This window comes from Paramormyrops kingsleyae, chromosome 22, assembly GCF_048594095.1.
Source record: "Paramormyrops kingsleyae isolate MSU_618 chromosome 22, PKINGS_0.4, whole genome shotgun sequence".
In the NCBI taxonomy this organism is placed as follows: domain Eukaryota; kingdom Metazoa; phylum Chordata; class Actinopteri; order Osteoglossiformes; family Mormyridae; genus Paramormyrops; species Paramormyrops kingsleyae.
The window spans coordinates 2628626-2755183 of record NC_132818.1 but is presented as its reverse complement, the minus strand read 5'-3'; the positions used below and the strand labels follow the sequence as shown (position 1 = coordinate 2755183).

General features: G+C 45.4%; 8 protein-coding genes and 3 long non-coding RNA genes across 22 annotated transcripts; 7 read left to right on the top strand and 4 right to left on the bottom strand.

The window, feature by feature from the left end:
- Positions 1 to 13133: 13133 nt before the first annotated feature.
- On the bottom strand, positions 13134 to 16324 carry LOC111854095 (uncharacterized). The gene is made up of 3 exons (XR_002840605.2): positions 16254 to 16324; positions 15376 to 15510; positions 13134 to 15290 (listed from the first exon to the last, which is right to left on the bottom strand). It is a non-coding gene; the product is annotated as an uncharacterized lncRNA (long non-coding RNA).
- Positions 16325 to 16404: 80 nt separating this feature from the next.
- On the top strand, positions 16405 to 34083 carry setd1a (SET domain containing 1A, histone lysine methyltransferase). Of its 2 annotated transcripts, none has more exons than XM_072704723.1 (21): positions 16405 to 16634; positions 17522 to 17666; positions 18365 to 18463; positions 18557 to 18827; positions 19730 to 19857; positions 19970 to 20214; positions 20416 to 22246; positions 22499 to 23557; positions 24156 to 24347; positions 24831 to 24918; positions 28175 to 28344; positions 28948 to 28996; positions 29080 to 29293; positions 29404 to 29465; positions 29854 to 31370; positions 31583 to 31919; positions 32409 to 32581; positions 32967 to 33077; positions 33205 to 33324; positions 33550 to 33687; positions 33802 to 34083. In XM_072704723.1, exons 2-21 carry the CDS (start codon positions 17529 to 17531, stop codon positions 33973 to 33975), a joined length of 7116 nt encoding a protein of 2371 aa, XP_072560824.1. In that variant the 5' UTR covers positions 16405 to 16634; positions 17522 to 17528; the 3' UTR covers positions 33976 to 34083. The 2 variants fall into 2 exon arrangements, with proteins under 2 accessions (XP_072560824.1, XP_072560825.1); XM_072704724.1 differs by lacking the exon at positions 16405 to 16634 and adding an exon at positions 18070 to 18195 and having other exon boundaries at positions 17528 to 17666.
- Positions 34084 to 42013: 7930 nt separating this feature from the next.
- On the top strand, positions 42014 to 43536 carry LOC140581609 (uncharacterized). The gene is made up of 3 exons (XR_011984704.1): positions 42014 to 42151; positions 42792 to 42944; positions 43375 to 43536. It is a non-coding gene; the product is annotated as an uncharacterized lncRNA (long non-coding RNA).
- Positions 43537 to 43643: 107 nt separating this feature from the next.
- Positions 43644 to 52252, top strand: hsd3b7 (hydroxy-delta-5-steroid dehydrogenase, 3 beta- and steroid delta-isomerase). Its single transcript, XM_023831685.2, has 6 exons — positions 43644 to 44006; positions 46060 to 46215; positions 46997 to 47105; positions 48006 to 48105; positions 49450 to 49612; positions 49783 to 52252. The coding sequence occupies exons 1-6, from the start codon at positions 43862 to 43864 to the stop codon at positions 50190 to 50192; spliced, it is 1083 nt and encodes a 360-aa protein (XP_023687453.1). The 5' UTR covers positions 43644 to 43861; the 3' UTR covers positions 50193 to 52252.
- Positions 52253 to 64652: 12400 nt separating this feature from the next.
- On the top strand, positions 64653 to 74756 carry tbc1d10b (TBC1 domain family, member 10b). Its single transcript, XM_023831670.2, has 10 exons — positions 64653 to 65074; positions 66581 to 67366; positions 68096 to 68195; positions 68397 to 68504; positions 69050 to 69156; positions 69489 to 69603; positions 69858 to 69923; positions 70311 to 70500; positions 70810 to 70964; positions 71053 to 74756. The coding sequence occupies exons 2-10, from the start codon at positions 66597 to 66599 to the stop codon at positions 71965 to 71967; spliced, it is 2526 nt and encodes an 841-aa protein (XP_023687438.2). The 5' UTR covers positions 64653 to 65074; positions 66581 to 66596; the 3' UTR covers positions 71968 to 74756.
- Positions 74757 to 75227: 471 nt separating this feature from the next.
- On the bottom strand, positions 75228 to 81167 carry mylpfa (myosin light chain, phosphorylatable, fast skeletal muscle a). Of its 4 annotated transcripts, none has more exons than XM_023831651.2 (7): positions 80595 to 81167; positions 78185 to 78271; positions 77087 to 77162; positions 76784 to 76888; positions 76565 to 76643; positions 76385 to 76433; positions 75228 to 76152 (listed from the first exon to the last, which is right to left on the bottom strand). In XM_023831651.2, the coding sequence occupies exons 2-7, from the start codon at positions 78218 to 78220 to the stop codon at positions 76051 to 76053; spliced, it is 447 nt and encodes a 148-aa protein (XP_023687419.1). In that variant the 5' UTR covers positions 78221 to 78271; positions 80595 to 81167; the 3' UTR covers positions 75228 to 76050. The 4 variants fall into 4 exon arrangements, with proteins under 4 accessions (XP_023687419.1, XP_023687418.1, XP_023687416.1 ...); XM_023831650.2 differs by lacking the exon at positions 80595 to 81167 and adding an exon at positions 80482 to 80535; XM_023831648.2 differs by lacking the exon at positions 80595 to 81167 and adding an exon at positions 79495 to 80460 and having other exon boundaries at positions 78185 to 78280.
- Positions 81168 to 82528: 1361 nt separating this feature from the next.
- pheta2 (PH domain containing endocytic trafficking adaptor 2) lies at positions 82529 to 87825 on the bottom strand. Its single transcript, XM_023831647.2, has 3 exons — positions 87666 to 87825; positions 87167 to 87470; positions 82529 to 86863 (listed from the first exon to the last, which is right to left on the bottom strand). The coding sequence occupies exons 1-3, from the start codon at positions 87744 to 87746 to the stop codon at positions 86457 to 86459; spliced, it is 792 nt and encodes a 263-aa protein (XP_023687415.1). The 5' UTR covers positions 87747 to 87825; the 3' UTR covers positions 82529 to 86456.
- A 2361-nt stretch (positions 87826 to 90186) lies between these two features.
- Positions 90187 to 93205, top strand: cd2bp2 (CD2 (cytoplasmic tail) binding protein 2). 3 transcript variants are annotated; one of them, XM_023831679.2, is made up of 7 exons: positions 90187 to 90276; positions 90794 to 90869; positions 91171 to 91303; positions 91428 to 91585; positions 92075 to 92630; positions 92722 to 92807; positions 93010 to 93205. In XM_023831679.2, the coding sequence occupies exons 2-7, from the start codon at positions 90795 to 90797 to the stop codon at positions 93118 to 93120; spliced, it is 1119 nt and encodes a 372-aa protein (XP_023687447.1). In that variant the 5' UTR covers positions 90187 to 90276; position 90794; the 3' UTR covers positions 93121 to 93205. The 3 variants fall into 3 exon arrangements, with proteins under 3 accessions (XP_023687447.1, XP_023687446.1, XP_023687449.1); XM_023831678.2 differs by having other exon boundaries at positions 90222 to 90484; XM_023831681.2 differs by lacking the exon at positions 90187 to 90276 and adding an exon at positions 90277 to 90296.
- A 450-nt stretch (positions 93206 to 93655) lies between these two features.
- prr14 (proline rich 14) lies at positions 93656 to 109327 on the top strand. 3 transcript variants are annotated; one of them, XM_072704608.1, is made up of 10 exons: positions 93656 to 94324; positions 94569 to 94666; positions 95084 to 95228; positions 95621 to 95707; positions 96040 to 96077; positions 98139 to 101615; positions 101802 to 101919; positions 106724 to 106836; positions 107584 to 107652; positions 107751 to 109327. In XM_072704608.1, the coding sequence occupies exons 2-10, from the start codon at positions 94581 to 94583 to the stop codon at positions 108046 to 108048; spliced, it is 4431 nt and encodes a 1476-aa protein (XP_072560709.1). In that variant the 5' UTR covers positions 93656 to 94324; positions 94569 to 94580; the 3' UTR covers positions 108049 to 109327. The 3 variants fall into 3 exon arrangements, with proteins under 3 accessions (XP_072560709.1, XP_072560710.1, XP_072560708.1); XM_072704609.1 differs by having other exon boundaries at positions 93658 to 94324; positions 95084 to 95219; positions 106721 to 106836; XM_072704607.1 differs by having other exon boundaries at positions 93658 to 94324; positions 106721 to 106836.
- LOC111854064 (uncharacterized) lies at positions 109044 to 111472 on the bottom strand. Its single transcript, XR_002840592.2, has 4 exons — positions 111180 to 111472; positions 110695 to 110803; positions 109808 to 110010; positions 109044 to 109719 (listed from the first exon to the last, which is right to left on the bottom strand). It is a non-coding gene; the product is annotated as an uncharacterized lncRNA (long non-coding RNA).
- A 2922-nt stretch (positions 111473 to 114394) lies between these two features.
- Positions 114395 to 122279, top strand: rusf1 (RUS family member 1). 4 transcript variants are annotated; one of them, XM_023831701.2, is made up of 15 exons: positions 114395 to 114463; positions 114708 to 114861; positions 115168 to 115245; positions 115372 to 115486; positions 115916 to 115961; positions 116051 to 116083; positions 116158 to 116263; positions 116965 to 117066; positions 117323 to 117393; positions 117501 to 117685; positions 117773 to 117830; positions 118692 to 118756; positions 118860 to 119006; positions 119077 to 119142; positions 119651 to 122279. In XM_023831701.2, the coding sequence occupies exons 2-15, from the start codon at positions 114718 to 114720 to the stop codon at positions 119734 to 119736; spliced, it is 1302 nt and encodes a 433-aa protein (XP_023687469.2). In that variant the 5' UTR covers positions 114395 to 114463; positions 114708 to 114717; the 3' UTR covers positions 119737 to 122279. The 4 variants fall into 4 exon arrangements, with proteins under 4 accessions (XP_023687469.2, XP_023687466.2, XP_023687468.2 ...); XM_023831698.2 differs by having other exon boundaries at positions 117758 to 117830; XM_023831700.2 differs by having other exon boundaries at positions 114407 to 114433; positions 117758 to 117830.
- Positions 122280 to 126558: the final 4279 nt, after the last annotated feature.

Sequence of the window (126558 nt, the reverse complement as noted above, 5' to 3'; positions counted from 1 at the left end):
CCTCCCCGTCTCGGTCATAGTGCAACCCACGAGTAACTTACCACAGCAGCGCTGAAATATGTGCCTGTTTTTCTGCTCTCTGTCGCGTTTTTCTGCACTTCTACGGTCAATATGAAATTAACTAGGCGTATTTCGAATCATGCCTTTCCACGATCAATTATCTTATTCAGGCATTTATTCTTTTAACAACGTTCAGTGACTTTCTGTTCCCCTAACTTGCAAAAGGCAATTCTGATCTTTTTCCCCCTTGGTTGATGGTTGTGGTGTGTAGGGTGAGAATAGTTAAAATTGGACACCTGGCAAAACGGGACAGTTAAACTTCGCCCTTAATATGTGTTCAATAATACTTTATTTTCTCTTCTACATGGTGTTCAAGGGGGCAATAATGTAATTAGAATGGTATCAGTTTGTGATTCAGGACATTGAGATGATTCTGCAATTTTTTCCAGAAAGCAAATTTTCAGAAAGTGTCCCAATCTGACATACCGTAGTTTAAAATATACGAATTACCAGAACATGATGACTTGACTTAAAAAAAACCTATAACTTGATAGATATTTTCTAAACTGTTATATTATTGAAGAGTGTTGATTTATTGATTTGCTGGTGTTCGGGGTCCACTCCTGGCCTGCGTTTCACCTCTTAACACCTCATAAATGGTGTCAGCTTTATCCTAACGGATGGTATCTATTAAGCGTAAGCCTTTCATCATCAGTGTTGGGGGTAACGCGTTACAAGTAACGTGCGTTACGTAATAATATTACTTTTCTTAAGTAACGAGCAATATAACGCATTACTTTATAGATTTACACATTAATATTTGAGTTACTTTTTTAAAAAAGTAGCGCGAGTTACTTTTCTATTTTAATTAATTTGCTTAAAAATATATTTTAGTCACGTAGAATCACGCACTCAGTGCTGCTTTGAAAATGCATTCCGAGCTGACCACGCCCACCCTACGGCAATCATTGCGTCAAGGCGGGGATTGGCGGAAGCGCGTTACGTTTAGATCGTTTGAAACATGGCGGCTGGAGATCTGATAAGATCGTTGAATTCATTGGCAGATGAAGTGGAGCGTGAACAGAGAAATCAAACTCAAGAGTTTTGGTCTATTGCAATCAGCTTATACATTTGTTTAGGCTATGTCAAGCAATTTTTCAAATTATAGCTGAAAGATTTATGTTTAATTGGGGATGTTGTTTGTTCTGTAGTACAATTTCATTGTTCTCTAAAAAGTTATTAAACATTTTAAATGTTTAAGATCTGTCTTTTGCCCTAATATAACTTATTTCACAATGGCAATTATCTAGCCTATATTGCACTCTTTATTATCTCATTGGACAGTGAATTTACTTTATGTAGGCCATAGCCTACCAAAACAAAAATAAAAACTTAACAAACACATTAATTTTCAACTTTCAATAATTAATGTTGAGATTTTTTTAAATGGCATGCATAGCTCTGAAAGTTCTGAGAATATTATATAATTCTATATTATTATTCTATATATGGGTTTTTAAAAGAAAATGACCTGCAGGCTTAGCCCAATGAGCCACACGCTGCCCCTTAAGGTGAGGTCATAAAGGCTGTTGTTGAATGCTGAATTTCTTAGTCAAAAAAACACGTCTAAGGCCTGAACAACATAAAGCTTTAGCCTGGTAAGAAATAAGTAACGCAAAAGTAACTCAAAAGTAATATAACGCATTACTTTCCATAAAAAGTAACTAAGTAATGCAATTAGTTACTTTTTGGGGGGAGTAACTCAGTATTGTAATATATTACATTTAAAAGTAACTTTCCCCAACACTGTTCATCATGCTCGCAAATAATGCTGCATCCTGTAGATACTGTTTCTCCCAGTTGACACGCTGGTAAATTGAACCTAGTTATTTTAGACGGCTGCTCAAACAGGCTAATCTCCACTTTTGGAGCTAAAACATCTTCCTCAGGTCTGGGTACCCGGGGTACTCATCCCCAAACACTCTCCTGCCATTTTCCTCCACAACTCTCTTGCAACTTCACAAAACGATTTTGGTAATTAGACGTTAAATGTATTGTGGGCGGGGCTCAAGCTACTGCACCTACGGAATATCATGGATTAGTGACGTTGTATTTACTAAACATAGTACAAAAGATATATGGCATGAAGCCTAGCCTGTTTATGACCCCCTTAGTTATTCTTTTAACAGATTTTAAAGCGTGAAAGCTGCGATGGTTGTTGTGCAGAATGTGTAACTGGGAGACACCAGGGGGCGCCATCGAGCCAAAAGTAGTCTGTTGTATCTTACCTTGTTGAATATGAAAAGAAACTAAAGCCTTGTCTTTCATCTGGCCTACACTAAAGGGCAAATAAGGAATAAATCATGTAAATATTTACCCAGCTCCTCCCCTCTGAGTTTTTGCCCTTGCAGAACTGACAATCAAGAAGTATGCTGTGAATTAAATTGAAGCTGTTTATATGTGTCTACTGGGCTCTGATAAAATGTGCTTCACCCCCCCTCCTGTCCCCAGACAGTTTTTGTGTGTCCAAGACACACACAACCATAAGAGCTGACACTATCTGAGAGTGTACAGATGTGTTTTGCAGATGTAAGAATGCAATGACTGTGATTCAGCCCAAGATGCTGATAGATTTATTTAAATCTTCACAATCATGGTGTTTGGAAAAAAACACAAACATGAAAAACATTTAACAATTTCAGTTCTCAAATAACCCTGCTTCCTCTTCATCACATCTTTCCTTTCCCAGATATTCTGTGTGTGTGTGTGTATATATTATATATATATACACACACACACACACAAATTTATAACATGAGTGCAAGAAAACAGTATTTCACTTTCGCGTACCATTCATTCACTTTCATCGAGGTTTGGAGTGTGGCGTCTCAACACTTTATAGTATATTGCAGAGGAGGCCCTCTTCTGGGCATTAGTAGTAGTGCAGTAAATAGTTCTTACTGTCACACCTCCAGGTGAGAGGGTTCCGTTTCTGTCCTACAATGAAAGAGTGTTTAAATGATCTTTGCAGATATTTTCTCCAGGTTCAGTGTTCATCAAAGGGGTGAACTGATATCTCTCAATTGTCAACTGCCCTGTGCTTTTTGGGAGAAGCTGCAGGTGTACCTGAACTGTAGAATTTTAAATTTATGGCTGGATATTTATATGCACACTATATTTCCAAAGGTATTGGGTCACCCCTCCAAATCATTGAATTCACGAGTTCCAATCACTTCCATAGCCACAGGTGTATAAAATCAAGCACCTAGGCATGCAGACTGCTTCTATAAACATTTGTGAAAGATTGGGTCACTCTCAGGAGCTCAGTGAATTCAAGCATGTTACCGTAATAGGATGCTACCTGTGCAATAAGTCCATTCGTGAAATTTCCTCACTACTAAATATTCCACGGTTAACTGTTAGTGGTATTATAACAAATTGGAAGCAACTGGGAACAACCACGAAGGACAGTGCGTAGGGAACTTCATGGAATGGGTTTCAATGGCCGGGAAGCTGCATCCAAGCCTTACATCACCAAGTGCAGTGCAAAACGTCGGATGCAGTGGTGTAAAGCACGCTGCCAGTGGAGACGCAGTGGAGACGTGTTCTCTAGAGTGATGAATCACGCTTCTCTGTCTGGCAATCTGATGGACGAGACTGGATTAGGCGGTTGCCAGGAGAACAGTACTTGCCTGACTGCATTGTGCCTAGTGTAAAGTTTGGTAGAGGGGGGATTATGGTGTGGGGTTGATTTTCAGGGGTTGGGCTTGGCCGCTTAATTCCATTGAAAGGAACTGTTAATGCTGCAGCATTCAAAGCCATTCTGACAATTTCATGCTCCCAACTTTGTGGGAATAGTTTTCGGATGGTCCCTTCCTGTTCCAACATGACTGCACACCAGTGCGCAAAGCAAAGTCCATAAGGACATGGATGAGCAAGTCTGGTGTGGAAGAATATGACTGGCCTGCACAGAGCCCTGACCTCAACCTGATGAATTACAGCAGAGACTGCAAGCCAGGCCAACATCAGTGCCTGACCTCACAAATGCTCTCCTGGAAGAATGGTCAAAAATTCCCATAAACACACTCCTAAACCTTGTGGTCAGCCTTCCCAGAATAGTTGAAGCTGTTATAGTTGCAAAGGGTGGGCCAACTCCATATTAAAGATTTTTGTCAATATAGTGCATATAAAGTTATATATTCAATAGAATTCAAAAGATATATTTAATGGGAATAGTCTCTGTGACACTTAATGTTGTTATGGAAGACTGACGGATAATAAAATAAGGTCATTGCATCTTTTATGAAATGGAAGAGATAAATAGTGTAGGAATTATGTGTTGGTGTTTTTTTTGCTTTAGCGCGATACGCTGATATGTAGAAGCTGATCTACAGGCCCTTGGCTCCTGGACGTTCCTACACAGAAAACCACATCACACATATTGAAAACATTTGTTTTTTGTTAAAATTATTTCCTTTAACTTTAAATTTCCATTTAGCTGTGATGTGTGCAGCTTTCTGGACTTCTCAGTTGTTTTCACTGGATTGATGATGAGGAATACACTTGTATTCCTCATCGATTTTCCATAACCACTTTTCCCAAAGCGGGAATGCCTCTGTACTACAGCATTTGCGAGGAAGCAAATGAAATGAGGCAGGGAATAACCTATATGGGATGCCAGTTTGTCAGAGAGAAATGCAGCTATATTCCTGAGATTAAAATCAAAATGACAGACAGAAAATTCAAGATATACAATATACATATTTTATTTCAGCAGAATGTCAGATTTGGTAAATGGCATGCTTCAAACATTTCAAATTTAGCTGCAGGCATATATCACACACGTGCAGTATTTGTTAATGAAAACTTGCTGCTCGTCTGCTAACAAATGAAAGCACATTGTAACCCTTATTGGAAACATGCTACATGAGTCCACCGTCTACGTGTTATTTCCTGAAGCACTGAAACACAAACTGGCGATCCTCTGCCGCAAGGCACTGATCCCAAAAATCAGGGTGATGGGTACGATGGTGGAGAGGGTCAGGTTGACCAAGCAGTAGCTGTTCATGGAGACTTCAGTGAGGCCATGCTGAAAGATGGCTGCCAGAGTGTGCCTAGCGATAGCGCATACCACAAACTCAAAAGCCAGGAAGAAGATCATGAAGGCTGCCCGGGCCACTCCATGCTGGTTCAACTGGTTGTTCCCTTGCATCTTCCTCATGTGTGCGATTAAGTGGGCCATGAGTGCGCCACTGGAAAAGACCATTAGGGCAAGCACACTAGAGTAATTAAAACTCTTCCAGAAGAGCTTCAACACCGAGAGACTGGGTGGGAGCTTAGTGTAGCTGCAGTTGAGTCCCTCAACACTTTCATCGTGATGCTCCTCGAAGAACAAATCGATGATGCTGGTGATTAGACTGCACACAATGCCCACTAGTATAATATTCACAACCAGAAAGCTGAAGTGGCTCTTCATCCAAAGAAATATGGGACTTTTCCCAGGAACTATCTTGAGGTAGAAGAACACGCAGATCAGACTGGTGACCCATTTTTGAATCCCGGATGTCACCTCCCATAGAAAGAGCAGTGCCATGTGGGGACAAAGGTGTAGACTCAACAGGAGTACCACTATAATGTTCAATACACCAGCAAGTAAGTTCGACAAGATGATCAAAGTCACTATGACGTCGATGGTCTGAAGGTGTCTTGAAAGCTGGACATGTAAGGCATTGCACACTAGTATGAGTAAACCCGTGATGAAGCCTGGAGCCCACACAGTTAAACTGATGATGTAGGTATATCCAATCATGTTTGCTTTTGTAGGAGGTAATGTGCTTTTGTAGGAGGTAATGTGCTTGCGATGTGTATCTGCACTAGGTTCTCTGAGGTGCTCTCATGTGAAAAATCTGTTGAAAAGAAGAAAGAAAAATACATATTTTTATTTAATTTCTAAAATTTGTACCCCTATTTGAGGTGGAGATGTTTCCTTGGAGAGTGGCAGCCATATGTTGATCATACGATGACTGAGCTAAACTGAGCTAATGTTGGGAAGCAGAGTGTTGTGCATCTCCCCGCGTCCAGCCCTCCTCGCACAGTGACCTGCATTCATGTCCGCCAAGTCCTACACAGAACAATGGGCTACTATGTACTGCTGCGTATCTAGAGGTTTTTCTCTAACAGAAAGTTTGGTGGCATTTTTCTTGTAACTGTTCGAATCTCGATAAAATTTAATATGTAATTTGTCAATGGCTGTTAGGAGCCGAAATACTCTAGCAACCTGGGATTTTAAACGTTACCAGTCCCCTGTGGCATCCAATACTCGCCTTGTTCTTGTTAAAATCCATCCCACTGTCTGCTAATGATGCCCCAGCAACAAAATGTCCCAAATGTGGAATTCCAATGGTAAAAACTTATCATATAACACAAATGGCAAATACATGCCATTGGAAGAACCCAGTATGATGAAAAACTACTTCTGTAGGGATAATATTACATGTAGGCAGTGTGGAGAGGATGACCTCGAGAGAATTCATGTCTCCACACTTTAAACATGTGCTTCCCAAGTTTTCTGTTTAAAAGGTGAACGTTCCCATGGGAATCATCAGACCCTTCCTCTGTGTACAGCTGGGAACCTCTGATACTGCATTCCTGATAAAACAACGCTATGATTATTCATATGCTGTTCACATTCCAAGGGAAGAAAATCAAAAATATTTTATTTGTTTTTCTCATTAAATCTGGCAGATAGGGGAGAGAATTCATTACATCATAATTATTCAAATGATACATAATTTGATGTTGGCTCATTGATGCTTATTTTGGTGGCACATCAATATAAACGGCACTGTTTTTCTGCCATATAATCTCAGTATATATAAAATCAGAGGTGCAGCTAAATTTTGGTCTCCCAGGACTGAACTTGATCCCCCAAGATCGTACTTGATCATCCAGGATCTCCCAGGATTGTACTAGATTGCCCAGGATCACACTGTCCCTGTTATTAACCTTGGACAGAGTGATATGTAAAGTCACGTTGGAAACTTAAAAACTAGCCACTGTTCCATAGGCAACGAAGCACAGAAATCCGCCCCCCTCCATCCCCGCAACATAACTCTCCCTCAGTTACAGACTCCCGTAGCAATAATATGGACTTACCTCACAGAGTGGAGGGGGTCTGTAGGTAACGAGGTCCATCTTCTAAGATGTGTGGCTATGACTCCCGTGAATATTTACAGGTGAAGCCTGTGAATATTCATGAGTGACAGAATAAGCAAATAGATCAATAGGCAGATGCTGGATTAAGCAGGAGCACAGAGTGGCTGGGTGTATAGCAGGGGGTCTCCCTTTCACTGGCCTTATCATTGTCATTAATGAATCATGCCTCTCAGCAAGTCTGATAGTCGTACAGCTCCGTCTGGCACAGAGATTTGAGCTTTGTTTAGAGTGCTCAGGGTGTGGATCACAATCAAAATCTTTGTAGGAATGCAAAAATACTGGAAACGTCAGCATTACTTTTTGTTAAAATATACCCATCATTTATCATGCATCACCATGCTATTTTTAACTGCATATGTATACATGCTGTAAGGGGATCTACTGCAGGTTTTAAGTGGACCCACATGACTGGAGCGCTAACATTTTTAAATGTTAGCTAATGTTTAAAATTGATTCAGAAACAAACTGAAATTATTATGGCAGCAAATGCAGTCAATCCATCGAAAATAACAGCTCGTATAAACACTGTTTCTCCAAGCTGTAATCGTATTCAGAACGAAAGCTTTTGATTGACAAATGCAGAATATATATGAGAGCTGCACTGGCATCTGAGTGACGTGATTGAAATTGTATTTGTGAATATTGCTTTGACGGGCAAATGGTCACGCTGCATTCTTGGTCATAATCTTACCTATTCTAGGCTCAGTAGACATCCATTAAAAAATGTTTGCAAAAGATGTTTGCAACTTGACGCTCGACTAGGCAGGTGCCGCAGGGGCCTCGGGGGTGGGGACATCAGGTTCCCCTTTGGAAGACAGCGGGGGGGGGGGGGGGGGGATTTACATAGAGGCGTTGGACAGTGAGGAGTGTAATATCATAGGGTGATGACATCACCACTCACGCTCAAAACGCACCTCTTACTTGCAGATAGACCAGAGGTATGTGCCAGGCAATTACTGATTAGTTTTGACTATACATTACATCCTGCCTGGGATGTACCCCTGCCTTGTGCCCTTTGTTGCCTGGGATACGATCAAGGTCTCCCACTACCTCCATTTCTGGGGCCAGGAGCTCAATGTATTCATCCATCCATCCATCCTCTAATTCCTTATCTTAGTCAGGGTCACAGTTGAATTTCAATCCAAGGCTGCATCAGCTACAAGCTTGACTAGTATTTGTTTGGGCGGATGGATGGATGGATATTCACTATGATGTCATTTTACGTGTTTTAAATCTGCTTTGATTGTTTCTGTGTCATTTAAGCATTTTTCTCAAACGTTGACTTTGCAGCCTCACATCCTCGGCCCCTAATACCCCGGAAAACACGCCGGAAGCTCTCTGGCGCAAGGCACTGATTCCGGTGATGAAGGTGATGGGCACGGCACTGGAGAGGGTCAGGTTCACGAAGGTGAAATCCAGCACAGATTTTTTTCTTTCATGATGTGAGTGTCAAACACAGTGATGGAGAACATAAATGACGTTGACCACGCAGGCGAATGATGTATTTTGGATAACGTACTTGGCAGTTAAATAGATTCTGGCATCTCTCCATATGAGCAGTTTATCGACTCCATTGTCTCCCGTACCACGCTGGCAAAGCTGTGCAGCAATGTAACTGCAAAACCGACAAACAGGATGGACACCATCGACGCGTAGAAGTGGCTCGTGATCCAGCACTACGTGCAACTCTTCCCAGGCACAACCTTGATGGAGAAAGAGAGGCAGACCATGGAGATGCCCCAATTCTGTAAGCCTTCACAAAGTTCCCAGAAGACCGACACAGGCGGTGGACAGGTGGCCGAACTCAGCAAGAAATTCCCAGGGCTCAGGTTCCTCAGGGAGTTGAAATACAGAATGAAGTCAAGCTGCTGATGTTCCCATTCCAGGCAAAGTTGAACTACATTGCTTATCATAATAAATAAACTGGCAGCAAAGCCTGGTATCCACAGAAAAATGCTAAATAGGTAATTAAATACGTCCATATTGCTGCTTGCTGGAGTTTAAATGAAATTCAAGTTTATTTGCTCTAGTGCAAACACTGTTATGGGGAAATATTATGTAATGTAAACTTTTGCATTGTTAATCCATTTATTTCATAAACTAATACGATCAAAATTTATCTCAAAAATATATTAAAAAAATAGGATTCCAGTTATCAGAAATTTCATTCTGTATTGATACCATTACACTGTAATACGTTTTTTTATTTTCATATTTTATTATGATGATGATTATAACGTATTATGGGAAATGCTTGGACAATAATTAGAACACAAGACATAAGCTTACATTAAATCAGAAAAACACAGATCCCCACTCACCAGCCTCAACTGACACTTAAAATTCAACGGTAATAAAGATAAAACTCATGTAAATTTACAGGTTTAACACTTGTGTCAACAGCAGTATACTGGACCTACCTCCTGCAGAGATGAATGATTATGTCAAAGTGAATCTCAAAGGGTTTTGCATCCCGCACCCTGCATAATCATAATTAATAATTAATCATAATAATAAACAACATCTGTAATGTAGAATGTAGTAGCAGGTGTGACAGCATATGTATGGATATATGCAATTAGAGGTCTGAATATTCAGATTTATGTATCATCCCAAGTAGAACATTTATTCCAATGCATTTTGTGTCCAGCTCTAATACCAGCTTGCTATTTAATCCTTGAGTACATAAATAGAAATACTGAGTGAAAACAGAATAAGATGTGGTAAATATTCAAAAGTCCAACAACAAAGTGTTATAACTAACTATCTTTACTAGAAAATACAGAAACACTGAATGTTTTGGTTTACAATCACTATCATCAATGCAGAATGCAGGGGCAGCTGCAGGAGATGTAAATACCCTGTTTCATTTTCATAGCTATTGCTGGGTGAAAATGCATTTAAATAATGAAATATGTCAAGGTTCTATTTAAAGGTTCTTCTAGTTGCTGACAGTGATTTACTCAGGCATAACAAGTATTATTGACTTGAGATTAAATATGGATTTTATTTTTTTTTTAAACTCACACAGCGACAAGTAATCAAACCATACAGGATTCTGTCTTAATGTGACAAAGCAATGATCATTTATAAACAAGGCTGCAGAACTGGGACTAAGCATTGGTCCTGGACTTTGGGGTCCTCCATGGCCCAAAATTTTGCCAATCTGGGGTGTGGTAAAGAATTACTAGAGCGAAACAGTACCAGTGAATGTCAAGATAAACTTTTCTATTATAGAAGGGAAAGATAATACGATTTAAAAATACAATTTTGTATTTTTTAAAAATACAATTATTTATTGAAATACAATTTTTTATTAACTTGTTAGACTTCCTGAGGAATTTGTGTATTTGTTGTGAATCTGGTCAGAGTGAGGCTGAAAAGCCCAGGGTGTTTGGGGAGACTGTCAGTCAGTTAATTGAAGCTGAACCATGCCCACTATCAACTTGGAGATAAATCGATATTTATTAGCTGACAAAGAGTGGCAATGTTGTGTCGCAGGGTGCTGATTTCAGTGATGAAGGTGCTGGGAATGATGGTGCTCAGCAACGAACATGCAGAAGGTGCATATGATGTCCTGGGTGATGATGAACTGGATGTGTATCATGATGGTGTATCTGGAAATGGCATAGGACAAAAACACCAGAGCCAGGCACAAGATCATAATGCCAGCCTTTGAGATGCCATCCTGCCTCACCTGCTTCACCTGACTCATTCTTCCTCATTCTACTCACATGAGTGAATAAATGGATTATCAGTGCTCCACTACAGAAAATCATCAGACTAACCACACAAGCAAATGACAGAAATTTCAAGGATATCTTAAATAAGAGCACATTACTGGGAAGCATGCTATTTGAGCAATTCCTGCCATTGGTTCCACTGGAAGCTCCACTGGAGTTTCCCTCCCAGAGTAAATCTATGACACTTATAACTGGAGATCACTCACATCCAGTAAACAGAACAGCTACCACCAGCAAGGAGAAGCAGCTCTTAAACCAAAGCAAGATGCTGTTGTTGTGAGGCAGCACCCTAAATTAGAAGAAGATGCAGATGAGGGTGATGCCCCACTTTGGGATCCCTTCACTGAGCTCCCACAGTAAGGTTAGTGCCACCGGGGGGGGGGGGGTGGGGGGCATGTAGCCAAGCTCAGCAGCTGCACCATGGCTAGGTTAATGATTCCAGTACCCAGGTCCCCCATGGAGTTAGCAGTCAGTATCACACCAATAGTCTGGAGGCGCTTTTTGAAGTGAAACTGAATTACATTGCTGGTGATGATGAATAAATTAGCTAAGAATCCTGGCACAGAAAGCACAGCAGCAACTATGGGAATAAAAACCACCCCTGGCTCCTATGAAGATCTGGTAGCAGGAGCAGCCTGTATCTGTAAAGGATCTTGCTCTGTGGAGTGTAGCTGCACATAACCTGTCAGGGAAAAACAGTGACCTTCAGAATTTCTGAAAGCACAAAGTCATCAGTACATTATTTGCCTTCCACAGCCTGGGTTTAAGAATGTAATTTTTATTTGAATGTTTTAAATTGTACGTGTAATTCAAATTCCTAGGTTCCCCTTTCTGTGAATATATTAGTGATCATAGAATTTCTTGGATTGTATTGCGGACCAGGCAAACCTATACCATCAATATCATTTGTACACTTGAAATAGTTCAAATATGAGTTTTAACCTCCAGTGATTACTGCTAAGTTTCCCCAAAACCTTATTGGTGAAAGGCCTTACTCAAGAACCATAGAGACAAGGCTCTGAGGAGCAGTAATATAATAGATATACATTTACATAGTTCATAATTCATATATAGCATTTGGCACTTGCTTTTGTATTGAATAAGCTGACTCCTCCAAATTATATTCAAGATTGAAATAATGATGCATGGCTACCCACAATTCCTTGGAAAACTTCAGCTTGCCAAATCAATAATTCAATTATCGGTAGCAGGGTAAGATGACCCAAGCACTTTATCATTTATTCAAGGTATGAAAGGTAAACAGTAGTAATAGTGACCTCCCTCTAAGAGAGAATTTGTGGTGAGGTGTATCAACTGGGACTTATGAGAATAACTCTAAGAACTCACAGCTTCTGAATATAGATGAGTTACAGATAATGGAAAATGCTGAACAGTGACTTAGTCCACATGATGTTTGTAAGGCATGTCAGACTCTGGAGAGACATGAGAATTTACTCACAACTCTCTATGTCTATATATAAGTTCCTGAGTGTGCTTTAGATTGAGTGTTATTGCTGTATAAATTGTATAATTAAGGTCATATAAGTCAAATTTATATATCACCCAAGTCATTAGTCAGAGTGTGTCACTAGTATGTACATATACATTAGTATAGTGGTGTGTGTGTCACTGTGTATGTACCTGCCCGTGTGTGTGTACACCTAATTCTGTGTGTATTCTCTTGTTTGTGAGGGGTCTCAGAGTGGGGGGGGGGGGGGGGGGCACACTGCCATACTGCCAGAAAGCAGTGATCTGAGTTTTTTTTTTTTTGAATACTATTTAACACATCACTGGAAAGGTAGAAGTTGGCAGATCTGAGCTGATACAAGACAAATTATTTCCAGTTCTGATTATGCTTACTTGAAGTTATAATGTGAATCAGAATGTCATTCACAGGAACTGTGAATTGAGAAGCCACTGTAAGGTGCAAGCGATTGCATTATGAGGCCTGGACTTTGCATGCGAATATCCTCAGTAATAACACAGGCGGCGGGAGATCAGCTTGCCTATGCTGCGGTTTCTGCAGGTGTCCTCCTGGCTTTACTTCATTTTCATGGAGAATATTTTCAGTTGTTATAGAGCATCGGGAAAGATAATGTCATAGAAATGGTTGCATCCAAATTAGATCTATGTGTTGACTTTTCTTTTTTTACTGGACACCAAGCAACTGGATGGTTTGTGATTTGCTTTTGTTTCCGTGTTTATTAAATGATGTGGTTTGACACATTTGGGGGGCGGGGGAGGATCAAACATGAGTATGTTTCATTTGTTTTTGGTTCTTCTCTCCTCTCAGGGGCGTATCTTGTCTTCTTAGCAGGCCGCTGCTAAAGCCAGTCGGATGCAAAGTTCATGGATGTACCGTGTGGCTCTGCAGGTCTGGCCTTTGTGCCCATGATCATAATCTAATTCTTAATACTGCGCTTGGTAATAACCAATATATGCAAGCATGGGAAATGGTAAATGAGCCCATAACTTTAAAATATTGCATAATACATCTCCCATTTGAAATTTATTCTCCTGTACTCTATTAATGGACAAAAACTACGCTTTGTAGTCATTTAGTTTCCATTTACGTATCTAGTCGTTTTTTTTATGAATTTGTATTTTATTTTAATGTGTAGATTGCACAGCTTTACAATGCTGCTTTGCCATACATTACATCGCAACACAAATACATAACAATAGCTGGATTTGGCTGCAGGACCGGATGGCTGTTTGTCTATGCTGGACTACCTCCACCTCCCCATTTCACTCCCCTGTTGCGAGTCACGACTTTTTATGTTGTAAGGTGTAGTGACTATGTGCTTATGTTGCTGAGGTGTTTTTTTCTGTTCCTACATTGTACTCCCTACTGGAGTACAGTCTGGGGGCTGTTTTTTTGTTCTCCTCTTCTCTCCTCATGTAATTCTATTTTCTCTGTTCTTCCTATATCCCCTGTCTTCCCCCTATAATGTGATGTTTGTATATGTATGGTCGGGTTGATGGCCAGTTTTTTCGCTGGTACTTGTGACTAGTGACATGGTATATTGCAACAGCAATAAAGGGTTTTCATCATCATCATCACCGTCATAGCAGGAATGTACATCCATAGTTTCCTTTGCTGTCTGAGTTTTCACTTTCATTAGGTCCCCTAAATGCCAGCTACCCAATAATGAAGTCACATTAATCAGCCTTTTCAGAATTTCATAGATTTTTCTTACCATGTCATTGTGTCTGGCTAACTGTAGACACATTCCTTCATTAATCAAGCTATCAAATCTCACTAAGGTTGCCACTTCTGATTCTAAGAAATAAGGTAGGCCAACCCCTTCCTGTCTGATACACACGACAGTAAAATTTGCTAGGGTGGGGTGCTATTTATCTGGTGCCCTTGGAGTAACCTGGTTTGATGCAAGTAGATTCAGCACATCTGTGTCTATCTGTCACCACTGACATGTACTACGGCTAAGTGATATGATTAAATTCCCCTACAGGTACATTTAGCTGGGTAAGATGTTCGCCTACAATACATATACTGTTGTATAACAAAATAAACAGGGCTGCTCAATCTATAGGTGACAATGGCGGCCGCCTAGGACACCAACGTCTGAGGGGAAGCCGACTTGTGAATTTCACTTTGCCCCAGACGGGAGGAGCCAGCGGTGATGCTCACCTAGGGTGCCACATTGGCTAAAAACATTATTATTACAAGCCTACCTTACACATTCTCACCAACTCTCCAAAAATACGTGACACAATTCAATTCACCCACAACAAATTTTGCCAACTGGCTACCAGTCTCCCACCAATAAAATCTGCAGACTGGCCAGAAACAAAAAATATATATAGACTGTATTAATGAATAATCAGAAAATCATCTTGTTCCCCACAATTTCAGAATTACTGAGCTGTACAATGTCCCTGGAACATTTGCACAAAGATCCACAGAATGTTTATATGGCAGTTTACAAGATGACGGCTGCAGGCTCTGTTTTCGGCTGCCCTCTGTCATGCAGTTCCAAATTTGGGCGGATTTGGGGGGAAGATTTTCAGGTGTAGATTTTCATCCATATGTTTTTGTGAAGTGGTACCAAGATCCATCAAAGATCAGAATAAATGGAGTAATAACTTTAATAGTTATTCTATTCACAAGGTTAAGCCTCATTGGTTGATCTTTCTCTTTGCTGTCATAAAGCAGCACTGCTTTAATCTTAATGTGGTTTGTCTCATAATTTGATCACTTCCAGTTTGTCGCCTCTGCAAAGTGCCTGAAAAAGACCCATGTGTTTTACATCTGCTGTTTCCTTCCTTTCCTGCCACACAGCGCTGCTGCTTCATTTTGGGGCAGTCTCTCTGAAAATGGAATCAATATAGATATTCATCCATATGAAGTTTTTATTAAGTAGTAATGTGATCCATGAAATAGTTTTTGACTTACCACATTCACAAGGTCAAATGCCATCTGCTTTCATCCTTCTCTTTGCTGCCACTAAGCAGCGTTGCTTTAGTTTCAAGGGGATCAGTCTCAAAATTTAATCAGATCTAGATCACCCCTACAGTCTCTCCACAAAATCTGAAAAAGATCCAACAAATGTTCTTTGATTTATGGTCTTAACAGACAAAGCGTCTTCAACGGACCAGTCCAAAAACAAATGTCTTCCCTGTTAGGGAAATACAACAATGTCGCAGTTGCTTGGAAGACACTGAGAAATTTGGTGACATCTGGTGGTGACTACGCCGGAACTGTAGGACAGTACTTTGAATTGCTATTGAATACGGACAGCTATCGACAGTTTGAACGACGGCATTGGTGGAAATGCCGGAGTGGCAAATAGGCCTTTTCTTTTTACATAGTAATAATTCATAATATTTTAAAACATTATGTATTCTTCCTTATACTATTACTAACGTAAAGATGTTGCCATTGAGACACCAAAGTTATCCAAATCAAAACCTATTTTCTCACTTGGAGGTCTCTCGTTTGTAAAAGCACAAATAATTATTCTATCGTAATAATTAGACTTTTATATACCATCTCCTATGAACAACTAGCTTAAGGTAGCCTGTGTGACCTAAAGGTTTGATTACTTAGTTAGTTCGTTAGTTGTGAATTATTCGAGATTGTTCGAAGTAAATAGAAACACCCCTCTGTATCACGTGTAGATCATACTATTCACAATAATAACCCTGCAGAACATTGATTCAATACTTAATCAAATGCACTATTTTGAAGAGAAAATTTTTTGTATATTTACGATTTAACCAAACATTGTCAGTGGATTGCACGGAATCTGGATTTTTTTTCCAGACGCAAACCTTTTGTTTCTTCTAAACTACCTAACCCAGCTTTATCCACGTCATTTGGAACACTTTGTAGCGTCGTTGCGCGATCATTACGTACGTTTTATCTACGTTATCATCACGATTGGCAGATTCGCCTATAAACCATCCGTGTAGTTCGCTTTATAAGAAATGGGTATCCTTATAACAATAGTGCCACATACCAAATAAATTTATGAACACAACACAATGTCATTTTAACGGTGATATGTCTTAGATCCTGTATCAAAAATAAGTTTTTAAAGTAAGGTGTAGAGTTTAGAAAGGAAAGTCACTCGTCGGGATGTGAAGAATCTGCTGCAGCGAAACGCCAGCGGTAAATCGCAGTGACTGATGGAGAACAGGCGAGGCTCGCAGGTTAGTGCGCGATGGCCGCTCGTACTATTTTATTATATTTTTGTCGCGAATTGCTATTGCACGGCAGTTTTGGAGCGAGGTTGTTCTAACGGAATATTTCCGCCGCCGAAATGTCCCGCTTGACGGTGTAAGGCTGTCCATTTTGGTTTAGCGTAGCCCTGTGTTTTGTCCGTACGTTTAAGGCCTCCGGCGAAGCGGCGGGCTCGGAGTTTCGGGTGATGCGGCCGGCGAAGCGCTCGGGGGGCGGCGTGAGATCGCCGGCTGCACACCTTTGATTGGAGCCGGACCACGTACCTCTTTAGGACTGTCTTTGCTGCAGTTGGCCCGTTGCGTCACCTCCTGGCTCCCCGAAACGGTAGCCAAGCTACAGTAGACTCGCTTTCACTGACAGCATGGCTGCGATTTTTGCTGTTGGAGCGGGACCGTAGGGTACCGCCTCGGATGCGGTCTGTGCTGTGCACCTCTGCTGATTCCGACATGGTTACACGATGGTGCGTTGGCGCAAATAAAACGGAAAAGTCACGGAGCGAAGTGCAATTTGTCCGCGGCCCATCGCGCGTCCGGCCGTTCGCTTTGTTAGACGCCCCACTCGTCGTTAATCGGACGCCCGATTACCGGGAGGCTCCGCGCCGAGTGCTGCGAGCAACCCTGTGACCGGCAGTGTGTCAGTCGGACCTCGGGTACAAGTGGGGAACAACTGAATGAGTTTAAACTTCTAAAAAAAGACAGGCCGAGCTGGTGTTTTGTCCCTCTCGTACTAGCCCACCTCTGAGAACCGAAAGGTGCCGCGGTCGCTTTTAAAACCTGCCCTTCGTCGGACGTCCGTTTGGGAGCCGCTTCGGGTGCGCGTGGAAGTAAATGCTGTGTTGTTCCTGCCCCTTTCCCAGTGACAACATGGATCCTGACAGTGGGGTGGAAGCGCAGCGAGCTGTCAGCCTGCAGTGGAAAAGCTACAAGCTGATCCAGGACCCGGCCATCCGCAGGGTCGCCCAGAAAGTCTACCGCTACGATGGGGTGCACTTCAGCGTGCCGGTCAGTGGGTCCCCTGCAGGCCGCCAGACCTCCGTCCCTGTGATACAGAGCTTTACGTACACGGCTTGTTTATCGTGGTTCTTACGCACATGTTGTTAATTTGTTTGTTCGCGGCGCTTTATAGCATTTAAACTAAGATTCAGTTTTATATGTTTTTGATGCAACATCCGTGTACAGCTGTAATTTCAGGTCTAAGAAATATTAAGCAATATAATGGCTTAGATGATTATTAATAAACTCATCGATGCTGGGAAAGTTTTTGTTGTTCTTCTTTTGGGAGTGAATTCCTTTGAAAAGCTGTGTTGTGTGTGTGTTTGGGACATTGTCAGTGCAAAGTGGATCTGATCTGACAGCCCTGCTTACCCGGACTTGGCAAGCTGCAGTGTTCTTTTTGTTACTGTAGGCAGTGGACATCAATATACCTTAGGCTGGGGTAATAAACATATGGAGATCTGTGGACAAGCATTGAGAAAATTGAGCAGTGGCTGTCACTACTGAACAAAATGCTTAAATTTGTCCTCTATATTTTGTAAGTTCTGGTCTTGCTGTTTTGTCACCTACCTGTGTGCATGAGATATCATTTTGAAGATAGACTGATAGACTGTCTGTTGGTTTCATGTTATGTTTTTCTCCCTTGAGGGGGGCATGGAGCTGAGTTTGCATGTTCTGCATGTGGCTGACACCTCTGCCTGTCTCAGGACTCGGGGTTCACCCCAGTGGGGGATCTGCGGGACCCCCGACCTCGCAGGATCTGGTCCAAACGTGCAGAGCTGTCCCTACCGGTGCCCAGATTTAAGGTCTGTGTCCTGACCCCTGCTCGCACCCCCCTTGCCAAATGTGCCCAAAGTGAAGGCCTCACATATAACGACACACCCTGTCTCACTAAACAGCTGGACGAGTTCTACGTGGGTCCGATCCCCCTGAAGGAAGTGACCTTCGCGCACCTGAATGACAACATCCGGGAGCCCTTCTTGGCGGAGATGTGCGCCAAATTTGGCGAGGTGGAAGAGATGGAGATTCTGTTCCACCCAAAGACACGCAAGCACTTGGGCCTGGCCCGCGTCCTTTTCACCAGCACCCGGGGTGCGAAGGACACCGTCAAGCACCTGCACAACACTTCTGTGATGGGCAACATCGTCCACGCACAGCTGGACATCCGAGGTGCTCCCCTGTCAGCCTGCACACTCCTGTTTTGTGTCTAACCTCCATGTGCACGTGCTTCTGTTATGTCGTCTACGTGACATTATTCCTTTGTGCTGTCATACAGGTCATGTAGATCCAGCAACTGTGCAGTTCATTTCTGGTCAACATCCTTTTAAATTTTTCTCTCTGTTTTTTGTCATAACTGACCTCAAGTATCACCACAGATGATTTTTTTTAAGTTGGTTAAGATCAAAGTTTTGGGACATTTTGGAGACTCTGGGTCAGAGCTGAGCGATTGATGAGCCCATATGGGTTTTAACTATGGTCAGTTAAAATCAAAAAGGTGCTGTTGAGTGACTCAACTTTAAGCCATAAGTACCTTTTTGCTGGTGGGAGTGGAAGTGGAGCAGTTGTTTTAATCACGTTTCCATTGCAGCCTGGTGCTTTAAAGTTTTTCTAAAATTTTAGATTGAGTGGATTAGGAATGGGTCGAGGTTTGGAAGGTCATGGGTTTGAATCCCGTGGCAGGCAGAGTAATGATATCACTGTTGGGCCACTGAGCAAGGCCCTTAATCCCAGCTGCTGCAGGGACGCTGGATGCTGGGTGACCCTGTGCTCAGAGCCCAAGCTTTCCTCACATGTACATCCCTTTGGACAAGCATCTGCTCAATAAGTAAATGCAAATGTATGTGCTTGGAAACCCAGTTGTGAAGCAGTGAATGTTACTGACTTGCAGATTTGCTTGGTGTTTTCTAAGCACAGAAAGCTGTTGATATTTTTATTTAATTTTTTTTCTCTGGTGCGGGCACAATCATATTGTACACCTGAGCTCTGACTGAGCTGACCTCGCGTTGTGTGGGATGTGTTAAGGCTCTTCTGTGTTTCTCCCCTGACTTTCTCCCCTCTTTCTCCATGCTTAGGCCAGCAGAGGATGAAGTATTACGACCTGATAGTGAATGGTACCTACACCCCCCAGACCGTCCCCACTGGAGGGAAGGCCCTCTCTGAGAAGTGCCCGCCATCTGCGCCCCCCACCAACCCCGACACGGTAAGGGAGAAGGCGCCCCCCCATAGTCATTCACTGTATTGCGTGTAGAAGATACCGTACGGCTTTCTCAGTCTTCCTGACATCGCTCATCCCATGCTCTTCCACTCCACAGTCTTCTGATGTCCGGCGCAGGCTCTCCGGCGACTTCATGGGCTCAAGTGTGCCCCCCCTCACCCCAGGCAGCACCACCCCTTGCTCCGTCGATACCGGTTTCAGTGAGCCGCGCCTGGACACGCCTCCTTCCTCCCTGGGAGGGCCCTTCACCCCGGGTTCCTCTGCATCTTCCCAGGGCGGGGGCACGCCCTACACTCCTCGCTCTGGGACTCCCTTCTCCCAGGACTCGGCATTCAGCAGCAGGTCTGCTTGAGACAAAGCTGGTGTCATGCATTCGAGGGACTTAAGCTGCTAGATTTCTTACACAGGTTATTGGCAGCTGTGACAGCGCCATCTACTGGCAGTCCTGCTACTGCTTTTGGCCAGTGTATCCATATTGTTAAAGTGGTTGATGGGTCAGGAGTGTGTAACCCCCAGTCTAAGGGACCTGTCTCTGTCTTATAGGCATGGGAATCTGGGTTACGGAGGAGCCGGCGGCGCTATGAGCAGTAGTTACCCTTCTCAGGACATGTTGCCCTCTTCCTCCTGCTCTTCCTCTGCTGTCTCCTCGTCTTCTTCCATTGGGGGATACAAGACCTCCCGCTACCTTGATGAAATGCATGCACCTCCCCAGGAAGGGCCCCCCTTCCACTGGGGTCGCCCCCCTTACCCCCCACCTGTCTCATACCGCCCCAATGAGCCGCCTCCTTACCCCGCCTATCACAATGCAGGGGGCAGCGGGCAGCATTTGCACCTCCACCCCCCGCTTCCTCCTCCTCCTCCCACATCCCAGTACGAGCCCCCCATGGTCTTGGAGAGGGACAGGGAGCGAGAGAGGGACCGGGACAGAGACAGGGACTCCGTTGGCCGGTTCCCGGCCGGGGTAGGCTCCCGACGCTCCTCTTACCACCATCAGCCGCCGGAGGCTGGCGTGCCCTCCAAGTCGTCGTCCTATCATTCCCATCACCATCACCACCACCATTCAGAGCGCCGGGACGAGAGGGGCTACCGCAGCGGGAGCAGTGGAGGCAGCTCCAGCTCGCGGTCCGGAGACCATGGCCACCAGAGACACCGGAATCACCACCATTCCCACAACCACCATGGCGGGGGCAGCCGGCGCAGGGGAAGCCGGGACAGGGAGCGGGATAGAGACAGGGAGCGGGAGCGGGACAGGGAGCGCGAGAGGGATGGCGAGTTCCCCAGCAGCTCGGACTTGCGCTATGCCCCCGGGGGCTCCGGCCCCGGCCGTCCGGCCACACCCATGTCCTCCAACAGCCTGTCCCCGCTCCCCTCTTCTTTCCCCTTCACATCAAAAGACACGCCACTTCCCGAGCAGGAGCCCAGCTCAGCGTACCGCCCACCGGGGAGGGAGCGCGGAGCAGCCGGTGATAAGGACTACCGCCATCAGACCCCCGTCGCACCGCCACCTCCCCCACCACCACCCCCATTGCCCCCAGCATCAGTCATTGCAGCAGCAGTTGCGGAGAGCTACGGCACTACAGGCTATGATCAGGAAAGCCCCCCACCTGAGGAGCAATGGGCCAAGCTGAAGCGTCGGCCCAGCACGCCGCCATTGCCTCCTCAGACATCCCTCTCCTCCAAGCCTGTCCCGTCCTCTCCTGCCCATCCCTCCATCACCTCCTCCTCCTCGCCATCCTCTACCTCCGTTCCCCTCCACGGCCCACCGCTGTCTCCCCCCAGTCCCGCCCCTGACCGCAATTCGTCATCCCCGGAGCCAGACTCCACCAACGAGAGCCTACCGTTCGTCTACCATAGCAGCAGCCTGGACTCCCGAATCGAGATGCTCCTGAAAGAGCAAAAAGCCAAGTTCTCCTTCCTGGCGTCGGATGACGAGGATGAGGAGAAGAGGGACGAGAAGCGTGCCGACGGGGATGAAGCCCATGCCAGGGGAGTCCCTGCGGATGGTTCTGGCGAGGGGGTCTGTGAGGGTGAGGTGAAAGAGGGCGGCGGCGAGGAACGAGACCGGCGCAGGAGGCGCGATGGGAACAGAGGGCCGGGCGAAGCAGATGGTGGCCGTGCACGCCGAAAGGCAGAGCGGGAGAGAGAGCGTGAAGGGCGCCGCCGTAGGGCGAGGAAGGAGGGTGGAGGTGAAGGCAGGAGGAGCCCGGCAGTGGCCACCGCCCCCTCTTCCACCTCCTCAGCCCACTCGCCTCCCCCAGAGGCTGCCTCAAGTCAGCCATGCCCCGACCAAGAAGAGGACCCCAGCTCCGGGTCAGCTGACCCTCGCAAGAGACATGGAGCACACACGCCCCCCACTCTCAACGGACAGGGCCAGGTAAGGCATTACCGTGCCATGAGTGCGGGTGTCCTGCATTAGTGGTGTCTGGGGATATGGACCCATAAAGAGCCCTTTTCTTTACTGGGACTGTCTTTGGATAGACCTTAGAAATAGTGTCACACTAACATTAATGTTAAAATGACATTGAAGGAGCATTTTTGCACCCTCTAGTGGTGATTTTGAGAATAGCGGCATCTCTGTCCAGTGCCTTGCTGAAGCTGTGTGCCGTTTGGTGCCTCCTCTCCCCAGGCTTCTCCCCGCTCCTCTGGTGAGGACATGGAGATTTCGGATGAAGACGAAAATCCGGCGCCGGCTGGTGCTTCTCACCACGCCGCCCTTCCCTCCTCATCGTCCTCACCCACCCCCTCGTCTCAGTCTGTCCCACCCTCCCAGACCCCCGACCCCTCGTCTTCTCCCCCTCCCCTTTCTGAATCCACTCAGCACTTTGGCAACGTCCTGCCCCCACCCATGCCCTCATATCCACCCCACCTGCCCCCGCCGCCGCCACACGGCTTCTCCCTCCAGCCCCCTCCTCCCCCTGGGCTCCCCCCACCCCTAGCGCACATGGATCTCCACCCGGAGTTCCCACCTCCCATCCCCCCGCACATCTACGACTACAGCCGCTCCATGGAGCTGATGAGCCAGTACAGCGGAGGGGCCCCCATGTCCTTCCAGATGCAGACACAGATGCTGAGTCGGCTGCACCAGCTGCGCATGTCCTCCAGCAATGGAGCAGCAGCCCCCGGCGAGCCACCCCCGTCAGACTACCCCCCATCTTACCCGCACGACTTGCCCCACCTGCACTCCCTCCCTTCTCACCCTCCCCCCCCTCACCCGCACCACCCCTACATGGACCAAGAGGGAAGCGGCGCCCCCTTTGACCAAGACCACCGCTACATGCCTCCGCCAATTCCGTACCCATTTGCCGACCCTCACGCCCCCCAGTTGCCGCCCCCGCCCCACCACGGCCTCCCGCCACCCCCCTCCTCCTGGCCCCCTCACCTGGTCCCCCCTCACTTCCCCTCTTACTTGCACCCACCCCCTGGGGCTCCAGCACCATCCCACTTTGGCCCGCTGTCACCATCGGCCAGCCCTTCCTCGTACGCAGCCCAGTTTGGTGCCGTGGGCGGCCCACAGGTGCCTCTGCTCCCGCAGCACCCCCACGAGGCCACCGTGCGTCTGGTCCTGGCCGCGCTCATCCAGGAGATGAAGAGCATTGTACAGAGGGACCTTACCCGCAAGATGGTGGAGAACATCGCCTTCGGCACCTTCGACGAGTGGTGGGAGCGCAAGGAGAGGAAGGCCAAGGTTAGGGGGCGGGGCTTCCGGTTACCCCCACCCTGTCCTTAATCGCTAGGATGTGTAACTCTTACTGTGCACCATGCACTTCTGCATTCTAGCTCTGAATCCTGTGTGAGGCCAGTCGGTTGATAGATATGACAGGTTTGCTAGGTTAAAAAAGTGTATGTTAATCCAATTAACTGCTTAATTGAAATTCCTGGTTTACAATGACCACTAAATTGTAAGAGCAAAACTGAAGCTGGAAAAAAAAACTAGAGATGCACTTACAAGCCAGCAGATGATACTGCAGGTGAAATTCAGCATTTCCTATATGCCTATGGCCAAGGTGGAAGGTTCCACTCACAGGTTATTAATCTGTGCTGCTGCTAGTGGTCAGTACGCAAACCAACCGGTAAGGACAGCGGTACATATGCTTCAATAATTCATGCGTATATTCATTGCGCTTCAGCAATGTGTTAAAATCGATAGCCTGCTGTTGTCCTGGGAGCATAACCAGGAGCCATTAATGGCCCAGCTGGGAGAGCCAGTAGTGCAGGAGGTGCCATGAAACCCCACACAGTCTGCAGGACTTCGCTGAAAATGGTGCTCCTTCCCTCCCAACCAGCCTTTCCAAACGACGGTGCGCGGTGTTTCGGCCAGCCGAGGGGACGAGGAGAAAAAGGAGAAGGAGGAGAAGGAGAAGGAGAAGGCCAGCAGTCGGCCGCGTGAGCCCCTGCTCTCCCTGGTGGACTGGGCTAAGAGCGGCGGACTGGAGGGCTTCTCCCTGCGAGGGGCGCTCCGCCTGCCTTCTTTCAAGGTACCTGCCAGAGGCGGTCTCTGCATCGACTCAGTGGAAGGGCCCAGGGTGGGGGGGCGTTACTGCTGAGCAGTGCTGTTAGTTTTTTACTTTAGTTTTTGTTTTCATACTGTTTTCAGTTTTCATTTGAAATCCAGTTAAGTGTGGTTTTATATAGTTTCAGTTTTAGTAACTTTGTTTCTAGTTCTACTCAAATGAGTGCGCTCTTAATGGGCAAAACATTACACCTACACATACAAAGAAACACATTACTGTAGCTAAACAGCATTTAAACTTTAATGGAGAGTGATGTTTGTTTTTATTTTAGTTCTGGAAGCAATGTCTTAGTTGTAGTGTGTAATCATGTCTTATTCCATTTTCTGAAAATGTTTTCTTTCACGTTTAGTTGTATTAGCGTTAATGATAACGCTACTGCAGATGCATCTTTTGTGTGTTGGGGAGCAGCTCGGCCCGTTAGCTTTAGCATTGAGTGTTTCGCCTCAGGTGAAGAGGAAGGAGCCCCTAGAGCTCCAGGAGGGGGTGGACATGAAGAGGCCCCGCCCATCCACTCCCCCCGACGAGGAGGACGAGGGTAAGCACTGTTTCTTTTTTCTTTTCTTTTCTTTCTTGCCCTTACTTCCCAGTGTTTTTTCAGTAACTAGTCAACTTTACTGTAATTAGCACCTGACCCACTGCTACCAATAAATAGTCGTTCTTAAACAGAGTAAAGCCTTATGTGGTATCAGATAAAACAAACAAAATTGGTTAATTCATTCATCGTCTGCCTCGTTTCTGGGTCCGGGTCGCTGGAGGTCCAGTCTGAGCAGAGATACTCAGACCTCCCTCTCCCCAGCCACCTCCTCCAGATGTCCTCAGTCATGTCCAACCAGGAAAACACCCAGGCTCTTGCTGACCAGCTGAGAGATATAATCCTGGGTCTGCCATAGGGGTCTCCTCCCAGTTAGATATGCCTGAAGTACCACCTCAACTGGTTCCTTTCAACATGGATGAGCAGCAGTTCTACTTTGAGTCCCTCTGAAAGGTCCAGTCTCCTCACCCTATGTCTAAGGCTGAGCCCAGACACCTGGGGAATGACACTCATCTCCACCACTTCTTCTCATTCTGCTGGTCCCTACCCAGAGCTCCTAACCATAGGTGAGGGTAGGAATATAGATTGACCAGTAAATCAAAAGCTTTGCCACGTGAGATCCACCTGTCAATCTCCCACTCCATTACTTATAAATGGGACCCTAAGATATTTAAATTCCTCTGCTTGAGGCAGTAACTATTCCTTCACTTGGAGGGGGCAATCCACCCTTTTTCAGATGAGAACCGTGGCCTCAACTAATCCCTCAGCCGTAGCACACTTAGCTGCAAACCACCCCAGTGCACGCTGGATTTCACCGCTCAATGAAGCCAACAGGGCCACATTATCTGCACAAAGCAAAGCTACAATACTGAGGTCAGTGAACCAGACACCCCCCACCTCCAGAAGTTCTATTCGTAAAAGTTTTGGACGGAATTAGTAACAAAGGGCAGCCCTGAGTCAACACCTTCCAGGGACGAGTCTAATGACTCCTGCCAATGCAAACCAAGCTCTTGCTGCAGTTATACAGGGACCTGATAGTCTGTAACAGGGACCTCACACCCCATACTACTGTAGCACTCCCATAGGACCCAGAGCCCCCTGAGGGACACGATCGTTTGCCTTTTCCAAGTCCACAATACACAGGTAGACTGGTAGGGCAGACTTGCATGAACCCTTCCTCATCCTTGTGAGGGTAAAGAGCTGGTCCAGTGTTCTATGACCTCGAAGGAATCTGCATTTCTCGTGGATCTGTGGACCAACCAAGAGACAGACCTTCCTCTCCAGTACCCAGGCATAGACCTTACCAGTATGATCCCCCAAAGGTGGTGGGAACAGACCCTCCTGTTTGCTTTCTTACTGATTGGTACTACCACCGCAGTTCAGAGGCACTGTCCTCAACCTCCACAAAGTGTTGAAGAGGCATGTCAGCCAAGACAGCCTAAAAACCTCAAGAGCCTTCTGGAACTCAGGGCGAATTTCATCCACCACTGAAGCCGTACCACCAAAGAGTTTTTTGACACTACTTCCTCCAAAGAAGCCATGTTAGTGTGAGTCAGGAGGTTTGCAAAGAACTCTTTCCACTGCCTGACTGCCCATATGATTTCAACAGTACTCCATCCCCTCCTCAACAGCCCTTCTTCCCTCTCCAGATCTATCTATATGTTTGCCAGAATCTCTTCAAGGCCCACCAAAAGCCATTTTCCATGGCATCACCAAACTCCTTCCATGGCCGAGTTTTTGATTCCACAAATGCCAATGCTGCATTCTGCTTGGCCTGCTGGTACCTGTCAGCTGCTTACCACTGGTGTCTACCACTAGGTTTGGAGGCACTAATAGTCTTACAGCCACAGGTCTGCATAGCTGCCTGGAACATGGAACATGGCCCAATCAGACTCAATGTCTCCAGCCTCCCTCAGAATGTTAGAGAAGTTTTGCCGGGGGCTCTGCCAGACACTTCCAAAACACCCCCACTATACGTTTGTGTCTACCAGGTCTATCCGGCATCTTCCGCTGCCATCTGATCCAACTCACCACCAGGTGGTGATCAGCTGACAGCTGAGCTTCTTTCTTCACCTGAGCATCCCAGACATACAATCTTATCTGATCTGATCATATGACTATACCATTTCCCCAGAAAATTCAATCAGTGGTCCTCAGCTTAAACCTCGGAGAAACAGAGCTGAGTACCTCTAGCCTGGTTCTGGTGCCAGGTGCACAGTTATGCTCAAACATGGTGTTTGTTATGGACAAATTGTGGTTAGCACAATGTCCAATAACACTGCTTGAGTTCAATCATTTGCAGGGTTCACTCGTTACCTACGTGAGTATTAAAGTCCCCCAGTAAAATGATGGAGTTAGCGTATTAGATTTTTTTCTCTTCTAAAAATTTACCCCCCTTACTCTCTTAAAACTGAAATTTCAGATCTGTATAATTGGTTAACTTAATGCATGTTCCTAATAAGGAAATCCTGAACCAATCAAGTAAGAGATGGCATCGGAATCATATGTCCATTTTAACAAGTTTTTCCAGTGCTTTAGAGTACTTTTCATTGGGTTACATCATTTGTGAAATGTCATGCTCCTCCCCTAGAGGTCATCATCTCATAATAAACGTATAAAATTCAGTCGTTAATATGATTGATGCAGGCTTGGTACCATAGAGCTCCTGGTCTGGCCTCAGGCTGTTTGCCACCCGGGTTGAAGCACCAAGTCACCTTGGTGGCCTTGACCTCCGCCCGATTCCGTGCCTTTATTGATGAATGCGTTTGCACGATGGCTGTAACCTTACCCCGTGGCGGATCCCTCTAATCCCATCCCAGTGCGCTCTCAGCTCAGAGAATGCAATATTATTAGGGCCCCACATTGAGCAATTTTTGAACACTCCGGGCATGATGTTCAAAGGCCAGCCAGCCTCCTTTTGATTTTTAAATTTTAAATCAAAGACGGGAAACTGGCCAGGTCTCCCCAGGCGGTGTCAGTTATCGACGTGGGGCCATCCGGAATTCCTATCAAATTTTGAAAGCACGAGAATTACAGAGCACTTTTTTCCTGAACCATGCAGGTTGGACACCCATAACAACCCAATTACTTCTCCCATTAAAATTCAGTTTCCCCAGTTTTCTGTGAATCTTTGAAACTGCAGTTCAGGGCAAAAGAGTGACCTAGATTTCCCTTTGATCTCCCTAACACACATGCACATTGTCCGTACATATTTTTTCTTTTTTGAGGTAGTTTAAAAAGCGCATTCTGTCTCTGTCAGACTCATACCAGGAGAAGGGTCCAGACGCCCTGGGTGGGCGCGGCGAGGAGGATGGCGACCCCAGGGCTGAGCGGCAGGGGCGCAGGGGGCAAAAGAGGATGAGGAGGCAGAAACAGTTCGAGCTGGACAGCGAGGGAGAGGAGACGTCGGACACCTCTTCCTCCGACAAGGTGTCGTGCTGCTGTTTCTGAACACATCCCAGACATGTCTGGCCGACCTACAGACAGGATGAGACTCCAAACCTGCTTTGTCTATAGCACCGGGCCCTCCTGTGTCTGTGGCTGCTGCATGGTCTTTTAATTGGCTATAATGAGCCAGTTCCCTTGTGCTCAGTCACGCTGAACAAGCAGCCTGAGGAGTGTGTGTGAGCTCTCTGCTGAATTCTGTTCTCCTGTTTTTATTTTCATAGTTGCTTTAATCTCTTCTTGAGCAAAGTTCCTGGGGCCTGTATCAGTTACCCCACACTGATTTATATTGAATCCTCATGTGTATGCAGGGTAACTGGCCTACACTATGACGTACTTTTTCGCTTGAGCCATGTGGGGTCCAAAAACATATCAGGTTTAGTGCTGTTGGCTACAGGGGCGGACTGGGAGTTGAATTTGCCAGCTCGTAATCACAGACCGCTTGATATCAGCTCTATCCGTCCAGATTACTACATAATACCCATAGTTTTGGAAGCTCTCCCTTCCCTTTCCAAATGCGCCCTCCTGCCTGTGTGCAGCAAGCCTCTTTGCCCTAACTTGGCTGATGATCCCATTGCACTTCTGCAGGAGGATGACGAAGATGAGGAAGACAGCGATAAGGAGGATGACTCTGAGGGTAACAGAGCCGGGCTCACACTCCTGCTGCTGGTGTCCCGCGCGCCTCTGGCCCGTTCGCTAACCAGGCCCCTTTCCCCGCAGACGAGGCGGTGAGCGGTGACAGTGATGACGAAAGCGAGTCCTCGTCCTCTTCGGAAAGTGGCTCCTCATCCTCCTCATCCTCATCTTCCTCCTCGGAGGACGAAGAGGATGATGAAGAGGAGGCCACGAGGCCGGGGGAGATTGAGGGAGTGGACACCATGGATGAGTCCACTATGGACAGCGCCATCTTGGATGTGGAGCGGGAGGACGAGAGGTATCTAGGAGCTGGCGGCCTCCCAGTCTGGTGACTGTCCTGTGAGGGGATCACAGAGCATGTTTCCCGCATGTTAATGACCTTTCCATGCTGTGTCTCTGCTGTGCCAGGATCCGTCTCCAGGGGGCAACCACCAGCGCCGAAGGCAGGAGGGGATCTGATCCCAGAGCAGGTCTGTGCGGCGTGTCAGGGAGTGTAAGCAGGAGCATGAGCATGACGAGGAATGTGACACTGCGATTGACTGGGAGGTGGCGGTGTGACACTGCGATTGACTGGGAGGTGGCGGTGTGACACTGCGAGTGACTGGGAGGTGGCGGTGTGACACTGCGAGTGACTGGGAGGTGGCGGTGTGACACTGCGAGTGACTGGGCGGTGGCGGTGTGACACTGCGAGTGACTGGGGGGTGGCGGTGTGACACTGCGAGTGACTGGGGGGTGGACGGTGTGACACTGCGAGTGACTGGGGGGTGGCGGTGTGACTCTGCGAGTGACTGGGGGGTGGCGGTGTGACTCTGAGCATGGTCCGCTGTGACTCAACATTCTTCCTCCTCCCTTTTGTAGCTAAAGGCGACGCACGCAAGGCTGAAACCGATAAGCAGGCAGCCCAAAGCGGCCCAGGCTTGCGCCGCCCCCCCTCACCCCCACTTCCCCGGCCTTCTTCCCCCATCCCTCTGCTGCCCCCCCTCAAAAAACGCCGCAAGACCGTCTCCTTCTCCACAGAGGAGGTTGACAGTAAAGTCACACAGGCCCCCGCCCTCTCCATGCCCCCCACATCCCCATCGTCATCCCCCGCCCCCACACCATCTCTGCTCCTGTCGCCTGTCCGAGCTCAGCCGCCGGAGTCCATCCTCACCTCTTTCTCCCCTGTTGCCCCGCCTGCTGTCCCATCCGCAACCCCCACCAGTACCCGGCCCCCACCGGTGCTCCTCCCCTTCGCTTCCAAGCCAGGGGAAGGCGGAGCCCTCTCCCCATCTCCTTCAGCGGGTTCGGTGCTCACAGTACCACCACCAGTCCGCTCCCTCCGTCCAGACGAGACTAAGAAAAGCCCTGGGGCAGCAGCCCCCCCCCACACCCCCCCAGCCAAGTCCCCACCAGCTTCCAGGCGGGGCACCGCCAAGGAGACACCCCCAAAGTCCCCGGTGGTTCCACTTCCACTTGTCTGTCAGACGGTGCAGAACTTGCCCCCAGACCACGCCTCCATGGTGAGGACATCCTACGAGGAGCCGGCTCCCGTGCCCCCCATCCCATCTCCTGTCCCAGCCCCCAGGGGTCGCCCCCGAGGCCGTCCTCGGACCGTCAGTCTGTCGGCCGCTGCACTGCCCCCCGTGTCGCAGGTGAGCCCCGAGGGCGAGGACGGAGCAGAGAGGGGGCACAGGTTGCGTCTGCGCGAACAACTGGGTGCCACCGGCCTGTTGCAGCTGGCAGGGACCCCGGGCACGGCACCCACCCCCGACCTCACCGTCCTGGCCGACGTGGCTCTAAAGCTGGAGCCCGAGGCTCAGGACTCGGAGGAGACGGAGACGTCGGACGAGGCGGAGGAGCAGCAGCAGGCGCTAGGACCAGAGGTGGGGAGTCTAGCGGCAGGAAGTGTGACCATGCTGCACCCCGAGGGCCAGTTTGTCTGGCTGGAGCACAACTACTGCAAGCCCCAGGTGCACCTTGCTGCTCCAGCCGCTGCTGGTCAGAAGAAGGCCAAAGCGGAGCCCCACCCGGTGCTCCTCCCTGCAGACATCAACCACCATGCCATGTCCGGGGTCCTGGAGGCCCCGGAGGAGGTCATAGGAGAGCCACAGCCATCCAAGGAGGAAATTTCAGATCTCTACCAGCCCCTAGTGACTCTGTCTGCGCTCGGGCTTCTGGGCGAGCCTGGGGATGCTGAAACCAAGGCCCCCGTGGCCCCTGCTGCCATCGCCACCCCAGTCAAGCGTAGGGGCCCAGTGGCCAGGGAAGCAGATCGGGAGGAGCAGGAGAAGGGGAGGAGCAAGGGGAGGAAGAAGAGGAGGAAGGAGAAGCAGGAGCAGCAGCAGGCAAAGAAGAAAGAGCGACAGAGCAAGAAGGAGAAGAAGAGGAAGTTAGAGGTGAGTTGGATGTGCCGTGTGGACGTTGCGCTCTGCCAGCTGAACCTCAGTGAAGCCCTTCACAGAATGTTAGCGGATAAGTGTTTGTGGTGCTGTGCGAGTCGACCTATGGCCTGGTAATGGCCAGCGCACATTCCGCCTATAAGTGTAGCACCTGCACCCTTTTTTTTTGCCAATTCAACACTTTAATGGTTTCTGATCTTCCCGGCTAGGAGCTGGAACTGGAGGATGTGGACGTGGAGCAGCTGGAGCCCGGTGAGCCGTCCGAATCTGACGAGTCGGAAGAGGATGAGGAGTGGCGCGAGCCGGAGGAGGCGAGGAAGAGCGAGCGGCGCAGGTCCCGGCCCAAGGCCTCTGCCGTGCTCCCGGCGCTGGCTCGCACCTTCCAGCCACGCAGCGAGTTTGAGCAGATGACCATCCTGTATGACATCTGGAACGTGGGCCTGGATGTGGAGGACATGCGGCTGTTGAAGGTGACCTACGAGAAGCTACTGCAGGAGGACCCCAGCACAGACTGGCTCAACGACACGCATTGGGTGCACCACACTGATATCCTTTCCCCTCGGCCGCCGTCAGTGGGAACCTCTGTGCTGTAGGGAGGTCGGCCACGCGAGGTCGCGCCTGACATACTCCAACTCTGACGGCTCACCAACATACCCGTCCCGCTGTGGCCGCCACCTGTGCTCAGTTTGGGTGAGGGGGTTGGGTTACTGTACTATTTCAACCTCTTTGTCATAATGCTTCTATAACACTTACAGGAAAAGCAAGCCTGAAAAAATAAGTCTGGGAAGCTGGGAAGGGCGTATGGCCATCGGGGAGCAGAAGGACAGGAATTTAGGGAGGAGATGGGTCTGGGAAAAGCAGCCAGGGTAGATTTCCTGGCCCGTTTGTCACAAGATGCCGCACTGGTGAAATGCGTAGCATGAATATGTCTTCCTCCTGTATTCTTCCCCGCTTTGCCTTTCATTATGGAATAGAGCGCTCGTCAAAAAAACGTGTTCCCGACCACAAACTTGTGACCCTTGACCCCGTCTGCACTCACCAACATCCCCAACCCCCGGCGCAAGAAGAAGAACCCAGATGAGCAGCTGCGGGAGCACGTGACAGGCTGTGCCCGCAGCGAGGGTTACTACGCCATCAGCCGCAAGGAGAAGGACATCTACCTCGACCTGTACCCCGGCTCAGCGCAGGAGCTCGACTATGACAACCTGGTGAGGAGTCTGACCTGCATTCCTCACCCCGAAATGATGTCACGCTCGTGCTGGCATGTTTCCGAGGAAACCATGCCCATATTGTGTTAGACTTTGTCAGCGGACCTGGTACAGGATGTAAAGTGCTATTTGCTATTCCCGGTTCAGTTCAGTAGGGACACTAATTTACGTGAATTGTCGCACATCGGTTTGGCAGACTCTTCCGGAAGCTTCTGTGCAGACACGCTCTTTTGGGTGTTGGCAGGGCTGCCAGTTGCTTTTGGGGTTTGGCATGTTCCTGTTTACTGCTGTCGTAAATGACACCCTGTGATTTTTGGTCTGGGTTCTCAAGAGAGGAAACCCCAGGAATGACTGAGTAACCCTAAGTCCCTCCCCGTGTCCCCAGGCCACCAACCGCGTGCTATCAGAACGTCGCTCTGAGCAGCGCAGGCTTCTCAGCGCCATCGGCACGCAGGCTGTCATGGACTCTGACTTGCTGAAGCTCAACCAGCTAAAGGTATGAGCCCCACCCCTGCCTATGGTGTGTATGGTTGCTCAGGCGCATGTGGCGAGTTGTGAGAGTTAGACTGGAAGCTCGCCTCGGTCAGCTGCCATCCAGTAACGGTCCCGTCCCCCTTCCCCAGTTCCGCAAGAAGAAGCTCCGCTTCGGCCGCAGCCGGATCCACGAGTGGGGGCTGTTCGCCATGGAACCCATCGCTGCCGACGAAATGGTCATCGAATATGTGGGGCAGAACATCAGACAGGTACCACCACCCCCCACGTGTCCTGACGCCACCGGCCCCCGCGTGTCCCGACACACGTGTCCCCCACGTGTCCTGTCACCTCCCGGGCCCGCTCTGATGCCACTGCATGTCCTGCCGTTGCCCAGTCCCGCTCTACCACCGCCGCCCCCTCTATGTCCTGCCACCGCCCGGCCCCGCTCTGATGCTGCCCCTCTGCTCTCTGACACCACTGCCTTGTGCCCTCAGATGGTCGCTGACAATCGGGAGAAGCGCTACGCCCAGGAAGGCATTGGCAGCAGCTACCTGTTCCGGGTCGACCATGACACCATTATCGATGCTACCAAGTGTGGCAACCTGGCCCGATTCATCAATCACTGCTGCACTGTGAGCTCCGCCCTGCCCTCTCTGCCTTGCAGACCTGTGCTCCCTTTCTCCCCTTGTTTTTATTTTATTTTTGTCATCATCTTTAACGTGTCTCCACTACCCTCCCCCCAACAGCCAAACTGCTACGCGAAGGTGATCACCATCGAGTCCCAGAAGAAGATCGTCATCTACTCCAAGCAGCCCATCGGCATTAATGAGGAGATCACCTATGATTACAAGTTCCCCATTGAGGAGAATAAGATCCCCTGCCTGTGTGGGACGGAGAACTGTCGCGGCACGCTTAACTGATGGCCCCCCCCCGGAGGCCCCTGTTCTGAGCAAACACGCACATGACCCCCCCCCCCAAGGCACAATGACCTCTTTTAATAACTGGCTGAAAAGGGGGTAACCGTGTACAGCGGCATGCTGTGCCTCCTCCCCCCCCCCCCCCCCACCATGTACCCCCGAAAGCAACCCCCCCCCCATTACTGGCCTCCCCCAGCCTGGAGACAGATGCCTGGGTAGCTGAGGATGTTCTAGATCCGATCACACTGCCCCCGTCCCCCCGCAGCGCTGCAACCCTGTCAGGCGACCTCATGCGCAGAGACACTGCTGTCCATTCCAACCTGAGTATAGCTGATCCCTGTCCATTTGGACATAACCAGACCCAGATTTCTGGCCAGTTTCATCTGGCCCTGATTGTGCAATTTTTTAGATGGCTCTTTCTAACCCTTTATTCACTTTTTTTTTTTGTGAGTTGGAACGTGGGGGGGTGGGTCCTGCCCTGAGGTCCCCCTTTGGTTTTCCACCCACATAGAGCAGGATACCCCGGGTTTCCCAAATCTTGTGTCTGAACAGTTTCTTCTCCTGTATGGTAGGGCAGAAATCGCTCATGTTAGAATGTTTGAAAAAGACTAGCCCGTTCATTTTAACATGTTTTATCAAAGTTTTATTTTAGTATTCTTAGTCCGCCATGTAAACCACTAACCCCCCACACTGGGTTAGACCGGTGTGACTTTGGTGAGCCGGGCATGCAACTAGGCATGTCAGGCCATCGTTCCCCAGGCTTGTGGCTCGCCATGTTGGGGCCTCATGCCACGGACGTGGTACAGCCTGGGGTTAGAGTGTCATAGATGTGGCGGCAGTCTAGCTGCAAGCACATTTGTTCCACTTGTGCTGCAGTCTGGCTCAGGATTGGCTCCACCGTGTGACTCATCTACAGCCAGGGTGGTCTGTAGCTCTCGGGACATGTCAGTATTCCACCTTTGAACTTTTATCCTTCTTTTTGTCTCTCTAGGAATATGTTAAATGTTGGAATTCCCCTTTACGCCGCCTCTTCCCCTCCACTAAGCATCCGCCTCACTCTGGTATCCCTACTTATGAGTTTGTCCTGTAAGCGCCAGCCCTCTCCCGCTTTCTTGCGACTCCGCCTAGTCAGGGGTCACGCGTCTGCTCGCAGGAAACTTGCAACGCATTTCCCAGGGCCGTGCACTGCATAACACGGTGTCACGTCCTGGTGGTGAGTGATGTTCAGCCCACTGGTTCATCTTGTTTATGATTTCCCTTCCCGTAAGAAACTCTCAACACAGAAGTCAAGCCTTTCCGGTCTTCAGTTGGAGAATCTCATCGATCCTTTTCCCATGAAGAAAAAGATCTGTAAGATAATTCTCATTTCGTTACACACCAACCTGCATAGTTGTAACAAAAAAAGTGAAAAAAGCTCAACAAATTAAATGTAAATATTGTAGAGGTGTTTGTTTCTCGTAGAAACACACTGTTATGAGTCTGTAAATATGTTCTTCCTTTCCTACTCCCAGAAAACCTGTACATACATTTCCATTCAGTTCTCTTATTTTTATTGTTGTTTTAATTTGATTTATTATTTTAATATTATTTGCAATATTTCTCTTGTATTAATGCGTTGGACCCTTTATTAATGGTGCATTAAAGTATTTTTTAAAAAAAAGTAGCAGTCATTATTGGCTGAAATGGACCGTGACTGTACTAGGAGTGATGTGGCCTTTGTTCCCCTTCTTTGTGGTCCTGCAGTAAACTACAGGTAAGCGTGGGAGGGGGAGATGGATGATGCCTCCTTGTGCATATTTGGGCCAAATTCCAAACCTCAGTTTGCCATCTTGGTTTGGTTTAGTAGCGTATATACAAAATGTTTTCTGACTTGAGTGAAAACAAACTTGGCAATGACGTGTCTGTGGTAAGTTATTTAAAGTTCTTTGGTCTTAATGTTGTTGAAAGCGTGACTGAGTTTCCGTACATCCTGTTCTGCTCTCTAAAGAAAGCTTTTGTTTAATCTTAATATAATTGTAAAAACTAGAATTCAGCAGCTACTTTTGGTCCCGAGGTAGTCATTCCTTTTTATATTATGTATTATTTACTGCCTTTCACAACAGTGACCCCTGGGTGCTTTACATGGGTCTGTTGTGATACATTAAACCATTATTAAGATAAGAATAATACAAAAACATTTTAGAAAAGAAATAGTGTGGGCTGGCTTGCTAAAAGCATGGTGTGAATTGTGATCAAGGTCAAAGCCAAAGTCCTTGAATGGGTTGGTTCTCTGCGCTGGTCTGTGTAGGGTGGCAGATTGAAGTCTGCGCCCACGATGTTACAGTTCATAAGTCACAACCACAATGTCACCCATCTGTGGGACTGAATCAGGACTCTAACTCAGATGGGGTACCCAGCTTGGGCACCATCCGGACATCTGGGAAGGAAGGCAGAGAGCATGGGTGGTCAGAACATGCATAGACACACGAATGGACAAGCATAGTAGATCAAATTGGCATGTACAGCAGCACCAGCAGCCATAGTTACGGCGTGTTGTATTCAGTTGCAGGTAAGCTAAAAGGAGGTAATAGGTCTTCAGTCTAGATTTAAAGATCACACTATATCTATGTGGAATGACAAGGAAACCTGTGTTTTGTGATCTGAGTGGATGATGCGACTTGTAAAGTTGAAGTAGTTCTGTTACGTAGACAGGTGCTAGAGTGCCTTATATGTAAGTAAGAGAACTTTGAAGTTAATCCTAAACCTAACAGGAAGCCAGTGTAGGGGTTACATGTTCAAACTTCCTGCTCCTGGTGATGATTCAAGCTGCTGCATTTTGGATACGATGCAGGGTATTTATTGTGCAGTGTGTGCTCCCTTCTAGCGATATCTGTAGTAATCCTATTAAGATGCATTGGGTTTAAAATGCTAGCCTTGGCTAACTTGACGTGAATCATCAGGGCTGTCTGGAAATGGAAAGCGATGACCCAGCTGCATTCCTGAAACTGCTGAATGCCACGGGGCACCAGTCGAGGCTCAGGCTCCCGTCACACTGCATGTAAGCACAGGGTGATTTTTATAATGGCTGAAGAGCGCCAGTTGGCAGTAGGTCTTTTATTATTTCAGTCAGTCAGTTGCTTATATATAAATTCTACTGTCCTTCCTTTTTGTAAGAAATTATGTATTAAGGCTAAGCTCTCAAGGACAGGAATGTGCCTCACAGTGCATGAGTTTGTGAGTGTGAACAGTGGGATTGGGTCAAAGACTGCCAGTGAAGCACGGCATCCAGGGAGGCTCGGAAAATGAGGAATCAGAGCATATTCACCACTAAGCTTTTTTTAGACAGCACACAAGAATCTTCCATAGACCCAGTGAAGCATGGCATTATTGGGCTGTATTTATACTGGTTTCAAAGACAAAATTAACGTAAATGTTTATACCAAACAACTGAATTATGTGAGTTTGCTGCTCACTGACTATAGTTCAGCCTCAGCCCAATCACAAACTGTTTAGACTGCTAAGGTCAGGGAGAAGCCTCAAGGGCCGGACAGAATGATGCAGGAGAAGCTTTGCGGCATAAGCGATAAGATTTCCCAACAAAAGCACATAATGGACAATCTGCTACTACACACATTCATTCCAACTCTCTCTCTCTCTCCTTGTGTCTCCCCCTCCATTCTCACCTCTCTTGCATTTTTCATGCTGCCTTTCACATCTGCACCACTCACACAGAGTGTTACTGTTTTTATCTTATTCTTTTTTTGGTATTTTATATTTAGTGTATTTTTATTGCACTCTGTATAATTTAGATATACGTTGTGTAACATATAATATATTCCCTATTTATATAGCACAGCCGGTGAATCTGCCAGAACATTGTGTGTTGTACAAGTCTGACTGCATGTGACAGACTTTGAACTTGAACCTTGAAGGCAACTCCCTTGAAACGATCAGTGCTGTGGTTCAATTAGTAAGATAGATTACACTTTTAACCGCAAAATACAATGAATTTACAATGATACATTGACTAATTCAGTTCTTTTTGCAGTTTTATTAGGGATAGCCTTGCTTCCGTGTAGCCTTCGGGTAATCGCTTTTGATGCAGACTTGGTACATTACAGCCCAGCGTCACATCACGAATGGCCAATTCCGCAAGCCAAGTCTGACAGAGTAGCCCGGAAGGAAGAGGGGAGCGTACCAGTTCCTAGGCGCAGATGTTGGTCGTACAGATGAAAATAGTTGTTTGTTAGCATTACTGCTTCTCCGGGTGTCACGCACAGTCATTTAAATGCTTAATCTGGAAGGAACCGCAAGATAAGCAAAGTTGGCAAAAGCAGGAAGGAACTGTATAATGCAGCTTTTATTAGGAGTGACTGAAATGTGGCAGAGCGCAGCAGATGATTTCGCACGTAAGCACAGAACCTACAATGACTCCTTGGGAAGATGTGATGTAAATGACGAAACAGGATGTGTGGATGATATAAATTTTGCAACTTCTGTTCTCTACCATATAACAGGATTATTATTTTATGTAGCTAGCCTAATGGTTAAATTGTAAACTGGTGATAAGTATCATATTCACAACCTTAGACTAGTACTTCTAGGAGAAAAACATTAACGGTATACGTATATGACAGGTGTTTTCCAACCCAGTCCTCAGATACCCATAGACAGTAAACATTTTGGCTCCGTCCCAGCTCCCTGCCAGACAGCCCAGTCCAAAACTTGGACTGCCCACGGGTCCCCGAGGACCGGATTGGGGAACACTGATATATGATATTAAAGTGTCATCCATCTTTCAACCACTTTTCCTGGTCAAAGGGTTCATCCTGGAGTCCGTCCCAGGCAGCACGGGACACAAGGCTGGGGTCCCACCCAGGATGCCAGTCTGCCACACACGTGGTGATTCAGGGGCCAGAGATATAATACTTTGGACTGTGGGAAGAAGGGGGTGGCAAGGGGGATATACAGTGATGTGATGCAGGAAGTGAGATTGAAAGGATGAATATAGTCATTTAAAAAGTGAAAACACAGGATAATTTATATTGAAAAAGTGCCTGACTATCAAAGATATTAAATGTAGCAGCAGAGTACAGTAATAAAAGAAAAATACACACACACACAGGTTTGTAATTATATCTTTGTGGGGACTCTCCATTCATTTTTATGGGGAAAACATGACAAGCTTAACACTTACCCAGCCCTAATCTTAACTATAAGTAACCAAACAAAATATGAGAATTTTGGCATTTTTAGTTTTTTGATTGCATTCACAGATCCTTGTGGGGACCTGAAAAATTGTCTCTACAATGTAAAAATAACAGGTTTATATTAGATTGTGGGGGACATTTGGTCCCCACAATGTAATACAAATATAATCCACACACAGACACACACGTATATCTATATCTACTGTATATCTACAGTCATGGAAAAAATTAAGAAACCACTCTGTATTTTTAAATAAATCTGCATTTTTAAATCCTGGTTTAATCGTAATTCTGCTGGCAGAAGACTATGCTGAGCAGCAAGTTGCTTCCTGGTTCAACATTTCTAAGACAGCAGTATACAAGAATAAGGTTAAGCAGGAGACACTGGGAACGACCAGAAACCAGCCAGGTAAAGGGAGGAAGCGACTTTCTAATGCCAGAGATGACCGTTAACTTATCCGACAGTTTCTTATGAATCAGAGGATAACATCAAGTGACCTTCAAAAGGAATGGGAATCATTAAGTGCAGGTGTGAAGTGCACTGCTAGGACAGTTTGTATCAGGCTCCTAGAAGCAGGACTGAAGTCCCATAAAGCAAGAAAGAAGCCCTTCATATATACATATAAACATGAAACAGTAAAGTGGCAGTCGGCCTGTAAAGAGAGATTGTGGGTATTTTTTGGCTTAGGTGATGACACGCAGAGCAGCAGAGTGTGAAGTGTCTTAAAAGCTGCCTCAGATTCTCTGGTACATTTCACCAAATGGTAGTAGGACAAAGAGTCTGTGGGAAGATTTTTTTGCTGTATAAATAATCTGCTGCAGAGCAGGGAGTTTCCAAACTAGACAATAACCGCTGGCCAGAGTACTCTCTCTGACGCCCCCATAGATTGTGGTGAGCACAGGGGGTAGAAGACTTCCACACTGCAGTCACTGCAAGAAGTAGCGACACTGCTACATCCTCTTGGCTAGGTGGAGGTGTTCAGAGAGATACACCTATGACCATCACATTAACTGGGAGGAGTATGCAGCAGCTGTCACTGGCTGCATCAACAAGGGCATAGATGATATGACTGTCTCCAAGATCATCACCCCACAGGTCAACCAGAAACCTTGGATGTTGTTGGAGGTGACCACCTGGCTTTATGTTCTGGAAACAAGATAGGCCTTAGGACAGCAAAGGAAAATGAATAGCACTTGTGGTGGGGCATCCTAACGATCTGGGACTTCAAGACCACAGGCCCATAACAGCGACACCACCCTCTCAGGTGCACTGAATGAATTCTGTGCACAGTTAAATTCACTGAAAGACATGCCCACAACAAGGACTGTAGCCCTTTCAGAGCAACAAGTACCATGTCTGCCCACAGCTGATGTGTCAAAATTAAATACAGCAAAAGCTGCTGAACAGACTGTGTATTCATAAAACTTCTGCGGGAAGCAGGAATCTCTTTCTGGCTGGATTTACATTTATAGCATTTAATAGACACTCTTACCCAGAGCAACTTACTTTTTTTCTAAATTCAGGGACAGTTCCCCTGGAGCAAATTGTGACTAAGGGGTTTGCTCAGGGACCCAATGATGGTAGTGCCCGAGGTAGGACTCAAACTCACAATCTTTTGGCCAAGAGGTAAGCATCCTAACCACCAGACCACCAACACCCAGCAGACATCGATTGAGTCTGGCCCAGTTTGGCCTGTCGGCAGTTGAGGGCCTGCACATGGCATCCAACTTGTTCTCCCATCCGCTGGGAATGTCCAGGTGCTGGTAACCTCTGGGGAGAACATCATCTACTTGCTATGGTCGAATGGTAGCCCTACTCCTTATAAAGTCTCTAATGTTAATACACTGTTAGGTGTTTCTGTAATTTTGAGTACTATCCATATTTATAATTAGTGCTGGGCGATAAAACGATCTCGATTTTTTATCGATAAAAAATGAGGACGATCACGATGATACACACAAACTATAAAACTCGATCAACCAAGTTTGCTCCGTTTTAGAGAATGCGCCGAGACAGACAACTCAATGGCTTATCGAGCAGAGGTTTATTGAAAGCCAGCACAACAGCCAATCACTGACGACGTTGTAATTTTGCCCATCCTGCCTTAAAGGAGCAATGGGTGCGTTCGACTTGGGCTTAGGTCTGTCTGCAGCTGACGCGACGTGGAGCGCGATCTGCCGGCGGCTGCAGGGGTGGAGTATGAACTGACTGCAGCCAAGTCGGACAACTTCTACTCCTCGTAGTCTGTGAGACCTGACTGCAATGGCAGCACTGCCAGAAGGGTGTAAATAAATCTGTACAAATATCACCTGCATGCACTTTACTTCTTTTACAATAACCAGCTCCTGATACAAACTGTTAGCAGTGAATAAAACTATTGTGTATAGTGGCTCTGTGTAAAAATATAGCTCCCAGGAAAAAGATCAAATACACGTATTTCAAGGATTCAAAGTTTTTATTGTCATGTACAGAGTACAATGCAATTCTTACTTGAAGAATGCCTTCACAGACTGGACGATTAAACAAATAAAGCAGCGCAACATTACAGCAACTAACAATAAATAAACCACTGACTTACGTGTACTATTAGAGCATTTATGCAATTTATTTAAACTTTATTTTACCAGGTAAATGAACTGAAAACCAGTTCTCACTGCTTTACGTGCTTTTCGGGAGAAATAGCAGATAACGCATTGGAACTTCCTGGGATACAAACATCATGCGTGTGACTATCTTCAGCCAATGAGGGCAAACTGCAAAGTTGTGTCGTCACGGAGGCGGTTCCATTTTGGGCTGCACGGTCTGTCTCAAGTCGGCTTGCTCTCGCGAGGATTTTGTACCATGTGATATGGTGACGTTTTGCAGCGCCAGACAAAAAAATCTAACCGTGATTTGGCATTTTTTTTTTGAATAAGTGTTTTTTGTTTGGTTTAGATACTTTTCTACCTCAGAATTTTTTTGTTTTTTAAGAGACCAAGAATAGAGGAAGGTACTTGTTGCAGTCAGTTCTGTCCTGCTTTATTTTATGTTTTCCCTTTAACATATTTGCAATATTATACAGTTTTGCACATTCTTACATTATTATATGGTTTTGTTCATTTGAGCTATATGTTTCTTTGAATACTTGAAAATCAATAACCTTTTATAATTTTAAGGGAATTTTGTATGTAAACAGTAAAATTTGTTAGAAAATAAGTATTTTTCTACTAATATTGTTTATTTCAATGTATTCATTGTATTTGTCAGAATAGGGTTATTTTTATTATTACTACATGGAACAGCATTGTGAAACTATAATATTGATAATTATCGATATCGGTCAATAGGAGAATTTTTTTTTTTTGCCATATCGCCCAGCTGTATTTAAAATGAATGCTAGCTTGTCATCCTTAAATGGAGGTTCATCCAGGATCCCTTGAAATCATCCAGCAATAGATGGTCTTGGATTCTATGCAGTCGGATTTTTAAGGGATAATGCAGTTTAGTGTGGAGTCATTCTTGGCCAATCCTAGCTATCCATTGCTTACAAAATTGAGGAAATTTGAGTTGTTAATACTGACTATGCATTTAAATATTCCATTGACACAGCAGGATCTTAAGGCGTTTATTAAATCTCTGGTTGCTGATAGATTAGTGGCCTACTTGGAGGAAGGAAAGCCTGCAGGCATGGAGGTGGCTGATCCTGAGAGAGTGGAGCCTGTTGAGAGGACCCAGGCTGAATCTAGGGCAAGGCTACCCTGTTTCAGCCCTACTGTGACACCCCGGAGCACTGCGTCAGAGAGGTCAGATTGGTCAAGCAGATTAATAACAAGAAGGCAATATTGGAGGCAGCATGATGCAAGAAAAAGCAATCTAGGAAGTGGGAGAACACTGTTCTTTTCTTAGTCCATTCATAAATAATCCAGTAGGACCAGGGGCGGATTAAGGTGTACGGAGGCCCCTAGGCTACAGTAGTCTGTGGGCCCCCCAACCCAGCCCCGCTCCGCGCCAATGGGGGCCCCCTTGCAGGCTGGCACACGTGGGGCCCCCAGGCTTAAGCCATATCTAGCCTGTGCGTTAATCCGCCCCTGAGTAGGACAGATAGTATTTATGTTTTTATCCAAATGCTAAAGCCTGCTTCCTGTAGGAAGAGTATGGCGTAAGGGTATGTTTTTGTTTTTGTCGAATGACGTTCAAGTTTTCCCCCGTTACCACTCCCTTTCATAAACCTAGGCATGATCTAGACCGAGACTGGCATTTCGCTTTAACGCACAGTATACAGTCCAGCCGCATTGCAGACGACAGAAATACGCAGCAGGTAAACTATACAAGAATTATTAAGGGTATATTAATATAGTTGTAATAAATACATATAATCAAAAGTCTGAAAAATTACTGAATGAGTCAATTTCAGCGTACCCAGCCATGCAGAAGCCGAATATCGGGGGAGGGGCAAATGGGAGGGGCTATGTCGACCTGCTATCATATGATACCGTAACCCTAACCCTCGTTATAAATTCGTCTGTAGCGCTTTAATCATACTTAGGAATATCGGGAGGGAGGTAGTCTGTATCATCTGCTGTTGGTTTCCTCCTCAGGGCTGCGACTCTTCGTGCCACCAGTATCTGCGGCGTAAGGAGAAGCCTGATCTGAAAATACAGTAAGCTCAGTGCGAAAATAGATCGGGATCAGGGACATCTGATACGCAACCTTAAAAAACATGGGTCTGATATACTTAATTACCGGAGGCTGCGGCTTTTTGGGGCAGCATCTGCTCAGAGTCCTGCTGGATCATGAAGAGAGATTGACAGAGATCCGCCTGTTTGACAAGCAGACCAACCCCGACCTTGCAGCGCACAGCACAGGTGAATACTGTTTTTTTTTTTTTTTTTACAAAGTTTACTTTGTAATAACAATTGCTGGAATAAGACAGGAGTTTGCCGAGGTAGGATTGTATTTAGCTAATTCGTGTTTATGTCTTCAACTGTGTAATGTAATTAAATATGTATAGACCTTGATCTAAATTAGTGCCCCGTTATCTGCAATCGGTGGAATTACGGTTATTTCTTGCGCTGTTTTGTGAGTTAGCAAGATGGTGTCAATAAACGTTTAAAGGGTGGTTAGGGCGAGGAGTTAAAATGCTACGGATGAGCTGGAATTTGTAGCCGTATAAATAAACGCAAAGTCCCAAATATATGGGGTGGAGATTGGGAAGAATAATTGTTCAGTGTTTTAAATGGTCGTGAAACTACCATAATTACACGGCAGGATAATGGATACCGGTATAGACTTACAATGTCACCGCCTAACTAGACTATAATCCCCGCAGTCGTATGAGTGTTACCGGATTCGCTATGAGGACAGTTGCGTAATTTTCATCCAAAATGACTCAAATACAGTAAATGTTGTCACTCTCTGCTTAATATTCGGATGGACAGTATGGCCTAAAATGATATGGGATGTTTTTTATCCATCTTCCAGTGCAGGGAGCCTGGATACAAAGCAGTAGAAAATATCGCATGACAATGCCCAGGACTCACCATTGCATATTTACTTATAATAATAATTTACTTGCATATTTACTTACTATTTGCTTATATGTCTGTCTCTCTATCTTGAGGTCTTTCAAACTATAACTAGTACTTCTTAATATTAAAGACAGGAGAGACAGACATGGCAATGCCTAGACCATTGGATATTAATGTGTATTTTTAAACCTGTTCTTTGTACTCTGCCACTCATTGGCCAGCTGTGAGCCTGTCCGTTAATGGAAAAGGGTGCAGCAGGCTGTCCTAGCACCCTAACTCTGCTGCCTATCCAGCTGGGTGTAAAGCTGGCACTGATGACCAGGAGTGTGCCACGTGGGCAGCAGGTATGGGAGGGTCTTTGTCACACCAAATGATGTGCTGTGGGCTGTCGTCTCCTTCCCTTGTGGATTGTCCTTTCCTGAGACCCCCGAACCCCAACCTTGGGCTCTGTCACCAGAGCAGCTGCTGGGGGTTGAGCTGCATCCTTTTGTAGCTTGTCCTGTGGTAGACCCCCCCCCCCCCCACGGTGTCACTTTGGACGTGCTGTTTCTGATCCTGTTCCACTGGAGCGCAGTGTTCTGTCAGCCACCATGCAAACAGAGCAAAGTGCAAAGTTCAACTCTAACATAATATCTGGAACTTTGGCCATTGCCGTCAAGGCCGTTATTCATAGGCGTTATATGTCACCGACTGCTGAAAATGAACGGAAACCCATCCCTGAGCGCTACCAGCCCCTCTGGGTCCCATAATGTAATTCCGCACAGTTTACACCCCTCCCCAGTTTCCGAGTGGGCCTGCCATATTGCACCCTGTCCACCATGACGTGATGGATTGAGCTGCACTATTCCAGGGCCGCTTCCATAAGCAGTGTTTTAAGATGGCTTCCCCCGCAGTGAAAGGCCAGCTGAAGCTGAAGCTGAGTAGCAGTCTGAGATTTGGCCTGTGGGGGAGGTTCCGTGCCATTGGAAATGTGTGGAATGGTGTTTTTTTATCGATGTAGAAATGAAAGGTGAGGTGAGGCCCTCATGGTTACACTGTGGAGCCCCCTATCAGCCTGTTTATCCTCATTTACCGTAACTGGCAGCGTAGGAGTCAGAGGTAGGTCGGTGATTTCCCCGCCCCACCCCCCATCAATAACCCCTGATTTTTAGGGCATGAAAGGCTAAAGCAGTTCATCTTATACCCCTGTAGCAATATTGCCACTTTAGTTCCCATTAATGCTAAAAACTGAATTAAGAAAAAGGGAAATTTGGATAAATCTTAGAAGACTGCTCTACATGTATGTAAATTATGAGAAACAAGCTACTCTTTTCTGGAAACTGAAACCAGTGTATGGTTGCCTCTTGGTTCATAGTGTCACGCACAAACTGTCTGCTTCTCTTTTTCGCAGAGCGGGTGAAGGTGCTGGTGATACAGGGGGACGTCACGGACCCCAGGAGCATGCTGGAGGCCAGCCGGGGAGCCGACCTGCTCATCCACACAGCCAGCCTGGTGGACGTGTGGCACAGAGTGCCCCAACAGGCCATTCATGCGGTCAATGTCACAGGTGGGTCCCGGTTCAAGGAAAAACCAATGGGACTCACTTCACTTTAGCCCCCTTGCATGTTTTCTACAGAGGCCTGGTTTCCATAGTCACATGGGTTGGGCTGGTATTTGGGGGAAGAGAATTCATAACACCGCAGCAAACAAAAATCTAGTGACACTGGTTTTCCGCCCATGACCTGCTCTGTTTTTCTTGCGTTGTCTTGGGTGTTTTTTCAAGACGGGGTGTGCTGTTGTTTACTAGGAAGCTGCTGGTCTCCTGTACAGACACCCCCCTACCCTTTGGAACAGCATCTGAAACCCAGATGGGTGGGGTACCTCTGTGATATAGCCCTGGTTCCAGTCACCATCACATTTTCTTTTGTACCTTAATCTTACCATCCATCCTGAATTCTGGGCCACTCCTGTCTTCCGCTTTGATTTACTGCAGATAAATGTCTTCTCTCTTTCATTTTGGGTAAAATTAATACGTAATTACACAATATGAAGCACAGTAAATTGACTGTTTATCGTGCCTGTTAATTCACACACAGATGGGAATCTCGCCAAGATTCCGCCCGTAAATTTGCAGTCGGGCTTTCCGTTCCTCCTTTCTCGAAAGCGCGGCGCCATTGTGGTCACGTTGCCGCCACGCACGCGGAGTGACACCTGCATCCGTCACCTTTGATCGAGTCATTCGTGCTGCACGTGGGTGTCCCCGAGTGGGTGTACTGCCTTTCCTTTCCTTTAAGAAGGAGGATTGCTGGAAGATGCCATCTAACACTTGCTGTCCTTTCGTTTCGCAGGGACAATCAATGTCATCAATGCCTGCATAGAAAATAAGATCCCATATCTAGTTTACACCAGCAGCATGGAAGTAGTGGGACCCAACATCAAGGGAGACCCTTTCATCCGGTATGCCAGCTCGGAAAACCGGCATCATACTGTCTTTCTAAAATCTGTCACTTGCCATTGTCTTTCTTATTCCTCTACCCCCCCGACCCCCCCCCCCCCGCTTCCTCTGAGATGCTCTTGGCTACCAGCAGGAATTCCAGATGGCTGCCACATTGATTTTCCAAGAATGTGTTTTTTAAATATGTCCAGAGATCTGGTTTGCAGATTTCTCTGACTTTTCATAATGGGGCTTCTTGGACGATGCTATAACTGCCTTTGAGGAGAAAAACAGGCAGAGACTGTTCAGTCTGCTGTGGGCCCAGAGCTGAGAGGCTTTTCTTGGTCTGTGTAGAATGGGGCAGTCGCATGCTTGATATGCGCAGTACCGCTAAGCCTCTCTGTTTTCATAAAAACAATCATTCCACCCACGTAAATGTGTCAACAGACATTTGAGCCAGTCCTTCATTAGATACCAGCCTGTCTTTGAACCTTAACACTGCGCAGCTCTGCCCAAATATTTGATGCAGTGTAAGTCAACACTGACCAGGTTCACAGCTGTATCCTGATCCCTGCTGGTGTGCTTCAGTAATATGTCACCACATAGCATTGTAATTGCAGCATATCTTTGGGTGTTCCCCAAATTCTGGAATGTGGAGCCAGTTCCAGCTAATGTAGAGATCTGGCAAAATGCAAGCCCTCCTGGCGCCTGGTTGGCTGGGTCCAGTTTCTGTCTAGGCCGTTCATCATGGATGTTTATTGCAACGCTTGTCTCTGAGTTCTTTGCGTTTCTTGTTGATTGATTGGGATCAGAAACAGCTCTAGTTTACTCTTGCACTGTGTTTCGATTCCTTGTAAAAACAACCCTGGGGGTGGTATGTGAGACACGGAGCATTTTGGCAACCCATCCCTTTTGTCACACAGTGGAGACGAGGACACTGTGTACAACGTGCACCACGATATGCCGTACCCCAGGAGCAAGGCCCAGGCGGAGAGGCTGGTGCTGGAGGCCAATGGCAAGAAGGTAATGTGACACCGTAGGACAGGGTAGAGCGTCATGCGACTCTCTCAACACCGATGTCACCTGGGGTGATGTTAGTCCACAGTTATTTCCCAGGTGAAGTGAGTAAATAATACTTTATCTGTCACATGTTTCCAAAACTTGCCCTTTAAGAAAAGCTATTCTTATTACCCTACCACGTGTCTAAGGGCGTCATCTAGAAAAGTTTTATTTTCCTGAATTAGTTCCAACAAGAGATTCTAAGCTTTTCCATTTATCGCAAGATAATTTTTCCAGGTTTCTTTGGTGAGCAATGAAGAAAAGTTTTGTTTTTTTTTTTGTTTGTTAGTTGTGTAACACGTTCTGCTATGAAAACTGCCTAAGGCTAATGCTTGCTTGCTGGCACTGATGTCCTTTATCATGTCAGTTTAAGCCTGACACTGCTGACATGGGTTTCATTATCGCCTGGCTTGTCACCCATGAAGTTCTGCTGGGTTTTGAGTTAAAGGTTGCCTGTCTAAAGGCCTTATCGTGCGTTTATTCTGCAGTGAGATAGCTGTATCATACTGGTACAGAGGTCATGGCTTAAATGACTAAGCACTTTAGCAATATGATGCGGACCCTTCAGAACTCTGTCCCCTTCTCCTTCCCCCATCATCAAGGACACATTAGAAAATGCCTCAATTTACAGCCATGGCAAAAAATGAAGACATTTTTTTTTTTGTTGTTTCACTCATTTCCCAGTGTATGGGTGTGTGTCTGTGATTAATATGTATGTTTTTCCAAACCGCAGTCTGGTTTTTCTGTTTCTCATTAATGAAGGGTTTCTTCCTTGCTTTATGGGACACCAGTCCTGCTTCTAGGAGCCTGATATGAACTCTCCTCTCCTAGCAGTGCACTTCACACCGCTTTGTTTCCCCTTTTTTTTTTTTTTGTTTTTTTTTGTTTTTTTTTTTTTGTTGAAAGTCACTTGAGTTTATTGTCCGATTCAGTAGAAACTGTCGGATAAGTTAATGGTCATCTCTGACATTCGAAAATTCCCTGGCTGGTTTCTGGTCATTCCCAGTGTCACCTGCTTCCCTTTGTTCTTGTGTACTGCTGTCTTAGAAATTTTGAAACTGGAAGCAGCCTCCTGTTCAGTGTAGCCTTCTGCCAGCAGAACCATGATTAAACCAGGATTTAAAAATGTAGATTTGTTTAAAAATATAACGTGGTCTTTTAATTTTTTCCCATGGCTGTACATTGGGGGGGAGGTACAGAGAAAGACCATAGTTCCTGGCAGTCATGTGCTGGTTTTGCGTGTCTCGACATGGATGTCCCAGGATGGGGCATAGTGACCATTTCTGGGTCTCTCTCCCGATAACGCAGCTGGTTGGGGGGGCTTGCCTGCACACCTGTGCCCTGCGTCCCACTGGCATCTACGGTGAGCATCACCAGCTTATGCGGGAATTCTACGAGAAGGGGGTGCAGGCGGGTGGCTGCATCATCCGGGGCGTCCCACCCAACACGGAACATGGCCGCGTATATGCAGGTAGGTCCTATGGCAATACGTTAAGGCCCTTTGATCCGCCTCCACCATGAAAGGGAGTGTTTGAAGGGTGTGACGTTCACCCCTCCACACCTCAGGGTCAAACACAATGGAGGCTGCCATTGGCAGGTGTTTCTTACACCGACTGACTCTACTGTTCCTCGGATTCTCAGGGAACGTAGCCTGGATGCACCTCCTGGCTGCGCGTGCCCTGCAGGAGCAGCCCCACACGCTGGGAGGAGAGGTGTACTACTGCTACGACGACTCGCCCTATAAGAGCTACGAAGACTTCAACATGCAGTTCCTGTCATACTACAACTTCCGCGAGCTGACCGTGCCAGTCTGGATTCTGAAGCTCATGGCTTGCGTCAATGACTTCCTACGTATGGTTCTGAAGCCCGTGTACAACTACACGCCCCTACTGAACCGTTACACACTGGCCGTGGCCTGCACGTCCTTCACGGTGCGCTCTGACAAGGCCCAGCGCCACTTCCAGTACAAGCCGCTGTATGACTGGGACCAGGCGCGGGCGCGCACGCAGAGCTGGGTGAACACATTCCCAGTCCCAACCAAGAATGCCTAACCATGAAAATACTTGCAGTTTGGCTTTGGGCAAAGAGATGGAGATTCCCTGATTACTGTCAAGTTGAGGCTTGACATGAAGTGACTGCCCTCTATTGTTTTCTCATTCTTCCTTGTTCAGGAACAGTGAGATTGTATGTTGTTCCATAGGCATACTAAATGGAAATGTAGCAATAAGCATCTTTCATATGAAGTGTGACGTCCACTACCTTGGAGACCCAATGTCCCTTTAACAATGGAGTCGGGTTTCCATAAGTAAATCCGTAACTGAAAACCAACATTAGTTGGTTTTGCTGATGTTTAATTGACCGTTAATAGTCCTGAATATTATTAGCTTTGTACAGCTGTAATCATATTAACCCTCTCAAGGCAGGCGTTGCTGATTTGCACCAGTTAAAAACTAACTACCTTATTACCCCACATACATATTTTATGAGTTTTTTTTACTCAGAAGTACCACTGCAGGACTTGGTTGTCCTGTCGTTACTAAAACTTAATTTGAGCCTGAAAGGGTTCATTTGTAGAAAATTTTTACATTTAAAGTATTTTCATTTAATCCAAAATAACATATTCGTGTATTTATCAAATAGACTTATACAATTGTTATAGTGTAACAATCTATGTCTTATAATTAATATTTATAATTTAGTATATGAGATACAGTATTTAATATATTATTACTACAAAAGACGGAGTAACGCAAAACGGTGTTACAGTTGCCATAGCAATAAGATATTTTGAAAGCACCGTCTGTGTGCGTTTTGGGCTTTGCTTTCTAATAAATTCCATTGTCTGACAGCAACTTGTGGTTTTCAGTGAGGCTCATTCCCTCCTTACCAGGATTCCTTGATTTTAAAAATAAATCCCTGAAATGGGACATAAGAGCAGCACTTTTCCAGAATGTGCTGTCATTTCCTGGGCGAGGATTTGCTAGTTTGCTTATACCTAAAGTAATTATACTATACATGCAAGTCCATGCTGTGTGTTGTGGGTGTTGGAAAAGTGCAGGTCCTACAATTGGTTTGTGAAGTTTCTGAAGAGGAAATTCAATTGTGAATTGTGAAGAAGAAGTTAAAGAAATGGTCTTTCCGTATGTGTTTGTAACAAGAGGAATAATATTTTCCTGAAGCGAGAGTGAGTGAAACCGAGAGACGGGAGTTCCCGTCTTCCACAGGCTCAGAGGGATCCCCATGATGTCATTAGTTCAGTGGTTTTCCACAGAGATGTGATCAATATTTACACTGCAGTGAGGTGGTAACGTGGAGAGTATAATTTGTCTGACTCATAAGCTTAGAGAGTGAATTACGGCAGTGGATTCCAGATTGCTGCTGCTGGTTTATAATGTTTCCTTAGAAACCATACAGACTGGTCAGTACTAAAAAAGGCTATCATGAAGTGTCTTATGTGTAGATTAAACACATTTAATTTGTAAGTGTCTTGTTTGCAGTGTTTATGGGTTCTTTTACTGCAGGGGTGGGCAATCTTATCCAGAAAGGGCCGTTGTGTATGCAGGTTTTCGCTGCAACTCCCTAATTAGATTACTAATTAGAGGACTGATTGGCCGAATGGTCCTCACACCCGTGTCTGAACAGCTGACCTAAAGGTTATCCCAAAAACCTGCATATGCACTGGCCCTTTGTGGATAAGATTGGTTACCCCTGTTTTACTGTATGACTTTCGCCACTTGGTGGTTAGGATTAGAAATGCAGTTTGATATTTTCATTGTAATGCTAAAGATACTATAGATATGGAAGTTACATGGTTCACTTTAATGGGAAGAGGGATTTTAATGATTTATTAGAGATGTCAGAGAAACTCCATGATTTTAAAACCAAATGGCTGACAGTGAACAGGTTTTAAAATAAGAAATAATTAAAGTCTTCTAAAAATGGTGTCAATTATAATAGCATTAGCCATCATGTCTTGACAGCTTTTCAGTGTGTAGCTTGTAAGTCACCCTGGGTGAACCTCCACTTTAGTGCCACCCCAACAAATACTGTGTGTCTGTTTCCCACCCCATGACATGTAGAACGATACAAATAAATAATGATAATACTGATATTTGGAGTTACCAAGTTGGTAAGTGTGTGGAGTTTGCATGTTCTCCCTGTGTCATTGTGGGGTTTCCTCTGAGTATTCCAGTTTCCCTCCACAGTCCATGCTGAGGCTAATTGTTGTTACCAAATTGCCTGCAGGTGCACCTGTGTGAGTGGATGGTGTGTGAGTGTGCCCTGTGATGAGTGGGTGCCCCATCCTGGGTTGTTCTCTGCCTTGTGCCCTGTGATGAGTGGGTGCCCCATCCTGGGTTGTTCCCTGCCTTGTGCCCTGTGATGAGTGGGTGCCCCATCCTGGGTTGTTCCCTGCCTTGTGCCCTGTGATGGGTGGGTGTCCCATCCTGGGTTGTTCCCTGCTTTGTGTCCATAGGCTCTGGACACCCTGCAAACCTGAATAGGACCAGTGGTTACAGAAGATGACTGGCTAACAAGCATACAGGGGTCATACTGTTTCATTACATGCTTAATATCATACTCATAAGGAAATAAAATAGCTTCTATTATCATTTGTGTGCTTCTCCTCTTCTTCTTTCTTCTTTTTCTTAACTGGGCACCTAAAGGCTTAGACCAGGGATGTCAAACTCCAGTCCTGGGGGGCTGGAGCCCTGTGTAGCTTAGTTCTTTTCCTGTTCCACCATAAATGATTCAGTTCAAGAGCTGTGTGGTAATTAACACAAGGAGTTGAATCAGGTGTGTTAAATGAGGGGAAACCCAAAAATATGCAGGACGCCAGCCCTCCAAGCCCCCTGGCTTTGACCTTTTCTTATTAATTTGTGTTAATTTGACACTCAAGCATCAATACATCTCCCATCTCCCAGCACTGTCATCCAAGAGTCGAAACTAAACCAGCTCACCTTGTTGGTGTGCAGACTGCCATTATATTATTCTTAATGATTTCACACAAACTGGGAAAAAATGAACAATATGTCTGCAAAACTATATATTCACAGCTTTATGAATAAATTGTTGTTTATCATGATTTTATTAATTGCATTAGTACTGTACCAAATTAGAAGTGTGCTATTTGATAGATTCCCCCGCTCCCCCTTCTTTGGACTTCCATTGGGGAGAGCTGAGCCCATCCCACTACATACTTCTGAATGGTAGGCTGCATAACTGACAAACAAGAACCATGGTCCGCACTCCGACGAGGTTAATTGGTCCTCACAGGGACATGATTTTATTGACAAATGTTTACAAAGTGTTAAGATATACATTGTTCCTCAAATACAAAATTATATTTCTTTCAGTGTTAGTCTTTTTTAAATGATGAAATCTTTAGATCTTTTAAAATAATTTTAGAATAATGTCTTACATTGCATACTTTCAAGATGTAACTATTGCAATGTTTTGTGGGGCAAATCCCCCCCCCCCCCCCCCCTTAATATCATACCTGCCAAATTGGAATTCTACAAAAATGCATAGTGGAGCTGGGTAATAATCAAAATAAAAAAGTGGGCTAAGCCTGTGTGCCTGTAATCAGAAGGTCACCGGTTCAAACCCAGCCTCAGCATATCTGCAGGTCCTTGAGCAAGGCCCCCAGCTCCCTGGACACCCCAACAGGTTGGTCAGCTTACTCTACAAAGAGTGAGTTGAGGGAGGTGTAAAAAAAAGACCATTTCCCCACAAGTATCAGTAATTATTGTTATTATTACACAAGTACAAATCCCATTGCACATGATTTTAGCCTAACTGGTTCAACAATAGCATAGACTGGAATACAAAAGATTTTCTAAATCTAATACGTTTGAAAGAAGGAACTCTGAAATGTCAGCCTGAGGGCAGAAGTTGATATTCTTTATGCAGAATATGTCAGAGGAAATGTTTCTGGGCAATCTAAGCATCCTCTTGTTATGAGCTTCCTGAAAAGAATACACCACAGGTAATCCAATGATCTTTGAACAGAGTTTAATTTGATCATATCATTTTGTTTTATTTTTAATTAACTGATAGGCTACTCAGCCAGACAGTACTACAATAAAGCATGATGCTCTGAATCACAGAAGTAAAAAACAATAATTAATATGACTACTAGCTCCAAAGGATTTCAGTCTCTGAAGAAAGTAAATACACTGTTGTAGATAAATTCTATATGAGGGTCCATGAGAGATGTTCATCTGTCATGATACCCAAATATTTATAGGCTGATACCAAGTTCATTTCTGCATTATGAATCACTGGATTATGGACACATTATGAATAATTTACCGTTTCCAAAAATCATTTCCTCCGTCTTCGCAGTGTTAATAGTGAGACCATTTTTATCACACCATTTAGCCATTTCTCTGATACAATGTAGAATCATCATACTCGGTACAGTGGAATCATCTGAGTATTTTAAAAAGACAAGTTACATCTCTAGGTGTGTGGAGTTTAAGTCAAGGGAGATGATGCTATGATTATACAATTCCTTGGTAAGACCCCACCTAGAATATTTTGTGCAGGTTTGGTCACCATACCTTAAAAAGGACATTGCTGCCTTGGAAAGGGTTCAACGAAGAGCTACAAGAATGACTCCAGGTCTTAGAGGAATGTCTTATGAGGAGAGGTTAGCGGAACTGAATCTGTTTAGCCTTGAGCAAAGGAGACTAAGGGGGGACATGATTCAGGTCTATAAGATTCTAACAGGTCTGGATGCTGTTCAGCCAAATGACTATTTCAATATTAGTTTAAATACTAGAACTCGTGGCCATAAGTGGAAATTAGTGGGAAAACATGTTAAACTGGATTTAAGAAAGCACTTCTTTACACAGCATGTGGTTAGAGTATGGAATAGTCTTCCTGCTAGTGTAGCGGAAGCTAAAACCCTGGGGTCCTTTAAATCAGAGCTACAGAAGATTTTAACAACTCTGAGCTATTAGTTAAGTTCTCCCCAAACGTGCTTGAAGGGCCGAATGGCCTCCTCTCGTTTGTAAATTTCTTATGTTCTTAATCTAAGGCATATAAGGTAAACAACACAGGTGAGCTAATGCAACCCTAGCATCCAACATTAGTTATATTTGCGGATGAAAATGTGTTGTTTACATTAATTAGCTGAATTCTGTGCGGAAAGTGAAATGCCAATAAACAATATAAGGATTAATCTCTAACTGAATCATTTTTCCTAACAGTTAATACAACTGAATTGTGTTAAACACTGATGAAAAATCAAGAAAAAGGGCTCTGGCATATGTTTTTGGTTTATCGAGTTGTTTGGAGATGAGGTGCACCAGCTTAGCCACTGCATCCTCCGTGCTACGACCTTGTTTATATGCAAATTGGAAAGGGTCCTGCTGCATCCATAAAGATCTATTGAGATGTTGAACTATGATCTTTTCTGGTGACTTCATGATCACGGAAGTAAGAACAATTTGCTGGAAATCATTATATTCTTTCTGACATTGTTTTTTTAGGGAGCGGTCTAATGTAGGCAGTTCAGATCGGTTCAGGTCAATAGTCAAAGCGTTTTATTACATTGTGGGAACAAATGACTGAATTTAATACAATGCGGCCACAACTGAACAAAAATAAAGGAATGAATTAATAAAACGTGATTTAATACATAGTGGGGACAAATTCGTTACACGTGGTCACGATATATATACTTTTATCTTTATGTTATGGGTAGGGCTCTGCACACATCCATCCATCCATTTTCTTTACCTACTTGTCCTATTCAGGGTAACAGGGGTCTGGAGCCCATCCCAGAGAATGGGGCACCAACCCATCACAGGGCACAAGGTAGGGAATAACCCAGGATGGGGCACCAACCCATCACAGGGCACAAAGCAGGGAATAACCCAAGATGGGGCACCAACCCATCACAGGGCACACTCACAATTCACAACTACAGCTAATCTGATAACTATAATTCACCTTAGCATGTTTTTGTTCTGTGGGGAAAAACAGGAGAACCCAAAGGAAACGATGACACAGGGAGAACATGCAAACTCCACACACATGGAGCTGGGGCAGAGACATATTTATTGGTTATTATACTGTATCCATACAATGTTCAATTGGGCAATATGTAAAGGAGTTAATAACTCTAAACTCAATTGTGAGCAAAGTGAGCAAAAGGAAACAACAGGGATTGAGAATAGAGCTAAACATAGTGGGAACAGTGGAAAGGAATGGAATGTAGTGACACCTGCTGGCCAAATGGGGAAACAAAGGACAGGGCAGGGCAGGGACTGATCCTGACAATTGGACAGAGGGCAAAACCCAGTGTTCTGTGGCCCGGTGGTCATAATAATAACAACTGAGTAGGGAAATTTTAAACATAAAGTATCATTATCCCTTTGTCCCACATATAAACAACCTTTATTTGGAATAAAGTGTACTGAAGACAGACACTTGACAACTTCAGAGTGGATGGGGTGTGATTATGGTCTGTCGTAGCTACTTGCCTAACAGGAATAACTGCAAACAAAAGATAAATGAATGAAAGTCTCAATTATAAGGTTAGTTTAAGGTGCTCATGAAATAAACATTTTTAAAAAATGAACAAATTACCTCAGAAAAGTTGTTGCTAGTTCTGTGTTCATCTCCAACAAAACAATGCAAAAATATTTATTTAAACGGAAACAGTGTGTTGAACACCCTCTCATGTTACACAAGCGTTGCAACTATGACCTAGTATTTCAAAATACTGTGGTATGCTATATTACTGTAATATCACCCAAGTCTAAACTAATAACTCTAAATCTGTTCATAAAAGTTTACCTATTTCGCTGCACTGCTTGTTTTTCTGTTTGTTGCACTATGTCTGCCCTTTCCTGAACCGGTGGAATATCATTGCTGGCTGCATTCTTCAGATGTCAAAGACAAAGCGTTGGCTGTGTCCGAATTCAGGTGCTGCATCCTTCTAAGGCTGCATTCGAAAATGGAATGTGTCACAGCGGTACGACAAAGCTGTCCCATCTCGAAGACTCCTTCAAATGGGGCCTAGAAATGCATCCTTATTTTGCCGAGTCAAGAAGAATCCACCCGATGGATCCTCTGCAGCCCAACATATCCAAAGATTCACTATTGCCTAGCCGAGACACACCCACTTTACCTCTGCGCAATGAATCAATAAATACAGAAAGGTCCAAATGCCAAGAAAAAGTAAAACAAGGAACATACTGGAAACAAGGAACAGGGAGCAAAAATAAGGGACTGTAACTGAGATACACAAAATAAATGTTAACTAATCAACAACGGACAAAACCAAACTCAAACACACCGTAAAAGGGGAGACTTTGATATGTCGAGGGGTCGGCATAAGAAATGAAATGCCAATTTTTTGAGAGTTTTGCGCAAGCCGCAGATCACAAGCGAAGGCCAGCAGACAACACACAAGAAGTTCAGTAGCTCATAAATGCATTAATCTATGTACAGTGCTCGTTTGGAGGTCACCAAGCGTGTTTACAGCAGCCTCTCACGTGACACCTCAGTTAGAGGTGCTTGCTTCACTTGCCAAGGGGACCAAAAAATTTTACACAGTTTTTCCAGATCACTGAGAGCATGCGCCACAATGTGGAAGGGTGAACTGTACTTCGAATTAATGTGAGAAACTGACAACTTTAGTTAACATACTATACCTGAAAATCACCACAGACACTGCAGGTGATAGACAGATAACTCCTCTCTTTCTACGAAGTATATAGCAACATGACTGATAACTCATTCCGACAGGAATTTACAATGCTGGTTTAATCATTTTAATATCAAGGATGCTAAAAATAATATAGGGTTACAGTTCAATTTGCTTTAACCTGGCATATTTTATCACTTTATATACATTACTATGTATATAAAGTAAATGAAAATGAAAAGTTTTAGTGTCCTACGTGTCTGGTGTAAACATTGATGGTGCTTTAATCACCAGTATAAGTGAAATGAGGGCTCAACTCAGCACATGCAGCAAAATAGTGTCTCCATGGCAACAAGGACAGGTAACTTGAAACCATAAGTTTGAATTCTGGCTGTAAGTAAATTCCTTATAAATGAGCATCCCCACTCAGCCGCCATCCGGGTAGTAATTATTATATATTTAAATAGTATTCCTGCAAGCTGTCATAATAAATTGTTTTTGAAAGATTTCTTTATTTCATAGTAAGATGGTCGTCCTTTGGAGGTTCTAAGGACGTCCCCTAAAAGGGGACGTGGTCCGGCCATCCGAGGCACATCCTGTGGCTGCTCCTTGTTTTCTGGGTACTGTCAACACTTGGGATTTTTGGTGGTTGGAACATATCAGTCAGAACTGGCTGACAGATTGTGCCTGGTATTAAGTAATTAGTGATGTTAGGTTTGTGTACAATCTTCTCAACACCTCTTTGTTACGAATGAATTGAACAGAGTCATAATTGAGAGCTGTTCTTTTTATCATTGTGTCCAAATTTCACTGCCTGCCCTAAATACACTCCACTCCCCTTTAGGTGAAAAGGGAGAACTAGCCAGTTTCAAGAGATTAAAATTGTCGTGTTAGGTTTCTCAAAGGCAGAATGAGCAGGATTTTTGCCAAAAAAAAAAGTTTTGTAATATTAAGTGTTGCAAGAATTGCATTCAAGGCAAGGTAACTGTTATGGCGGGGCATGACAGAGTGTCATTCACAGTGCGGCTGATGAGAAATGGGGAATTTATTATCAACAGACTAACAAACAGGGAACATAGGGACCACAAGGGGTCAAACCAAGACAGATAGGAAACAAGAACTACTAGGTTATGACTAACATGAGGGAAAACTAACATTATGTGTATGTACAAGCAAATAAGCAAGCAAATAAGCAAGCAAATAAGCAAGCAAATAAGCAAGCAAATAAGCAAGCAAACAAGCCACACAAAAAACAAGCAGGGAGCAACACAGGAACAAACACAATGACCAACTGGGGAATTGAAGACAGGCACTTAAATACATAGACAGCAAGGGCATGACGAGGGGCAGGTGTGGGCCATTACTAATTGCACAAATACTACAGACTAGGGGCATTAATGAACAGGTGAGGGTAATTTACAGAAGCTAAAAACTGAAACGCTAGGAATACAAGTGAAACAAAATGACCACAAAACCAGACACAGGCTGAGATAACTAGAAAATAAGAATAAAGATCTATACAGAAATACAAGGACATAATCTGAGGGAGAAACAAAATTCAAAATGCCCAACAAAGATCAGATTGTCTTCTGATCAGTCTTGAACTCATGGCAGAAAGGCAGCAGAGTTCTCAAGTGCATACTTAGCCCATTCAGCCACACAGTGCCCTGGGGAGTAGAGGAACACACGAAGAATAGAACAGATCTGGGAAACAATGGGTGATGGGATGGCGAGTAACACTTGCCAGCCAAATGGGAAATGACGGACTGAACTGGTCAAGATGGGGACCAATCCTGACAGCAACTTTATCTGCATAACACATTTCATACAGCGGGTAAATTCAAGGAAGTAAATTCACTGACAAGGCAGAGGGATATGGCGTCATCTTATATCATTTTTACAATGCAGATAATTGGCATTAGGTCTGATTAAAAAAGTGATTTTGTGCAGCTATATCTCTTAGCTGTCCATCGTGTCCAATGACGACGCTTGCTCCGGAGAGTGGGGGGAAGGGGGAAACAATGGTTTTGGCGTTGGTGCCACTTCATATGACTGTGGAGGTTGATTCGGGAACCACACACTCGCTCGCCGATAGAGCCGACATGTCCTGATGTTAGGACGTTGCCAGCCACCCTTTGGTACCGTTTGGCGCGTCTTTCTGTTCTTTCCTGAAGAAAAATGCTATTAATTTTTCCGGTTGCCTGGGTACAGATGCATTTCCAGATTTGTCTACTAAGTGCTAGTGATTCAAGTTGGCTTGGGTTGATGTTACAGCGCTTCAGAAGTTCCTTAGTATAGTCCTTATAGCGCGTGCACACTCACAAACACACACACATATGAGATGTATACCAGAGTTTGTGTGTATATAAACTTATCTTTGACTCATATTTACTGTACATGTATTACTCACAGGAGACAGTGGTTAGCCACTTAAGCACTACTATTGCTTATTCCATTTCACTATGTGGTTAGATAGTGAAGAGGAGCATTAAAATAGTGTTCAGCTGACCACATTAGTAGCAGCAACCACATGCAGCCATTTCTTCAAACACTATAATGTTGAGGAGGTGTTAAGGTCAATCTGGTTCTTTTAGCTTTACGGCAGTAATCAAGATGGTGCATCGGTCAGAATGCAGGAAATGATGAGGAGACAAAGGCTTTCACTGAGTTCTGTACTGCTTTCCAGACGATGCTCTGAGTTCCAACAACAGCAGTAGTTTTGTAATATTATTGGTCTTAGTCTGCAATAACAAATAAACGTCTTTAACCATTCATATCTCAACAGCAAATCTACATTACTGCTAAGTATGAATACAGAAATATCTTAAAGGTAAATAAATATTTCCAGCCTCATTCATCACGTAGCTACTTTCGTTAATAGAAATAATAGCCTGGAGATACATACAGTAAACTGCCATTCAGATAGAGAAAACGAACTTCACTGATTCTTAACTGCAATTATAGCTCGGTTTTGTTATTTTTATTTTTGTTTATTTTGTTATTTTTCCTTACTGCAATATGGCACACAATTGATATTTTCCTTTGTATTTTTTTGCAGTATATGTATGTGTGCGTGAACAGTAGCTACGTGCATTTAAATGAACACGATGTAAAGGTAAAATGCAACATGAACTTACTTTTCGGCATTGACTCAAACTCCAATATCAGGTAATTAAGTAATTAACTACATTTGAGGGGCTATAGCTTAGCTATACTCACTATAGGCAGGCAAGAAAAAAAAAGTCAGAGAGACTAGACAGAAAACACATCAGTTCGCCCGCGAACAACACGAACATAAAGTCCCAGCCTTTTATACGCTATAAAGTCAAAGTTCTGAGAAATGAATTTTTTCCCTCTTACTTGGGAATGACTCGGTTAATTTGCATTGCCAATGTAAGGTAATTTCTGGGTGGGATTAGGCCGGGTGGCCTCTTAAGTGCACAAACATGAATGTTTCTATAATTAGTGTGATTTATAACCTGTACAATGCATATCTCGGTTTATGCAAGGTTTTTTAAATCTGATTTTTACTGTTCGTATGAACATCGAGTTTTTGCAAGGACAATTCCTCTTCCATAAGAATGTGCAAACGTTTTTTCTATAAATAAATCCCTTAGGTAGGTAGGTAGGTAGGTAAGTAGAGCTTTATTGTAACACAGTTTATTACCCTTGCATAAAGATGGCCGGGAGCATACTTCAAATCAGCCAATCATGTTGAGGAATTTTTGAGTGGCACTTGGTGTGGCCAGTGTCACGCTGGCCACCCCTCTGATTTCACACTGCTGTTTTCATGCCAGCAATGGGCACGGAGCTCAATGTCCTGATGGCAGCCTGCCCAGTGGAACCGCTGTTACTGTAGTGTCTTGTGGAGTGTCCAACTCCAGGGGGCCCATGTGCAGGTGAGGATGCTCTTCCGCAGAAGACCTGGCCCAGGACTGTACCCACCCATAGACTACAGAGGAGGCCATCGCACTCCACCAAGCTGACTCACTGAGAACAACAGGAATTCATCGTGGGACCAGAAGGGGTGACCTCGGTCCCTGCCGGAGCCAAGCCAACAGTGCTCTGCCCCCCCCCCCCCCCCCCCCCACAGCCAAATGTAACACTGTGGTTGTTTCCTACCATTTATTGTCCTGGGCTATGTGTCCAGCTGGGCCCCAAAGATTTCCCAGGGGTCGTGCCCTTGTACTTGGGGCAGAAATCAACCAGGGCTGGTGAAGGGGCTGCTGGCTGGCTGTTTCCTTGGGCCAGCACAGCCGACTGGGCCCATTGCTGTGGAAAGCCTGTCGCCACAATCAAGAAGCGCTCTTGTTTAAAAATAGGCTATGGGGATGAAGTTTAATATCTCACTAGTCATTCTAAGAGGAAGTTTGTTCAGGCCACAGTAAAATTTGCTTTTCCTTTAATTACAGTTAAATGATATTGTAACAAGGATTCTCAGTGTCAGCACCTAAATGTCTCAATGTTGTACCTGAACATGCCCACAGTTCAGGCAAACCCAAATCCCTTTAGTGACAATGCCATTAAAGTCCAATTTCGAGCAATGAACATTTTTTCAAATTTGTTTGGCTGTAAGTGCAATTCCCATGCGGTTTTAGTCAGGACACATCGAGCCATAAATCTTCATTTGCAGATGCTGCAGATTTTTATTAACACTTCAGGCTCCTTATGTGGGGGACAGTAACGCACATTCATTTGTTATTGTCAAATTTTTATTTTGTGTTTAACTTAAGTGAGAAACAAAATGGTCTTCCTGGCGTCCAATGTGCAAATTAGCTGGGAAATACAAAGTATATGAGAAATACTGATGATACTGAAGTAAGGTACTGTCACAGACGGTGCTTAGGACTCAAATTCAGACCAAGGAGATAGAATTGAAGAGAAGCTCCTTAATTAAAATCGGCAAGCAAATTTTCAAGGTCAAAATCCCAAAAAATCAGACATCCAAAAAAAAACAAGCATAAGGTCACAATCAGAGAATAACAAGCAGAAACCAAATGCTTGAAAGTACAAAAGACCACAACAACCTCACTGCAAGGTAAACAGATGGTGGAGTTTAAATATGGTGAGAGGGCTGGTGAGGAGGAAAGCCTGGAGCGGATCCAGAGCTGATGGGAAACCCTGAACTGGATCTTAAATGTGCTGGATCAGGAATCAACTGGGGGCAGATGTCCTAGGTACTTCCACAGAGCTGTACCTCCAAGTTTATTAAAGTAATGTATAAAATGTATTAGATAAGATGAATAAGAGAAACGACCAAGGGGTCTTGAAGAACAGAGGTTATGCTGGTGCTGGCATGGCTGTCTCAGCAAATGTTTCATCACCTGGTTGCATTTATGGCAAATGTCAGTCAGTTTAAATGATCTGTGAAGAACTATGCTGAAGGAAGTGTGGTCTGGTTGCAGTACATAAACTACACCAAAAATGTACTTTTCTGCAGAAATCTGAAAGAAGAGTGACTAGGATAATGAAATGTGTCATTGTGTCATCAAATGAGTCATCAAATTTGCCTTTGTTATGGTGTGTATGGTGACGAGTCTGGCTTGTTTACAGTGTGGAGTTTAACTACACTTGACTCTTATGGACAAATCTAAACAGGGACAGTGTCTTTCCACCTCTGTCAATGAAATGCCAAATTATGGGATTTCTCGTGAAAGAATATCATTTATACCAGGGGTGCCCAACTCCAGTCCTGGGGGGCCAGATCCCAGCACATGTTTGGTTTTCCCCTCATTTAACACACCTGATTCAACTCCTTGTGCTAATTATACCACACAGCTCTTGAGCTGAATCATTTATGGTGGAACAAGGAAAGAACTTAAGCTACACAGGGCTGCGGCCCTTCAGGACTGGAGTTGGGCAGCCCTGATTTAGACATATGTACAATGTATAGCAAAGAAACCATGAAGCTGTTTTGTACTTGCCGGTGACCCAAAGCGCTATTAAAGGAACTTTTTGGCCGACTCTAAGTAGCTGAGGGAGTTGGGCTGGTGGAAAAAAAACATTCTGAAATCAAATCAATTTGGCTTAACATACCTCTCATGTTGCCTTTTATCCTCTTCCACCACTTGTTTTCATTCATTGCATGTTTTAATTCCATCCATTTTCTGTAATTACTTATATTATTTAGGGGCATGGGGAAGGAGGTGGGTGAGTGTCTGCAGACTAACGCAATTACTAGGGGCTCAAGGCAGAAACAACCCAGGATTGCACACCAACCCATCACAGGAAGACCTGGAAGACACCCAATGTCAACACAGGAGGAAACATGCAAACTCCACACACAAGGAGCCTTGGCAGAGACTCAAACACTGGTCCCACAGGTGTAAGGCAACTGTGCTAACCACTGCACCACCCATTTTTAAATTGTTCACTGTTATTAATTTAAAATATAAAATATTATGATGTATTTTATGTTTATAATAATATTATGGTTATGCATATGTCTTTATTTTTAGACATTTTATCTGGTGGTTTTCGTTTCCCATTAACTGCAACTTTTTTTCACTGTGCAAAACAGCGCCCTGGCTCACTTGCAACTAGACGCCAACATGCGCACCAATTAGCTCACATCATCTAGAAATGAGGCAATTCTCTGTCCTCACTTATTTTACTTTAAAAAATATTAACCGTTCATGTGTTCGGAGGAACACGGTGAAATTCAGGGTAAGGGACTGATGCATGGGGAGATAACACATATAGCAGTGCAATACAAGATAGAATAATGCAGTTTAAGAATAAGTAGATGTAACTGATCTTCATCTACACATTGGTAACCTAGAAACTGCGCATGGGCGACCGGAGGTGCACAGTCACGCATGCCTGCAAGACCCCTTGAGCGAGCACGGCCGCGCGTCCCTGCGCGTGCCCCGTGAGCGCGCACGTCGCTGTCAGATCCGCGGTAGGAAATGCGGATGGTGAGCGTATGAATGTGTCAGCTGCAGTTAAGCGAGAGAAACCGAGTGATCCGAGGACGGCCGGACGAAGCCCGAGCGGACAAATGAAGAGGATCCGTCGGATTTCGTGAATAGTAAATATGGACTAGTTAGCAGCATCGATGCTTTGTGGAAATCGTTAAAGCTGGGCTGTTTAGGGGAGAGTCCCGTCGTTCTCGTCTCATCCCGTTCATCATAATTTCACCTCTGCTCTCCGGTCATTGGGTGTCTTTCGCCCGGCCGGCAGGAGGGGTAAAGGCTACCGGATCTGTGGAGGCGGGGGTGGGCCCTTTTGGGCACCCCGTCGGACGCAGAGCCCTGGACACCACAGCCGAGAGTAAGTACAACCCCGTGGGGACCGTTAGGAGAGGCCGCGGATGGAGGAGGCCTAGCGGTTCGAATAGGGCTCGCGGATGAAGCCCGCCAGGCTGCAGTGCGAAACTGAGTTTAACGTCGTAAGACTGGATGCGAAACGGGCGTTGGTTAGTTAATGATCCAGCTACCCGGCCTCGATGCATGGCGCCATGACGGCAGTGACCCAGCGGTATGAGGAAGATCACGCCGGGCTCTGGCTGTCCTGTGCTGGAGTGGGGTGTCTGATGCTAGTGATGGGATCTAGACAGTGGGTCGGTGGGGCGGGGATGGGCATCTCCAGCACCCTACATCCCTACATTAGCAGCATGAACCTGTGCCAGGTGGTTGTGAGACAAACGGACTGCACTGGAGTCCAGCGGCCAGTCGGACGTGTGAAGCGGCTTAAATGCACGGGCCTGGCTGGGACCTCCGGCTGATTCACACTACCTGCGGAGTTTATATGATTGCACGCTACTCCTCCACAGCCTGATCACACGGCGGGTGGAGGGTGGGTGGAGCAGCAGATCGCTTTTAAAGCTACTTCCTCAGTGTTCAGGGCCGGCCTGACCACGGGCTCTATTTATAATGTAGGGAAGTACGCAGCACGCCGAGCTATTAGCATGGATGGAAATTGTATTAATACATTTTTGCAAGCGTGAGTAATCTTCAGCGTTTGAAGGATTTAAAAGAGGAGGAGGAGCTCCGGAAAGATGAGTCGTGGCGTAGGGATCTTAAGATTCCGGAAGTTTAATCAAAAACACACCATGTGAAGACCAGTAAAGGGTTCCTTATAGGATGGAGACATTGCTCACGTTAAATTGAAGCTTATCGCTTCTCATTTGACTGATCATCACGTGTGGCTGCATGACTCGCAATTACTTTTTTTCTGAATATCCTAACTGAATGACAACAGGTGTGTGTTGTGTCGGCTTTATATTTTTATTAAACTTTGTGCTTGCAGAGCTGTTGCTATATTTTAATGTGTAAATACTTAACATCTGAAGCAGGGCTGGATTAGGATTAAAAATCGGCCCTTGTCCTTGGGGTCTTCACGACCTGCTGGACCACATACCCAAAATTCCCAGTCTACCAGATGGCTAGTCCTACCCTGACTTAGAGATCTTTGGCACATTGTCCAGAATTTCTTACTGGGGCTTTAGTGCCTGCAGATATTTGCATTTCCATTGGTATGTGGCTACATATAACATTGAAATAAATCAACAAGAAATCAAGAGGCCAAAAGGGGACATGTTAAGCCCTAAACTGGTTTCTCTAGGGGAAATGAAAGGTTTGGGGCCCTATTTAAGTCTGGTCTCCCTGCCTAACCCAGGCAAGCCAGGGCTGTACAATCCAACAATACCTGGGGGTGAGGATGTAACTTTTTGGATAAAGATGCACATCAGTTAGTCTTTGAAGGAATCCTAGTCTTTAGTCCTTGTCTACATATCATTCTGTGCTCTTACATTAAAGACACTCTCTGTCCCCCCAGGCAGCTAGAAGAGGTCATGGCTGAGATTTCAGCCCTCACTCCATCCCCTCCAGGCCTGGGTGATACCCACATCCCCCAGCCCCTGCCGAACAGCTCTGAGCCTCATCCTCACCCTGTGAGCCCAAAGGACCTTTCCCCGCAAACCCCCAAATCTGCCCTCTATGGGGACCCTGCCGTGAAGAGCACCACATGGAGAGGGGCAAAAGAGCCCGCCCGGGATGGTAAAGCCCCCCCCCCAGCTCCTCCCAAGCCCCCCCCACGGTCATCCAGAGGGGTGGGAGCGGGCACAGAGGTGCCCTCCTGCGATGTGCGGCCCTTGAGCTCAGAGACGCAGCCCTCTGATTGTGACCCCGCCCCTAGCGTCAGTTCCTGCAGTGATGTCACCCTGGCCGCCGCCCAGCCCCTGAGCACCACCCCCACCACCAGCAGCGACTCCCATCTTCCTGCAGTTACAGTGCCCGCTGCGCACACTCCCCCGCTAGGGAACACCTCCCCAAGGCAGCTGCCTCCCCAGACCCAGTCCCCGAGCACCTCCCATTGCTCCCCCATCCCCATCGTCCAGGAGCCTCAGGCCGCCTTCTTCCCAACCACCCCCCTCCGCCAGCCCGCCCCCGACTCCCTCAGCTACTTGGAGTCGGCCAGCCTGATGTCGGGCACCATGGAGTCACTGTCAGGCATTGGGGACGACACCAGCTCCCTGGGCTCTGACTCGGAGGTCAACGGTATGGTGATGCGCCGCACGGACAAGTACGGCTTCCTAGGTGGAAATCAGTACACCGAGACTGGGTGAGCGCTGGTACCCGGGGCCCCGCATGCCCCCCCCCCCCCCCCCGATGTATTGCACCTGGTGTTCATGTGCTCTCCTCCCTTAGCTGCCAGCTCTCCTGTTTGTGCCTTGCTTAATGCCATGATTCCATCAGCAAACAGGGATAATGTCCCGCAGTGAGTACACTGCTGGGGTACGAACTAAAAAACACATGACAAAGCCTGAAATCAGCTGCCGGAAATGTGGTACGGGGGTTCCCTGACTGTGCAGCTTCCACGCTTCTCTGCAGATACAGATTCTGGGTCTAGCTGAGCTTCCTAAATCCACCGTAACGCGGCTCACTCCCAACCAGTGGACGAGGTCCTCATTTTAATCATCCTGGTTTAAAACAAAATCCTAGTTTGCGATCCATGACCCTCATTGTAAAGTAGCCCAGACTGGTGTAAGATCCCTGGTTCCTGCCGGCGGTGTGGCACGGTGGTCTCACTCCCGCCTGTCCCGGCCGCTGGGACTTCCTGTCTCTCTCCTTCCCTCGCTTTCCTTCTGCGTGTCCTTGCTCCTCCCACGGCCCGCTTCCCTCTGAGTCACGGGGTGCTGAGGGTGATGAGTGACTCATCGCCCTGCCTGTCTGAACTTTCAGCAGGACAGCAGTTAGCCGTAGCTTCGCGGTCCTCCTCCTACATGCTACATGTTAATGCTGATGCTGTATTGGAGCCGTGTGTAACTTTCTCTCTCCCCCCCGGTGTCAGTGAGAGGGATGTCAGTGTGGACGTGGCCAGGCAGAGGGAGATGAAATGGTTAGAGATGTTTGCCAACTGGGACAAGTGGGTCTCGCGACGTTTCCAGAAGGTACCTCCTCCCACGTGTCTGTTGTCACGGCTGCGGTCCCACATCAGGCAGTCTGTGTCCTGTCTCTTTCCCTCCTTGTGATGCATCTTTGTCTGTGTCCCCTCTCTCTCTCTCTCTCTCTCTCTCTCTCTCTCTCTCTCTCTCTCTCTCTTTCTCCCTTTGATCCTCCTACCCTCCCCATGACCCGCACCCCCTGTCCAGGTGAAGTTACGCTGTCGGAAGGGGGTTCCCTCGTCACTCAGAGCCAGGGCCTGGCAGCTGCTGTCCAACAGCCAGGAGCTGCTGGAGACCAACTCCGGGAAGTTTGAGGTACGCCCCCTATGACAATCCCCCCCTACACTGTCCATGCCTCTGGTTGCCTGCACCTGCCATTGGGCTCGGAGTGTTACACGCGACCAGCAGAAGCTGCACCATCCCATAGCCCCTGCTAGATGGATTTGCAGCAGATGCTAGCAGCCATAATCTTCTTATTTCCATCCCCTAATCTGGGCCGTCTGCCTCACCATCAGGTCACACAGCCCCGCCCCCTGCCCCCCCGCCCCTGTCTGTCACTGACTCAGACTGACGTGTTGGCTGGCTGCCATTCTCCATACTGTACGTCAACCCTGACATGCCCCCCCCCCCCCCACCACCACATTTATCCCCCTTGGGTCAGTGCTCCCCCATCATCCTCTGCACATTCCCCAAGCCCCACCCCCAGCATCTTCCTGGCCCCGCCCAGGATCTGTGTGCTGCCCCCCACACGACACCCGCACCTCTCCTAAGGGTCCTTGTCAGGGACGGAATGCCGGACGTCTGCTGTCCTTTGCCTGCTGTGTAACCCCCAGCCCCGCCACTCTCCTTCTGACTCACAGGAGCTCGAGAGGGAACCAGGAGACCCAAAATGGCTGGATATCATAGAGAAGGACCTGCACAGACAGTTCCCCTTTCATGAGATGTTTGCTGCTCGAGGTGGACATGGGTAATTAATCAGCAAAGCCCTATGTGTGTCTATGTGTCTCCGTGCGTGTGCGCATGTCTGCATGTGAGAGTCTGTGCCTGGGTCAGTGTGTGCGTCTGTCACCGTGTGTCTGTCTGCGCATGTCTGTGTCTCTGTGTCCACGTCTGTTTGTCTGTGTATCCCTCTCTGTAGTTTCACGTTTGCTCCTTCTGTCTGTCAGACTTAGTGAGTGTGTCGGTGCCCCGCTCTGCCCCTCGCGTCGGCGTGCGTCGGTGCCCCGCTCTCTCCCGCATGATGGTGTACGTCGCATGTGCCCTACACTTTTCTGAACTGCCCCTACTTTTGCTCCGCAGGCAGCAGGACCTGTACCGCATCTTGAAGGCCTACACGGTGTACCGGCCGGACGAAGGTTACTGCCAGGCACAGGCCCCAGTGGCCGCTGTGCTGCTCATGCACATGCCTGCGGAGGTACGGGGTACCCGGCGTGACCCTTCGGCTCACAGTAATGCAGTGTTTCTCAGAGCGGTCCCCGGGGACCCCGAGGCAGTCCATGTACTGGGGGCTGGGAGGGACCAAACATGTGGACCATCTTGGAGTCTCCATGGCCTGGGTTGTGATACACTGCAGTAGCAGCAGTGATGCCACTCACTCATCATGTAGAATCATAACTAGCAGGAAGGTGTGTTTGTATTCAGCACTGTGCCCCCTTTTGTTTCCCACAGCAAGCTTTCTGGTGTCTGGTACAGATCTGTGAGAAGTACCTTCCCGGGTACTACAGCGCCGGCTTGGTGGGTACACGCACGCACGCACACACACACACACACACACACACACACACACGCATGCCTGCCACGTTAATCCCACTCACCTGTAACAGGCAGAACCCCTGTTTTTGTCCCGATGGGTCTCTGAATGTCCGTTTTGTCTCAAGCTGAACAGTCTGTCCGTTGTTTTCATGGGGCGCCTAAAACCGGACGTTCCCATCACTGGGACAAAGCAGGCCAGTGTCTCCCATCCAGCAGAGAATGCAGCGTTTCAGAGCTCCTGAAAGCTCTCAGAACAAGTTGGGGGTCTTTGTGCGAAGATGCCTAACGTCACGAGGCGGCTAAGACGTGCCGCTGTGTGAGCCTCTCTCTCTCTGCTGACCCTACACTACCACCCCCCCCCAATCCCAGGAAGCGATCCAGCTGGATGGGGAGATCTTCTTCTCCCTGCTTCGCCGTGTCTGTCCCATGGCCTACCGCCACCTGAAGAAGTTCAAGATTGACCCCATCCTCTACATGACCGAGTGGTTCATGTGCATCTTCTCGCGGACCCTCCCCTGGTCCTGCGTGCTGCGTGTCTGGGACATGTTCTTCTGCGAAGGTCTGCATAAGGCGCTTCCTTATTTTGTTATTTAATCATGCACAGTCCTCCAGGCCATGGGGGGGCACTGTGCTAAGGCAGAAAGTGACAAAACAGCCACTAATCCAGTTTATGACCCTTTCTTTCTCTTTTAACCTGTTATCTACCTCCATATTAGTAAGGTAAACCATCTCTTCTGTTTTAGAAAGAGAGGAGGGCACTCCCCAGCCTGAAATGGCATTCTGTAATAACACAATGGGGACACTCCCAGATTTTTTTCCTTGAGGACTGGGAGCGGCGAACTTGATGGGATGCCCGTCTCCTATGCAGGTGTGAAGATCGTTTTCCGCGTGGGCCTGGTGCTGCTCAAGCAGATGCTGGGCTCGGTAGACAAGCTGCGAGAGGTGCAGGGCATGTATGAGACCATGGATCGTCTCCGCAACATCCCGCCGGAGAGCGTGCGCGAAGACCTGCTGGTGCACGAGGTGCGTCTACTCGCCTGTACCTCCACCTGCTTGCCCCAACCCCACCCCACTCCCCTCAGTGCTGACCCCCCCCCAACCCCGCCCACAGGTGATCACGATGCCCGTGTCTGAGGCCCTGATCGAGCGCGAGAGCAGCATTCAGGTGCGGAAGTGGCGTGAATCGCGGGGCGAGCTGAGCCACCAGCCACGCCGCCGCCTGCATGGCACCCGCGCCATCCACGAGCTCAAGATGCGTGCCGCCGCCATCAGCTCCGGGGGCAGCTTCTCCTACCTGCCCGGCTCCGCCCCCCTGCCAGGGCCCCTGCGCGCCTCATCCAGCCTGCTCTCCCTCCAGGGCTTCCGTAAGCCCAAGCCTACCTTTCGGCCGCCCATCAAGAAAGGCGCCTTTGTCGGCTTCACCGCACTGGAACCGGAGCAGTACAAGTCCTTCCAAAGCCCCCCCTTCCAGGCCCAGCCGCTGCCCCCGCAGGCACCATCCTCCCCGGGCTCCACCGTCAGCGCTTTGGCGGGCTCCACCCTCCCGGCTGGCCTGAAGTCGGTCCCCACAGCTGAGGAGGACCCGGTCGTGGCCGAAAAGGGCCCCACCCCTCCCCAAACCCTGATGGCCTCCCCCAGGGTTGTCTCTGAGCACATCACCCCCACCCTTCCGTCCCCCGCTGCCAACAATGTCCCGCTCCCGCTGGTCGTGGACGGGGGCAAGTCGGGCGCCTCCAGCGAGGTGACAGCAGGGGGTGCTGGCGAGGAGGAGGGGAAGAAGAAGAAGAAGGGGAAAGAGGAGAAAAAGAAGGAAAAGGAAGAGGAGAAGCAGAGAGTGAAGGAGAAGAAGGAGAGGGAGAGGCAGGAGAAAGAGAAGGAGAGGCAGGAGAAAGAGAAGGAGAGGCAGGAGAAAGAGAAGGAGAGGCAGGAGAAAGAGAAGGAGAGGCAGGAGAAGGAGCGACAGAAGAAGAAGAAGGAGAGAGGAGGGAAGAAAAAAGAAAAAGGAGGGGGCAAGGAGGAAGAATAGAGGGTGGAGGGAGAGGCAGGAAAAGGAAGGGGAGAGAGGGAGTGTAAGAGCAGGTATGCCAAGAGGTCTGGCCTGGACGAGTAGCTGAAAGGTCCTGGGGCGCAGGAGTTGGGGGAGGAAGTCATCATGAGGAGCCCCCCCAGTACCCGTCCCTATCCAGTCAGACACCTCCCTGTTCCTGCTCTGCTGATCCTGAGAAATCACATCTTGGGGTCATCTCCTTCGTGTTCATTCGGCTGTGTTGATTATCCCGTTGACGGCAGAAACTTTGATCTAGACTGGAGCTGCCAGTGTTTGTAAATAGACACTAAGGTTCTGTTCACCTTCATATCCAAGCCCGGTTCTCCACTGTGTGCTCACATGGGTCATAAGACAGGCAACCAAACAAAGGACCAAAAAAATTTCCAGTGATTCCACTGCAGTACCGGATGCCTCGTAAGCTGTATTTAAGGAAGGCTGCGTTCTGTGTGTGTATGAGTTGGTGTGTTTATACTCACACTGTGAACGTTCTCTCTCTCGCTCTCTCTCTCTCGCTCGTGTGAGCGTCTTGACTGTGCCATTAGAGGAAGGAAAATGATCTGGTTGCACACGTCTGTCTGGATAAATTAGGACTGGCTGTTGTGCCTATAAACAGTCCTGCCATTTCTCTGTCACATCCTCTTGCTTTTTTTAAATAATTGTCATTTTTCTTCCTCTCCTCTGGCTCACAGTTGAAGAGCACATTGCCTATGTTTGGCCAAAAACAGTCTGGATGCCACCTCCTCCTTGAACCCTGTAGTTCAGAGGAGGCCGGGCTAGGCCAAGCCTGTCGGGTCAGTGGTTCCGCTGAGTCCCCCATCATATGACCCCCCCCCTATTGTCTTTCTTTATGTTTTAGCCTAGCCAGCAGTGTGTTTAATGCCCTAACCCGCTATTCCGTCACGGCTGTGAAGGAGCATTGAGATGATCTAGACGGTCTGACTGTGTACTGCCCCCCACTGCCCGAGGTACCCAAGCACATCTAGGTCGGATTTTCAGAAGAACTCCCATGAAGCGTTGGGCTTGTATATAATACCAGCACTTGTATTATGTTTATGTACAAATTAATTCAGTGTACCAGAGAATGCTATATAAGGCAAAGGTTTTCATATTTTTATTTTATTATGGAAAACTGGTATGACTGGAATAATGGCAGGTTCTGAGAGTCCCGCGGACTGTTTTATACTTTATTTTTTATTTTTATTTTTTTTGACGCGGCTTGAGCCTTGGGAACATTGTTTTGTTATGTTTTTTTCTTTTAAATCTTACACAAAGGCCTTTCTTGAAAAGCCTGTCTGATCTCCCCGATAGCCAAGTTCTTCCTGTATTAAGCTTTGATCAGTGTTTCAACAATTTCCATTTACTTAGAATTAAAACCGTGAAGTTTATGTATAGCATGGTGTGTTAGTTCATTATTGAATGACTTGATGTCTTTTTTGTTTTTAATTTAACAGTTAAAAAGTAGTGTTGATTTACATGGAGGTCACAATGCCAAAGGTAGATTTCATGAGGGCATTTCGAAAGGCTTGGGGAGGGGGGCAGTTCTGCAAAGGATGGCTCCATCTTATAGGGGGTTGTGTGCTTGAAGCTGTCTAGAAGGGTCTTCACCCAAACTCAATATACTCTTGATTATCTCAAGCCTCTTTAGACTATGTAACAACCTGCTATTCTCACTGATGCTATTCTCTCCTCCTTAACCTCGCTGTTTTTTGCGCCCAGCAGTAAAGAGACATGTGGCCACTTCATGTCAGATAAGCAGTGGAGCAGAGGAATGGGCTAAATCTTAACTTATTGAAAAAATGTCAGCGCCGGATGTGTTAGACTGCATTTTGACTGAAATCAGTGGTGTAGTCACTGTAAATACTGTAAATCACTCAATGCAGTGACACTTTAATCATCTCCTGTTAGCTGTAGTCTGTTACAGTAATATGCAAAGGTCCTTCTCACCTAACAGCAAGGTTCCCCCACTCTTTTCTCTCGGCCGTCTTCTCCCCGTTGTGGGCCTCTTGCCTGGGAAGCAGGAGGACGGGGGAGTTAAGACCCCGACCGTGTCACTCCCGCTGGTTGTGGAATCTGATGCCCACCACGCTCTGGATACTACTATGCAACTGAAACCAAACCCGGACTCCCGCCTCTCTGATGAGCAGCGTGGCCTCTACGCCCTGCTCCATCTGGTACCGACCCGCAGACGAGAGCTTCTGGGCCTTGGACACATAATGCAGGAAGAGCTCGTTCCCTAGTGCTGGACACAGAACTTTCAGGATCTCAAGTGTTGTTCTGTTCCAAGTCTTGATCAGCATTGTTATTAACATTATTATTATTTTATTATTATTATTATTGCTCGCTTTGTCGTCTCTTTCCCTCATCGTTTTAAATCTGACTCTTCTCGGTCAAACATTCAAAATGGCATAAGAACAACACGTTCGTCTGCTTGGTTTGAGGAAGGACTGGGTTGTAGGTGGGCAGTTACCTGTAGGCATTGGGACCAAATGCAGTAAAACTGGAACGACTCCATGTTTTCTTTTAAATTTGACTGTTGTACTTATTTTTATTTTAATGCTCTTTTTGTATTTGTGAATTTTCTGTGTGTTTTAAAGTCCTCAGTAAACCGTAATTACTCAAAATGAAAATAGTGAATAATAAATCATTCCTTAACTACAGGAGATGAATCAGAATGAAACATACTTACATTGTAATGATGATGCTGATGACAACATTGATGATGATGATGATAATAGTTACAAATAATAAATAATATATTAAGTCTCATGTTCACAGAATGCCTGTGAGGTTTATTTAAGTTTATAAAAACCATCCATCCTTCATCTATCGGCGGTCTGCTTTTCCCAGTGTGGGGACAGCAGACCAAGCAGGTCAGTGTAATATGAAAGTGCCTTTTATGATTCGCAATGTGACTCTCCATGCTCCTAAATATGTGTTCGTTTCTTGCTGGTGGCCAAATATACTGAATTAATGAAATGACTCGTGTATGTCGGCACGAAGATAGCATCCCATTCAGACTGCCCCTGCCACATTCCTGCTGCTCTGTGAGTCTCTTCTGGGAAATCGATTTATTAGAAGACTGCAGTGTATGACTGTCCTCCAGATACCTTGGTGATTCTGTGTTATGTGTGTTATGTTCCACATCTGTAGGGGGGTGCATTTGCTGTGCATCTACCCCCCCACCCCACCCCACCCCACCCCAGCACAGTCCAGCCCAACAACAGGCACAGATACTGCAATACGAAAGAGTTTCTTTTTATTCACAGTGGATGGAGCTGTTTTGTGATGTGTTACACTTGAGATGCACAGGTGGACCAGCGTGGGGGCGGGGGCTGGGAGGCTGAGGAAAAGGGGGCGAAGAGTCTATGTTCTCTTTCGGCCGCTTTTCCTCTCCCTCTCCGCGGCAGTTCCTTTCTCTCTCTCACTCTCGCGATGCTTGCTCCAGCTTTTAGGAGGATGCTAAGTCACTTCTCCCACCATTAGCCTCCCCTCCCACTGTCACTCCCCTTTCTCTTTTCCCAGAAATGGGAAATGTCCTATTTTATAGGATCACGTCCAGCATATTTCCCTGGCTGCGTGCCGTACAGTACGAGGTTCTCCGTGAGTTGGTGAAACACGGCGAAATCTCCCCCCAGCTGCAATTACTTACTGTTTTCCATTAAGCAATCAGTGCACTCCCATAGAGCCTGCAAAGAACCATCTGGCAGGTAAATGTACCGCTCTGTCGGATTGCCTTCTGCCGGGCTGCTGGAGATGCACTCACTGGTGTTCGTGGGGGGTGGGGGTGATAAAGACGGGGTGATGCAGAGGAGGGAAGAAGAGGAATCTTAAGAGAATGAGGGATGGGACTATATCATTTTATTGAAAATATTCCCATGGACCTCGTACTAGCTCCCAGATACCCAGAATCTTCTGTGCTCTCAATAAAGCCTCAGTAAAGTCTTTCTTTTGTGAGAGAGGGAGGGCGAGAGAGAGAGAGTGAAAAAGAGGGAGGTAATGTGGGTGTGGCGGAGGTGAGGAGTGGTGGAGAACCAAAGGATGCAGTTTTCTTGTCTTCCTTCTCTACTCCTCCTTCTCTTCACCGTGTGTGATGACGTAGCAGATGTTCTTGTAGTCCACGTTGCCAGCCACATCGGGGGGGAAGGCGGCCCACAGGTTCTTCATCTGTGGGTGGGGGTCAGAGTCACCATATCAGCAAGAAGTAAGGAAAGTCAGGTCGGACACCCACATTGGTTCATTGGAGTCCTTCCACTGAATATATTTTACTAAATTTATCTGGCACTATTGTCTTCAGCAAGTACGAATGTCAGTGGACTGCATTACACATAATAACGAATTCGCGGTTTAGCACGTCAACATAGTAAGCAGGTGGGAAGGGACTGGACCGCAATCTCACCTCTTCTGCGGAGAACCTGTCGCACTGAGTGGTCAGGAGCTCCTCAAGGCTGAAAGACACAGGGTGTATTATGCTCGGGAAGTCTGCGCTACTGCATTGTTAATCTACAGACTTGCAACCTATAAGCAAAGACTGGCACATTACTCACTAATACTCTGGTTGGACTATTAGGATACTCACAATTCCTTCTTGATGGTGCCCGTGTTCTGTGGGTCCAGGACCTTGAAAGCGCTCACGATGACGTCCTCCGGGTCAGCGCCTAAGAAGGAGAGGGGGCCACATTGAGCCAGGCAGGAACGTGAAAATCATCTGTATGCTGGAAGAGGCTTCAGAAGTGTAACATCAGGGGAAGTTAAAGTGCAGGTATAGTTCGGGGGGGGGGCGGGGACCCAGACCCACCCTTCAGCTTTTCGCCGAACATGGTAAGGAAGACGGTGAAGTTGATGGGACCGCTGGCTTCCTTGATCATGGCTTCCAGCTCCTCGTTCTTGGTGTTCAACTGACCTGCATGGCAGAAAAATGTAACAATGAACGTGCTGCAGATGCAAGTTGCACCTTGGGCTGTCCGCCAGACAGACACCTACGCTGCTGTAGGCTGGACGACGGTGAGGCCTTGCTGGTTCAACTCTTCTGGCAAGGCATTTTCATAAGGGTCTGCACCTTAAATGAAATGAACTTTGGGGGTTGAAAACCGATTCTTACCCATGGATGCCAGCACATCCCTCAAGTCATCCTTGCTGATGATGCCGTCCCTGTTCTGATCAATGATTGTGAAAGCCTGTAAGAGAAGGAGAGGCTTGTGAGCATGAAAGTCTGAGAAGAACAGGGTGACTTACTGCCAATTTCCCCTCAAGACTTCAATCGCTTCAATGGGTCATCTTCCTTGATGTCACTGACAGCACCGAGTCTTGTATGTGAATTAATTTTTGGATTACAGATTATGTCCATATTGCTTAAACATCTGAATCCAGCTGATGTCCTGAAAAGCTGCTGGCAGGGTGTGTGCTGCCGTATTGTCGGGCATGTCTGCTCCGGCTAGGACATACATGAAGTACTCCTTGTTCTTTCCTTAATACTTGAAACCTGAGATGACGTCTCTGGGTCTTGGACTTAAAAGGCAGCTGGGAACCTCCCACTGTGTGTCTTAAAATGGTCCCTGTGCCAAGTCAGACATTCCAGTTGTGGCATTCAAGGAGTAGGTATTACTTACATTTAACCTTCTATTAAACACATATATGTCTATATATACATACCCCAGGTCTCGGGGGTGAAATTACTCTCCTGCGATTATTATTATTCCCCATTCTGTCTTTCCTCAGTCATCTCCTCCTCTGTCACTCGTCACTCTTCTTTTCTCCAGACTGTTCATTATTAACATATCCTTTGTGTTCATTTAGTCCTGTCCTCTCTTCCTAGCCTCCTCCTTCCACTGTTACTTTCTCTCTCCCTCCCTCAGCTGTGTCTGACAGCTGCGACTCCCTGCCGTCCCGAGGTCATCAAGAAGGAAGCAGAGGGCCTGGCAAAGGGGCGGAGCCTTCTAAAGTGTCAAATATGAGGTTACCTTCTGTTATGCCTGGATAGCAGCTGTCATGGAGAAACTCCATCCATCATTGTGCTAAATGACTGATTAACTTGGCCACCTATCAAAATTCCCAGAGCGCTCTGCCTGACAGTGTACTTTAACTATGTGCTTAATTACTAGACATCAAAGTCTAGCAGAAGTTTGCCCTCTAAGCCAGTGAATCAGATCCCCCTGAGTGAGCGTGTAGAACCCACAGAGAGCTTGTGGAAGACTCTTACCTCCTTGTACTCCTGAATCTGGCTCTGCTCAAACATGGAGAACACGTTGGAGGTCCCACCCTCGCCTTGCTGCCTCCTCTTGGCCTTCTTGGGTGCCTGGGGGTTGAGTGAGACGTGCCATTCAACTCGTGGGTGTGGTAAGGACAGAGTGACTTTGTGGTCATGCAGTTCCTAGTGTGGTGACCCCCCTGGGAAAAGGTCCTTCCTGATACATTGTGTGCCCTGTATTTTTCACACTATACATATCCAGTCATGCTATTTTTACAGTGGGATTATGCATCTGTTAATACATATCAAATGTTGAGAAAAGATATTGAAAAGTAACCCAAAATCACAGTGGAGGCCAGTACTAAGTTTGCTACTTCTAATGAAAAAAAAACATCACCTAGAACTATTATTTTCCCTTTTAAACGTGATAATAGCCTGAATGTACTGTGCATTTTTTTTTACCATAAAATATGGTAGAATTAAGTAATACAGCATGTTTCAAAACATGCCTTATGGGAAATCAGAATCGATATTAGAGTAAAAAATAATCTGCTTTGGTGATTCATTTAATTTTTTTTGTTTATTCTTGCCTTCATTATGATTTATTTCTGGAATGTAATGTAGTTTAAATATGTATGTACAGACGCTCCTCTACTTACGAAAGAGATACGTTCCGAACAGCCGTTCGTAACTTGAAATGTTCGTAAGTCGTTATTCAACATCATTATACACAAGTACAGATAACTAGGATATGCTGGGAGTTTGCACGCTACGCTGCTGCGCAGCGGGAGTAGCAGCTAGAAGTTGTACTAGGCGGAATTGGTGTGCAGAAAAAAAAATTGATGTTGCGGACAGGAAACGGGAGCCCAATGAACACAATTTGGACTTACAGTCCTCTTCGTTCGTATGTCTGAAAGTTCGTAAGTTGAAAGTTCGCAAGTAGAGGAGGGTCTGTATAGCTTGGTTCACCTGACACATACACATTGACAGTACATTATTTCCAGGTCAAACTGAACTGCAGATTTTTTCCTCATCTACGTGTTGTTATGCATTTTCAGCTTTAATTGTCCTTAAGCAAGATTTCTAGCTTATTCTGACTCATTACATAAACCTGTATTTTCTCATGTCTGAGAACAGAGGAGCACAACTGTAAAAGGAAAAAAAAAATTGACAATAAAAATCCAAAAAAATATTTAAAATGTTAAATCCATAAAAATGAGACAATGGTGCGTTTCTGAATGTCCGTGCGTTCTCCGCTGTGGCGCCCCCCACAGGAGGAAGATGAAGGATGGATGTGGACGGGCCGGGCCGGAGTTACTCACCATTTCCCGACGGTGTGAGGAGTTGGAACGGTCGAAAAAGAGAAGAAAATGTGAAGCCGCATGAAAGCACAGTTCCCCGGGGGCTTATATACCTCCAGGCAGCTGGGTTAACTATAGCTGCTCGTCAAGTTTGGAAGGGAAACCTCACAGCTGCTCAGAAATAGATCCATGTGTCTTGGAATGAGGAGAACATGATATTGAGGTCCTAGCTACACTTTAGTGTCATGTATGGACTAATATGGATATACCCAATATTAGGGGCTACTGGGCCCTACAGCAGATATCCCTTCATATGTCTTCACACCCTAAAAAATTCACTTATTCTTATTGGTAGATGCCCTCAACTACAGCTGGTTCCTAGACATAAATTCTCTGAACTTTTATGAATATAATTGTCATGTTACTGGTGGCCTACTAGTCATTTAAGCAGACTTCAGGCCGGAATAACTAAGATGATTAGGTCTGTCATACACCATGCAACATGTGACACACCTTTGGAAAACATCATTATGCTACTTCTGTGGGTCAGTGTGACGTTAGCGCTATACGTGTTTCAAAGACTCTGGGTGGTTTTTGTTTTATTTGTATGTTGATCTGAGACAGCTGCATTTTTCTTTATAACTCATGAATTAAGAGTCTGGATAGCTGGACTCTCCTTTTCAAAATAAAAGCCAATGTTTGTCAGCAGTCCGGTTACATCTTAAACTACAAAGCTACAGCCTTTCTTTTTTTCTTAAGCATTTCCCAGTTCTGTCCGTCTTGCATGCATGGGAAATTGGGGGTCGGGCTATCAGATACATATAGATGCAGTTTGTTAGCCACAAATATTACCTCCACTCCCATTCAGCGAATTCTGGGACGCAATGGATTCGACACAGAAAATATTAAGAGAGTATTATCAGTTGTTAATAAATCAATCTAATTTGACAATGGCGCAATAATAAGTTCTTATGTTTGTCCCCGGTATATTACTAGCTTCAGACATACCTTTTACCGCCGAGGTCCATATTTGAACCCCGAATACTGTATAGTAAGCATCGGACTGCAGGCGTGAAAGCAGATACCCTTCCACGCTCGCCCTCTCTTTCCCATTAACTCACATTCTCTCTCTCCTAATGTCAGATTGCTGTAGAGAAGCAGGTCCGGTTCTGATGAGAAAATGCGGTCAGTTCAGCCAATGTATCGGCAGCGGGGCGATGGTCACGGCAGCTGTGACGTTATTGCGTTTTCGAAGTTTTTGTATTTCATGGATCGCAAATGAAAAGAGGAGGCAAGATGCAAGGCCTCTGGAGGGAACATGTGAAAACGATTAGTCGTAGATCTTTTTGTAACTTTTTAAAATTCTCTATTCTCTATAGGTATTTTCTTCTCAAATTCCTATTCCCACAGTGATTAATTTTCTTCTTACTTCTTTCCGTACCCCTCGATGTGACCATAAGCAAATGTATTTTTACGTTTATCGCAATATCTCATGCACTTTGATAATATTTAGACGTGAGGCTTAAGGACAGTGTTTTCCCCCACATTCTCTGTTAATTGGTAGAAAGCAGGAGAAGCATCTACTGCTGCTCATAACCGTGCAGTAAAGATATATATAATGCAATCTTTTTAAAATGGGATTCAAAGAAAAAGGAGAGGAAATAAAATCGCCATCTCACGCGCAGGTCTGGAAATAGGGGCAGCTTGACTGTCTGATCTCACACCCAGCTACCGACTGGCCCACTTTGAAACAGTGCAGCCTTTAATGTATCTAGAAATTACTGCTTTGGGTTTTAATATTAAGACATATCTAATATAAATATAAATTCCTCAAGATGAAGACTCCTTTGGTAATCTGATAATGAACTAAAAATACAAGCGATGTCGCCAGGCTCGATTTGCACGACTTTTCGGAACTTTAATTCACCAACAAATGTGTTATTGTCAAACGTCAGTGGAGGTATTGTGCAGAACTTTTTCATTTTAAACAATTCACATTTACAGTGTGTCTTTGTTTTGTATATGTAATCTCTCTGTGTTTGTAATTAAATGTGGGCGTTTTTATTGGAAACGAGATTAGAATTATTTTCATGACATGAACATGCTGTTGCGTCACAAAACATAGGCCTTCGCGGTTAATAAACGATTGTTGTTGAGTGAACGAATTTAACTCGGTTGCCTCTATCGTCAGGTCATTTCTTTTACTGACTGATCCAACGTTTAATTCGTCCATTGAGTTGTTTTTCGTTCATGACTTAGATACCGTAACTTTCGTCCCCCACAGAAGTAATGATGTACAGACATCAGAAAGAGTCAATAGGCCTATGGGAAATTTAGTAATTAACATTAAGTGTAATATATAAACCTAATGGAAAAAATACATAGAATACGTATAAGAAATATGTATTTTTTGTATATAACCAATTAGATATATAATGAATGTAAGTTTATTATTATTATTATTATTATTATTATTATTATTATTATTATATAATGTATGTTTTAAACCATTTAAAGTTGTCTAAAATTATTTTAATTTCCTTTCATTTAAAATAAAAGCATAAGACATGCTAAATTGCTCCGTGTCTGATTGTGCCCTATGCTGCATAGCACTGTTCTATGCAAGGTGTAATATCAGTGGGATAAGCAAATACCCAGTATGGCATGTTTGCTGGGTGTGGTTCTATACGCACATAGATTTGTGGATATCTGATACACATTAATATGACACATCAACATCCACCCATCCATCCAAATTACTTTTCCATTATGCTGTCATGGTGAACTGGAAGCCCTTCCCAGTAAGCACTGGGCATGGGGCAGGTGTCAGCATGTATGAGTAATGTAATACAGTATGACCGTTTTCATAAGAAAATGATAATAATAATAATAATATCAATAATAATAACAACAATAATAATGGTACTAATAATGATAGTAACAATAATCAGTATTATTATTTTATTATATTATTATAACAATGATAATTATAATACCGTTATAATAAATTGTATAAGTAGTAATATGAGAATGATTTAATATACTATGGGAACAAGAAGCAGACCATTAAAATATACACCCATTACATTTCTCTCCTTTGCCAAGAAGCCAAGCGCAGCAGAGACCAGCGTAATGCTCTTATGTAACAGGCTTTCCAGGATGGGGTCACTTCAGCTGGCACTCGCGCCCCCTTGGCTGTTTGCTCGCCCTGGCAGCAGCATGGATTCACAGCAGCACTTACATCAGGGGGCTGCCCTAGAGTGAATCATGGCTGGAGTCCTAGAGCCGGTATCCTCTCCAAGGGCTGTGTTCACTTTCTGCCCAGAAATAGCTTAAAGCCTTTTACCCCATTACCTAGGTCATGCAGTCCCCCCAAATGGTAACGTCAAAGGAGCCAGCTGGGGGGGGGGGGGGGGGCTCGTAAATTCATTCATACACAAAAACTCACATAAAGGACATAGAATTTCTATAAATGTCTATTTAAAGTTTGCCGACACTTTGTACCAGTCACACATTCGTCGAACGGCTTGTTCGCTACACATAGAGCGTACACCCTACAACAATGACAGTTTGCAGCTGTTCTCCTTAGATCTCCAGCTTCTTTTTTGAAATGGGAAAAGGAAGAAATGGACAGGCTTAAAATAATGACAAAATGATATTTCCGCATCTTAAATCGAAAATAAAAATATCTTGCATATAATGCAAGTAGAAGTGAAGTTTCACTTCAGCACGAGACCAGACAATTCTACAGTCAAAGCTCTGAGTTACTATCCCTGAGTTCAGTGGTGTGTCTAGTTTTGTCTATACCCATAATGGCAACTTTGGGTTTGGGGGGGGGGGGACGTCGATGGGAAATCTATAGCACAGGGGGCTCTATTTTGCTCAGCTAACATCTATGTTTTGTGCTGTGGACCACCAAGCAAAACAATGTCTTCAACTCATAGCTTTGGACCTCAAAGGACAACCATCTATTCAGTCACCTGATTCACTCTGTGTGTGATATTCCATACACAATGTGACCTCTAGTAAATCTGCCAAAGATCGCTGTACATTAAAGTGGAATGCTATTTGGTTTGTTATTGATAGTGTGCCATGGCATAACCATGACAGCCTTTGGTTATGCCCTTCAAATACAAAAGCAAAATTTGACCACAGTGGCCTATACCACTTGACAGAAAATGTTAGATGTGTTAACAGGTGGACATTATATGACATTTGGCATGTTCCATAAATTTCTGGGATCTGGCAAACAATTTTTTTATATAGTTAGAAACGTCTGCCAAGTCTGTTTCTGAAACTCTGTCATTAAGAAGGTTGAATATTGCATTTACTAACATTAACCGATGTCTTAAGTATTTATTTGGCAAGATCATGTGTCAGACAGGTGAACTGTAAAACAGCAGCCAGCTCTGACACTCTGCGGCTTTCCACTTATGTGCCAAGTGGACTGTGTGTGGCACTCTGGGGACGTCAGAGGGTTGGTCTGATGGGCAATAATCTTTGATCAGTTGTGTGTTTGGATGGTCCAATATTCCATGGATCAGTGTGATATTTGCTGTTAAGCCAAAGTTCTAAGAATTGTTTGGTTACCCCAAGTAGCATACAATGCATATAACCCCACTGGGAACCCTTTCATCATATCAGAACCAGTAGAACTGTTTAATAGGATCAAGGGTGACACAGACACATGGTCAAGCACATGGTCAACACCTTCCTCTATATCCTTTGCCCCACACTCAACAATATGCTTTTGGCTTCGCACATCAGCCTCAACATCAGGATACACCCTTAAATATCCCCTCCCTTTCGCCACAATCATTCCCTCATTGAGAGGGAATGATTGAACATATCGTCAAATGGACTTGGTAATTCATGTTGCATATAACCTTCTGTAAATCTAGCAGTATCTGGATTTTCTGGGCACTTCACACAGCCAATCAGGATCTAACAATCTGAATAAAAGAAGGGTGCCTGGCCTAGAAGATACCGTTTGTAATTTTATTTTTTAAAGAAGGCAAACAAACAGCAGTGCCGCTGAGCTTTCATAATTAACTTCTATATCTGCCTTTTCTGTGTGTATGTTTTCCTGTTTCTTTGAAAAGACCATGACTAGGAGAAGAAAAATGATTAGATATTTCAAGATGTTTCAATACAGCCAATTGTGCATGAGGTCATTTCATGCTGAACAAATTACGGCTATGTGTCACGCCCAGGCAAGGAAGGAAGGGAGAACAAGCACAGGGGAATGAAAAGAGCTTTACTGGAAAAAACAAAACAGAAGCAGGGCAAACTCAAAGGACCACAAGGGGTCAAAATGGGAACATCCAATCCAAAGCCACTGTCCCTGATGTCCATGCAATGTTGAAGAGCCAAGACTGCCCAACATCAAGACCTGTCAAGAACTCAAGGCGAATCTCACCCATGTATTTATATGTTCGCTAAAATTAGCTACTCCTAGTAAAGTCTCTTAACCATTAGCTGTGATGCTTCCTTGGCAAATGTATTGAGTGCATTAGTGCAGAAACCATATAAACCATATAAGATTGTTGCTACGGCAAAACAAGCACAAGCCGTTTCCAAGTTAAAAACGTTTCACCAGTTAATCAGTAACAACGGCATTCCTGCGTTCAATACCCCTCTCCCCTCTCCACAGTCTCTCTCCCAGATTCCTAGACATGTATATGCTCATTCTGTGGATTATGGATTCCCCAAAATGGGATGTTTTACACCAAAAAAATTGTAAATGGTGTCTGTGCTATGGGATGTATTCATGATGTAAGATATGGGGATGAATCTGGCCCTGAAAAATAATCCAGAAAGGTTAGTAAATCTTAAAATCACTCATATATTGTCTTTATCATCATGTTAATGTTAAAGTACTGCATATGTCTTCCTTCTTAGCCGATAGCCTATTTAAATTGGCACTGAAGCTATTGTTACCTTGATAAGCTACATCATGTGAGAGAGCAATAACTCTGTTTTATTTTCGTATTTAAAAAATCCAGTAGGATTCCTATAGGGTTTTGGTTCCAAAATATGATAGAAATTCTACAGGATTATCCCTATTGGATTCCTATAGGGGGCGATATGGTGGCGCAGTGGTTAGCGCTGCTGCCTCACCGCAAGAAGGTCCTGGGTTAAGTCCTGGGTTAGGTCCCGGGTCCTTTCTGTGTGGAGTTTGCATGCTCTTCCCGTGTTCGTGTGGGGTTCCGCGGGGGGCTCCGGTTTCCTCCCACAGTCCAAAAGTGTGCAGTATAGGTTGATTGGCATGTCTAAATTGGTCCTGTGAGTGTGTTGGCGACTGCCCAGGGTTTGTTCCCGCCTGTGCTCCTTGTTCTCAGGATAGGTTCTAGTCCCCCCCGCGACCCCAGTTTTTTTGATTACGGTTGATGATGGAAAAACCAGACTTTGAGCCAGTGCAAGGTGCAATAAGGTTGTCCTGTCTTAATTGGTCGGAGGTGTGTCTTGGGCGTAACATGCAATGAACCAAAAACAATAGTATATCTGTGTCTGTAACAAGCATTGTGCACCTGCACATTTCTAAAACGTGCCACTTAAATGCCATTTAATAATGGACCACTGACTTCAGATGTGGTTTTTGTTGGTCGAAAGCACAATGACATTGCACTGCCTTAAAAGAGCAAAAGCGACAACAGTGCAAAACCACTTTGCGTCGCGCTATCCGCCGGTGCAAAATAGGGCCCAGGGCTGGGGGGAAGGATTAGGGGAATGGGGGTGTGAGAAATGAGAATGGTTTAAAGAAAAACAGCAGAGAGGTTTTCGACAATAGCAGAGGGAAGAAACACACAAGGACAAAAGATGGGTGTTGATAGCTACAAATATGGGCAAGGTTGGCTATTCGGGTTTGGATGGAAGAGTAAACAAACTCAACCTCATAAATTGACCATGACACAGGTAACCTAAATAAGTGCCCCCATCACATGACTGCACCGCGGAACATTAGGAACATTTTACAACATCGTTTAACTCGATTCAGTCATATCCCCCTCCTGAACTTCTCCATCATTCTGCCTTTCTCGCCATGTGGCCATTACAGTTTTTACTTCCTGACCATAGAGCTCATGCAATGTGCAGAAATCCTCCAGGGGCTCTGGTCCTGCACACGGTGGGGCTGGTCTGCTTACGGGTGTGATATGGATGGTTGTCTTTTTCCAGAGTTTCGGCGACCTCCAGCTTGAAGTGTGAAGGGCATGAAATGACAGGCTCCTGGTATAGCCTCGCCCCACTTTTGGCAGAGGACCCCTGCTTCGCCTGAAGAAGGAGTAGCCTGTGTCCTTGGAACCCAGAGAGCAGGTTAACTGTGATTCCTCTAGACGAGACCCAGTGGAGAGCTGCAGAGACTCAGAGGGGTAGGCTATACCTCCCATATCTGTTTCATGGGGAAGGAGAATAGGAGGAAATGTAGATACGATACGTGTTAGGCAGCAAAACACACACTGAAGCAGAGAGAATGAGCTCATTATAGAAGCTAAGTTCAGCCCGTAGATATTTGGTAGATGTCCATTTCACTTCCAGAGCCATAAATATTTTGACACTGGAAACCACCAGTGTCTTTGCCAAAAAGTTGCCAGCCATGTAGCTGTGAGAGATGCCAGTCTGCGGTCACTATGTGTCAGGAGCTTGGTGCATGTTCTCGCTTCTTCCACTATCACCTTCCCGGTGACATACTCACCTTTATACTGCCTCTCTAGGTCCCTCACCAGCATGGACAAGAAGCCGTGGCTGGCCGCCAGCAGCACTTTAACCCAGCTCTGCTGCGTCGGCTCATCTGCACCGGCCAGCCTATGGTTCCATTGCCCCCGGTCCCCATACACCACAGAAAAGGCAAACGGCCCCTCCGAGTCGCATAGCTGGATGGAGCAGCCCTCCAGCACTATGACCCCCAGTGGGCTGCTGTCCCCTGGTTGCTCTTGGTAGAAGAGAAGATTCCCCTTCAGTACAAACCAGTGCTTCTTATAGGAGCCAGTCTTCTGTTCCTGGGCAGAAATTTTCAACAATAATTTTAATTCAGTCTTGCAGCCTTGTGTGTTGGTTTAATTGTACCCATATCATTTATTCAATAGGTTACTAGTGCAAAGTGTAATTAAGTAACTTGCTATCAGCCAATAAAGTGTAATACATGTGATATATAGACCGACAGTCTTTTGAAATTGTATTAAAGGTCCCGCTACCTTTCTATAGAGATAGCCGTGTTTGTCGACTGGTGAGCAGCAGGACCAGAAGCGGCGCAGGATGCTTCCATGGATCTTCATCAGAGAACTCCGTCACTACAAAAGCCTGGATGTGACTAAAGAGTACCGAAACCGTAACAGGAGTTGCTGCAGAATCGCAGTTCTCTTTTCAGTGTTTCATGCGTTAATGATTGATCTGCAAATCACCGTGGTCTTGGGGGGTTTATCCGCTCTACTCCAGCAGAAGATGAAGTGAGGCACACCTCTTTGAATTACTTTCAGTTTGGGGAAACCGTCAGAGAAAATTAGTAGACATTTCAGATTTTTGAACAACATTAATTTGAACCGGATTTTGAGTCTAAGAACGGTATGCATTCATTTATGAACCCACCAAAAATAATTTGTAAAACCACCGAAAATCGTGGATTGGCTATGAATATAACACCAGAAAAAAAGTGATAATAGTACAAGGGTTACCTCGACGATGGTTTCTGTTTGCCCACTTAATCAGAAACTTGTACAGCACACCAATAAGGAAACTTGGTATGATAAATAAGACGCTTATCTTTTCAGTGAGCAAAGTTCCAGTTCTGTTTTTTATATTTAGGCCTACATTATTATAACTTTTTCTTCACAGTTCGGAATTTGCCCCAAGTCACAGGTGTTGCAAGGTATTTAAAAAGTGTGCCTCTTTTTTAATATAACCATATTTTTATTGCTGTGCATTTAGATTTTCTCAATCTAAATCTAATTTGGATCAAGCTGAGGCACACTAAAGATAGGAGGGCTCTTGGCATTTATTGATGCACAATCCTTCCATCCATCCATAAATTATTCATTTTCATCCAAGCATCTTCTAACAGGTTTCATTTTCATTGCCGCAGGAAATGCTGGGGCCAGACAGCATATGGTATACAATTAACTGTTACAGGTTTTGCGCTTTTCAGCAGTGGGCTGTATGCTGGAGTGAACATTACTGTAGTGTGGTCTGAAAGTCCAAGGTGGGGGCGGGGGGCTGCTCTGTATGCAGCTTTAGTGTTTGTGTAAACCAAGTCCAGTATATTAGCTCCTCTGGTTGGGAACTCAAGATGTTGGTGGAGTTTTGGCAAAACAGACTTTACTGTAAATCTGCTTTATTAAAGTCCCCGGCGATGAGAGATTGCAGGTCACTGATGGTGTACAGCTCATGTAGCGCCTCCTTAGCATTAGCGTCGGGGGTAATGTACACCGCCACAAAAACGATGTCGCTGAACTCCAACGGCAAATAATAATGCAGTGTCATCCGTAAGGACCGTCCCATCACCTGCCCTGACTGCAAGTCTCCGAGGAACAGATTCAGGTGTGTGTAATGCTTCGATTCCTCTGTAAGCAGGACGTGGGTTTCTAGACCACAGATGATCACCTGCTCATCTAGCAAACGCCTCCTTATCGGCCCTCAGAGCCCTCACAGCGATCCTCCTCGGTTCCCGGTACAGACTGGAGTTGCCACCAAGTCGTATGCTGTGACTCCTCTCAATAATATCCAGGGTGCCCTGCAAGATGAAACACCTCCTTCTCGGAACATCGGCAACATCAACACAACCCTCGGCAACCTTCAGGGTCTTATCATGGAAGGTCTCCAACATCATCCCCCATCCCCTTCATGGTGCATGCATTCTTTTTATTCCTTATTATCCTATTTAAAAACATGTTTTTTTGACTTAAAATAGTTGGGAAAATCATTTATAAATAGGATGAAAGAGGGTGTGCTGTAAGAATGTACAGTATACGATATTTACCGAAAATAATGACAAGGCTAAATATCGGATGTGCTTGTGTCCAAATTGCCCATATAATAGATTATGTTATAGTAAGTAAAAATAATGTGTCTTATCCATTATTTAATGACAGTCAATTATGAATATCAGACCAAGCAGTTTACTATAAGAACATTGAAATAAAAAGAACAAAAGCTGCAAGGGCCAGTATCAAATTTAAATCTTCTGTGTAGAAAACCATGAGACTGCATGTAGCTGATACAATTCTAAAGTAGGTTTCTTAGACTTATAAGGACATGACAAATAAAACTAAATAGCTCCTCTACTCAAAGAGATCTCTATCTTCCCACATAAAGAGCCTAATTTTAAGTCCCCAAGAGTGTTTGCTTGAAAACTGTACTAACTAGTTTACTGTCAGGTTTTTTGTCAAACAGATTAACATCACCAACTTTCAGTGGAGGTGTAATAGAAGAAAACTGGACACTATTTTGTATCATGCAGATTTTGTCATATCTATTGCACAAGACAGTAATTTTATACTGTTCTATAAATTCCTCAAAACATAAAAATTTGGCCACTTGAACCCAACAAATCCAGGTCAAACGTACATCATTACCACAGGAATCAATTTTAAATATGGCTCCCCTGCTTGGGATAAGCAATGGGAAGATGGATGGATCATTGGATGGATGGATCTATCACCTTGTCGGCACAGTAGGTGGCGCTATACACCTTTAAGTGAAAACATGAAAACGCCTCACAGAAGAAGAAGATAGGAAGTATCGCTGTTTGGCGTCACGTCCTGTTTGGTATTTTACGGATGGTGGTGCGACTCACGACAGAGTTGTTAACGAGTAACTGCTTTTTTTTCTAAGTCAGCGACTTTTTATGCACGTTGCATCACGTTTACCAACTTTATGTCAGAGTTTATTCTCTATTTGCAGATTTTTCTTTAGGCATTCTGTATCCCGTCATGTACGCATGTGCTGTAATTAGCCGATTAGCTTGGTGGCTAGCTCGCTGCATTATTAGGATAGGGTAGTTACGTTTTATGCATTTTCGGTGGGTAGATATCTAAGTATCTTGTTATTCTTAATCTCTTAATGGATGCGTTGGTTTGAAGCAGGTTCAAACAACTATGTTTTGTAGATAATTAACACGTTTTTTGTGTCAGGAGTAATTAAACTATTTGAAGCCATCCTGCGCATGTAATGATAAATGTGATCTGAGCGAGTCAGCCTTTTAGATGGACCTGCCTTTGTGAGATGATGCAGATGTGCAATACAGTATAAGAGCTGCGGACGCTTTTGTAAAATCTCCGTGCGTCGTTCAGACTCATGGTTTCTAACTGACCTTTCCCACTCTCTGCAGCATGTCTAAAAGAAAAGTGACATTCGAGGACGGCGATGGAGAATTCAGCCTGGAAGAGGATCTCCAGAAGAAGAAGGTGAGGACTCGTGCAGTTCATATTCAGGGGTAGTATTATTTGAATGTTACCATCTTAAAACTCTTCCACATCTCTGTCAGTTCACCTGCAAGCAAAGAGAAACAAAAGGAACATGTTAAGGCCTTTGTATGTGTTGCATGTAAATAACTGTACAGTCTGACATATTTAATGACTACGTTGTTGTTTATGTGTGAAGAAGCTGTTACTTAGAGATCGATAGTGTTCAGAAACTCTTTTGTCACAAGATTGCTTATATACATTGCTTGTTCCTACTCCTCTTCACTCCTTTACTTGTTGCTAGATATGTGAGGCTGTGAGTGGTCCAGGCTCAAGGTTCAAGGGTAAACATTCCTTGGACAGTGATGAGGAGGATGAAGAAGAAACAAGGGAGGATGGGAGCAAATATGAAATTCTGGACAGTGATGACGTGGAGGGTATATATCATGAAAATGGATGGTGTGACAATAACGCGTGTTGGCCAGATTGTCATTCATTTTTGCATGTGAGCTTTAGTGAGTTCTCTGTACTGGTTCTTATAAGTCTTCTCTGTTCTGCCAGGTCAGGAGCAGGCTACGATTGACTATGACGAGGGAGTGCCCATCACACCCTTTAACCTGGATGAAGAGATGCAGGAGGGCCATTTTGACTCAGAGGGCAACTACTTTGTGAAAAAGGAGGAGCAGATTCGAGACAACTGGCTTGACAATATTGACTGGGTACCATAGCTGTACTTACTGCTTACACAGATATGACACCATTACATGCCTGCTCTAAAGCATGACCAGGAAATGACACCATATCTCTAAAGTCACATGAAAGCATCAAGTCTCGGTTTGTCAGTTGTGGCGGGTGGGATTTCAGTGCCCTGTCATTGGCTGACATACCACACCTTCCCATATACTTAAACTTCATTCCTCAATTCGAAATAAGTTTTTATGTATATGGCAAGTAGGTCTCTTACTTTAGCAAAATTTGTATGGCTGAGCTTGAAACCAGGAAAAGGTCATATGGTTAAAAAAAATCTGATTATTTTTATCTTGTAACTCTTGTTTTAAAGGCAGCTGTGTCACTGCATGTTTGAGAGTATTTTTAAGGGCTTGCTTGACACTTTCAGCCTACCTTGATGGTTATCGTTGCTTCCTAATTAATTATAGTGATTGCTCCTTTATATCTGTGCACTGTTGCCCTCCTTCCTGTCTCCCCAGGTAAAAATTAAGGAGCAACCTGTAAAGCGAAAGAAAGGTCTTGCAGCAAAGAGGAAGAGAAGGGAAGGGGATGAAGATGAGGCAGAGGAGGAGAAACAGAGGGAAGAGAAGCGGGCTGATAGTGAGGAGGAAGAGGAGGCGCCTAAAGTTGTCGAGGATCCTTTGGCATCTCTCAGCCAGCGCCAGCTCATGGAGGCTGTTGTTGATCTGCTGTTGCCGGGGGAGACTGTTGCTGGGGCACTGAGGCGGCTCGGGGGAATGGTTGGGAGGAAGAAGGGAAAAGGGAACAGCAAAGGCCAGGAAGAGGGCTCAAATCGAGACACAGAGAAGCTGGACAGGCTCACAGCATTAGCGGACCGGCTGGTGGGCAGTGGGGAGTTTGAGATATACCAGCAGACCTACGAGAAGTTGGCATACATTATAAAGGTTAGAGCAAACCAGAAAAGAGTTGGAAAAGATGAGGATGATGTGTTAGACATGTTTGCAGATGAAATTGATACAAAGGATGGGGGGAAAGCTCCAGAAAAAGAAGATGAGGAGGATGACGGAGGAAGAGGTGGGTTACAGTAAGAATGGAGATTGTTTTGGATATGTCGGAGTGCATTTCCATGGCTCAAGGCCAAACTGACCGTGTTTTCCCTATGCAGTGAGTGATGATGTCATGTGGGAGTACAAGTGGGATATGGATGATAAGTCAGAAATCTATGGCCCATTCAGCAGCCAGCAAATGCAGGTGAACCTAGCAGATCTCTCCCCCTTTCTGCTGCTCCTTTTATAGGCTGGTTATGATTCATGGCTGCAAACATGTACCTACTGGTATATGTGTTTGTACTCTGAAGTACAAACTTTACACTTATTACTACTTGATTTCTAGTTAAGGGTTCAAGTTTTGTGAGTGCCCAAGTCTCATAATTGAATTCTTTTTTCTCCTTCAGAACTGGGTAGAGGAGGGCCACTTCAAAGATGGTGTCTACTGCAGGAGGGTTGGAGAGGGAAACACACAGTTCTACAGCTCCAAGAGGCTTGACTTTGAGCTGTACACCTGAAAAACTGATACATATCTCTGTAAAAGTTTCTGTTTGTGTGTGTCTGTTTTTTCTTTTTTAAATAAATTAGACCACTTCAGGTCAATTATTGAGTATTGTGTTTTAATAAAGTGTGAAATGAAACCTGGGGGGAGGTGCACAGTAGTCATAAAAACTGAAAGTATGATATGGTTTACACTGTGTATGCATGGTCTTTAATGACTGTACATTTTAAATGCCTAATTCATTTTAATTTTTAAAAAGCCAAAAGTACAAGCTAGTGTTTACAATTATGGCTCCTTGTATGACTCCCGCCCAGTTTCTAGCCTGGTGGTAAGCGGGGACTTAATTGGTTCAGGATGTATTATTAAAGTTCATCTGGGTGGAAAGACCGCTTCCAGATCAATTCATTGGTCTCTTTTCGTTAGAAGAGCTCTTCTCTCTGTTTTATTGGTCAATAAGCCACGGTTTGTAATTTCCCATTGGTTGATCTCTGGAAGTAGTAGGAGGCGGGTATAAGTTAAACGGTTTGCCAGCTGATTGGTTGAGAACCGTCAACTGTGGTAGGTTGTGAGGCGTTACGTTTAGGGAAGCAACTTGAGTGAAATTGTAAGGTTGGGCGCCGTCGATAGAGTCATATCGTTGTCGGCGGTCGCGCTGCATAATTCTTATTTGTGTATTGTTGCAGTGAAATATTTAACATTTAAAAAGCAATATAAATGGGTGCCTTTTGCAAATGATTTTGTGCGGATTTATGTAAACATATTACTGGCCCGAAATTGCTTTTCCCCCTTTAATTAACTTGCTTAGTTTTTTTTGTAATATTGATGGCAATCCGTCCTTCGTTAGTTGGCTTACTAAATATTTACTGCATATCGAAGTCAAAGTGTATCAGCACGATCGTGCCGCCTGTTAATTCGATGCGGCAGGCTGACTTTTTAAAATCTAGCGGTATTCCTCGTTAACGTGGAGAAATAACATCCGTGGCTGTCCGGTGGTGTGATTTGTGTAGTTTGGGGGATAAGTAAGTGTTTGCTCGTTACTGTGCGGCCACTTCGGGCTTTTGCTCGCCCTCCTCTCGTCGCATACCGATAGCAGGCTGATGGGGCTCGATCCGAAGCAGCGGCATTGCCCGGTGCATCGGAAACGGAGCTAGTTTTACTCCGTGACCGGAGCCGGTGCACGCCCGCTTGGAAAAGCTGTTTCGGCCGGCGAAAAGCGATCGGTAAGTTCGCATTTATTGTTTCAGGGCACTGTCCTTGTGGGTCAACATGATCCGAGTTCGTGGTTTTACGTTTATTTTATTAGAAATAGCTAACAATGTTACGGTAAACAAAAAAATAAGAATACATTAGCTAGGGGACTGTAATGCACGACCAACGACCACAAAAAAATGCATTTGGAATTATACACTTTCTGTGACTGCTGTTGCAGCAGAGGAAAAATTGAGGATATTGCCCTTCCCCCAGGTTATCTGTCCAATGGAAGAAGATGCGAAAGCTGCTTGCAAAGCTCCTCAAAGCAATTCCCATCCCAGTCTCCAGCCTCCTCCTCTTGTCACATGCAGGTACCTTGTCTGTCCCAGTTCCTGTCTATTTGGTTGAGCCTTTGAGATCTCCTTAATCTTGCTGTCTTCGTCGTCATTGTTCGTTGTAAATTCCTGAAACAAAACGGGGGAAAAATCTTCCCTGACTACCTCAAAACAGCACATCAGAAATGTAACATAGTCTTTCTGAACTTTATAAATCCCACAAAGGGAAACTTCCACCACCAGCAAATGGGAACCAGCAATCCCAGCCAAGTGTTTAAACTGCTGTAGCAGGACACTGAGAAGGCTGGTATCCTCTCCAGTTGCTAGATTAGTTTGCTCCAAGCTAAGAAGCAAATGCTTCTCTCACTGAATGTTATAATTTAAGTATGCTTTACCCCGTTTTAACTCCAACTACTTGGATATTTTGCCTGCTCGAATGTCACTGACATCCAGGGTGCTCACTGATGGGGGAAGGAGCAAAGCAAGGAGGAGGAGTGGTCGTCTTCAGCTGGCCAAGGAGCTCCAAGGTGCCATACAGAAGAGGACGAGGTCCTCTTCCTCCCTCGCGAAGAGGATCTCCAGCAACACGGTATCTCGGGTCTGTCCCACTCAGAATTCCTGAAGTGTCTTTTGATGGATTTGATAATAATGAGATGCATTTTGTCATGGGTGAAAGCTTACTCATCTCTGCTGTTGAACATCTTCAGTGGCATATTGGTTTTTGGCTTAAGGAAGTGAGTACATGCTGTTTAAACATAGGCACAGGTGTAGTCGCTTAGTCAGAAGCTTCTCAGTTCAGGTCTCACTGTTAGAACAACATTTTTCAGAGAAGAAATCTTTTGACCTGATTTGTTGCAGTGAAATGGTGAGCTACGTAAATTGTAAATGTCAGGATGCTGATAGACTCTGGCAGATGCTTTCAAATGGTAAATCATGCATTGAAGCAGTGTTGGATAACTGATTAAGTGTATTGTTTTTTTTAATTTTCAGGTACAGGTTCCAAAGTCCTTGTCTGTGAAGCTAATAAGGATTGATTCCCCACTTAAGAATCAGAAGGAGGATTCAGCAGACAGCACTGTGCGTCTCTCTGTGTGCCATTTATCAGGTTTTGCTCCTATTTTGAGGCCTCTGTGAAAGATGGGTGGTTTCTGGCCATTTCGACTCATTGTTTTCATGATGATTCCTTTTTTGGGATGAAAATTGTTTTGTATCTCGCTGGCCCAGACCTGTTTGGCAGCCTTGAATGCTGTGCCATTTGTGCCAGTCCTTGTGTGTAAACCTTTGTGCAAACCCATTCTGGGGCAGGGTGATGATCAAGTATGAGTGAGAGTTCACGAGAGATCCAGGGAACTTATGTGTGTGTATAAAATGTTGATGTTTGAGTTGATTTGTAATGTTTTTCTCTACAGAGAAGTTGCAGCATACAAGATCAAAGTGGAATGATCATGTAAGTTTTTCCCTAAATAGTGGTTGCAGAAAAAAATACAGAAAAGTTTGCTGGGCATAAAGATACGATGGCAAACTGACAGATTAGTATGTTGACTGATTGGTTGTGATTTATTAAGACTGGTTCATACTTCTCCGCAGAATTGCAACACTCGCATATCCGTTCCATCTATGCATACACAGAAATGTTATTATTCTGATGTTCCCTGCACACGTACCACAGCAGTGAGGGTTGTGTCCGCTTCTCCATTTTTTACAAATTCAGAGAGCCAGCTCACAAGGCTGCCAACGTTTCATATTTCTAATTTACATGTATGTAACAGTTTTATTATATAGTCTGTAGGGTTTTCAAGTTACCCCAATGCTCGTCAAATGCATCCATTATGGTATCTAAAGTGGACGCTAGCGAATGGATCGTGTGCAGTGTGTCCAGAGCTGTGCAGACACAAATTTGGAGTGCGGCAGGCTTTCGTCTGTGGAGACGCACAATGATGTCAAATGCATCGTAAATGTTCGTGCGGACAAGTATGAACCAACCTTTACAGAACGCTGAGAAGCTGCATCCGAGGTTGCCTTGAGTTTAGCATTAAAGAAATACAGTTGTTCCGCAATGAATGGTGTGTTCGTTTTTCTCTCGGAACTCTCGGAAATTCCGAGTTGAGTGGCATCACGTCCGACAATCTCCCGTTCGAGCTACCATATCTCGGAACAAACATGGCTGCCTCCATGAACACGCTGCTGTGTGTTGTTGCTTTATATTTTAGCAGATTTGGAGTGAGATTATTTTTTCCGAGAGACAAACAAGAAACACGAACTAGTCAAACCACATTAAAAGCTTTATAAAATATTTTAGCACATTCATATCGATATTCTTTTTTCGAGATGCAAACAAACTACAAACAAACCAAAGACACTAACAAGTCTGGTAAAAATCTGATATTGCATGATAGGATACTGTTTACGGTCATGATATGGTATTCTCTAAATCGCACACGTGCAGTTACATTTATAACTAATACATTTAACAAAGTAAACCTATTTTATAAATCTTTAAAAATAATTACTGTTGAGTGTGTAAGCTGCCAGTTACGTCACAGGGGCAACTTGGACAACAAAATCTTGTCCGACATCAACGTTATCACGCCCAGCTCCGTCCGATCCTAATGTGTGCCACGCCCACCTCGTTACCTCCTGTTTCTGCCTGATTGTTCTCACCTGTTGCTCGTTACCCTTAGCTCGTCTTTTGTATTTAGTCCTCGTCTGAGTCAGTATTCCCCAGATTTGTCATTGACGTTCGTCCATGTGCTTCCCCCGGTCCTGTCATCCGATTAAAACCCCGTTTATTTGACTTCCTGGCTCCTTTTCCCTGCTTCCCTGCTCGCCTTCTTGCCGTGATGTGACAAACACCATAAAAGAGGCGTGTTTCCGACGAGAAGTGACATTTTATTTGATGTTTCGTGACGTTTTCATCCGAGTTCTGACTTGGAGAGAAATAATCGAACGCACCAGAAGTGTATCAGCTTGATCTCCTTAAAACTGTGTGGAAAAAGGACCCCATATTCTCATATAATTAGGAGTCACATTCAGATGCCTTTGCAAATGAACAACTCACACAGAACTGTTACAGGGAGGATTTATTTATGATTCAGAACCATTTTTGTCATTTACGATATTATTCATTAGGGAGGTAATAATTCTCCAAATCTGCAGTTCAGTTCAGACCTCAATCATGGTTGGACCAAAATAGTCACGTGACACACACAGTTGGAAGACAAAAAAAAATAGGTGTAATGTGTGAAATTTACGAAATGTACAGTTTGCCCTAACTAAATGCAATAATTTTGTGATTTACATGTGTTGATGTTAATTCTGAAATGAAAAATGAGCTTCATAACATTAGTAAGACAGTTGAGAGCAGCGTTAAATCTTCTAGAAACGCGACTCAAAATTGTGAACATTTGTATTGTGGTTTTCAGTCTTCAGAGCTGTTACACCACTATCATTCATGTATGTTGGTGAATGGTATAGGTCTTTGGTGCTTAATGCATCTTTTTGATTGTAGGTCCACTGGGGGACACGGCTCTAAATTTGTGGAGTCTGCTGCTTCCATAGTTCAAGAAGAGGACTCTGCCACTGGAAATTTTAAGACTGGGCTGGAAGCTGGTGAAACAGAAAGTGGTCTAGAACAGCCCAAACCTCCTGAAAGTCCTTCTCCTGTGAAGCAGTGGGTAATTGGTCCCTTGTTGCAGACATTCAAATCGAAGATGGCAAGTTTCACCGAAATCGTTATGACTCCGGTCAGGTTTTTCAAAACGAGCCCCTCGTCCTCGGCCTGCAGCGACAACCCAGTTCTCACGAATCCCAGCGAGGACTCTGATGGCTACTCAAGTGCCCACAAAGGACTCCATTCAGAGCAAAAAACTGAAGGAGAGCAGAAAGGAGCAGAGAGCAGTATCAAAATGTTGACCAACAAAGAACTCCAAAGAGAGATCAGCACAGGAATCATAAATAACTGCTGCACAGATGGAGAACTGAACTGTGTTGTCCGCAGGTCGTCTGCAATACAGAGATTAAACTTTGTGGCAGAGGCCAATGTCCAAAGCTCTGTTCAAGAGCAGGATTTTGCCCTTTTTGATGAACAGAACAGTGATGGTGTTGCTGTGTATGAAATAGATGGTCTGAGGGATTCTGATGACCAAGTAGCTTCTGTTAGGCAGGGTGAGCAGGAGCTTCATTCAGATCTCTGTCTACAACATAGATCTGGTGCGGAGAAAGGGATAGATTCCCGGGTGGATTCCTCTTCTGAGAATTCCTGCAACACTAGGCTCAGTTTATCCTTAAACCCTGGCACACCGGAGCAGATGGAGGCATGTATTCTGTTGAGAAGGTTGGACCGTAAACGTATGCTTGAGCTTGACTCCTCTCCTGAAGGTCCTCGCAAACGGTTGCCTTTGTCTGCTGTGGAAGCCGGTTTGGTTTTTTCAGAAGTATCATCGGTCCTCTCTGAGCTGAGGGAGGGGCATACCCTCAAAGATTCCTCAGGGCCTGTGACTCATGAGACAGTTATTAGCGTGGAGTCTGATCACTTAACACCCTTAAAGTATTACACACCCCCTGATTCTCTCAGACTCTCTGAGGTTGAGGAGGCAGGTGTTGGACAGCTGAAATTCTTGGACAGTGTTGAAGATAGGCAGCCTTCAACCTTAACCATCTCGTGGGACCAGAACAACACCGATACTGAAAGAAAGGAATGTACAGCTTCTCTTTCCTCACCGAGAAAATCCTCTATATGGCCAGGAAATATGAGTGGACCCTCTGTTCGAAGCCAAGCAGAGGACAAGCTGCAGCTAAATCACCTAGAGGTTTTGGCCTGCCCTCTACTCAGTCCTTTACTGAAAGGACCTTCTTCCACCGAAGAAAAAGTTGGAACAGAAAAATCTTGGCGAGTCCAACCTGAAGAAGATCAAAAGGCAGATTGCAGAGGAAACATAGCAAAGCAAGTTAAAGACAATGAGAAATTACTGGAAAAACATGCTGGAGAATTGTTAAGTGCCTCAACTGCAGATGTCAGAACAGTGAGACAAGTGCAGAGGAGAAGCAAAAGGATGTGTCATGTCAACGTTGAGTGTCATAGGGTTAAGGGCGATGCTGTCATAGTCGGCACACATAAGCAAACTGCCTTGGGAAGTGGTAGATCTGAATCTCAAAGAGGAAGAAGAGCACATAAAGGTTGGAGTATAACAAGAAAAAAACAAAAATCTCCTGTCACAGAGGTGGTGACTTCCACCAAGAAGCTCGCTGTTAGCTGCCCAAAGAACCTTCCCTCTGATCTTACAGACGGCAGTGTTGGTAACAGTGGGTCTGACCACAGTATCAACAGGAATGTAACCAACAAAAGTAATTGTTGTAATAAAGGTAAATTATTGAGGTGTCCAGAGCCGCCTAATGTTGCCAGAGCTGACTGCAGTCCATGTACCTCGGAGGTGTTCACACCATCTTTGACGGATTGTACAAAAGCGTCGTGCTCGACTCAGGTCTCCACTACAATGACTATCACGATAGCGAGGGAAAAGGAGGGTGCAATGGTCCGCAGGGGTATGTCAGACAGCATGTGTCCCCAGGTACCAAACATGAGAGATCAAGGTTCAAATCCAGACATTGAGATGGGTCTCACTGCAAATTGTAAAGAGAGTCAGGTTGTGCAAAGGGACCTTGACTATGCTCTACAGGCAAACAATTTGATGGAGGTGAGTAAGGAGACTGATGGTGACCAAGCAGCGGTAAATTTAGGTCAGCAGAGAGCTAGGAAACGAAAACTTAAGACCCTTTGTAGTGCAACAAAGGGACCTAAAAAGTTCTCTAAAGGACTGAGAGGGGCTGATGGGGGCAGGAGTCAGGTTGTGGGCATGGGGCGGCAGATGGCACAATCAGAAGGTTTAGAGAAAAACAGCGAGATTGAAGGAGGAACACTGGAGAGTAGAGATTCCAGTGCTACAGAACTTCATCCAAAAGAGGCAGTTGGTCAACACCTTGGTAAAGATTCAAGTTCATTCAATACAATGGCAGCACCAAAGAGCCCTTTCAAGAACTTCTCACCATTTACCAGCTCTCTAACCCCATCCGATGACCCACTGATGGCAAAAGATAAGTCAGTGGATGGGTGCACCTTGCGTGTAATGGCTGACCAATCGGACAATGGGACTTCTGCTCCAACTGTGGGTGGCTTCTCACCATATTGTGAAGAGGAGAAAAAGGCTTTTTGTGCTCTTCACCTGGCTGCCTCAAATGTTTTTGTGAAGCTTGAGAGATTAGAGATTGTAGAGAAGAATGCCAGGGAGGAGGAAGAACCAGGGATTGTGACCGGCTCCATTGCAAGTGGTTCAGTAGAGCCGAGAAGAGGGCATGGAATAAAGACTACAAGGGAGCAGGAGGGGAGTGACAGTGCCAGGGTGGTGGGGCAGCAGCGGAAGGAGGCTGGTCTACCGAAGGCATCAGGTAGCGGTCCTCTGCATGCTCGCTTGCTGCGAAGCCGCTCCTGTCCCGAGATCCCCTCATCCCTCCTCGAGGACTGCTGGAGCACCTCACCATGCCCTTCACCCCCCCACAGCAGCCTTCCTTCCTCCTTCCTCCAGCAGCACTCTCTGGTTCACCCCCCTCCCTCGCCAGTCAAGCGGACTCGTCGGCACACTGTCTGCAGCGTGGAGGTGGAACGGGAGATCGCCCCCTTGTGTCTCCGCAAGGAGGTGTACCCTACTGGTTTCTCCACCACCTCTCCCTCCTGCACCCCCCAGACAGCTCTTGCCTCCTGCTTCCTGTCCAGCCCACTGGCCTTCCTCTCGCAGAAACGTGACGGGAGCGGCTGCAGCTCAGGAGCCAGCACTGGTGGCAGCAGCAGTCGTGACGACTCCCCTTCGTCCTCCACCTTCCCCTCATACCCCTTCCCTGCTTCTCCAGTAGTCCGTCACCTCTTCCCTGGCACCAGTCCCTCTGCCCATCCCAGAACTGGCCAACCCGCTGCTTCCATTTCATCTCTATGTAGGTGAGCACCCATGAAGTTCAGGAGGAACCAGTGATTTAATTTCGGAGGGTTTGAATTAATTTTTTAATTGTATTGTTACGACTGAGGACCATTGCCTGTTTTGGATCTTATTTCCCATTCAGCCTATGGGAGTCACCCTTCTCCTGGCAAATGCTGACTTTTATTCCTTTCGGCTTGGTTTGTCAGTGTCTCCTCACAGGTCTCCTTAGAGGGACACAGTCCAGGGAGGCTCCAGCGGAAAGAGGAGAGCAGTCAGAGTTACAGAACCCAGGAGGAAAAGGCAGTCTGCTACTCAGAGTTCAAGGTAGCCTCCTCAGTCTCCTCACCTATGTTCAGGACTACAAACTTGAAAATGATCTCAAAGAGCCATATGGGAAAAAATGAGCCACAGTTTCCACCAACCCCAGATTTCCTTAGCTGTTCCCGTTTCATTGCAGGGGTCCTCACTACATTTAACAATCTAGGGATAACCACAGTTACCTAATTAGCCTTTTATATACTGCAGTGTAGTTAGTCAATTCACTTTTAATTTGGGATATCACGTTAACAAAATTTTAGAAGTCTGTAGTAATACCAATCTCAATTCTCAATACTAGAAATTAGAAATCTAATTCGACACCATGACAAGACAAATTTTCCATTTTAACTCCCATTTCTTAAAACTTACATCAACAAAATATAAGGAATCAAAAGTATTTACAAATTAATGTTAAAAGTAGCTTTAAATGGCAGTTTTGCAATCAGTCAATAACTGAGATTGTGCAAAGTAATACGAGGCAACATGCGGCTCTTTATACATTCTTACTGTAATTGGTTGACTGGTAAAAATTCACTGGCACGCCTACAGACAATTTAGCCTGTAAATATTGACTTATATAGGCTATGGTTATATTGACACATTAACGTCAAGGATGCTACATCATGATACAACACAAATTGTTTATATTAATCATAAATGATCTGAGCTGAATCGAACAGTACTGCCAATCTGTGCTTTTTTAGATAAAACAAGATGATGGAACATTAAAATACAGTGGTACTTCAGAACTCGAAATTAATCCGTTCAGAACTCTGGACCGAATCCTAAAAAGTTTGAGTTCTGATCGAAGTTTCCCCAGAAGAAATAATGGAAAGCCTGGCCCCAAAAATTTTTTTTTTTTTTTTTTTAAGCATTTAAACACCAAATGAACCGGACAAAGCAAGAAAAGCATATACTGTACTAAAGACATCGAAGCACATTTATCAAAACAGTAATTTTTAAAGTTTAAAAAAAAAAGTCATGCCCCGATCGTCCGCTCCTTCCGTGTGCCATGCCCCCTCTTTAACCTCGTGTGGAATCCCCGTGTGATCAGCTGTATCTGCTTGTTGTCGTTAGTTATGGCGTTAAATTAGTGCCAAAACTCGCGCGCATAAAAACCATGCGCGCGTATGTGCCCAAAATGCTAAACCAACATGTCATATTAACTATTAACACGATTTTGCACAAATCAAGGAATGCTTTGAAGCGCAAAAATAATCAGTGTGCATCGTTGTCTATGTACTGGACATCACGATTTTGTCATTAAAAACTCCCACCCTTCCATTAAAAGTTATTAAAGCCATAAAACTGAATATCAAATATGAGGCTAACTTAATTTGTCACTGACCGCGGTTATCTTCATCTTCTACCAAAGCAAATCGTCAAAATTTAAAAAAATCAATCAAAGGAGCGGAGATATTAGCCACTGTTCCCACCTCCAAAGTGTCAAAATTCATCCTGTTGAGCGAGCGAGTGCTGTGTAGACGCAAGCGCGTCGAGAGGATGGGTTTTCAGCTTGCGAGCACACATGCGCGCGTGGTTCGACTTTTGGCACTAATTTTGGCTGAGCGAGCGAGCGAGTGCTGTGCAAACGCGAACACGTAGAGAGCATGAATTTTCTGCTCGCGAGCGCATACGCGCTAGTTTTGGCAGTAATTTAACGCCATAATTAGTCCTCTATTTAGTCCGCGTTTCAGTTTCTTTCCCTAGTCCGGTCATTGTATTGTCCGTCTGCGTTTTGCCTGCCTTACCTGTAATTAAACTCTGTATTCCCCGATACCCTGACATCTGCGCCTTTGTCTCCGTTCCGTCCCCGCTGGGCATGACAATATTATAATTAAATGTATTAATGGTTTATTTTCAATATTAAAATAATAAGAAATCTTTATTTTAAAATGTATTTTATTATATAATAATTACTGTCTATCATTGTCTAAATGTATCTATATGTATTCAGCTAGTGTAAACATGCACGATCTCACAGGGAATGCGAGGCTGAGACTGAAGCGTTACCCTTTGTTTCTGCTGAGACGTGCCGCGTGACTCATTTCCCTGCGCGTACAAGTTATCTTAGGTCAGCATTCACGGTTTGACTTCTGAGATTCAGATCGAGTTCTAGGTAATTTTTTTCGAACTGGTTGGTTCGACTTTTAAGAAATTCAAGTTCTAATGAGTTCGAGAACTGAGGTACCACTGTACTAACTTTTAAGCTTTAAGTCTTTTAATAAATTTGATTTGTCAGTCTTTCAAGTGCTTATCAAGGTTTCATGTGTTGCTTTAGTTTAAAAAAACACTGACTCATTTTGCAAACAGGATTTTTGGCATCTATGATACCAAATATTTCTAAATATAATTTTTCCTGTCAATAAATGATTGTTGTGGTACAGGTGCTGAACCACAACTCTCTACCATTTTGAAACATTTTGTTTTTCTTCAGGTGTCACTGGGTATCCCCAAAATTATCAGACTTAGTGCACTTGCAATACGCAGCAGATGTAAATCACAAACTAGCTAGACTGTTCCGCTGAAAAAGATTATTTAAAAATGAGCAGTTCTGCACAGAAAAGAATTAAATTTGGGTAACGCATCATGTTATCTTTTTAGCATCATAGACTACTGTGATAAGTACTGATTTCACTGGTTACTACCAACACTGGGACATAAACTAGTATCATTATGTCTTCTGAGCGTTGATACCGAATTGGTACCGAAAATATTGGGTTTTGGGACATCGCTACTCTGATTAATTTAAAATTCTGCCACTTCAGTACAGTCTCCACAAATACTAAGCTAATTTTTATTTTTCTGTTATTTTTTTCAGTTAAACTATAACCAAATTTTCCATTGTTCTCATCACCATTGATACCGATCTGCAGCTGTCAGTCACTTTCTCTTTAAGATGAGAACTCAGAAACTATTTGATGGATCTTTTTGGGCTGTTTACATTTTGAGACAGATTATATGAAAATTGAAGCAGAGCTGCATAGTGATACAAAGAGGGGCAGTTTCAGACACTTGATCTTTTTTCAAACCTTTCTATCGGAGACTAACGGGAACCCCTCAAAAGCTGAGACAGTTTGCCCCAAAATTGAAGCAGGAGTATGAAGGCACATTGTACGGAGTAACAGCTCTTAGTAACAGCAAAAGGTAGGGTGACTTGTATAAGACGCTTGAACTTGTGGACAGGATAATTCTATTTAATATTATTACTCCTTTTACTCTATTTGATCTTTAATTGATCTTATTACCACTTTTCCAAAATATTTTATATGGATGTAAATATATAATTGATACATCACCCCAAAATTGAAACCTCAACAATAGTTGATTGTGGAGGAAGAAAACTGCAGTAATAGAACTTAAAAGGAGGCTTGCAGACATGACATAACCAAAGCGATTTGAAGTTTGAAAGTATCTTTTTCAAGCTTCCTAGGAACATTGTACCGGTCAGTGGTCCTCAAACTGTAGAACGAGACGATTTTCTGAATATTCTAAAATCGTTATAGATGTTCTTCCCCCCCCCCCCCCCCCCCCCAATTGCCAGACCCCCATTCAGCAGAATGTATCTGTAGCCAGTTGGTGAAATGTTTTGTGGGGGAATTTAATTAAACTTGGGCTTTAAGGATTTTAGAGAGGTGCCAGGTAGCTTTGGGCATAGTGGAGTAATATTTTTGTTGGACTGCGGTATTGTCCAAAGTGAGTGTGTATGTGTGTGTGTGTGTTGTAATTATTATATTGTGGGGACCAAATTTCCCCAAAATGTAGTGTAAATCTGTACCTTTTTACCTTGTGGGGACATTTTTCGGGTCTCCACAGTATAAACCTCAATTTTATGAAAATCTTTGTCTGCAATTAAAAAATGAATATAGCCAAAAATCATGTGTTCTGTTTACTTATGGCTAAGATTAGGGCTGGGTAGAAGTTAAGGTTGTCATAGTTCGGATTAGGGTTATGCCCATAGAAATGAATAATACGAACATTTGAAGTGTGTGTGTGTGTGTGATTGAAGAGGGGCAGGGGGGGTTCGTCCAGGGAACACATGTCTTTTATTGTCAGCTTCTTTACCATTGTGGGAAGGAGGAGCAGAATAGACATATGTGGAATACTAATTGTATAAATAGCATTGCAAAACGTGGACAAATACAGGTAACTACATGATTGGTGGGGAAAGTTTCTGCTGATTCGGCATGTAAGTGGAATGTACAACAAATGAATAGCTGTAGTTTTCAAGTTATGTCTCGCAACTAGGATATTTGGGTAAAAACTCATTTATTGGCTTTTACATTTCTAACCAGTTGATTCCAGAAATTGAGGTTGGGGGGTGTGGGAGGAGTAAGGATTATATGGGGGCTGGGGGGGTGGGTGACGGCTATCCAGGGAACACATTGTTGTCATTCCGCAAGCAGCATTTCTAGTTTGATCAGTTTCTCATTTCTTCAGTAAAATGTTGAGAATCAGGTGCACATTTGAATATCTGCTTCAATGCTGGCATCTAGTGGCCATGTTGAAATTGTTCCCCTTCGTTTCCGGCTCAGTGGGTAGCTCTGGGGTTGATCCTGTGCCTGGTTCTGCCTGTGCTGCGTTTGTGTGTTCTTGGCATATTTGTGTGCATTTTCTCCCTGAACTCTGGCCAAAATCGTATGAAATCGGTGTCTATGAATTTCCCTTAGTGTCCCCAGCCTGGCACCCTGTGCATTCTGGGATATACTCAAGGACCGTATGAGGTACTGGAGTTGTTTTGAAAGGTCAGTGCTCTCCCCTGTGGTGTGACCCCAGCCCCTGACCCCAGTACTGTCCCCTATCCCAGCAGGTGGGCTCTGTCAAACGAGGTGATCATGGAAAGGTGTCACGCATCAGGATCCGCAGGGCCGTCCCTAAGCCCCCCGCCAACCTAACACCGATGGGCCTGCCCAAGCCAATCAGGTGAGGAGGGACAGGGCGCAGTCCTCAGACGGGGACCGCTGTCCTCCTGTGGCTCGGGGCCTTCTCTCATGTATAGTCTGCAGTTCTACACCCACTTGTCACAATCAGCTTGTTAACCTTCTTTAGCTTGGGCTTGGTCTGGTGACTTGGTCTGTTTTTTTGTTTTTCTTTTTTTTGTTTGTGTTTTTATGTTCATGTTTTTCCGAAAGCCCCCCCCCCCCCTTTTTTATTTTATTTTCACTTTAGTTTATGCAATCACAACCATGTGATGTCTAGGGGGAGGGGGGCACGGTGACCCCGCAGGTGAAGCACTGTCGCTTCACACCATTAGGGCTGGTGGTTTGAACCACATCTCTGCTCTGTCTGTGCATTTTCTCCGGTTCCTCCACAGGCCTGTGGTTCACTGATTGGTGTCCCTTAAAATAGTGAATGATTGTGTGGAACATGCTCCACACCCACTAGTGACCCTGACCAAGATAAATGGAAGGTTGATGGATGTGTGGGTGTGTGGAAAGGGATATCCTTTCAGGCTTCAATGTGTTTGAACTTATTTGTGGACTCAGCGTTTAATCACCCAATGTGTTTGTTTAGCATGAAATGAAAGGAGGTTCTAGATAATGACGCTGGTTTTCATGCGTCAGTGTGTCCCTGGTCATTGTGGGTAACAAGCCTTTTTAAAGGAAAGCTAAGAGGTAAATGCCGAAGTCAAATAGCTGCTCAAAGCTTGATTCTTGTGATTGTTTATAGGTTGAAGAAGAAGGAGTTCAGCTTGGAGGAGATCTACACCAACAAGAACTTCCAGAAACCACCAGAGGGGTGAGGATCTTCCTCCAGTCTTCTTTTGCTACAGTGAGGAATGTGATCTGTATTGTGATGCTTGTACATTTCTCTTCTCTCTGTCCCCTTTCCCACAGCCGTCTAGAGACGATATTTGAAGTACCGGTCAGCTGTCGTGATGGATCCTTGTCCCTGATTAGTCAGCGCCGTTTCAAGCGATTGGTAGATTTCCCCGAATTGGGCGTGGCTAGGAAGTCCAAGAAACCTCTGGTTGGGTCTTGTGGGAAGCCTGCCGTGGGTAGGACTCGCCGAGGGGGAGGAGCTAGGGGCAGAGAAAGCCCCGCCCTCTCCTCAGAGGAACTTGATTCGGTCCTGTGTGCCAAACTCACTCAACTAGACAGCTGGCTTGCCTTCGACGAAGGTGTGCTGGCCTGAGCTGTAACTACTGGTAAATTATAAGGCAGCTTGGATATCTATTGGGGTCATTCCCCATCCGTCCTAGATTTAAAAAAAAAGGGCATCTTATATGGACTGGTCATGCATGGACCTTTTTTGTTGTTATAAAGGCAGTTATTCATACATTTTGTATTTATTGTATTGTTTTTGTGTCCAAGTGCCACCATTTTTCTCCTGTCCAGCGTCAGGCTTCTCGTCTATGTACTAAACCCCGCCCCCCAGCTGTGTTCTGAAGGGGCCCTATCCTGTGGATCTGTTCTCTTTCATATCCGTGTTGTACGCATAGCAGGCATTAGTAAGTTAGGTTTATCTGTCCATCTGGATGGCGTGTCCCGGGGCTGGAGCTCGAGTTCTGGTGCGTGGCAAGGCCCTTGGCGTCCTCACCACGGCAGCATCATTTTTGTGTTTATGGCAGGGGTGCATAGTTCAAGTCTGGAAAGTAAAAATCCAGACCAAGATTTTGCTTCAACCAAGCAGTTCACTATAAAGAGTCACAGCCACAACCAACTGGTTGGTTGGAACAAAATCTTGGTCTGGATTTTTACTTTCTTCACCTGACCTTATCCCCCTCTGGATTATTGTAGCTCGCTGGCCTGGTCTGCTCATTGGCAGTATCGCTACTGTATTTTACTTTGTTAGAAACGGCTCCCTGCAGCAGGTAAAGGAGAAGGGTGGAGCTTTACCACACGCAGTAGGCGCTGGAAAGTTATGCTGTTTGTGAATGACCACCATTGAGGAGTTTTTATAGTGGTGTCTGCATTGTATATTATAAATGTTATCTTTTTCATACATAGAACATAGTCATACATGTTAGCTTGAGGCTTTCATCATACTGATCTATATATATAGATATATATAAATGTTTCTTTTTTCTACTGAATAAATGTTTTTATGGCATGTTTGTATTATTTAAATTGTAGCAGCTAGTATAAGTGTATTGTTACTGTACTTAATACTTTCAAAATGACTAGGTCTGAATTTGGTATGTCAAATTTTATTATAAAACATTTTATAGTAAATAAAAGTAAATAAAATCTGAAATTCAAAAAATGTAACAAGTTAAAATTGACAGTGTAACAATTTCTTCTCCATAACATAAATTAAGTCAGACTAACCCAAGAAACATTATATAATTTAAGATATGAGTAACACTTAATGCCAAATAGTCGCAAAAAGATTAATTTTCTACTAAGATACTAGCCACGTGATGCTTTTCTTGAGCCTACACAGGACCTGATCATTAAACCAAAATTCCCGAGCATTGTTTAGTGTCATTCTTAAGTTAATGCTTTTTAATGGCTCTGTCATCCAAAAATTAATCAGTGTATGAATGGGATTTGCCTGGCTGCCGGCAGTCGTCATAGGCACCATGTCTGACCTGTTATACTGTTACTAGAAGGCAGGCAGGAGTCATGGCCATAGGAACTGGATTTCCACGCCCAGTTGGACAAAAGCGGCCCGTCTGGAACGTGGACTAAGCTGTAAACTGAGTCACTCTGCAATACGCAGCAGGTATGATACCAAGGCCATCATGACCGGGGTGAGAACCAAGATCCCCACCCACACCACGATGGCGATGACGCTATATTTCCGTGCCTGACGGGAAAACTTCTGAGCGCTCTCCACATCTGTGTCCCTCTTCTCCTGTGCCTTTGGGGGAGGAGAGAGAGAGAGACATCAGTAAGATCAGAGGGAAACTCTCAGGCAGAGCTTCCAATCTGGTGTATGCTACACTTACTCTGACAGAGTTGATCAGAGCCAGAATGCCCAAGCAAGATATCCCACAGATAATACTGCAGACAGCCAGCTTCCTGTAAAGCTTGATCCGTCTGCTGGGCCTCTTTCCTTCCGACTTCTGGATGGGTACTGTCTGCAAGGGGATAGCCTCTTCCATCACGGGGCCGTCAGACATAGGAGTGCTGTATGTGGCTGATGACGAAGCTGGAGAGGAGAGGAGCGGTGGGGGTGAGATGTGAAGTTTAGGATCAGTAGTACTGGGCACAAGGAAAAAGATGAGGGAAATGAAAGATGTGGATAGAGATGGATAAAAGCTCAACATCACTGTGACATGACAGAAGGGCCGCAGTATGAGGTGAGGGAGACGGGCTGCGGTGTGAAATGGGTTTGGGGTGAGGGAGACGGGCCAGGCAGGTTTCACTAAAGGTGACGCGCTGTGGATGCCTGGCAACCCAGCACTGTAATTTTCCAGTGCACAGATGTATACCATGTAATGATATGAGCCTGTAAAACAGGTATACGGACGGGCTGGGGCAGCTGCCACTGATTGACACAGAACTACCCGCCCTCAGGCACCCCTATGTTGCTGTTGTCTGTAAGGAGAGCCTGTTTGTTAACTTATCTAAAGATGGCAAGTGCTGCTTGGGTATCGCAGCCTCCCCTCTATCGCAGCGGCTTGGGTGCTGAAACCACAGGATGTAAACACCCTCAATTTCCTCCAGCACTCGGTTTCTGCACCTCAAAGCGGCACTAACACTGCTGGATATAACTATGTAGGGGCCGGGGGTGAGGATGGGGGAGAACTAGCTGTCCGAGCTGAAACACATGGCAAGCAGCTGCTTGATCAGAAGTTTTTTCATCGTGTTGAAATGTAGCAGATGTGCTCACCGTTTCCTGTGAACTTGAGGCTTCAGGCTTTCACCTCAAAAGCGTGTGGCACCTTGAAACTGAGGAGGACCGCAGTGGTCACAACAGGCGGCTAACGGTGTGAGTGAACCTGGGAAACGGGAGGGGAACCTGAAATCAGCATGTCCCTGATATCACTTCTGTTTTTGCTTCTTTGCTGAATTTTTGAAACACTAAAATGAACCCGCCAAAAAAAAAAACACAAAGAGGAAATGATCAAGTTAAGAAACATGCATTCTTGCATTTCTATCAGTGGCTACGTGACAACAAGGACATGAGAAACTTCCAGCTGAAAGTGACAAATCAGGCAGCTCGTTTTAAATGCTGTCCTGCGGTCACACACTACGGTGCATCGGTATTGTTGTGCGAACACAGCACAAAGATAGGACACCAGCCGGAGCACCAACAAACTTCAATACGGGGTATCTGGTATCACTGCCATACCAGACAGACACAGGTATACTTACACACTCACTCGTCCAGACATGACCGGCAAATTCCACACGCCGCACAGAGGCAATATCCTAAGTATCAGAAATCTAAATCCACAAGTGTGACAGTGTTGTATAAATCCAGATTCAGTTTCCTTTTGTCTACGTCAACAAAATCTTTCAGTGGTTCTCAGCTACGATGAATGAAACAAATTCTGTGCGAGACCAAGCAGTTTCTGGTGTGTCCCCTCTTCGACGGTGCGGGAAAACCCGGAATGAGCTCTTGGTATGTGCTTAGAGTGTAAGAATGAATGTGGGAGTGTTTCTGGCTTACAGTATAGCTCCACACCCCTTTCTTTCTCTTTGCTTTTGCTCCACCCCCATTTGTAGCCATAACCTTCCTCTTTAAGCTGTGGTATTTTTGCCCCCCTCATGCTGAAACAAGCCCTTCCCATCAGAATTATGTAAAAGTATTTTCAAGTGTAGTTACAAGTCTGTTATTCATTGGGCCATTGCACTATGACTTTAGTGAAGTAAAACTTTACTTTGTTGTCATTGCAACCATTTATTTCTGTATTGGGGTGTCTTACAGTAAATACATCCTCTGTTTATTTCCATTGTGGGTTCTCTCTCTCTCTCTCTCTCTCTCTCTCTCTCGTTGTCTTGCGCAACGTCACAGGCAGGCTGTTTTCGGTTCCGGCCCGCTTCTCTTACTCACACACTTACTCATAGAATGTTTGTCTTCTTACCTCATCCATGGTGACTGTGTTTCCGAATCTAGTCCTCAGGAACCCACATACAGTCCATGTTTTTGCTCTCTGCAATAATGTGGTCTGTCTGGCAGGGAGCTGGGAGGGAGCAAAAACGTAGACCGTCTGTGGGTCTCTGAGGACTGAGTAGGGAAAATATTCTCTACATAAAAAAAAACAATGGAATATAATACTGACAAATCTCTACCTCCTCTTAACTCCTGCCAAAAATTAGCTTTATAAAACAACCGTGGTCCTTGTCAGTATCAAGCAATGAAAGAAGTGGAAAATCAGGAAATTGACCAACAATGAATGAAGCCAGGGGTGGCCAATCTTATCCGCAAAGGGCCGGTGTGAATGTGGGTTTTTGCTGCAACTCCCTAAGATTACTAATTAGAGGACTGATTGGCTGAAGAGTCCTCACACCTGGGTTTGAACAGCTGACCTACAGGTTATCCAAAAAACCTGCATACACACCAGCCCTTTGCGGATAAGATTGGCCACCCCTGAATGAAGCAATCAATAACTGATACAGCCGTAACGTCACTATTACCGTATATTACTGATATATTTGATGTGTTATCCTATGAGTTCGGTTCCTTAGAATCTCTGATGATTTTTGCAGTGCAAAATAAATACAGGGACTTGTTTTGAAAAATAATTGAATAAGTTGTTCTGTAGGACACTTTGGTACGGCCATCCATACTCCCAGGCCAAGTCAAAGTCTAGGTGGTGTGCAGCTCTGTGGGTTAGGGGACTGTGCCTGAGACTGGAAGGTCATTAGTTTGAATCCCTTGGCCAGCAGAAAGATTACATCATCATCAGGCCCATGAGCAAGACCCTTAACCCTAAAATCTGCAGTAGGGCTGCTGGATAAATAGCCAGGCCTGCGCTCTTACCCACTTGTTTTGCTCTCACTTGTATACACCGATCAGCCTTAACATTGAGACCACCTGCCTAATATGGTGTAGGTCCCCCTTGTGCCACCAAAACAGCCTTGATCCATTGAGGCATGAAGTCTACAAGACCACTGAAAATAACCTGTGGTATCTGGCACCAAGACGTTAGCAGCAGATCCTTTATGTCCTGTAAGTTGAGAGGTGGGGCATCCATGGATCAAACTTGTTTGTCCGGCACATCCCTCAGATGCTCGATCAGATTGAGATCTGGGAAATTTGGAGGCCAAGTCAACACCTTGAACTCATTTCATGTTCCTGAAACCATTCCTGAATAATTTTTGCGTTGTGGCATGCTGCATTATCCTGCTGAAAGAAGCCACTGCCATCCTTGAATACCGTTGCCAAGAAGGGGTGTACTTGGTTTGCAACAATGTTTAGGTAGGTGGTGTGTGCCAAAGTAATATCCAGGTGAATGCCAGGACCCAAGGTTTCCCAGAAGCATCACACTGCTTCTGCTGGTTTGCCTTCTTCCCATAGTGCACCCTGGTGCCATCTCTTCCCCAGGTAAATAAAGCACATAGAGCCCGCCACATGATTTAACAGAAAACATGACTCAGACCAGGCCATCCTCTTACAGTACATTCCTCCACGGTCCAGTTCTGATGCTCACGTGCCCATTGTAGGCGCCTTCCGCAGTGGACAGGGGTCAGCATGGGCGCTCTGACCGGTCTGTGGCTACGCAGCCCCATACACAGCAAGCTGTGATGCACTGTGTGTTCTGACACTTTTCTATCACAGCCAGCATTAACTTTTTCAGCAATTTGTGTAGTAGTTCTCCTGTAGGGCCGGACCAGACAGGCTAGCCTTCACTCCCCATGAGCATCCATGAGCCTTGGGCACCCATGACATAGTTACTGGTTCACTGATTGGCCTTCCTTGGACCACTTTTGGTAGGTACTGACCACCACATACTGGGAGCACCCCACAACATCTGCCGTTTTGGAGATGCTCTGACCAAGTCGTCTAGCTATCACAGTTTGGTCCTTGTCAGAGTTGCTCAGATCCTTACGCTTGCCCATTTTTCCTGCTTCCAACACTTCAGCTTCAAGAACTGTCTATTCACTTGTGCCATTGTAACAAGATTGGTGTGTATGTGTATGTCTCATGGGAGAGAACAAAGGGTTACATGAAAACCAAAGAATAATTATGTACTTTTGCTTATGGTAGTTTATCCAGGAGGGGGAAGCCTGAAGTCCCTCCCCCTGAAGGTGCACTTGAGCTTTGTACCCTGTGCTGACTGGGATAGGCTCCAGACCACCTTATGACCCTGACAAGGAACGAGGACAAGTGTTTAGAATATGAACGTATACTGATTTATACTGCTGCTAATAAAAACTCAACTTTCGTTCACTCGACTATTTTTTCCTTTTTCATATTCCCCCGTTCTTGCATTATGATCATTTATGAAGGCAGCGAGTTTTTTTTTTTTTTTTTTTTTAATAGCGATTAACTCGGGAATGGCTATGGATAGACAGGCTCTGACTGTTCTTTCCTCCAATGACCGTACAGAATTTAATCCCGCCCTTACATTTTCTAGCCAATAGAAAAACGAAACATTATCGCGTTGACGTGGCTGTAAGAGGTAAACACGGAAACGTTTTGGTAGGAACATGTGCGTGTGTAAATAACCAAGTTATTATTTTAAATGATTAACTACAAGTTAGTTATAGCATGTGTTAATGTATCTATTTATTCTCGTAATTGTCGAATGCATTCAGATGTTTAACAGATAAAGCTAATTTTTTGTACTCAATACAGCTAATTAATCGATCCTCATTTAAATTTGATCAGTAAACAAAACGGTCGCTTTATGTAGTTTGATTTACAAATCGATTTCCATGTATGCATAAATGTAGAGTCGAAAGTATGGATCAAAAAAAAGAAACGGCATTAGTGACGGAAAGATACGGCTCTCAGGAAGAGTGGACGTACCGATTAAATAAGGGAGTGCTGAAGAGGGAAAGGCTGGATGCTGGGGGAGCCACCAAGCCATTTCTTGGGTTCTTTAAAGTGAGTCTGTAGCTGTCGACTGAAGTTTCTTTTAATATGTAACTAATTTCCGACACCAGCTAATAACACACTCGAGATCAGCAGAAGCATTAACCAAGCCGTTGTTAAGCTTCTTCGCACTTTGATTAGACTCCAAATTATACTGAGCTGTTAATTCCTTCAGATCTGTTAATCAGTCACCGGAGTGACAGTTAAACATATCGTATATGGGTCTGACACCTGAATGACATAGAACACTTTCCTGTGTAATCTTGGTTTCTAAACAAGGCTGTCCTGATTAACCTTCTGTTTATCTTTGCACTTAAGAGTGTCTTCTTACCACAAGGATATCCAGACAGTGTCAGTGGGGACTACCTGCAATATCAGTTTTGGGATACTATACAGGTAACCCTTAATGCTCATTAATATTCAGGTGCCCAATGCCTGATTTCAGGCTCTTTGAGCGTGTAGGTGTTCATGTGAGGATAATGTGTGTTCTTCCTTGTTTCCTCTCCTCTCTCATGCACACAGGCTTTCTCCAGCTCCCTGTCAGGCACGCTATCCACCCAAGCATCACTAAGGGGTGTTGGTGTAGGCAATCAGGAGGCTACAGTTGCTGCGGCAACTGTTACCTGGTTACTAAGAGGTGTGTTTGGAACTTCTGTCCTGCCTCCTTCTTTCTTTCAGCATACTATCAGCATACTAATAAGATATTCACGTTCACTGTGACTAGTTTGGAGTGTTACAGTGGTAATAAATTATCAGTATTATTGCTTCATTCAGTTTGCACACTTGTTTCATTAATCACCCCTAGGTCCCACACCAATTCAGACAAAAAACATACATTTTTATCGACTGTGTACATTTTACAGAATAACTGCATTTACATTTAAATTGTTGCATAGTTTTTTGGGTTATATGATTGGTTTTAACCATAACAGAAAGTGATATCTGTATGTCTGTTAAACGGTTCCTCTGTGTTCTTTTCATGATGATGGGTCATGTGTTGAGGGGAGCAGTCTGTCACAGGGAAGGTGCCTTTGGTTCTGACTTGTATACCTGCTGGTTCCCTCAGATGGCACCGGGATGCTGGGCAGAATACTGTTTGCGTGGGTCAAAGGGTGAGCACGGCGCCATCAGCCACATCTGCGTGTCTCTTAGTTGCGTGTCATCTTTAACGTGTTACTGCCCTTGTGCTCATCCTTCCCAGGAGCAAACTGGACTGCGATGCCAAGAAATGGAGGTAAGGCTCGGAGAGTGTCCCTGGAAGGGTGCTGGGAAGGTGGGGATTCAGCCATTCCCGATGCCTCTTCTCAGGCTTGTGGCCGACGTTCTCAATGACATCGCCATGTTCATGGAGATTTTGGCGCCCAGCTTCCCAGCATGCTTCACTTTCATCGTCTGCATTGCTGGAATTTTAAAGGTTAAAATGCTATTTATTGAACTACTTTAGTTATATACTATATGCACGGAACTCCTTTAGTTATGTATTATATTTATGGGACTCCTTTAGTTGTAAGTTACAAAACATGTATTGAACTCTAATTATGTGCTTATGTACGGGACCCTTTTAATTATATGCTTTATGTAAGGCACTCCTTTTGTTATGTGCAATATACACAGGAGTACATTGGTTATATGCAGGGATTGACATAACTGGTACGCAAGTACACATTCACCTTTAAAAGCCATTCATGTGGTAATCAATTAATGTAACAGTGCAAATATGTACGTAATTTATTTCCATTAGTGCCGATCTGTCAAGAAATTACCATGCATTTTAACCTCTACACCGCAAATGAAGTACGAATTAGGATATAAAGGTTAAAATGCACAATAATTTCTTGTCATATCGGCGCAAATGCACATAAAAAACGTACGCATCCATGCTGTTACAACAATCGATTGTCACGCGTATCGCTTTTAAAGGTGAATGCGTACTTGCGTACCAGTTATGTCAATCCCTGGTTATATGCTATATATATGGGAGTTCTTCAGTTATATACTGTATTTAAGGGACTTCATTAATTACATATTGTACATAAGGGATTCGATTAGTTATATACTGTATATGTGGGACTTTTATTGTAATACATCTGTGTGTTTTATGTATGTCTCCCTTAGTCCATTGTTGGAGTGGCAGGTGGAGCCACTAGAGCTGCTCTGACCTTACATCAGGCTCGCAGGGACAACATGGCCGACGTATCTGCCAAAGATGGCAGCCAGGTGCTGAAATGCTCCCCAGGCAGATGGTCTGTGCCGAAAGGGATCTCCTCATTGCACTTGTCCTCATGTGCTTCCCGCTGTCAGCGTAGGCTGCTTGTTACTGCTATTCCCTCTCTATAAGTAATAATTTGGGGGCTTAATGCAATTACCTGTAATGTTATCATCTCGTGAAGTGAAAGCCTTCATCCAGTTCATCATTCTCCCTTGTTATTTCTGTTCTAAGCATGTCATCTTTCATGTCTGTGTTCTTTCTTAGGAGACGCTGGTAAATCTGGCTGGACTGCTGGTCAGCTTGGTTCTCATTCCCCTTGTTACCGACAATGCACTGTGAGCGCCTCCTGCTGAAACCTCTCTCTATATACCCATCAGCAGCCCACTGCTACTGATCGCCTTGGTGTTGTCATATTAATAGCACCGTTCTCTCTCTTGTCCAGGTTGACCTTTGTCCTCTTCTTCTCCTTCACGGTCCTGCACCTTCTGGCCAATTACAAGGCAGTCCGGTCCATTGTCATGGAAACCCTGAATGAGGCCCGACTTTCCATTCTGCTGCACCAGTACCTGCATGATGGTCGGATTCTCAGCCCGTCAGAAGCCAATAGCAGAGAGCCGGTCTTCCTTGGTGTGTCTTTTACATGGTTTTACTTTTTTCTTGCTGCCTTATTAAAAATGAATATGTCTTAATATCTCCCAGCTGTTTTCCCCCCAGAGTTCAGAAGGAGAGTCCCCATTAAATTTGGTGTAAAGTTTGGGGACCTTATCACCAGGTATGTCTGTCGGCCTTCTCTTCTCTCTTTTCTTTCCAGCCCAGTGTGTTTCCTGTGTCCCTCTTTCTTTTTCTCTCTGCCTTTTCTGTTTCTCCCTATGTCTCTTTTCACTCTTGCTCATCCTGTTGTCCTTTCCTTTCTTCCTCTATCTTTTCTGTTCAGTGTTTCCTGTTGTCCTTTCCTTTCTTCCTCTGTCTTTTCTCTTCTGTTCAGTGTTTCCTGTTGTCCTTTCCTCTCTTCCTGTCGCTGCTCTCCTGCTCATTCTGTTTCCTTTGTCATTTGCTTTCTTCTATCTTTTCTGTCCTGCTCAGTGTTTCCTGTGTCCCTTTCTTTTTTTTCTTTTTCTGCCTCTTCTCCCCTGCTCCATGTGTTTCCTGTGCCTTTTCTCTCTTCCTGTCTCTTCTCTCCTGTTCAGTTTTCCCTGTGTCCTTTCTTCTCTCCTTTTTGTCTGTTTTCCCTCCTGCCTGTCCTGTTGTCTGTGTCTTTTCCTGCCAAATTCCCTGGACATCCAGCTTGGACATTGCCCCGCCCCCTCAGGGAACGTGTTTAACGACTCGAACAGGCTTTAGCTTGCTAATGTACCTGATGTCCTGCTTTCCGCTGCAGCGTTGGTAACATTCCCAGACCCGTGTCTTAAAAGGAAAAATGAAAGAATGTGATTCACAATCAAAGCTAAACAAACCATTCCCAAACTGGTTTGTGCACATTTTAGGGGAAACGTTAACAAGCACTGTGGTAAACACAGGACAAACTGCATAGCAGCTTTGCCTTTTGTCTGTATTTAACAGTGAAACACTGAGAAACACAGTTGTACAACTGTTGTGTTTTTATAATGTATTTTTTTTTCTCCTTGCTGTGTAGCCCTGATGAGCTTCGTCTTGCTTTGAAAAACAACAGTAAGGCATACCTCATTGGAATGAGAGATGGTTAGTAGAAACCAACTTTTGTTTTGACTGGCTGAGCTGTTTGAGATCAGCACCCAGCCTTTAAAGGTCTGCTCTGTTAACGTGATCCCATAATGCTTTCGAGGTCGTGTGCTAGTGTGCCGGGGCTCAGACACATCAGCAGGCGTGGAAATCAAGGCTGCCAGCCAGGCGTTATGCCTCAGCATGATGCTGTGCCAAATGTGTCCACCAGAGGGAGCTCTAAAGGCACTTTCAGCCACTCAGACACAAAGTAAGTTGTGGAATGTAATTTATTTTAATTTTCAATCATCCCTTTACTCATCACTGTCTCTCCTGTTTAGACCCCTGGGAAATGGTCTCTGAGAGTCACAAAATCATTGACCAGATGTTTCCACTCTTCCTTAATGGTAGGTTCCTCTGTATAGCTCCGTCCAAACAGAATATTGTTTTCAACACTAGATATTGCTTCCCTGAGGATATAGTTTGTCAGCTCATTTTTATCAATTCCTTGCAATAAAGTTCCTGAATCCTCTCTGTGTTGGTGGGGGGGGGATGAGGTGCTGTTCTTTCCCAAAGACCCAAATGCAATACAACTGTTTGACTGAACTGCAGTGACTATTGGGAAAAGGGAAAAGCTGAGGAGGGAGATCAATATGAAAGTGACTGATTAAACCGTACAGTGAAGAGCAGACAGCTAACCAATGGCCCGCAACCTTCTGACGTCCTCTCGTCTCCAGTCACGTGCAGTCTGATTAATGCCCTTCCCCAAAGTGCTCCAGATGAAGGGCATTAAGCTTCCTTAGGTGTGAGTTGGGCATTCGGCAGTCAGTGTCTTTGATTCTACAGCAGACTGGCGTGTCCTGGCAGTCGCTGTTAGCATTAGCCATGTTAGCATGGGGGGCCTCTGTCTTTCAGGCCTGCGGAAGGCCGGCTGGCAGACAGACCGCACGCTCCTCGACTGGGATGAGTGGAGGGTGGTGTGGAGGAAGAAGAGCGATTGAAGACGGGAAAAAACGGGAGGGGTGTTGTGACCTGCGAGCTGAGTCCATGGGACCCCCTTGGTGATGAACACACCTCCCCATCATCAAAGCTCCTCTGGCATCATCTGTCTTCATTCTCGTGATCTGTGTGCCATTTGTTTTGATAAAGGGATAAAAGTATGAAAAGATCCATGTTTTGTTGTATCTTCTCCCCCACCCTGCATTTTTTAAGGGTTTCCCTTGATTTATGGATGTATTCCATCATCTCCAGGTTTCCGTTTATTGGACGTCTTAATCTTAGTTTTGCTTTGGCCGATTTTTCATTCTCTGATATTTGCAGTCCTTGACTGGAGAGTCATTCTTTGCTGTGTGTAAGTCATCCACAAGGTGGCAGCATCTGAAATTGTTAGACTGAGAACCACTGTTGAGTTTGTGACCAGCGTGGATATAATGACACATATGCCATCTTACAAGGGCAAATAAAGTGTAAGCGTTCAGCTCAGGTTCATGTTAGTGTCGCTTACACTGGCATAATTATGTAGCAATAGATGAGATGGAGACGCCAAATCATTTAAGTTCAAGCTTACATTTCATCTGGTGAATTTAAGTATTCAGTTGGTTTTGTATACATTTGGTTTGTATTTGGATTTTTTGCACTTTTTGAGAAAAAATAACCGCCCATTTCACCTTTCAGAAAATTGCTGTCCATATGGTTACTGATAGGAACAATTGATGGATTTGGAATATGCAAACACTCCCTATACCTAGCAGCCCCCTCCACCTAATGCATCACACTCCCTAGGCCTAGCAGCCCCCTCAGCCTAACACATCACACTCCCTAGGCCTAGCAGCCCCCTCAGCCTAACACATCACACTCCCTAGGCCTAGCAGCCCCCTCAGCCTAACACATCACACTCCCTAGGCCTAGCAGCCCCCTCAGCCTAACACATCACACTCCCTAGGCCTAGCAGCCCCCTCAGCCTAACGCATCACACTCCCTAGGCCTAGCTGCCCCTCAGCCTAACGCATCACACTCCCTAGGCCTAGCTGCCCCTCGGCTTAACGCATCACACTCCCTAGGCCTAGCAGCCCCCCTCAGCCTAACACATCACACTTCCTAGGCCTAGCAGCCCCCTCAGCCTAACGCATCACACTCCCTAGGCCTAGCAACCCCCTCCACCTAATGCATCACACTCCCTAGGCCTAGCTGCCCCTTCGGCTTAACGCATCACACTCCCTAGGCCTAGCAGCCCCCTCGGCCTAACACATCACACTCCCTAGGCCTAGCAGCCCCCTCGGCCTAACACATCACACTCCCTAGACCTAGCAGCCCCCTCAGCCTAACATATCACACTCCCTAGGCCTAGCAGCCCCCTCAGCCTAACACATTTCACTCCCTAGGCCTAGCAGCCCCCTCAGCCTAACACATCTCACTCCCTAGGCCTAGCAGCCCCCTCAGCCTAACACATCACACTCCCTAGGGCCTAGCAGCCCCCTCAGCCTAACACATCACACTCCTTAGGCCTAGCAGCCCCCTCAGCCTAACACATCACACTCCCTAGGCCTAGCAGCCCCCTCAGCCTAACACATCTCACTCCCTAGGCCTAGCAGCCCCCTCAGCCTAACACATTTCACTCCCTAGGCCTAGCAGCCCCCTCAGCCTAACACATCTCACTCCCTAGGCCTAGCAGCCCCCTCAGCCTAACACATTACACTCCCTAGGCCTAGCAGCCCCCTCAGCCTAACACATCACACTCCCTAGGGCCTAGCAGCCCCCTCAGCCTAACACATCACACTCCCTAGGCCTAGCAGCCCCCTCAGCCTAACACATCTCACTCCCTAGGGCCTAGCAGCCCCCTCAGCCTAACACATCTCACTCCCTAGGCCTAGCAGCCCCCTCAGCCTAACACATCACACTCCCTAGGCCTAGCAGCCCCCTCAGCCTAACACATCTCACTCCCTAGGCCTAGCAGCCCCCTCAGCCTAACACATCACACTCCCTAGGCCTAGCAGCCGCTTCCGCTTAACATATCACACTCCCTATGCCTAGCATGTCTGTCTTAGGCCTCAAACTACATGTATTATTTATGTATTTGTTATTATTTTTCTGATTCATTGCCAGAGTGTTTATTTCTATAGTTGAATGTAAGTATCAGTTTTGTGTCTAATTTCAGAGACTGAGACTTTTATTGTTAGTCCTGGTTTATTTTGTGCCCTGGTTTGTGGTCTCACTTTAATCCGATCATAGCATGTCCCCGGCTTAGTCAGCCTCTTCCGGCCCGTCTGCAGGCTGCCCCTCGGGTGACCTCTCCCGGTCATGACTGAGCACGTCCCCTATAGACACACATGCCAGCCCGTGGCTGCAGAGAAGTGTCACTGCAAATATTCTATCCCCTGTTGACAGAAAATGTTTTTTTTTATCTTCACCTTTGGAAGTAAGTCAGCAAAATTTCTCATTCCAGAAAGGGTGAAATGAAAAGCTTGTTTTTAGTTTGTTTTTTCCCTTCTTGCATATTGCTGTTTGTGTGAAGCCAACTGTTATTAAAATAAGCATTACAAGCTGCTCCATTTTAATGCTGCGTGCTTATAGCAGCCAGTGGTAGACTCTCAGCAGTCAAAGTATGTATAATTAAAGTATAAGTAATGCTAACAAAGTATCAGGACCAGAACAGTAGTACTATTACCATCCAGTATCCCAGCTTAAACACTTTAAGAATCTAGTGTCTCTTTTAAATGGTGTTTTAAACCTTATCTTGTATATTTGTAGTATACCAGCAAAGGGAGTATAATACTCAATAATAGCAAAATACATCCCTTTGCATGTTTGATCTTGTAGTGGTGCAGCATGTGATTATGCAGTGCTTTTTTGATATTATAAGTGTTATATAACTGTACAAAAATAACTGGATTCTTTATTCTGCATTTGTTCCATTGTAAACAAGCAGCATGGGGCTAGTGAATCACTGGGTAGCATCAATAGATTGGAGATGCGTATTCATGAGGCCTCGTCGCACCGAAGTGCGTTAAATATAGGCGCGTTTGGCGGCCCTGCTAAGTGCCCGGGAAGTTAGCCACTGCACCATTATTCATTTTCATTTCTTTGTTTTTACAGGCATTGGCATGTTTTAAACACAAGTTACATTAATAGCAGTACCTTAATTTACTTAAGGAGTTTGGAACTGGGCCATATCAAGTGTCAGGATAAATTGGTGGGGGGGGGGGGGTGCGCTCATATTCCCATAAAAGTGACAATTCATTTGTTTTTGGCCCGGATTTTACTGATGGAGTATGAATTTGGGAGCCTGCCCATGAGTGATGTGGAAAGCGGGTTAAACCCGCTTTCCACGTCACTCATGGTTAACCCGCTTTCCACATCACTCATGGGTGCAGGGTGAGGGGCGGTCAGCCGCATACCTTGATGGCGCTCATTAGGATGAGCGAGATGAGTTACACCCCTCCCCCATCGCCATCTACAACCTGCCATATAAGGCAGGGGGGTCAAAGGCTTCAGAACAATACACTATATTAAGAGGACAGATGGGATTTATACATGAAGATGGCAATTAAGATGCAGTTTCACGGGGGAAAACGTCCCCGCCTGATGGCCTGCACATCCTCCGGGAGTGTGATCCAATCCGGTGGGCTGCTGCCTTCGCGTCACACTGCACACCTTATTTAAGGACGTCCTATTACTGGCTGAAAACACAGCTTTGCTTCCCCTCGAGTCCCGCTTTGTGGAGCTATGGCGCGCTGGCGGGCGTCTACACCGCACTGCTTGTGATTTACACTTCACAATCACATAGGAGCATATCCGACAGGCTCCGCACACCTGCCTTTCGGAGGGTAATTAATGGTCTGGCGTCCTCGCGGCGAGTGTTTGATGGCCTTGTGACTAGCTACGCTGTTCCCTGCTGAGCTCTGGCCAGCCACTGCTTGGAGTGTCCCTTGGAGTGGCTTCCGGTTGCCAGTCCTGTGGTCCCGGTAACCGCACTGCAGATTCCCGCGTCAGCCTCTCGACCCGACACGCGGCCATACGGGAACAGCAATGTGGCGTCACATGGGTCTCTCGCGGTGTCAGATTAGGGACAGATCTCACAGACCCACGCGAATTCCCTATGGGAAAACGTGACCCTGACAGAGCTTATAGTGCATGAAATATGCTAATTTTTTTTTCATTCAGCAATGCAACAATAGTACTTTACAGCGCATATAAAAATTCCAAGCTTTTTCATGCCTTTCGATGGCTCAAGGTTACGCTGGGAGCTGGGAGCTCTCTGTTTCTGCTCGCCAGCACCATAAATGTTCCGTTTCTCCCTGCACTTGCTCTCCTCGCATTCCGCTTTGGATTCGTTCCAGGCCCTGGTAGGTCCCATTCAAAGAGCGAGAGCTGAAGGCGGGGCCTTGATGTCCTGTCGGGCTGCCATGGTGACGGAGAGCCTGGGGGGGATGCAGGACGGGGGGAGGAGAGGAAGCAGATGATGGAAGGGGGCTGATTGAGGCGTCGGCTCCGCCTGACCTTCACAGACGAGAGACATCTCCTGTCTTCGTTTTTGCCGTCTGCCTCCGTGAATCCGGCCCGGCTGGACCCCAGCGCAATATTGGTATTTTTCCTGCTTCAATGATAGCTTTGGGCAAAATATTCAGAACACAGTCCTTATTAAATCAAAAAGTGAACCTCTGTAGAAGCATGAGTCTGCTCTTGTGTTTTTGTCTTGAAAGCTTATTGCTAAGTGCTTTCAGGAACCTCTGTCATTCAGTACAAATTGCCTTTTCCTAAATCAGATATTTGGAGTGTAAAGTCCAAATAGAAACAACCATAGAAACGTGGGGTTGCTTTACTGCCAGAACTAGCCATGAAAAATACGTATTGAATCTGTGAGGATTATTATGTTTCGACACTGTAATCCCTTCATGGAAGGGGGGTGGGGCTTCTGTTTGCTCTATGCTGCATTTATCAGGACAGTGTAGAGGAACTAATTAGGATTTTTAATTATACACACAGTTCCAATCTGACGATGTTTACATCTGTGTGAGTTGACTTTGATTTCAATTAAATCACTGTAATGTGCTGTGATTGTTACTTAATAATAATGGAAATTCACTTCAAAATATTCATTTTATATTTCCATTATACATTGGCTGTTGTGGTCATATTTAACCTTCCATCAAGGACCATTTTACCATTTATTGCTCTTCATGACCCTTATAAATGTGCATTTTGTAATATAAACCTTTCTCAGGATTCTGCTCTGAACATACACCCACAAATCCCGATTCTTTAATTTTTTTGCCAGTTGTAGGTTCCAGAAAATGTAATAGTTCTGCAGAAAGCATAAAACTTATTTTATCATATGCTTTAAAGTCATTATATGCTGTGAAAGTAATAGTACCGGTTGAATTAATTGCCTTACTAGATTCAGACAGGCCAAGTGAAATATCTAACTTCAAACTGAAACATATTTAACTTTAATGTGAACAAATATATCATAAGCAAAGTGGAGCTGCAAGCAACATAAAATGGCAGCTGGAGGTAGAGTGGAGGAGATGAATGGATGAGGCTAGAGGTAGGGTGGAGGAAGAGAAGAATGGATGAGGTGATTAAGATGGTGGACATCTGCCCTTAGACTTCTGTAACATGTAAGGTACATCCATCCATCTATCCACAAAAGCAGCATATGGTGCATCATAGCTTGGTGATCGAACACAGCAACAAGGGCCCTAAATTTTTTTGAACATAACTGGACTGTCTGGATTGGGGGGCAATTTAATATACTTTCATGGGGCCCAAAATCTCTAGCGGTGCCCCTGTATGTGGGTGTCTGTGAATCACAATGATAACAGCTGACATATCGTTTTGCCAAATGCAGTGACGGCTCCTTTCATATTTATTCATCCATTGATTATCTAGACTTATGGTTGCATTGTTTGTAAATAAAGCGATGCCAGATATTAGTGGGACAAACAGGCATTTTCTTGGAGAAAAATGGAGCTGGTTTCAAAGGACGAAACAAATGAATTAAGACAGCAGATAAATATCAGGATGAATCCTAAGCATCTTGTATTACGTTAGGAAATGTCAGCGTCGTGGGCAGAATATTAACTGTTTTCTGCTCATAATAGAAAATAGATTTCTCTGTGTAAGCTGTTGTAGATTTAAGTGCAGAGAATCCTTAAACCCTTAAGCAATGATTTGGTTATCTAAAGCTCCATTATCATCTTATTTATTTAAAACAAACCTCTGCAATTGTGATAGCAGGCTGGTATTATCTGCACATGCTCTGCATTGGCTGAGTTTACTTTAGAAGTAGATGACTAAATTCAGAGTTAAATATAAATTGCTGGATTTTTCCTTTCCATGGTGAACATACCCTTGGTCCAGACATCGGGTCTGAGAAATGGGCTGAATCTTGTGATAGTGTTTAGTGAGGAATGTCCTGTTAGTTTGAGGGGATCTTCAATTTAGGGTCACTGAAACCACATCCAGTTTTATGCCAGAAAGGTGATGAAATCAGGTACTACACACCTACAGACAGACTCAGCAGCGAGAGCAGGGCTGACTGCTCGCATGTGGGTGGGAGAATGCGGAACGACAGCCAAACACAGAAGTTCCCAAATCCAGCAGGAGTCACCATCCTGTGTGAGTCAAACAGGCACTGGGGGATCTCAAAACCTTCCCTTACCAGAAAATCCTTATTTATTTCATTCTTTGTTGTTTGTTTGTTACTTTGGGCTGTGTAGGCACTCGCATGCCTCAGGCTGAGGGCCCCGACAGCCTGTAGGATAAAGCGGTGCCGTTTCCTGTCGTTTCACTCGATGGGAGTGTATGTTAAAGTTACTTAGGTA

Coding starts and splice junctions, on each gene's coding strand:
- mylpfa (XM_023831648.2), bottom strand. Junction 76,889..77,086: donor GGATGTGCTGGCATCCATGG/GTAAGAATCGGT, acceptor TCTGCCATGCAG/GTCAGTTGAACACCAAGAAC. Junction 76,644..76,783: donor GTTCGGCGAAAAGCTGAAGG/GTGGGTCTGGGT, acceptor TCTCCTTCTTAG/GCGCTGACCCGGAGGACGTC.
- tbc1d10b (XM_023831670.2), top strand. CDS start 66,597: ATGGCTGAGATTTCAGCCCTCACTCCATCCCCTCCAGGCCTGGGTGAT. Junction 68,196..68,396: donor TCTCGCGACGTTTCCAGAAG/GTACCTCCTCCC, acceptor CCCCCTGTCCAG/GTGAAGTTACGCTGTCGGAA. Junction 68,505..69,049: donor CCAACTCCGGGAAGTTTGAG/GTACGCCCCCTA, acceptor TCTGACTCACAG/GAGCTCGAGAGGGAACCAGG.
- pheta2 (XM_023831647.2), bottom strand. CDS start 87,746: ATGAAGATCCATGGAAGCATCCTGCGCCGCTTCTGGTCCTGCTGCTCA. Junction 87,471..87,665: donor ACGGCTATCTCTATAGAAAG/GTAGCGGGACCT, acceptor ATTTCTGCCCAG/GAACAGAAGACTGGCTCCTA. Junction 86,864..87,166: donor CCTAGAGAGGCAGTATAAAG/GTGAGTATGTCA, acceptor CCCATGAAACAG/ATATGGGAGGTATAGCCTAC.
- prr14 (XM_072704607.1), top strand. CDS start 94,581: ATGGAAGAAGATGCGAAAGCTGCTTGCAAAGCTCCTCAAAGCAATTCC. Junction 95,708..96,039: donor AGGATTCAGCAGACAGCACT/GTGCGTCTCTCT, acceptor TTTTCTCTACAG/AGAAGTTGCAGCATACAAGA. Junction 96,078..98,138: donor GATCAAAGTGGAATGATCAT/GTAAGTTTTTCC, acceptor TTTTGATTGTAG/GTCCACTGGGGGACACGGCT.
- cd2bp2 (XM_023831678.2), top strand. Junction 91,304..91,427: donor GGACAGTGATGACGTGGAGG/GTATATATCATG, acceptor CTGTTCTGCCAG/GTCAGGAGCAGGCTACGATT. Junction 92,808..93,009: donor TCAGCAGCCAGCAAATGCAG/GTGAACCTAGCA, acceptor TTTCTCCTTCAG/AACTGGGTAGAGGAGGGCCA.
- rusf1 (XM_023831698.2), top strand. CDS start 114,718: ATGGATCAAAAAAAAGAAACGGCATTAGTGACGGAAAGATACGGCTCT. Junction 116,084..116,157: donor TGCGATGCCAAGAAATGGAG/GTAAGGCTCGGA, acceptor GCCTCTTCTCAG/GCTTGTGGCCGACGTTCTCA. Junction 117,394..117,500: donor CTTGTTACCGACAATGCACT/GTGAGCGCCTCC, acceptor TCTCTTGTCCAG/GTTGACCTTTGTCCTCTTCT.
- setd1a (XM_072704723.1), top strand. CDS start 17,529: ATGGATCCTGACAGTGGGGTGGAAGCGCAGCGAGCTGTCAGCCTGCAG. Junction 28,997..29,079: donor TAAGGAGGATGACTCTGAGG/GTAACAGAGCCG, acceptor CTTTCCCCGCAG/ACGAGGCGGTGAGCGGTGAC. Junction 33,078..33,204: donor TGAAGCTCAACCAGCTAAAG/GTATGAGCCCCA, acceptor CCCCTTCCCCAG/TTCCGCAAGAAGAAGCTCCG.
- hsd3b7 (XM_023831685.2), top strand. CDS start 43,862: ATGGGTCTGATATACTTAATTACCGGAGGCTGCGGCTTTTTGGGGCAG. Junction 44,007..46,059: donor CCTTGCAGCGCACAGCACAG/GTGAATACTGTT, acceptor TCTTTTTCGCAG/AGCGGGTGAAGGTGCTGGTG. Junction 47,106..48,005: donor AAGGGAGACCCTTTCATCCG/GTATGCCAGCTC, acceptor TTTGTCACACAG/TGGAGACGAGGACACTGTGT.